The following is a 144,179-nucleotide window of genomic DNA, read 5'->3' on the forward strand; positions in this document are numbered from 1 at the left end:
ATAAGAATGAACAACAGAATGGGAAAAAAGATAGACAACCAAAACAACAACAACAACAAAAACAGAGTGACATTACTAATGACAAAAATAAATAAAAATAAGTAGGATGTGAATGGGGTGACACCGACGAGGATAAAAATGAACGGACTGGAAAAAAAAATTGGGATCATGATTATAATTGTCACTTGATGACAACAAGCTTCAAATGATCGATATTGATTATATAGCTATATTAAGATAAAACCAATGCAATAGAATATAAAACTTTAGAACACCCGTGTCAAACTCATGGCCCGCGGGCCAAATGGGGCAAAACAAATGGGAGAAAACATGGCTAATATTAGCGACTAGCGGCTGGGGTAGATGGGAGTTGTAGTCCTCAGAGGAAAATTTTTATTATTCCATGCCCTTTCGAATTCTTTTTAAATCAGCTTGCAGGGAATCCACATCAATGCCATTTTCAACAAAAGATTTTGAAAAAAAAAAAAAAAAAGAATCCGAGTTATTTAACTTTAAGGAGCAGTTATTTTTTTTTATATTAGGTTACATTTAGTTACATATACAGGGCTGTCTCAGAAAATTAGAATATTGTGATAAAGCTCTTTATCTTCTGTAATGGAATTAAAAAAACAAAAATGACTTTTTCATGATATTCTATTTTGAGATAGGATTTTTGAGTTTTCCTACGACGTAAGCCATAATCAGCAATATCAAAATAATAAAAGGCTTGCAATATTTCATTTGATTTGAAATGAATCCAGAATGTATGACATTTTTGTTTTTGTAATTGCATTACAGAAGATAAAGAACTTTATCACAATATTCAAATTTTCTGAGAGAGTCCTGTATACATGTGGCCCTTGGTGAAAATGAGTTTGACGGAAAAAAATAACTTGAATCTCTGAACTGGAACTTAGTAATTCACTCTGTTGAAATAGGAGTCCATCCCAATAGATATTTTTGAGAAATAAGAGAAAATCATTAAAATTTCCGCGAGAGAACAAGGGGGAGCAAACAAGAATGTGCAAAAAGTAGCTTGAAATGACCTCGATTTGACAATCCACAGACACGTTTTCACTAAAGGACCCAAAATAAGTTTGCAAAAAAACAAAAAAGGGGTGAATAAGTAGTGATTAAAAGCCCTTTGGCATTACAAGAAAATCTGGTATTTAATTTTGAAATACGTTGATGCTCACTGTCGGTATTCGCTGTCCCTATTAACCTGCGCTTGATGTGACTGTCATGCTGCGCATGCGTGTTCCGAAGAGCTCCGAGCACCCCCGGTGATAGCCGAAGGCCTTGAAAAAGGGGAGGGTGGGCGGTCTCCGGACCTGTTTTAAAATAAAATACAAATTAAATACATGAATAAATAAAACACTCATTTAGTGCTCATACGCTTCCGAACCGAATTATTGGTTTATAAATGTAAAATAAATTTACGCCATACATCTATCTGTCAATCCGTGCAGCTGCTACGCTCGCTTTTGCCACAAAATGGCGCCATTGCACCGGTAAACGGGCCTCTTCCGCCCGCCGCTGTCCGCGGTGCTGAATCCTCCGTCGGAGACCTGGATGTGCGCGTCTCCGTCCGCGTTGTTGTTACATTACAGATTACATTCTCGTGTGGGATTATCTGTAAAATGTTTATATTAAGACTTTCATTGCAGGATTAAACATAACAGAACACTGTTCCAGCAAACATCAAGCTAACAAGGCTAACGGTGTCTTTGCATTAGCGTGCTAACGATAAGCTAAAACCGAGCAAACATGGGAAATGTTAATGTGAAGCTACGTAGCTGTTAACAGAAGTCAAAGCAGAACGCTAAGATATTCTCTTTATGAAATTACCTAAAGTGCCTACCTAAAGCAAGTAGCTTTCTCTACCCATCGCAGAATGCTAACCAACACATATTCTGATGAAAATTGACTACGTTACTGCACTGCCATTACCCCAAGCCATGAGAATTAGCTACCCATAGCAGAATGCTAACATATTATCTTGGTAAAATTGTTTCAGCTACCTGCAGTGCCCATGCTAACTTTTACCTGAAACATTTAAATTTTGCTACCTGTAGTAAAATGCAAACAATTTCTCCACGGGAAATTGTCTTAGCTACCTGCAATGCTCATCTTAGTGGCCGCCCAAAAGCAATATGCTAACAATTTAGCTTGGGAGGCTCGGGTTTCAGTGGTGAGATTTCTATCATAACATACATCATAACATACATCAGTAACCAAGTTTAAAGGAACTAATTTTGACTCCTTAGTTTTCAAACAAAGGATAGACTGCATTCAAACAGTTTATGCAAATTAACAATATTCAACACTTATTTATTTATTTATTTATTTATTTTTTTACTTAAGCCCAACAGTTTTATTGCTGCTAGATTGTTAGGCTCGGCCGGGTCTAAGATTATTTCATTCAAATTTATAGCTTAGCCAGGTTTGCTCCAAAACAACTGAAACTTGTTTTAATTATTCTTAAACACAAAAACCCATTTTAATCGGCCTGTTAACAGTTTTGCCCTCATATTGATGTTGATTGCAGAATATGGGTCTCTATTATTGCGGCTGTCGTACCTGTTAGATTTTTCAAGCGTAATTCTCTCCTGTTAATTTAATCAAAAACATGATCGCAATGGGAGCGGAATTGAAATGATACAGTTGCATAAATGTACCCATCGTTGTTATTGACCTGTCCAGTGTCTTAAAAACCAAAAAGCTTCAGTTTCATTGATTATTCATGCTAGCTATCATGGGTACCAGCTGCCCGATAGCAAAATGCTAACAAATGCTTCAAAAAAGACCTTAAAAGATCCTTAAACGCAAGATAATCACTCTGAAGCAAATCCAGAAATCTTGAATGAAGGACAGACGGGGAAAGACGTCGGAATAACATTTTAATAAATAAATAGCAGCGTCACACTGACAAATAAAAAGGAAATACACATTGCCGGGGTGACGAGTTACCGTGGTAACTCAAGATGCGTGTGTTTGGGACAAGTCACGATGAAGAGAAAAAGTAACAGTAACGGTTAAACACACACACACACACGCCCGCGCACACACACACACACACACACACGCACACACACACACAAACGGATAACATAGAGTTATTACATTGTGACACTGAGTCGGCTGGCCTGCAGCTTCCTGCTGGCTCACATCCCTCTTTTTTATTTCTTTTTAATTTGTAGTCCAGCAGGTGACGGCCCGCATGCCGGACGCTCCTCTTCCTCGCCGTTCGCGTCCCTTTTCGAGTAGAAAAGACGGGATAAAAAGGAAAAAAAATAAAACCTAACTAGCTTCTTCAAACATGCATGGTCGGCTGGCGCGGGTCCCTCCCGGGCGGAGGTGGAGCGACGCTCTTAAGCCCCGCCCCCTCCTTGCACGCCACTTCCTGTTCTACGCCACGCGTCCTGTACCTACCTCGCCCTGCCGGCCGCCGTTAAAGCTTATTGGAGGAGCCGGACATGCGAGAGGGTGATTCTCACACCGGAGGAAGACCTGGAAGACGACCTCCGTGCCCCACGCCGCCATATTTGTAGTCCCGGTGTCGCATGACCACCAGATGGTGCTAAGAGTCCACCGGTGCAAAGTTCCACAGTTCGCACGGGGAGGAGTGAAGAGGGAGGGGGCGGCGTGGAGCGTCGCCCCGGCAACCCGCCGGGCCGCCGCCGCCGTCACACGCTGCTGGTGCGCTCCCCGGACGCGGCGCCGTATCCGACGAGCGCCAGCTCCTGCTCCAGGTCCGTCTCCGCCTCCGTCTCCGACAGGGCGGCGGCGTCGTGGCGCTCGGAGAGGAACGCCGCCGCCCCGCCCAGCTGGGTCTCGTCGTCCGTGGTGTCCTCGGGGTCCACGCTCAGCCGGCCGTTGTCCCCGCGGCCGCCGTTGCGACAGTTACTGTTGCGGTCCACGCCCGACTTCCTGTGGACGTCGGCCAGCAACGGGGTGACGGCGTGCGACGGGCACGACGGCGGCGGCGCCAGCAGCGTCTTCCCGCTCTGCCCCGCCCCCACCTTGTAGCTGCACCTGATGTAGCTGGAGAAGGCCCTCCTGTAGGTCCTGTTGAAGAGCGTGTAGACCAGGGGGTTGACGCCCGAGGAGATGTAGCCGACCCAAACGAAAACGTTCAGGAGGTCGTGGAGCAGCGACTCGTTGCAGGCGCCGCCGCACAGCACGAAGGTGACGTTGGTGATGAAGAAGGGGCACCACATGACCAGGAACAGGAAGAAGACCACGCCCAGGACCTGGATGAAGGCGGAGGAGAAGGCGTTGAAGCGGGTAAACTTAACCTTTGACCTCGCCCGTCCGCGCCATCACCTTGGAGGCCCGTCTCTCGTTCTTTATGGCCTGCATCATCCCCCGTCGCCCGTGGCAACCCGCCGCCTCGCTCCTGCCGCCGCCCGCCGGCGAGCTGAGCTGCGACGGGGCCTCGGAGCCCGCCACGATGCTGACGCTGTCCGAGGCGGAGGCCCGGAGCAGGGCGAGCGGCTCCGCCCCCTTCAGGCAGCTCAGGGTGTTTCGCCTGCTTGGCGGCGGCGGCGGCGGCGGCTCTGCGGCACAAGAAGCGAGACGTTAGCGCGGGTTTACACCCCGAACCCCCAAATCCCTTCCTCCAGGGTCACCTTGTGATTGTCGCGAGCCGAGCGCGTTGATCTGAGGGACGTGGAAGGAGGCGGGCGGCGGTTGCAGCGTGTTGGTCACGGGCGGCGGCTGCAACGGTTGCTGGGACGACGACCGGGCCTCGTGCATGAAGACGGTGGCCTGCCTCTGGAGCACCTGGGGGGGGAGGGGGTTTATAGCAACGCTAGAGGCGGCGATCACACACACACACACACACACACACACCTGTACGGTGAGACAGTACGTCACCACCATGATAACCAGCGGGATGAAGAAGGCCACGAAGGAGCCAATCAGCATGAAGCGCTCCTCGTTCAGCACGCAGCTGCCGTTCACGAACACCTTGTCCTCGTTGTGCAGGCCGATGACGGGGATCGGCATGGAAACGCCTTTCAGGGAGGAGGAGAAAAAAATTGAGCACAAGTTACTTTTTTTTTTTTTATTTAAATCATTTTATGAATTTTTTTTTTTTTTTTTTTTTTTTACAACTTTGTCACTTTTTGTGTTTTATTTTCTGAATTTTTATATGTCCGTACAGTGTTATTGAGTGTCTGCTAAGCCGCCTAATTAAAATGCATTAAATTTATGATTATAACACACACCTGGAGATAACTATGTAATTCGAATATTTAATGGTTAAAAAAAATAATTCATTGATAATTATTTTTTTCTACTTTGTCACTTTTATTTTTTGCATTTTCATTGTTTCTATTAAATCTGAATTTATTATTATCTTAGGCCTTGTAAGATGTTTAATAAATGATTTCTATTTTATTTTATTAACTTATGAATATTTATACCACTTGGTCACTTTTATTGTTTTCCTTTTGATTATATTGATTATTGGATTATTTCTTCCTTGAGTGTCCAACAAGGTGCCATAAATTTTTTTTTTTTTTTATGATTAACATAGGCCTTTTAATAAATATATAATTACAGCATTTTCTTTTAACCCCTGTTCATAATTCTGTGATTACTTTTAATCACAAGGGGATGACAAAGGCTGATAATTTCAAATAAGATAAAAGTTGTTTTCATTTTTAACGACTAAAAGCGGTTCTTTCTCCATCAGGGCTTGTAATAAGACAGTTATTACCGAGTAATAGACGTTTCGCTGATGAATAATCCCGCAAAGGGTCGTAATCCCCAGTTTAATCCACGGGAAAAGAGTTCCCTGCTACGTTCGGATGTTTCCTTGACGGCGGTTTGAATTTACCCTCAATTACCCTCAAAGAGGACGCCATTTTTTTCCTGCCCAGATGGCGTGCATTGATGGTGAGAAGAGGGAGGAGGCGGAGCTTCTTCTCAATCTCACGCTTAATTGAGTCGTAATGGAACGGCGGCGAATTACCTCGGAGCGGGTCGGGGGGGGTTCGCGAATCGGCGCTGGAAACGGCGAGACCTTATCTCCTCGCCATCGACTCGATTAACACGGTTCAACGGTAAAAGAAAAGCCGTGCATTTGCATTTAGACATCTGAGGACGTTCTCATTACCGCTCGCAAATCACTTATGTTTTCTTTACCGGCTTCTTTGTCCATCATGCTGGATAATGTGGCCGCTTATTACCATGTTATTACCGTGTTATTACTGTGTTATTATCCTCTTATTACACAAATCAAATCCTTTCTGACACTGAATGAAAAATCCATGTTTTTGGTTAAATGTGAACTTCTCACACATCAAGTCCATCTTGTGACATCATTAAAAAAAAAAGAAAAGTTGTTGACCATTTGGAGTGGTGCAGAGGTTTTATTTTGGCAGTTTAAGATCACTGCACGGTGGATTTCAATCGCGGGGCGACTTTGGCGAACTCGGGTGGTCTCGACCTCCTTCTCCCCCGCCACGGAATCCCGTGTTTTTCTAACGCCGCGGTGAGATATGACCGTCGAGGCCTGAACGGCGCCAAGAAATGTTTTCTTCATGAGGTCTGCGGCCACGCTTTTTGAAGCTACGGCTCCACGCCAGCTGGCCTCCTTCCTCTGATGGTCTGTTTCATCTCTATCACACACACACACACACACTACACATACACTCACTCAGCAGCATTCCGACACACACATCTGGTGTAACCCCGTGGTGTGTGGTTAGCAAGTGAGGCTAACTCACCAGTATCTAAAAGCTAATACTTTCAATACAACTACCACACAGTAGAAGTACTAGTACTAGTACTTGTACACACTGCTGTCTCGACTTGCCACCAAAGGGGGTGGTCCGGTTAGCTGGTTAGCGGCTAGCTGGCTAGTGGCCAGCTCCTCATGTGTGGGGGTCAAAGGTCAACAGAGGATTATTGGACGTTTTGCCCACTAATCCTTACACATTAGGCACCTAGCCTTAGCAACACACACACACACACACACACATACACACACACACACACACTGGCTCAGCGGCACTCTTACACATGCATCTATTGTAACACCATGGTGCAAAGTTAGCAAGCGAGGTTAACTCAGCAGTAGCTAAAAGCTAACACGACCAGCACTACAACCACGCATTAGTAGTACTAGTAGTAGTAGTAGTAGTAGTACACACTGCCGCCTTGACTTTCCACCTAAGGGTGCACCACAGTCGCTCAGTTAGCTGGCTAGCGGCTAGCGGCTCATGTATGGGGGGGTCAAAGGTCAAATAGAGGGCCGTTGGACGTTTTGCTCACTAATCCTAGCACATCAGTATTAACCATGATGGGAAAAACACACACACACACACAGCTTAACACTTCTTTATCAAGCCACCATGACACCACCAAGATGAATTTACATATGATTAAAACAAGGAAATACTGCAACAGGAAGTAGAAATGGGGGGCGGGGCAGAATGCTATATTGCACTTCTGCTGATTAAATAAAAATCCTTTCCACAGCTGCTATGGAGGCACATTTGAATTGTACGTGATCCTGCTTTGTATAGGATCAGGCATTAGGCTAATGACATTCTGGATATGTGTGTGTGTATGTGCGGATGTATACACACACACACATACGCAGGGAAATAAAGTACGTCATGTAACACGTCCTAAAACCGATGCAGGTCACGTGACCAGGATGTGGCTCGTTTTCCGCCGCCAACGGGGGAAAAAAAAATTATTAAAAAGTGTATTTTATGTTTCGTCTTCACATGATTTGACTCTCAACGAAGCTCATTTTATATTTTATTTCTGCCCCCCCCCATTCCTACAGGGATGAGCGCTACCGGCTACCGCTAATAGCTGCCATTAATTTCCATGCGACACACTCGGCTGAGTTCTCGCCGTTCTCCTCGCCGCCGCTCGAGACGAGTCGGATCCCCGCGGCAACAACCAGCCGTCGCGGGTCAAATGTACTCGCATGGAAATCGCTGTCAATTTTTTTTTTCCACCCGATCAGTTTCGCCCCTGCGCGTTGAATTATTGTACGTTGCCACGGTAACGCCTTTTTTTTTTTTCCCCCTCCGCTATTTGTGACGGAGCTGCTCCATAAATCCCGACCTGAGGAGAGGGAGGCGTTGCAGGGATAGGGGTCGGTTGTATGTTTGCTAATTTTAATGAAGCTAAGCTAAGCTATAAATGAAAATCTCAACAGGAATAAAATTAGTAGATGATAAATAAAGGTTTTAGGAATAAATCACAGCATTTGATAGCAGGACCGCTAACCGCGCTAACCGCGGAGGCTACTTTTGTAGCCAAAAGTTGACCATCTTGTGACTAGCTTCTTGCTAATTTCTAGGTGACACCAGAGGTCCTTGTTCCTTGGTGGCCGTCCTTACCAGCTGCGGCAGCTCGTCCTTCAGCAAAAAACTTTTTTTTTTTAACCGCATCTCCCGAGCTACCTTATTGTCATTTCGAAATTTAAATGACGGATTTACACGTGCGCAATCAGTAGATTACAAGCAAATTGTTAGCCATAGCACTCCAATCTAACGATTGAAACGAAGCATTAAGGCAACGTGGAGAAAAAAAGAAAATCCAACATGGCCGACCTATAGAGATGGTCCAGACGGCGGCGATCTTCATCATGGCCTTGGTTCTGGAGTTGAAGCGGCTGTGCTCGATGGGGTTGCGGATGGCGACGTATCGGTCCAGCGAGATGGCGCACAGGTGCATGATGGACGCCGTGGAGAACAGCACGTCCAGGTAGATCCAGATGGGGCACAGGGCGCTGGGGAGGGGCCAGGCGTAGTCTGGAGGAAGAGGAGGAAGGAGATGAAGCTTTAGATTTGAAGCTATTTCCCCGACGGCGGCCATGTTGGCTCTGGGGCGGCCATGTTGGCTCCAGGGCTCCACATTGCTTCCGTGGAGGGAGCAGGACTTGTACTTCTTCACTGCATTTGTAATGTTACACATAACTATACAGAAAATATGTTGGACTGTAGGGGGGAGGGGCCGACACACACTCAAGATCTGATTGGACGAGCCAGCCGCCAATCAATCACTGCAAGCGACGGTTCCCCGGCCCGTTTGAAAACCTGAGACCCGGTGCTCCGGCAGTAGCTGCACGAGTAGCTGCACAAGTTTGGAGTGCAGTCAAGTGTGTGTGTGTGTGTGTGTGTTGTGCAAGTATCCAAGTGTATCTTCCCCCAACACCACAAAAATGAAATTAAATACTGTACGTAGCTGGAGGTTTTGGCAGTGTGTGTATGTGTGTGTGTCTCAGCCCCCTGGACTATCTTTCTGAATGGTCAAGACACACACACACACACACATACACACATTTCTTAATTTAATCCCTCATTTGCAGGACAGGCATGTGATGCAGGGGTGAGTCACGTGCCCCCCCTTTGCCGGTGTGCTGAGTGGGAGGCAGATTGCGTAATTTTTTATTTTTATTTTTTTAGAGGTCAAACACTTACCGGGGGCATCGTGACACACACAGACACACAAACACACATTTCTCACGCACACGCACAGAAAACACTCGATACCGCCAGGTGTGAGATTCGCCAGTGGGCCACTTGTGTTTCCTGGTGAACACATCAAAAGATTCACTGAAACCCCGTCTCAACGGCGTATTTTTGAATCCATCCTTCGCCGACGCACGCCACCGCACGCCGACGCACGCCGACGCACGCCGACGCACGCCACTTCGGACTCGGTGACAGCTATTTGCCAGAAAAATGTTGTTTCCCACCTGCCTGGACGCCATGTCACCTGGCATCCAGCACTTCCATCCTCATATCCTAATCATTGAACAACAGGAGGAACACACACACACACACACACACACACACACACCTGCTGGCGTGATTGTTCTCCATGTGTTCTCCTGCCTGGGTTCTCTCCAGGTTCTCCGTCTCCCTCACACAGGCCAGGTGTCGTCAGAGAGGGTGAACAGCTGAAGGACCCTTAGCCTGATCCTGTGATTGACAGGTGATCCTGTGATTGACAGGTGATCCTGTGATTGACAGGTGATCCCCTCTGACTGACAGATGGCTTTTGATTGACAGGTTGCCCTGTGATTGGCAGCTGCCCCTTTATGTGCAAGTAGCCACTTGATTAATAGCCAAACTGTGTGATTGAAGCTAGATTTTGATTGATAAATAATGTGATTGACGCGCGAACCCTATGATTGACAGATGACCCCTCTGATTGACAGCTGGTTTTTGACTGACAGCTTGCCCTGTCTGACAGCTGGCTCTGTGACTGACAAGTATCAATGTGATTGATACTTGATTGACCCTATAATTGACAGCCGGCTTTGATCGGCACGCTGACCTGTGATTGACAGTTGGCTTTTTATTGATGGATGACCCCTCTGATTGACAGCCGGATTTTAATTGATAAATAGCAATGTGATTGACAGGCGAACCCTATGATTGACAGCTGACTTTGTGATTAACGGGTGAACACTGTGATTAACAGCTGTCTTTGGTTCGGCATGCTGACCTGTGATTGACACCTTGCTTTGATTGACAGGTGAAGCCTATGATTGACAGCTGACTTTGACTGACAGGTTGCCCTTTGATTGACAGCTGGCTCTCTGACGAGTATCAATGTGATTGACAGGCGAACCCTGTGATTGACAGTTGTCTTTGGTTCGGCATGCTGACCTGTGATTGACACCTTGCTTTTGATTGACGGGTGAAGCCTATGATTGACAGCTGACTTTTGATTGACGGGTGAAGCCTTTGATTGACAGCTGGCTCTCTGACAAGTATCAATGTGATTGACAGGCGAACCCTATGATTGACATCTGACTTTTGATTGACATCTCCGATTGGCGGCTGGCTTCTCGATTACAGAGCGAACCCTGTGATTGGACGCTCTTTCCCGGCTCAACGGGGAATAACCGTGAATAACCCAGAACATGCGAAGCAGCATCGAAATTCAAATCCACTCCAGGGAACGGGTAAATATGTGTTGTTTTTTATTTTTTTAAACCTGCCGATAAAACATGGATGGCGCTCATCTCCTCCCGGAGGAGCGCGGTCTGGACCGGCGTGGGCCAGATTTGGCTCCGGGAGGAGCTGGCGGCAGACGGACCTTTGTTTACCGCGCCATTTCAATCAGGCCACTTCTGTCCGCCCTCCCTCTGTTTACATTTGTTTCTGGCTTCCTGTTCGAGGGCGGAGGAGTGAAACGCTTATTACACATTTATTACCACGGTAGTAAATGTGTAATAAGAGCGAAACTGAAGCCGGAACTTTGACGGAAGACAAAGTTTTAACTTTAACTATAAAAGTGTGTGTGTGTGTGTGTGGACGGGAATGGCAAGCGGGGTGTTTTTGAATTTTCGGATTGTGATCACAATTCCCTGGAAAGGTGACACCTGGAGCGTAAACACCTGGTGTGTGTGTGTTTGTGTGTGTTTTGCCACTTCTAATTACAGACAGACGAAAACGCCAGCAGATTAAGAATTTAAAACACACACACACACACACACACACCATCGGGATTGACGTCATCGCCAGAATCTCTCCTCCTCACTTTCGCCTCAGTGATTCAACGGCAGATTAAATCGAAAGATATCATTGGTGACGCGTCTGTTTGTCGTTGTAATTCCTCCCGCAAGCGTGTGTGTGCGCGCTTGTCTGCTATTGCTTTACCAGCTGTCTGGATCAATACACTCAAGTAGCAGCGTGACAGGGCGGATCAAGGTGTGTGTGTTAGTGTGTGTGCGTGTGTCACTGAGATCAATCAGCCGCCGTGGGATTGCTTTCATCCAGCGCGTGTAATACACGTGTATTACACGTGTATTACATAGTAATAACACAGAAAGCTGACGACTCACTCGTAAGTGATGTTTGTCAGTTGAGCTCAAAGTCGAATATATGAAATTCCTGCACCGCGTTCATCCGTTCATCTCTGCCGATAACAAAAAAAAGAGACGAATGGCGGCGCTTTGAGCAGATTTGAGCGCTATCGCTAGTGATCGGCTAGCAGGTCCAGGTCCTTTATTTTCAAGAATGAAAATAAAGATGTTTCGGAAAGCTCGGAGCTACAGCAGCGGGGAAGGACGGCTGGATTGTCTTTTTCGAGACACGATAAACAAAACTAAACCCTTTCCGAACGACGAGTTCTATCGTTTTTTCCGGCGACCGTATCATTCGTTCACCTCCGTTTCCGGATTAGCGGTTGCGTTCGCTGTCGCAGGGACAAAGCGGCGCTGCCTCCCTCGCCACCCTGCTGCCGTTTTATTTTCTTTGAATCAGGAAAAAAATAAATAAAAAAGAGGCGCGATATCGTCAGCGTCCAGGCGACCTCTGGAACCAATCAGATAACGTCATTTTGGCGAGAACAAAGGGACGGGGTGGCGTCGCCTCAACGACACCGGTTGGGATTCCAGGGGACGAGAGGATGAGAGGGTGAATGAATGAATGAATGAATGAATGGCAATTCATCTATTTAACGGAGTGAAAGAACGGATGAATGAGTGGTTAATGAAAGGATTAATGGAAATGTGTCAATTTGATGGAGTGAATGAATGAATGAATGGTTATTTTGCTACTGGACAGAATGAAATGGTGAATGAATGAATGAATGAATGAATGAATGAATGATTGGTTATTTTTTTACTTGGAGTTAATGAATGAATGAATGAATGGCTATTTTTCGACTTGATGGAGTGAATGAAAGGGTGAATGAATGAAATAATGGAAATTTGTCTCTTTGACGGACTGAATGAAAGGATGAATGATAGAATAAATGAATGAATGAATGGTTATTTTTCTACTTGGAGTGAATGAATGAATGAAAATTTGTCTATTTGATGGAGGTGAATGAGTGAATAAATGAATGAAATAATGGAAATTTGTCTAATTGACTGAGTGAATGAATGAATGGCATTGTGTCTATTCGACAGAGTGAATGAAAGGATGAATGAATGAGTGGTTACTTTCCTTCCTATTTTCCTAGTGAAGGAATGAATGAAAGGATGAATGGTTGTTTTTCTACTTGACGGAGGGAATGAAAGGGTGAATGAATGAAATAATGGAAATTTGTCTATTTGACGGACTGAATGAAAGGATGAATGATAGAATAAATGAATGAATGAATGGTTATTTTTCTACTTGGAGTGAATGAATGAATGAAAATTTGTCTATTTGATGGAGGTGAATGAGTGAATAAATGAATGAAATAATGGAAATTTGTCTAATTGACTGAGTGAATGAATGAATGGCATTGTGTCTATTCGACAGAGTGAATGAAAGGATGAATGAATGAGTGGTTACTTTCCTTCCTATTTTCCTAGTGAAGGAATGAATGAAAGGATGAATGGTTGTTTTTCTACTTGACGGAGGGAATGAAAGGGTGAATGAATGAAATAATGGAAATTTGTCTATTTGACGGACTGAATGAAAGGATGAATGATAGAATAAATGAATGAATGAATGGTTATTTTTCTACTTGGAGTGAATGAATGAATGAAAATTTGTCTATTTGATGGAGGTGAATGAGTGAATAAATGAATGAATGAATGGTTATTTTTCAACTTGGAGTGGATGAATGAATGAATGAAAATTTGTCTATTTGACGGAGTGAAGGAAAGAATTGTTATTTTTCTACTTGATGGACTGAATGAAAAGATGAATGAATGAAATAATGGAAATATGTCTATTTGATAGAGTGAATGAAAGGATGAATGGATGGTTATTTTTCTCCTTGACGGAGTGAATGAAAGGGTGAATGGAAATGTGTCTATTTGACGGAGTGAATGAATGAATGAATGGTTATTTTTGTACTTGACAGTGAATGAATGGCAATGTGTTTCTTCAACGTAGTGAATGAATGGATGATGAATGAATGAATGGAAATGTGTCTAAGTGAAGGAATGAATGAAAGGATAAATTGAAATTTGTCTATTTGATGGAGTCAATGAAAAGGTGAATGAATGAATGAATGGTTATTTTTCTACTTGACGGAGCAAATTAATGAGCGGCAATTTGTTTATTTAATGGAGTGAATGAATGGATGAATGAAAGAAAGAATGATTATTTTTCTACTTGATGAATGAATGAAATAATGGACATTTGTCTATTTGACGGAGTGAATGAAAGGGTGTTGACGTGTGAATGAATGATTTATGTATCTGACAGGCGAATGAAAGGGTGATTGCTGTCGATTTCTGCACGGCGTGCGAACGAATGTTCTCTATAAGCTGCCCTGTGATTGGTCCAGGGTGAACCCCGCCTCTCGCCCAATCACAGCCGGGCTCCCGCCCAGGGATGAATGACTGAATGAATGATTACATAACGGTGAGTGTGCAAACTCACCGTACAGGATGTTGATGAGGGAGATGGGCATGACCAGGATGCCCACCAGCATGTCCGCCACCGCCAGCGACCTCAGGAAGAAGTTGGTGGCGTTCTGGAGCTTCTTCTCCAGCGACACGGCCAGGATGACCAGGATGTTGCCGCCGACGGTCAGCGCGATGATGACCAGGATGAGAAGCGCCGGCCAGTTCTTCTCCTTCATCGCCGCCGCCGTCACCGCGCCCTGGGTGAAGTTGTCCACGCCGGCGCTCATGGCCGCCGCGTTCCCGCCGGCGCCGCCGCCCCTGGCCAGGCTCTGGTTGAGCTCCAGGGAGCTGTTGGTGGCCATCCAGGCCATCCAACCCCCGACCTCCAGGGCGGAGGAGGTGGTGGTGGCGCCCGGCCCGCCCAGAAGAACTCTGGCCGGGCCGCCCATCCCCGGACGCCTGACCCGACGGAGGTGGCGGAACGGCGGCGCCACCTCCCCCGCGGGAGGGCGGAGAAGCTACAACGGCGTGGCGGAAACACCTAGCGCATTTCAACCCCTGGGTTTGTAGGACCTCGGGAGGCGGCGAGGAGGCCTCGCACGCCGCTGCCCTCGACGACGAGTCACACGGCGGTAACCAGAGCGCTCAAACCCATGGCCCCGCCCCCATCCACCTCCTCCTCCTCCTCCTCTTCTTCTTCTTCTGCTCCTTCAGGGACAGGAAGTGACCTGCAGAAGAATGGTGGAGAAAAAAAAAAATAAAACAGGATTCAGATTCTCCGCTCGTACGCCGAGGACGTTTTTCCCGTGGCTCCGCCCCCCTGGAGGCGCTTAATGATTGACCGGCGTGACGGAGCCCGGATGAAAACGACAACGGCGTGTTATTACACCGTTGTAAACGGCGGGGGGTTTATTACACTGTAATAAATGTGGAAAAGTGCAGGATGATGTCGTAACAGTGAAAGTCCTGGACTTGGGAGGCGTCTGAAAGCAGCTGAGCTTTTTATTTTATTTTTTATCTATTTTATTTTTATTTCTTTTTGCCAAACGACACTCATTTCAAACATTCCCGCACTCCTGAAATTTCTTAATTTTATCAAACTTTAGCCTCACACTTTTTTTTTTTTAACCCTTCCGGGACCGGTCTACAACAAAAAAAGAAAAGGATAAAAAATGGCGTGGTAGAATGAGAGACAGGTGGTTACACACACTCACACACACACACACACATACACACACGCACGGAGGTTGTGTGTGTGTTTAAGATGAAGCCTGACAAATCCCCAGACGGACACAAGCCTCCGGCTGATGTGGTTGAGTGGGCGGTGTGTGTGTGTGTGTGTGTGTGTGTGTGTGTGTGTGTGTGTGTAAACATGAAGAAAATCAATTTATATGCACATATTCATGTAACACATAATAAAACAATGTTTTGCATTATTCCAGTCAACGTAGCCTCGTCTACATGTATTTGCATACTGCGTGTGTGTGTGTGTGTGTGTGTGTGTGTGTTTATTCATTTGTTTCTGTTCATGTATAGATGAATTTCCTTGCTGAGCCATTGTGTGCCTACATTATAATGTGTGTGTGTGTCCATTCACACCCAAATGTGCAGTACATGCAGTATTTTGATCACATAATTGCAGTACTTTTACTCCAAAGTGTCACATGACCTGATGAGGCTGGATTGATTGGTTGATTTGTCATCCGCAAACATCTAATTGATTCCTCGCAATATTTCTTTTTTTTTTACAGGTTGATTATTACACTAAAGTTAAATACATAAGAATTATTTATTTAATTATTTTATTTTTTGAAATCCATCCAATAAATTTAAAAATAAAATATAAAGTTTTATTACATTTAGAATGAAAAAAAAAAAGGGTGTAAAAACGGTTGTATTTTCTGTTGCTGCAAGTGCATTTGTTCCCTTGTGGCAATGAATGTGAAGTGTGTGTGTGTGTGTGTGTGTCGCTTCCTGTCTGCGCCTCACATGCAGAGTTCTCAGAAAACGAACTAAATAAATGAATTAAACCAAGCGGCGAGACGTCGGGCCGCCGGACAAAGCGAGGATGGATCACAGGAAGAGGAGGAGGAAGGAGGGCTGAGACAGATGGACGCTGAGGCAGGGAGGAAGAGGAGAGCAAAAGAAAAAGATGGCGGCCTCGGAGAGACGGCGAGGCCTTGAGCGACGCGGGAACGTCAAATTTAGAGACCAAAAAAAAAATAAAACAAGGCGGGGGAACTCAAGTTCCGGCGATTAAACGCGTCCGGCGCCTCCCCAGCAGGGCCGCCATCTGCCGGCGTACGTTTGGATGATTGGGAGTTTTTCCCAGATGACGTTTGCGTTCGTTTTTGAGCCGCGAGATAAAGCGGCGGCGGGACGACAGATTTTGCCCGTGTATGACTTCGACATTAGCAACGTTAGCAAGCGGGAAAGGGGAGGGGGGGGGGCGTTTTGTATTTTTTAGATTAAATCGCTTTCAATTACACTCTCAGGGATGAAATAATAGCGGCTATTAGCTCGTGCGCATTAGCGACGGCGCTGAATCGGCCCTGAGAGAGAAGGGGAAATGCTCGGTAACAAACTTCCTGTTCTTTCCTTTGCTAACTAAGATGTTTCGGTTTCATTGCGTCGCAACACGGCGCGCGTGCAGCTAGCATTCACACCCGTGCTAAGCTAGCGCCTGTCGTTGTGACTCCTGTCCGTCGACATGGCCTTGTGCACTCACGGTTAAAAAGAGCAGATTTACAAATAAATGACTATTTAAATCGATGAATTAAAGCTAAATACGTTCACATAATTAAATCGCTTTCAATTACGCTCTACAGAACACACTATTAGCTCGTGTGCATTAGCGACCGCGCTGAATCGCCGCTTCAGGGAAAAGGGAAATACTCGATAACACACTTCCTGTTCTTCCCTTCGCTAACTGCGAGCGTGCTTGCCGCCGTAGCATAGCAAGCTTTCCCCCCGTGCTAAGCTAATCAGCAAAGTTAGTGCGGTTACTCCTGTCCAGGCCTTGTGCGCTCACAGCGAAAAAAAAAGTATTTACAAATAAATAAACCATTAAGTGTATTAATTAAAACTAAATCCATTCAAAACATTAAAGATAAATTGTAAATTAACTAATTAATCAATTTATATAATTAATCAAAATCTTTTCCTTCCAGCTGCTCTGTTCTGGGGTCGCCACAGCAAGAGATTAATTCTTCAAAAATAAATACAAGAATTAATCAAAAAAAATATGGATTCATCAAAAAATAGAAATTAAATGGATCATTTCATAAATTAATCAATGATAATTTAATAAAATGCTCGAGATAAACATATAAATTAGTTGAAGAGAATAAGTAAAAAATATGGGTCAAAAATAAATGAAGGATGAAAATTATTTAATTAACTGAACAGCAATAAAAGATGGCTTAAAAAAAAAATAAAAATAAAAATAAAAAAATAAATAAACAAGTTGCCCAAAGGTACATATCCACGGTTTGAAGTTTTCTGTGATTATCAATCCATCAAACTATCATTCCATATGATGTAACGGGTCACCGTTAATCCCGTCTTTACTGTTTAGTGAATGCACAGCGGATTAGTCTGCATGCCATCCCCCCCGTGACCCTCTCGGTGTTTACCGCCGTGCACAGAGCGGGAGGATGAAGAGGAAGAAGAAGAGGAGGAAGAAGAAGAGGAGGAGGGTCAGGGTTGAACCCCACCTGGAGAAGACCTTCACTCGCTCTGTTATTAGCTTTCAAGCTAACCCTCCTGAAGCCCCGCCCACTTTGCACCGACCGCACTTCCTGCTCCCGTCCTTATTTTTGTTTTCGTCCGTTGCCGTGGTGATCAGAAGAACGAGGAGGAGGAGGCGGCGACGGGAGCCACGTGCTATCACGCTATCGGCGGCGAAAAGTCCAAACGCATTGGAAAGCAGGGAATCAGGGAGGAAGAGAAGGATGGATGGATGGATGGATGGATGGAGGAAGAGTGAGGAACTCTCTCTCCCTCTATCAGTTAATACGCTCACTTACTTCTCACCTCCGGATCGATGCGCCCGATGCTCGCCGCTGCTCCCCGTTAGCGGCGGCGACCCTTCCCGCCGCCGCCGCCGCCGCCTCGCTCTCGCTCTCTCTCTCCGGCTCTTGCCGTCCAAATGCCTCTGTCATCTGTCACTCCACACCTCCAGAGCGAGGGATCAGCATCATCCATCTGCCTGCGGAGGAGAGAAAGCGAGAGAGAGAGAGTTGACAGTCTCACAGATGCAGACACAAATTTAAGCGGCCATTTTTAAAATTTTTTTTTTTTTTTTTTTTTAAATGGTGGACTTGCTTTTGTTTTGGACAGTTGAAGCTAAAATGAACAACAATGGGAGGAGTTGGATTTCAAAAGCACGCCGGTCGCCGCGGGAACGCGACTTCGGCGGCGCCGAGCAGGACAAGTGTGTTTGCACCGAGGCCGCCTAATGGAGCGGTGGCGGCGGAGCGGCGAGATGGATGGACCGGGAGCACGGCCCGCGTGCACGTGCATGCATGTGTGTGTGTGTGTGTGTGTGTGTGTCGGGGGAGTCGAGTGTCAGACAGAGTCGGTGAGAAAACAAATCAATTAAAAACACTCCCACTCTTTTGTTGTGCTTGCAGACGGCAGTAAAGACATTTCAGAAAAAAATAAATGAAATAAACGAATATGATATCAGCAGTTTCTGTTTGAAATATTTCTAAAAAAAAAAAAAAAAAAATTTTTTTTGCAGGGGGCCGGTGATTGCAAAAAAAAAAAATCTTTAAAAGTAATAACTATAGTATTCACTGACCTCTCGTGACCTCTGACCTCTGATCTTAAATCACACAAAAGGATGATGATTTTAAGCTAGCGCTAACCCTAAACAACCCCCTAAAACACACGTGTCAAATGTACGCTCTTCAGGCTAAAGGTGGCCCGCCACGTCATTTCATCTTAAAATAAATAAGTCAAACGCGTGCATTGACTGTAAACTATATTTTCCATAAATCATGCATTTTTAACAAGTGAAATTGAGAAACACAGAAGTTAATGAAGATGGAAAACTATGTCAAGCACAACACGTTTGTGCTTCAACCAGATTTGACGGAGCTAAGTATGCTAACGCTAGCCTTCCAGAAAACCAACAAATTGTCCAAGAATCACAATCCAAAATGTTACATATTCATTTGCATAGATTCAATGCAAATGTAACATTTTTGATTTGTTATTCAACATTTATTTTACATTTACATTTTGTTACCGTTACATGTAGCGACCATTATTATCCTGATGTGAAAACGATTTTGACACCCCTGCTCTAAAACAAGACCGAACACAAAAAAAGGTGGCTGAGATGCCTTCGGGGTGTGTGAGAGAAAAAAAAAACGAGAAAAAAGTGAGTGATTATAAGAGGGAAGAGTGAAAGAGGGAGATATATAGGGTGAACGTGAAGGGTGGAGGGTCAGAGGGGGCAGATGGTTTAATGTGCTTAAAGAGTCAGGGTTTGTTCACCGCAGGTTGATGTAATGGCCATTAACACAGAGCCGCTACGCTAATGTGATACAACATAATCCCCCCCCCCCCCGCTCCATCTGTGTGTGTGTGTGTGTGTGTGTGTGCTACCACTCCCGCTGCCCCGACGTAGTAGCCGAATATTCCCACCGGGGCTGGAGAGCACGCGAATTACACATGGCTCATTCACACACACACCCGCTCGCGGTCAAAGGCCGTAAAACACACACACACACATATATTCACATCTTTTCAACCATAATTTGTCGGCAGTTTGAGTCTTTTCCAGATATTTTTCCTGGAAAATCTTTTTTTTTTATCTACACAAAGTGATATTGACCAGCAACAACTGAATGCAACATTTAAATTCACCAACAGTTCGTTCAGCACAACACACGGCTCACACACACACACACTTCCGTGGTCAAAAAAAGAAAGAAAATTAAATTAAAAAAAAAAAAAAAAAAGTCTATTTTTGACTTTTCCAGATTTTAATCCGAATTTGTTTTCTTTTCTGGAAAACAGTTTTGACCTCTTACCTTTTAACGCATTGTTTGATAAAACAAATAGCTGGACCAGCGTGACACACACATGTCATGCCCACATTTATATTTTTTAATTTTACCTTTATTTGTGAGCAGTTTGACATTTCCATGTTTTTTTCTGGATTTTAGTCCCAATTTTTTTTTTTTGGAAAATCTTTACTCTTAACCAAGACACAGCACACGACACAACACACACATCTGCAGTCAAAGGCCACCAAACACACATATTAAAAAAAAGAAAAGAATTCCATGAATTTTGAGCAGTTTAATGTTTCCACATCTTTTCCAGATTTTTTTTTTTTTTTTTTTGAAAATAATCTTGACCTGTAACCTTTGAATACTCCGTATGAATAAACAAATATCTCGCCCAGCGTCATACACGCAAACATTTAATTTATTTTTATTTTTACCATTATTTGTGAGCCGTTTATCATTTCCATGTCTTATCCAGATTTTATTACGGATTTGTTTTTCTGGAAAATCATTTTGACCTGTTACCTATAAATAAAGAATTAGCTGGACCAGCACCATATATGGCTCACAGACATTTTCTGTATGTATTTTCTATTTTTACCTTTACCTGTGAGCAGTTTGAATTTTCCATTTTTTTTCTGGATTCAATTCCGGATTTAAATTTTTTTTTTTCTGGAAAACCTTGACCCTTCGCCTTTGAATATATAATACACATACACGGCTACACTCGACACACACACAGCCCCGGCAAAGGCCACCAAAACCAAAAAGAGAATTCCATGAATTTTGACCAGTTTGACAGGTCCTCGTTTTTTCCAGATTTTATTTGCGATTAGTTTTTTCTGGAAAATCCTTTTGATCTTTTACCTTGAATGCATCGTTTGAATAAACAAATAGCTGGACCAGCACCATATACGGCTCACAGACATTGATATATTTTTTTTATTTTTACCGTTATTTGTGATCAGTTTGACATTTCCACATCTTTTCCATCTTTTCTGGATTCTTTTTTTCCCAAGAATATCATTTTGACCTTTTACCTTTGAATGCAATCTATGAATAACCAAATATCTGGTCCTGCGCCTGACACGTCTTGCGGACACATTAATTTATTTTTACCTTTATTTGTGAGAAGTTTGATATTTACACATCTTCTCTGGATTTCATTCCAAATTATTTTTTGCTGGAAAAACTTTACCCTTAACCTTTGAATAAACAAATAAACAGACACACACACACATATTCACGGTCAAAGCCCACGAAAAGCACAAATTAAAAACAAAATGAATACTAATAATCCCATGAATTTTGAACAGTTTGACATTTCCATGTCTTTTCCAGATTTAATTCAGGATTTTATTTTCATTTAGACCGGAAAATCATCCTGACCCGTAACCTTTGAGCATTCTGTTTGAATAAACAAATCACTCGTGCAGCACGACGAAACGTGAGATCTTAAAGTTGCATTAATCACTCGACTCCACACACACACACACACACACACACACACACACACACACACACACACCTCCCCCCGCCCCGAGTCGCTCACCCCCGACTTCCATATATGGATGATCTGGTGCTCCAAGATACAGCGCAGGCCAAGCGTGAAGGACTGCCAAACAGAGGGAAGTAAAGGAGAGAGCAGGAAGAAGATGGAAAAACTCTGAGGAAGATGAGCCGTGGACGAGTGCCGATCTGGCCGCTGTTCCCCGTGTGTGTGTGTGTGTGTGTGTGTGTGTGTGTGAGTGCAAGGCGTGTAATCGGACGGACAGACATGGGATTGCGGTGCGTTCGCCGCCGGACACAATGGAGCGCGGCGCCTTAAAATCGGCCGATGGGTTCGGGATTATCCGACTCTCGGAGAGCGAGGAAGGCGAGCCTCGGAGGGAAAGATGGAGGGATGATGGAGCGGAGGGGTGAGGTTTCAAACAATACCGGGGAAGATGAAAATGTGAGGACAGGTCGGCCTGAGGAAGAAGGATGAGGACGTGTCTGACGAAGTATGGCGGACGTTTTTATTAGGAGCTGGGAGAGCGTACACAACTGGCCATTATTAGCATGTGTATTAGCAATCCGCTGAGACGCCTCCTCGGCTTCTGTTAGCACGCACGCTTGTTAGCATTCCACTGTTATTAGCTGGACTTAGCTTATGTTAGCATGTTTTCGTGTCAATGCGCCTCCCTGCTTAGATTTGACAGCTCACCTGAGCAGAACACAGCAGAATGCTAACGTGCATATAAGTATAAGCTAAGGTATCTAGCGTCAACTTATCTTAGCATACCACTGTTTTTAACTGAGTCACCCAATCTCAGCTTATACAAACATCTATATTAGCATTCCAGTGTATTCTCCTGAGGTAACTAGACTTGCATTCGTATTGACACCTGTTAGCATACCACAGTGCTTAGCTTAGCCACCTGACCTGAGCTCATGTTAGGATGCACGCATGTTAGCACGCCACTGTACTTACAATGGACATTTGACCTCAGCTTATGTTAGCATCAAGCCTGTTAGCATTTCCCTCCAGAGCCTGCATACAGCAGACACATCAAGAAAACAGCAGCATTTCATGAAAGAACGTAAACTTTGGTATAGCATTAAAACTAGAGAGAAGTACTTCCACTAGCATATGCAGCACTTTACCTTTTCACCGCTCACCAGATTATGCCACGTTGTTGTTTTTCTTTAAATTATTATTTTCATTTCCCCTTTCGCCAGCGCAATATCGCGAGGCCAAAACAAATTTACATAGAGACAAATTCTGTCCCCGTGGTGACTTATCACGACTTTTTTCCCGCCACAACAACCGAACAGACATGACTGTCAAACATGAAACGCTACTAAATGGTCCTTCATTAAAGAGGTACCGCTGATGTTAGCATTTCCTGTATGTATCTGTGGATGTTACCAGTTTATAAATAATCAAAAAGTAAATAAAAAAATGTTTCTGTGAAAATATCTCACGTAACAACATGGCCTGTATAGGTACTCATATATTCTAGTTATTTTTAGTTGGCTTATATTCAGCTGCGCTCAACAGTTTCAAAATACGGTACTGAAGAAAAGCGTTTTATAATTAAAAAACATAAATATCATTCGTTGGAAAAAAGCTGATGTAGCGAATGCTAACATTTCACCCTTTTGTTTTGCATCACTCCGAGTCAATAAGTGCGGGTATGAAAATGTGCAATCGTACACGAATACACACTTTCCACAAGATGTGAGTGTTGGATGCGCACACACACACACACACACACACACACACACACAGCTCATTTTACTTCCTGAGTAGCCTCTCAACAATCAGAGACGGACCCCTCTTGAGAGTGCCGCCATCATCCAATCGGGAAGCAGTGACATCACCGCCCTTGCCGCTAATCACGCAACCAACGCACAAAACAGGGCGGCTGAAGTTTGAAAATGCCGAGGGAGGAAGTACGAATCGAAGGTTTGCACACCGTTGGGTTAAATGTTGTCTGTGTCACCACGCCCGCGGCAACTTCTGGGACCTTGGCGTGGAAGCGTGGCGTGGGAAACATGGCCGGCGGCGGCTGTTTTGAACATTTTTCAGGAAAAAAACAAACAAAAAAAAACATAGAAATCCCGCGACGAGAGACCCCTAATTAATCTACTTTCCCTTTTCAGAATATTTAAGGATCTCTCTCTCGCCACCCCTTGTGCAGCTGTTGTTTGTGTGCTAGCGGCGGCGTGTAGCGGCGGGGGTGCTAACCAGACCGGCGCTGTGTGGAGACTCTCTGCAGGGGGGGGGGGGGGTGATTTGTAACCTTCTGGTGTGGCTGTGTGTGATCGTGTGTGTGAAGGAACGTAAATATTAGTACCAGCTAGCTGGACCTCCTGTCGTTTAGAGCCGTGTTGAGCGTTAGCCGGAGCGACCAGGCGGGACCTTGTTTATTCATCGTGTAATTACAGTGTCGCAACCGTTTTGACTCCTGGATAAAAGTAAACAACAACCCTTTAGGCCTTTTCTCTGCGGAGGAGTTCATTTTTCAGCGTTATTGCAGAAAAAAAAAAAAAAAAATGGTCTATGCGAAAATAAGTGTGTGATGCAGCGTTATGAGAATTCAGAGGTTGTCGCAGATCTTAGGGAGCACCGTCCTGGGACCGGCACTCTGCAAAGATATGCCAAAAAAAGTTAATTTGTTCATATATCTGGACAATTGAGAGCGCGGCGTTTAATGCAAACTAAACAAAAGCTGTAGCAACGTGCTAATTAGCTAGGGCTAGCAAGATCGGAAGTCCACACCTTCTCAGAAAAGATTTTACATCAGAGTGGTGCACATGCTACCGCTAGGCATGCTACCGCTAGGCATGCTAAAGCAGCTGCTTCGATAAATTGATGAGACGGAAGCAGGAGTGCGAGATTAGCATCACACCGGTGAGCACATGCTAACGCTAGGCATGCTACCGCTAGGCATGCAACGCAAGGGATGCTAAAGCAGCTGTTTCAATAAATTGATGAGAGTGCAAGATTAGCATCACGCCGGCGAGCTGCTCCTGATCTTTCAGCCGCGTCGCACCAACAACCTGATCTCCAGCATCGCCTCGTTCGGCGAGCGATCCATCTCGATTTAAGTGCTGAAAGACATATTTTTTTTTTGTAAACAAATCACGAGTTTCCCGCCCGCCGCCACCATCTCAGATCTCCGCCGACGGCCGAGAGCCAAATGAAATATTGGACGTTTCCGCTCGAGGGGGGAAGAAATCGCACAGTCGCTGAACACGGACAACAGCCCGTCTCTGTGTGTCGCAGATAAGCCCGCGGCGGCCATTTTCCCATGAGCTCCGGGAGGAAACCACACGGATGGAGATGGAACACGCCGCCGCTGATGCAGAACCTCGCAGTCTATCTTTTCCAGGACGCCAAAAAATTTTTGGGGGGATGGCGCATCCCTTCCCAAGCGTTTCAACTGGTACTTCCTGTCTGCAGAACCCTATTTCCTGTTGTTGTTGAATCACTTCCTGTGTTTCTTTGAAAGGACAGCATGCTGTGCCGCCGAGCTAACGCTAGCATAGTCGGGCTAATGTTAGCATCTGTTTTTGCCTCAAAAAGCGAAGTAAAGCCTCAGGAAGTGTCGCTGATGACGTCAAACAAATAAGTACAGTGTGTGTGTGTGTGTGTGTGTGTTTTGCACAATTTCCTGCAACATTAAGAAAAAATTCTATTCACACCAACTGCAAGGTTAAACATTTTGAATCCGAGACTTTTAAAAAAGGCTGCCGATGGCATGTGTGTTGTACACACACACACACACACAAATATACACACATTTTTAATCAAGATCTGTCGTGTGATGTGACTCTTCAGAGACTGCAGATTAAAGCAAGGAGCAAAAAATTTCGTCGCACACACACACACACACACACGCACACGCAGCACACACACACACACACACACACCCGGGGGACCCCAGCCTTTATGTATCATCCCTAGTTTTCTGTGATTATGTCAAGCCTTAAGATGATCACTTCCCATCCTCTGTCCTTACACTCACACCCCGGAGGTATTAGAAGGGATTACAACTCAATGTGTGTGTGTGTGTGTGTGTGTGTGTGTGTGTGTGTGTGCTCCCTCTCCATGCATCCACGTTGTCAATGAGGATCTCACAGACGTCTCCTGCTTTGATTTCTGATCCTGGTTCAGCTACTCTCCCTCTTTTCTTCCTTCCATCCTCCCTTCCTCCCCCTCTTCTCACCCTCCGTCTTGCGTTCTCACCTTCCTCCATTACCTTTTCTTTTCTCGCCGCCGTCTCGCCTTTTGTCCTCCTCCCTCATTGTGCTCTTGTCACAAGCGTCTCCTCCTTTACGGCGAGGCTCTTTTATTTTATTTTGCAAATGAGGACGCTCCCCGTATTCAACCTTTTTTTTTTTTTTTTTTTTTTTAAGCCTGATGGGAGGAAAAAAAAACAAAAAAAAAAAAAAAACAAAAGCAGGTTTTAGCGCTACATATTGGATTAGCGGAGGTTTTAAGGGCGAAGCGGAGAATAGCCTGGTCTCATGGGGACAGATGGGGAATAAAACGCCTTTTTTTCCCACTAAGATGTCGTACTTAAGAGGACGCAAATGTAAAGCACAGCGTCATCAGCATACATGGAGAGATGATGATAAGAGCCTATATTTTTTTATCCTTTTCTTTAGTAAGATGAAGCACTTAGGACACAATATAAAGCACATCATCATCAGCATATATGGATATATCGTGCTAAATTGTCCTTGAATGTCGAGTAAAGCGCATTGAAGAAAATCTTCTTAAATACTATTATTATTATTATTGTTGGTATTATCTTAGTATAAGATATACTAAGTGTTGACTTGAGTTTCGAATCAGGCACGAAAAAAATAATATAATATGTAATTATAATTATTATTATATCCGTCAGAGGTTATCAGCCATTTTTTTCTTTTATAAGATGTAGTGCTTAGAAGAAAAATATAAAGCATCATGAGCAAACAGATAGATTTTGATAAGAGCCCATATTAGTTAAGTTAAGACAACATATAAGTTAAGACAATTCATATTTCATTGTATTCTTATTCTTCCTCCTTTCTACTATTATCTATTACTGTTATGTTTTTTACTTGAAGCTCTGGCACAACAATTTCCTTCGGGATAAATAAAGTTGTTTTCATCTCATCTCATATTAGTGTCCTATTAGATATAATGTATCATACATTATTATAGTTATTGCAATGATATCTGGTGGATATAATTTAGTAAGATGTATTACCTAGAGTACACAAATGCAAAGCATCATCAGCATACATGGATAGATTGTGACAAGAGCCTATTTTTGGTGTCCTTGAGTGTCAAATAAGGCGCGATACATAAAATATTATTATTAATTATTAGTTATCATTATGATATCTGGCAAGGTTATTCTTCAAAAAATGTTTTAAGGGGGATGTTATAATTAGAGGACAAAAATGTAGAGCACAGTGTCATCAGCATAAATGGATTTATTGTGAATAGAGCCTATGTTGGTGTCTTTGAGTGTTTAGTAAGGTACATTAAATAAAATCTATTATTAATATTAACTATACTGCCCTAACTCTGTTGTCTATTTTATCCTGGTTGATCTCAGCATATTTTTGTTTATTTTGTTATCACCTAAAGTAAAATATACTATTATTACCATACATTAATAACAACAATAATAATAATAATAATAGTAATAATAATGGTAATAATGATAATAATAATGATAGTTATGGTAATAATGATAATAATGATAATAATGATAATAATAATAATAATAATGGTAATAATAATAATAATAATAATAATAATAAATCAGAAACAACAACAATAATAATTTCATTAATAATATAATAATAAAAATAATAACAATTATTACGATTATTATATGGTAGTACTTATAATCATTATTATTGTTATTGTTATTATTTTATCTTATCCTATCTGGTTGAGGTTATTTTTCACCCATTTTTTTTTTTTTCAAGTGAACATTACTCCACATCCAGGCCGAGGAGAGCCCGCTAATTCCACCAGCCTTTTAAAACCAAAAAAGACAAATAAATAAATTAAAAAGGAGCCACATTAAAATATAACCCCCCCTCCGTCCCCTCTGGAGCCAGCTGGCGTCAGACCTTCATAATGGCTGAGATTATGGAGAAAAAAAAACATCAAGCGACACAAAAAAGCCCTTTTAAGTCTAAAGGGTAAAGGAAACTTATTTTGATGTAGTATTATGTGGGGGAGCTGCGGTATTTGAGTGATCCGAAAGCAAAACCGCAAATTCACCGCCGCAGGAGGCGGAGCTTAACCTGGACCGTCAACTGTCAATCAGAGCCGCGCAAAGACGCATCCATTCAACCTCATTTAGAGTCTTCAGAGAATCCAATCCTAGCTGGAGAAGGAACCAATGATCAAACATGCTCTTCACACACACACACACACACACACACACACACACACACACTCACACATAAGACGGGAGCTCATATCTTCTTGCTGTAGGCCAAAGAGAAGAAGAAGAAGAAATAACCAAAGTCTAGGCTTCAAATGCGATATATGGATGCTGATATCCATCACGCCGTCACCTTCACCTGCAACGATGTTAAAGGCAGAACCTCCACACACACACACACACACACACACTTTGCATTGAAGGTCACGTTTACTTGGAGCTCCTGTTAGCAAGGACCATCAACTTTTGCTCCGGAAGAGGAGGTCAGGATCCAAAGTTCTACTCTGGTACCCGTCCCCGCTAGGGGGGGTCATCACCATGGCGACAGCCGGTCGTCCGGAGCGCTGTTTGTCGGAACCGTCGGAGGAGAACACTGTAATGAATGAGTTATTACACACTCGTCCCTGTGTGTGTGTGTGTGTGTGTGTGTGTGTGTGTCTGTTTACGTGCAAGATGTTGATTGACAGCCAAGCCTCTCCTCTCATAGTGTCTCGTTAAGGGTCACCTCCAGCTTCCTGTGCATGCAGAGTGTGTGTGTTTGTGTGTGTGTGTGTGTGTCCCGGCTGTAAAACTGCTCTGGAGAATTTATCCCCCGACCGTCAGCGTTGTGAAGGAGGCAAGATTTGTCGAGGTCACTTCGTGTTTGAGACGGACGGGTCACGCGCCGCTTCCGATCATCTCGTTTAACTTCCCCGCCTCCGAAATGGTGAAAATGTTCAATATTTTTGTAATATGTGGTAATAACAGGTATCACTTATGTAATAACATAGTTATTACACACCTTTTCTGAACGTTACAATCTAGGCCCCTTCGATCAAACAGATACGACTAACCATCTCAGCACGTCCATTTCCTGATTCCATCGACCAATCGGAACACTTGCATTTGTCACCGCCTGCAATTTCACCCCCCCCCCCCCATTTCCATGGCAACCGGCCCGGGTGTTTTTCTGTTTTCACCCCCAAACGGCCCTCTTTAAATTTTCCCCAAACCCCGATTTAAATATCAAAACTCTGATCTGCTCTCTCGAGTTACTTTGCTTATGACACATTTATTACTTAGTTATTACACATGTATAAACCGACGCTGCGGCGATTGATTGAAATAAACATCCTGCCATTGAAATCCTCATTAGGAGCCTCTGTCACCTTTTATCAGGGAATTTGTTGATAAAACGCTCCTGTGTGTCGATTGATGGTGATTAGCGGCTGGCATGAAACATGCTAGGGATTTTAAAAACAAAAAACAGGGAAAATGGTCGGGAGGGGAATTTAGTTTAAAAAGATAAGTTAAAGGAAATTAATAAACTTCTTCCCCTTGAAAGTTAATCCGTGTTGTGTTCAGGGACCTTCAGAGGAGGAAACTTTTTAATTTTACGATAAAAAATTAAGAAAACTTATTTTTCCTACTTTGCCATGAACTACTCTTCATAGCCGTTTGACGCGTAAAATGAAAACAAAATAAAACAAAAAGTAACTTTTTTTCTCTTGAAACCCCTGAAAAATCTGGATTAACGAGATAATCCAGACACCGGGTCAGGTGACCCCAGCTGTCGCCATGGAAACCAAGCCAACAGCGTTGCTTTGTGTGTGCGTGAATGTATGAAAACACACATGCGGCGTGAATTATGGAATATATCTGACGCCGCCATCCATCCATCATCCACCTTGCTGCAAAACACACACACACACACACACACACACACACACACACACACACGTACACACAGATTTGCATTGCGTCCTGGTAGCGTCCCATCAGCTCGTAAAACATGAACGGGTAAAATTTCCATTTGTATTCTAACCCTGGCTTTTTAGCATTTCATTAGAAAAAGTCTGCCTTAAAAAATAAATTTAAAAAATAAAATAAAAAGGCCTGCGGTGATGGATGTCCTCGCCGCGATGCGACAGGAATTTTAATTTGGCGGGACAGGAAGAACATCCTTTACAAAAACACACACACAAAAAAAAACAAACAAAAGATACCCTTCATCCTAAATTGCGCGTCTGCCCTTTTTCCCGGAGACGGCGTGCCGGTGTTGCCATGGCGACCTCCACGGCTTCAGATTGACAGCAGGGAAAAACAGGAAGTGATGAGGGAAAGTGTGTAAAAAAAAGAAAAAAAAAAAAAAGGGAGAAGTCGGAGGGAGATGGATCGGGGAAAAAAAAAAAAACTACAAATATGGCGCCCGGACTCGATTGGCCAGCCAATCAGAAGAGAGAGTTCAAGAATGAGAAAGGGAAGACGGGGGTGCGGGGGAGGAGAGGGGTCGTCACGGCGACCATGACAATACGGGAGCCTTCACCTTCAATCCACCTCGGCGCCTTCACACACACACACACACACACACACACACACACACACACACACACACACACAGGCTCTTGATGTCTGCAGTGTCTAGTGGTGTTTTTATCGTGTTAGGTCCTGTCACCAGTCCCGTTGAGGAGGAGGAGGGATGAGTTTCTCCAGAGACCTTGCTGTCTGAAGAGCTTCTTGAACTTGAGGCGCAGGCGGGCGGGCGGGCGGCGGCGGGGGCCTTCGCCGCCATTCACGGTGTTGTAATAAACGTGTAATAACACATTAATAACAAACGCAACTGCTTTGGGGAGGGCGCCGCCACAAGACACTATGTCAGAGGTGGGTAAATTAATTTTCTTGAAATCTGGCGGCGCTGGGAGGAAGTAGAGCGCCCGACGTCACCCTCGCTGGACGCCAAGGCGGCTAATGATTAGCCAGTTAGCTGATTGACTACACTGAGGTTTGATTGTGATATTTTCCAGGAGGAATCATAGCATCACAGATGTTTGTGATGTCACGCCCGCCCCACCAGCCTCCCAACGACTACAGCGATGATGTCTCACACACACACACACACACGTACGTGTGCTGGTGATGATGTCGCAGACTAAGCGTTCCCATCAAATGTGTCTGACCATGCAGGTAAACAGTTTTCGTTTTTTTTTTGGTTTTTCTTTTCCCTACGCCTATCGATCCTTTGGTAAGTGGTGTGTGTGTGTGTGTGTGTGTGTGTGTGTGTGTGTTAGCGCTCGATAATTTATGCTAACGACTGCAAACCCTTCGCCCTCCCTTTCCTCCTCCTCATCGTCATCCTGCACCACGCTCACTCTGCTTGATTTGAAATTTGCAGACCATGTCCTTGTCTATTTTCTATCTCTCGGACACACACACACACACACGCTCACACACACTCACACGCTCACACACACACACACACACACACACACACAACAAAGACGATGATGAAGAGAGGGGTACAAACAGGAGGTTTGTGGTGTAGTGCGTGCGTGTGAGTGTGTGTGTAGTTGTGTGAGCCCACATAACAGGCAAGGCAGTGTGTGTGTATGTGTGTATGTGTGTGTGCGTGTGTGTAGGCAGGCGTCAGGGGAGTTTTACTCAGCATTATGACAAAGCCCTTCACTCTTAAACAGGAACATTATTGAAGATTAAACAAAAAGGACACACACACACACACGCACACCCACGCGCACACGCACACACACACACACACACAGCCTGACTGCATTGTGGAAACATGTTGGTGTGTTGCAGCGAACACGCGGAGGGTTTCCACCCATTTTAATTGCAAGGCCCGTTAGCTATCACTAGCGCCTGATTAGCATGTCAATGCTAAAGCAGAAAGTTTGACGGGCGGCCCGGAGGCCGACCAATCAGGTGAGGCGAAGCGAGGGCGCCGCCTCACACCGCTTCATGTTCGCAAGTCTGGATGGAAACGCTCGGCAGAGTTTCCTTCAGGGACATGATGAAGTTGGGACTCGCAGAGTGACCTTCAGACCCCCGGCAGCGGGGAGGTGTGTGTGTGTGTGTGTGTGTGTGTGTGTACTATTTTGGACAGGCGTCCGCTGAGTGTCGTCGGGGTCAGACACCCTGCGCAGTTTGTGCTCATTTACTTCAAAGGTGTGTGTGTGTGTGTGTGTGTGTGTGTGGGTGTGTGTGTGTGTGTGTGTGTGTGTGTGTGTGTGTGTGTAGCGGTCACTGCTGTTAATTAAGACCTGAACACTTGCTTACAGCGCAATGTGTTGTCAAGAGGACACTTTTTTCTCGTAGTGTTACCTCCAGTCAGGAGCCACCATTTCACCCCTACACACACACACACACACACACACACACACACACACACACACACACACACACACAGTCCAGCCTAGTCCCTAACTCAACCTAAGTATTGCCCGTAAAACAAATTGTTAAAGTCCAAGTCGGGGTTGGTTGATGTGGTGTGTGTTCAGGGGACGTTGGGAGAAAGGAAGGCACAAGGTCACGGTGACCTTGAATTTTTATTTCTTTTTAATTTTTATCTTTTAAATCTCATTTCATGGAGCAGATGTCTGAGAAAAATGTGCTCGATTGTGAATCAATCTGCTGCTGCTGCTCGGTGGTTGTTAACTCGTTACCGAATGGGACGCTTCCATTGAGGTTTTATCATGAAAATATACACACACACACACACACACACACACACACACAGATAGACACACACACACAGCCCTGAAAAGCCGCCATGGAGCGCGTTGCCATGACGCCCTAGACATTCTCGTCGGGTAACAGCATCTTTTATAGCCCATCTCAAGGTCGTAGCTCTCACACACACACACACACACACACACACACACACACACACACACACACGCGGCAAGAGTCACAGAATGTCGGGCAACTGAGCCGAATGTGAAGACGAGTCTCTGTGACGACGGCGCCGCTGCCCTGAACAGAAAGGGGCGGAGCTTAACCCTGACCTGTCAATCACACCTTGAGAGGTATGCAGATTGTACTGCACGTGCACGGCCGGGATAGAGTCCTGTGCACGTTGGAAAGGTGAGAAAGTGGATCCGTGAACTTTGACCCCGGTTTTATTGCTGCCTTCAGGCAGGGGGGAAATAGTTTCCACGACAGAAATAATTTCTGCTGCAATGAGTATTGAATAATGCATTATTAGGAAAACACACACACACACACACACACACACCAAAGCGACACATCTATCTTTAGCCTTTTTTTTTTTTTTTTTTTATTTTTTTTACAAAAGGTGTTTTTCCCAGTACGCCGTGATGCGTTCAAGCCCAAAGAGATGTTGCAAACAAAGTCGGGTGGCAGAGGTCTTGGGCGCACACACACACACACATATTTTATCTCTTTTCATAAATAAAATATAAAATATACAGCGATCCCTCGCTCTAATGCGGTTTACTTTTCACGGTTTCGCTACTTCACGGATTTGCATCTGGCATTGTGTTCTGCATTCTGATTGGCTAAAAAGTCACTCCGCTTCTTCTCTACCTGTGCGTCAATAAGGTTGCAGTTTAATATGTACACGTACGTAAAACAGCTCGCCGAATTTACATGACGTACGTGCAAATTCTCTCGCGATTTCGAGTTTCTCTAAAACCCATAATGTTGACAAAACGCTCTGGAGCGACAAAAGGGCCCAAAAGGCAGCGGAAGATGCTATCTATGGCAGATAAAGTTAAACTTCTGGACATGCTAAGGGAAGCTAAAAGCTATGCGGCTGTAGGTCGGCATTACGGAATGAATGAATCTTCCCTTCGTTCCATAAAGAAGGAAGAAATAAACATAAGTACGACAGCGGCGATAAGTTTTAACAAGGATGCAAAAAGGGTTGCAACTGTCCGCCATTTTTTTTTATAATCATTTTTAATTTTCTCCCGTTTAATCCAATTACTCGGGTCACGGTGGGCGGAGCTAATCTCCGCGATTTGAAGCCTTCTGTTCACATAGATGGTCAAAATAATTATTTGACAGTAAAGTACAGAAGTTATTTGTTGACAAAAACGTTTCTAAAGTACAGTACTTTTATTTGTGAAACAAATGATTGAGCCTGTAAAATGGTTTGTTCTTTCTTTTCAATGTATAATAGAGTATTTAATTATATAATAACTGTAAAAAAAAAAAATAAAGATTTCTACTTCAAGGATCTTCACGGGTTCTTTTTGGAACGTAACCCACGCGAAAAACAAGGATTTACTGTTTTGCAATAATTTCTCAAGAGCTGTTTGTTGTCGCTGTTGTTCCGCTGAATCTGCTGTCCTGGAACGCAGCGCGATGCGTTCAGGTGCACGGAGATGTCGCAAACAAGTTGGGGGAGATGATCTCAGGCTGCGGTTGTGTGTTTGTCCCTGCGATTGAGGCTGATACTGTCGGTCACACACACACACACACACACACACACACACACACACACACACCTAGGCCCGCCAGCCTGACTGGAAAATGTAATTAAACTCCCGACCAAAAGAAAAACAAACCCAATCCTGGCTTCGGGATGGAAGATAGCACAAACGCGGCAAGCGCCGAAAGTCGGAGGTGATTCGACCTTCACGCTTCGACGGGGGGGGGACGTTGAGTGTGTGTGTGTGTGTGTGTGTGTGAGAGTGTGTGTGTGATGAAGAGGAGATAGAAGAAGATGCTACTCCAGTCCTGAGGGCGAGGGAGACTAATTAACTTGAGAGACGTGACCTCTCTCTTGTATTCCCTGAGAGCGAACATGTTCATGCCGTGATCAGTGTGTGTGTGTGTGTGTGTGTGTGTGTGTGTGTGTGTGATCTGAATCAATACGGAACACACAGTCATCTGAGGCAGATGAGCCCAGAACATCATGCCTCATCATCGCTGGAGAGATACTGAGAGCTGTTGTGGCACGCTAAAACTTGTGTGTGTGTGTGTGTGTGTGTGTGTGTGTGTGTGTGTGTGTGTGCCCGTTCAATCCTTCAGCAGATCAGTGCTTTTGCATGTGAAGATCCTGATCCGCCCGGAATGATAAGACAACACCTGGGCAGATGTCGTGTGATTGACAGGTGGTTTTAGGATAAGCCCCGCCCCCGTGTTTGAGTGAGTGTGTGTGTGTGTGTGTGTGTGTGTGTGTGTCTCCTCTCTATAAATTGAAATGATGCAGAGACAGACAGAGAGGAGACAGGGGGTAAGAGTGAGGAGGCATATCCGCCGGCAGGGGATAATTAGTGTGTGTGTGTGTGTGTGTGTGTGTGTGTGTGTGCGGAAGATGCAGCTGAAACGCAGGTGACGTGCATCTGTACATGTGCAGGACCTCGAGTCGGTGATTTCCTGTTCGGCGACAGATGGAGCAGGTGTGTGTGTGTGTGTGTGTGTGTGTGTGTGTGTGTGTGTGTGTGTGTGTGTGTGTGTGGCTCGCAAACAAATCTATGTGTGATGCCGTTGTTGCCCGGCGCCCCGGGCTACAGGCCCACTTTGGTCTGCAGGACTTATTTATTTATGGTGTTTTGGCCTGAAAGGGAAACACACACACACACACACACACACACACACTGAACATTATCCAATCTGCTTTCTTCCGCCGCTTCGGGATAATCTGCCGACTCTGTCCGTCTTTATTCCAAGTCCATGTACCTGATACACCCTCATCTGACCACACACACACACACACACACACACACACACACAAGTAAGATGGACTTAATCTCCTTACCTACCTCCAGGGTTAAATGGTCAGGTATTTTTCACCTTGTGACTGATGCCGATGAACACAGTGCCGTGTGTGTGTGTGTGTGTGTGTGTGTGTGTGTGCATTAACAACATCCGTCTCCAGAACTCATCCAATGAGGTTCTCTAATGTTAAGCCCATTTCCAGGCCATTTTCTCGCGCCACAAAACCAGCTAATAAGCGGCTAATCCTTATTACTGCTTATTACAGTGTAATTACTGCTTTATTACAGTGTAATTACTGCTTTATAACAGTGTTAACGCTATTGATGTAAACCGAGCGCGGGGCCGCGGGGGTTCTTCGTTCCTGCAAATGAAGAGTTTGGTGGAAGCGACAAACAATCAAAGCAATTTCAGCGCCGTAATCCAATCTGGCCCTCGAGCTCATTTCCTCTCGTGTTGACGTCCTCAGATGAAGGAGACGTTTGTCCTGTGTGAAGCAGAGGTGATCTATCTCCATTTCCTCGATCTCGTGGCGTTCGGGAAAAGGTGTGCTTAAATTTAGAAGATAAATAAATAACGGTTTTACGTGTGGAAACTCTGAATTCTATCGCCTACGATGAAGAGGAGGAGATAAACGGAGAAAATGGGCGGGAATCGGTTCTCCCCCAAAATCAATTTCTGCTGGAGGATGGAGGGAATCCCAAGAGGGAGGGAGAGGTAGCAGATAGCATCTAACACACACACACACACACACACACACACACCTGGGCGACTGAAACCACACACACCCTCAGGCAAAGAGATACAGAATCCATATAGTTTGCGATATACTGCATTTAGGTGAAAGTGGACTACAAACATGGCCGCCCCTGAGGAGCAGCGCTCTCCCTCCAAACAAAAAAAAAAACATTTCCAGGTGATTGATATTGAACGAATTCAAGCGAAGACGACACGCAAGTCTGCTGGAGTCGATGCGATTGACTGTGAGAGTGTGCGGACGCAGACACACACACACACACACACACACACACACACACACACACACGGAAGGCTCACATGTTATTGGAAATCAATATTCTCCTCTATTTAAAAGCTACTGTGAAAGAAAAATAAATAAATCCCCAAACAAATGTGTTTACATCAACGCCATTCAGCAGCCAATCAGAATCAGCCATACTTGTTCCGCTAAACGACTCATCGACCCCCATCCCCTCCCGAACTCGCGTAGCGATGCTATGCTAACCAGTTGCTAGCACGAAACTTGTCACGGCGACAAACTCCCGCGTCGCCGTGGAAACCCACTAAAACACCACATGGTTTACGTCCTCGTAAATGAAACCGTACTTCCTGTTAGCACGCGGCGGCTAACGGCGCCCGCACGGCCTCTCGTGCCCAGAACCAGCGACGCGTTCAAGAACCAATCGGATCTCTGTGTTTCTGCACGCTACTTCCTGAAAGTACTTGGCGTGTACAAGCCTGGCTGAAAGGAAGGACGCCAGCGGACGGCGCGGCTTCCTGTTTGACGGTGCGTACCAACGCAGAGGTGAAGTGTTCACACACACACACACTCTCTCACACACACACACACACACACACACACACACACACACACACACTCCCTTGATACATCTTTGATTGGCATGCAGCATGAGTATGACAGACATTTCATGCCTGCTTACTATTCCTCTCTCCCTCTATCCTTCTGTTCCCACTCCTCTTCATCACTCCTCCTCTTCTTCTTCTTCTTCTCCCACTTCCTCCTCCTCGTCCTCCTCTTCTTCTTCTCCTTCTTCTTCTTCTTCTTCTTCTCCCACTTCCTCCTCCTTCTCATCCTCCTCTTTTTCTCTCCCTGCTTTCCATTATTTCACCATTAAATTTCAGTGTGACCCGTGTAATTGCCTCCGCCGACTGACTCCTGATGAAAAAAAAATGAAAAAAAACACACACACACACACACACACACACACACTCCAAATAGCTGCAAGTGTGTGTGTGTGTGTGCATGCTAAGCTGCTAGGCCTTGACCAAAGCAGATAATATTCTGTCACACTCACCAGTTACATCCTTTTAACCAGCATCTGTGTGTAGCGACATTTGTCTGAGTGAGTGTGTGTGTGTGTGTGTGTGTGTGTGTTTGTGTGAAAGCGAAGGGGTGAATAAGAGGGAAACAGGCAGCGGTGAGAGCGATTTGAAATGTAAAATGAGAGAAATTCGGCAGGTCCTCCGGGCCGGCGGTGCATTAGGATTCATGTATTCATCAGGTTTATTATGTACACACACACACACACACACAAACACACACACACAGCATGCTGTACCACTAAATCCGATTGCAAGTAGACATTTAAAGGCGATGACCTGAAAATGACCTGCGACCTCTGCGGTTTTGATTAACCCTGAGGATTATTTATTTTTATTTTGTCAATATTTTTTATCAATAAATACATATTTTAGAATGAATGAATGAATAAATTTATATATTTCTTCCTGGACCGATAACAGGAAAAAAAATTATAGTTGGATGTGAGTGGGACGGCACGCTAGCAAAGCATCGTCGAGGTTTCGGCACCGGAATCTAAGATGACTTTAAAAAAACAAAAACAAACAAACAAGAAAAAAAAACACAGTAAATATCTTATACATACTTTGTTATATTTGTAATTGGGAGTTAGCAATTAGCCCCTGGGCTAATTGTAGGCTAAGTTGCTTCAGGCCATGATTTAGATCCCTGTATGAATCTGCAGGCTCTCATGTCCAGTCATATATGCATCAACTAAGTGTGTGTGCATGTGTGTGTGTTGTTAAACATAAATAAAATGCATAAAAACGACCTCCAGTGAAGGGGAGGAGAAACTTTTCAAAATAAAAGCACAGCATTAGCATGAAGATGCTAACAGGCGACGCAAATGGGATTCTGAATTGCAGCCTCCTCTGTTTTGTGTTTGGATAGGGATGATGGACTAGGATTGTGTGTGTATGTGCATGTGCGTGTGTGTGTGTGTGTGTGTGTGTGTGTGTGTGTGTGTGTGTGTGTGTGTGTTTCCTTCAACATGTCCACCATTCCTCGCCCACGTAGGGGGAAAAATAATTAAAAAAAGAAAAATCACACTGTTGGGATTTGTGTGTGTCGCTCATGCGCCTGAAAGGTAAGAGATGTAGGGTTTTCCTCGAGCAGGCATATGTCTGCCCAAGTGTGTGTGTGTGTGTGTGTGTGTGTGTGTGTGTGTGTTTTACTGGTCCTCCGGGGAGACCCCACGCACCGTCTGTCTGGCTGATTCAGTATTCGTTGCCAAAGAGCAGAAAGGGAGGAAAGAACAGTTGTGTGTGTGTGTGTGTGTGTGTGTGTGTGTGTGTGTGTGTGTGTGTGTGTGTGTGTGTGTGTGTGTGTGTGTGTGTGTGTGTGTGTGCGCCACCACTTCACCATCAGGTTGTGTCGGCCATTTTGAAAGAGCAGGTGCCGCAGTTCCCAGGACGGAGCGGGAAGACGATAACAGGAAATGACGATCGCGAAAACCCCCGCATTTTATAAACACACACACACACACACACACACACACACACACACACACACACACACACACATCACTTGAGAGATAAAGGCCCTTAGCTCTCACCCAGTCACGGGACAAACCATTTTCAGGAACTTGTCATTGCCATGCCATCCCCCCCCTGCGGTGAAATTAATGGCACAATCCAGCTGTTCTATTAACTATAATAAAGCATAGAAGAATGAACTGAGCTGCTTTCTATCTTCTTCCTTTTGAAAGGAGGGGGTTCAAACTTTCTCTGGACTTCGGGGAGTGGAGGGGGGGGGGGGGCAGTGGAGACGGTAATTACATAGTTACGACCGTGAGGCGGCGGTGCGTGGCGAGCAACTCAATAACGGCGCCATCTCTGCAACCATGTTGTATTGATTGTGCTCCAGGGATTTAATACCTCTTTAGAAGGGGGGGGGCATTTATCTGATGAATTATTGACTTCTATATTCTAAGAAAGTAGAGATATAGGTGGCGGGGGAAGATGGGAGGGGAAAAAAAAAAAAAAAATGTCCGCCGTCGTCATCCGCTGTTACATTACGTGGGAACTTTTCAAATACTTTGGATGTAAAAATCAACCAGGTGTGTGTGTGTGTTTGTGTGTGAGAAACAAGGCTGAGTGAGCACACACACCTTAAAAATTCCAATGGATCAGGAGGATTAGCGCTAACATCGATAGCTTCTGTTAGCACAGTTAGCAACCTTTCGACCCAGTCTTGGTTGTTTTAAGCTAGCAATTTCCGTGTGTGTGTGTGTGTGTGTGTGTCGAGTCCACTGGGCCATCATTGCTCCCCTTGACGAGTCCCTTGCCTCCTTTCCCCTTTTTGTTGCCATAGTGACAGCCCCTTCACGGCCACTTACTCCAAGATGGAGTCCGATTCCCTTCCCGCTCGCCATCTTTATCGTGTCCAGATGTACACGGACGATGTTGTTAACACACACACACACACACCGGAGACAAAACTCCTTGGCGACACGAGTTAATTAACCAGCCGCACCCTTCGCCGGGCCGCGCTATCGTCATGCGTCGCAATTAGCATGCGTCTGATTAAATAAGCCGTCTTGTACCCGCGTGAAATCTGACGCCTCGCAGGGAGGGTGAAATGTAGCAGCTCGAGAAGCAACATTAGCATTTAGCCTAATTGGGTGGATCGCTGCGAATTGAGAGTCCCTGCAGGTGACACTAATGGCGTAAGGATCCGGGGTTTCTGTCGGCGTTTGGAATACCAAATTGCTCGCCGTCCTGCCCTCTAAATATATATGTTCTTTATTATCTACAACCGGGGAGAGAGCGGCTCCGTCACTTGTCAGCCATGTCGCGCTAAAAGAGGGGTACTAGGGAGGTCATTATGACAGCGCCGCGGTGGATAACAAGCGCCGCCGCTAATCTGGATGTGTCAAAGAGACCGCCCCCTTGTTTATAGATGATGATTGGTTGGAGAATGAGGTGCTATTAGCTAGCAGTTGGCTTGTCATTAGCCCGGTTGAAACAAAAACAAAACAAGGTGTCCCGGTTGGGACTCCTCAGGTGAGTAATTTTGAAATTGCAGCATTGCGGCTTGATGACACGGCGGTGGCGCTACCGCTATTAGCATAGCACTCTGTCCAAATGGGAGCTTGCCTGATGAGAAGAAGCAGGAAGAAGCTAGGATACGTTAGCGATTAGCCTGGGTGCTATATTGAGGTTTCTCAGGGTGAAGAATTTTGAAACCGTAGCACCAGCGCGATTAGCATAACGCTTTGTCCTAATGGTTAGCTCATTAGTCCAATCTGAGAAGGATGGAAGGAAGACGCAAGGATACGATAGCGATTAAGTGCAACAAAACAAAACTAGGTGACAGTTTCCTCAGGTGAAGAATTTCAAAAGAAAAATGTTGCGGCTATTAGCATAATGCTTTGTTCTATTGGTTAGCGCATCACGCTAAATGAAAGGAACCAGGCAGAAGCAAGGCTACGTTAGCGATTAGCCCGAGTGTAACCAAAACAAAGTGTCCCGGTCGGGATTCCTCAGCCGAAGAATTTCTAAATAATAGTGCCCCCACCATTAGCATAGCGCTTTGTCCAAATAGTTAGCGGGTCACTCCGATGGCAGGAAGTATAACGAAGCAAAGCTACGTTAGCGATTAGCCCTGGTGTAACCAAAACAAAACGAGGCGTGAGTTGGTTTAAGATTCCTCAGGACGAGAGCGTTGGAAGAACAGGAAGTGAACACTCTTTTTCCCGTCGCGCAATTTTAAGTTAATGGGGAAAATGAAAGCTAGGTGTGCCTTTCAAGCCTCCCCCCCCCATCTGCTGGACTTCCTGTTGTGATGACATCAAGATACGCACTTCCTGTTCCCTGTCACGCCGCAGCAGAGGTGAACACATGATGCATTTCTCCACAGGAAGTGGCCGGGCGGAGTCGGCCGACGGCGCCGTCGCGTGTCTCCGCCTCCACATTGCAGGCGCTGTGTGGTATCACACACACGACACACAGCATGCACAATGAGGAGGCTTCCACACACACACACACACGCACACACGTCGCCACCTTCAATGTTGCCGGAGGTGGAGTCCATGGCGGGTCGCCATGGCGATGACTTGGGACGCATCACTGGCCCATCCCGCGACAGGAAGAAGAGGTGCTCCCGGGGGGGAACGCCATCACCATACACTGATGCACAGCAAACGAGCTGGTTGTGTGTGTGTGTGTGTGTGTTGTCCCAGGTGGCGTCTTTCAAAGATGGCGGGGGTGGAAGCGAGCGTCTCCATGGCGCCGGCCTCCAGCTTTGCACGGCCGAGCTCCTCGTGCGGTTTTCAAAGTAGGTCTGCACACTTCCTGTGCACGCCGGATTAAGCATAAAATCCCCCCCCCCGCTCGCCGCCGCCGCCGCCAGTCACCACAATCGCCCACCAGCGCCGTTTGACAGTTGAGGAAGGGTTTCAGACTAATTGGCCGCTTTCATGTGACAGCCAAGGACAGGGGATTCCTTGTTAAATACCGCGCCATCGTTCAAAACGCACCTTTAGCAGTTGCATTCAGGGGAGCCGAGCTAATGGTTTCTTCCGGTGTGACATATTTGAAGATACTGAAAAGATGGCGGCGGAGGAGAGCGGGAGGGATTCGCCATTTTATGCAAACGTGCGCGAACCCTCGCCACGACGCTCCAGACAAGCTGCGTGGGCGCCGGAGAAGCGCATTTCGCCGCATCCTCGTGATGCATCATTCCCATCTCAGCCCCCCCCCTCCCGAACACCCGGGTGGTACATCCCGGCGCCCGCAGACTTCACCTTGTAAACACAGCGGCGTGGAATTATCGCCCTCCTTCGAAGTGGCCAGCATTGCTAATGATGAAGCTAACTCCAGAAAGGAGTGGGCGGGGCTTAATGTCGGGCTTTCTTCTAAACAGGAAGTCGAGGCGGCTCGAGATGCACGCCATCGAACATTAGCACACCCGCTAACATTAGCGCACCAGACAAAGGTGTTTTGGGTAAAAGCGAGAGGCGTTCAGGTGTCTGCAGGAAGCTGTGCGTGGGCGTCGCTGTCACGGCCCGGCTCTGAATTATGCAGCCGCAACCGCGGCAACGGCATCGGGAGGAGGGATGAAGAGGAGTCCTCTTCCGAGTGAAAATAACCGCCGGACTCCTGGTTCCCGCCGGCGCTGTCAGATTTCATCTTGTTACTTTCCGAGTCCGAATCATTTACCCGCCGCCGTTTCGACCTCTCTCACTGTGCTGTGTGTGTGTGTGTGTATAGAGATTACATTAGCCGCAGAGTGTGTGTTTATTTACTGTAGCGGCAATGTGTTAGAGGAAGAGTGTGTGCCACGAGGCTAATCAGCTAGCCGTTTGCGAGTCGCCACGCGCCGCCACATGCCCTCGCCGTAACACCGCGGCCAATGACGTTATGCCTGAGGCAGGAGATGGAAAAAATCCAGACAAGATTCAGATTGTGAACGGGCTAGTTAGCTTAGCATAAGACGTCGCAGCTGGCATGCGACTGAAATTGATGGCAATCAATGGAGATTCTTATAAAACTGCAAAACACCTGAAGGCTAATCCTTTGCTTTAGCTTAGCAGGTTTTTACAACATCGCTCCGTGGAGGAAGTAGCAACAGGCTACAGGTCAGCATTGAATGTGCTAAGCTAACCAGGAAAGGCTCTTGTCTCAAAAGCATCTCTTGTGAGAAAACGGCAAGTTTAGGATGGGAAAAAAAAAAAAAAAGTCGTTCCAGTTTGGACACACACACAGACACACACACACACACACACACTTAGCGACAGTTATCTCCTGAAAACACACGAGGCTACGCTAATTCAATTTCTATGAAACAACTGAAGATGCTATAGGCCTCTCCGGCGACACCAATTGATGAGAAGTGTGTGTGTGTGTGTGTGTGTGTGTGTGTGTGTGTGTGTGTGTGTGAGAGTGATGGCTGGAGTGTGTGATGCTCACTCAAGAGCCGGGTAAAGATGAAAACAAGCGATGGGGCGTCTCGCCGACGCAAAGCACATTAAGAAGGAGACAAAGCGGCGGCGTTGAACCGGCAGTGCGGAGATAAGCTCGGAGGGGAAGCGGAACCGTGAAATCCAAAAAGCTTCGTCAAGTGCCGGATTTTAATTGGCCGAGAGCCATTCGGTCGCCGTGGCGACACTGCAGTGCGGACAGATGGTTAATAAAGCTGTAATAACTCAAGACATGTGGGTCAAATATGTCTCCCGTCACGTCTTCACATTAAAATATTACTTTATTTTCCCCGACAGTCGGCTTTTATTTTGAAAAGCGGCGGTTCCTATTTACAGCAGCTGACATCCATGTTGTCCATCTGCTCAGACTATATTTATATTTAATTGCTCTCTAATATGCTGATATTGGATTCAAAAATGAATAAATAAAATGTTTGAGTTTGCATCAATCAGTGTTAATTAATGGTATAATTACTCCCCCAGCAACAGCTGGCTATTTGTTTTTTGTTTTTTTTTAATCTTAATCATCATTATGAACTTGAAGTTTTAAATTATGCTACCGAGCTTCAGGGTCTGTGTGTAGATGACACACACACCCACACACACACACACACACACAGTTCTAACAAACATCATCAATATGAACAATATTTAGCATTTTTTGAATCATCCACGTGTGTGTGTGTGTGTGTGTGTGTGTGTGTGTGATCTAGATCAGCTCACCTTAGATTAGTAGCTTCATTAAAATCTTCAATCATGATAATTGAACAACGTGACTGGTATATGAATATTTGCAGACTCTTGTGCTTATTAAACATTTACTATGCAAAATCTGTAAATGCTGCTGATGATTATAGTGATGATTATACACCTTATAATTGTGTGATATATTAAAAAAAAATTAAGTATCCCCAGGGAGTTCCTGTAATGGCTCTTTTTATAGGTTTTACTCGCAGCAACACATTAACAATGCTTTGTGTGTGTGTGTGTGTGTGTCACTTTAATTGTTTGCAAACACACGGAAGTGACGCCGCCACCCGCCACGCTGCCGTACCTGTCAGAAACACAAACAGCATCGCGTGATCTGAGATTAGCATGGCTGAAAATACCCTGAGGGAGACCTGCTGCGTTGGTGTGTGTCTGTGACCCCCCATGCATGTGTGTGTGTGTGTGTGTGTGTGTGTGTGTGTGTGTGTTCACTCATGCATACCTGCAGGTCTTGCTAGCATTACTGTAGAGGGTTGAGGTTGAGGGGTTACATGAGGGGTTACATGAACCCTGCGATAGAAACAGTTGTAAGAGAACACACACACACACACACACACACACACACACACACACACACACACACGACTACAGACCAGTGGCCCTGACATCAGACGTCATGAAGTCGCTGGAGAGGCTCGTCCTGAGGCAACTTCGTAATGTTGTCGGACCTTCGCTGGACCCCCTGCAGTTCGCTTACCAGCCCCGGATTGGAGTGGAAGACGCCATCATCTTCCTGCTGCACAGAATCTACACACACCTGGAGGAGGCAGGAAGCACTGTGAGAGTCATGTTCTTTGACTTCTCCAGTGCTTTCAACACCATTCGACGTTCACGCTCTACACCTCAGACTTCAGGTTCTCCTCGCAGTCCTGCCACCTGCAGAGATTCTCAGATGACTCTGCCATCGTGGGCTGCATCAACGGAGGCCAGGAGGAGGTGTACAGGAGCGTGGTGGACAGGTTTGTGGAGTGGTGTGGACTGAACCACCTGCAGCTCAGTGTGTCCAAGACAAAGGAGCTGGTGGTGGATTTCAGGAAACGAAGGACCCACCTGGATCCGGTCACCATCAGGGGTACTGATGTGGACATTGTGGACACCTATAAATACCTGGGTGTCCACTTGGACAATAAACTGGACTGGACTTTTAACACTAATGCCATCATCAAGTAGGGTCAGAGCCGTCTGTTCTTCCTCAGGAGGCTCAGATCTTTCAACGTCTGCAGGACCATGCTGCAGATGTTCTACCACTCGGTGGTGTCCAGCGCCATCTTCTACGCTGTTGTGTGCTGGGGCAGCAGGATCAAGACAGCTGACACCAACAGACTCAACAAGCTCATCAGGAGAGCTGGATCCCTCCTGGGCGTTGAGCTGGAGTCTGTTCTGCAGGTTTCAGAGAGGAGGATGATGAGGAAGCTCCTCAGCATCATGGACAACATCCATCACCCCCTGCATGCCACGTTGATGTCCTGTCGGAGCTCTTTCAGTCGTAGACTGATACCACCAAAGAGCTCCACTGAACGCCACAGGAGGTCTTTCCTACCTGAGGCTATCAGACTTTTTAATTCCTCTTCCCTCAGCCGCAGGGAATCTTCAATCTTTGTAGTTACCGCTAACAGCTAAGACAATTTATATTTCATTATATTTCTTATTCTTCCTCCTTTCCACTGTTATCTATTACTGTTATGTTTTTATTTGAAACTCTGGCACAACAATTTCCTTCGGGATTAATAAAGTTGTTCTCATCTCATCTCATCTCATCATTGACATGAATATGGTCAAACTCCCAAACTCATAGTATTCATTCATTCATTCTCATCCAACAGTCAGGGTCTCATGGGGGGGGGGGGAGCCAATCAGAGCTGTGATTGGACAGGAGGCGGAGTTCACCCTGGACCAATCACACAGCCACATGCAGGAACACGATTCATCCACCCTGTCATCCTCCAACCATGGAGACAGGAAGCCATTCGTCCTCTCGAGGCTGGGCGTCAGGTGCTGACGCGCATTTAGCGCCGCTAATGCTATGCTAACCCGCTAGTTCCGCCCCAGTTGGACGGAAAGTGCAAGACGACCTGCTGAGGTTTGATGAAGAGAGAGGCGGAACATGACTGCAGAGTCACTCGCCCGAGTGTTCGCTATCTGTCATCAGCAGAGCGGCAGCCCCAGTGGGAGTGTGTGTGTGTGTGGGTGTGTGTGTGTGTGTGTGTGTGGGGGGGGGTCAGGACGCTTCACTGCACCGAAAACAAGCGGTGCTTGTGTGTCCGGTCACACGGCTGTCTGCAGCACAGGCGCTAACAGGCGCTAACAGCTGGGGTCACTGTTTGGAAAGGAGAGAAAGTGTGTGTGGTGTGTGTGTGAGCGTTCATCGTCCAGTGAGCCATAGCCCAGAACTTGGCAGGAGAAGCAGCTTCTGCCCAACACACACAAGTTTTTGTAAAGGGAAGTCAGCTGGATGTTGCTCCGGTGAAGTTAGCCATGTTTCAAAACACACACACACACACACACACACACACTCACACACGTCTCAACTCGCTGTTTTGGACGGGAAAACCGAACCCTAGCGAGCAGCGGACGAAGTTGTCTGTCTCTCAGATGGTACGATCCACAGGGGGGGGATGAAGATTCATGGAACGGCGTTCAGCGACGGCGTGGTCGCCCGAAGACGGAGGTCAAATGTCAAATGTCAGGAGGGCGACGCCGCCGAAAAAACATGGCCGCCCTGGGATGGACATGTTTTTGTCAGTTTGCAGAGCGACGGATGCCCAAGGTGGGAAAACCCACATTTGACAAACATTCATTTAAGCTAACATGTAGCACCAAACGACGGAGCTCAGTGCACCAGAAGTACTCTGGAACGCAGTAGTACCTTGAAAGTACTGCCCTGCAGAGCGCAGGAGGCGGGGCTAATACCTTCTTAATACAGGAAGTTACCAAACTGTGCAGATGTCAATCAAAGACTGTGTCGCTAAAAACATTAGCATCAGCCAATTCAAGTCAATGGTGACAGAGGCTAACAGCTTAGCAACCCTCCCACCGTTTTCTAGTAGTACCTTCCATCCGCTAAATTTAATTTTAATTTTAATTTAAATTAAATTAAATTAAATTTAATTTAATTTTAATTTTAATTTTAATTTTAAATTTAATTTAAGCGCTCTAACATCGTTTTCTCCTGGCATCATCCAGGTTGCGTTCGGAGTCCTGAAAGATTACGAGAAACAACGATGACATCACTCTGGACGCCATCTTTTTTGCCCTCCTCCATGCGAGTCGGCCCGACCTTGAGGCCGTGAAAGTACAAGGCGGCGGCAGGTAAGAGCATCAAGATACATCTGAAGTTCCGCTGAGTCCGTCCATCTTCACCCCGCCGGGTACCAGATGCCCTTGGAGACGGGAGGAGGTGAAAATGTGTGTGTTTGTGTGTGTGATTGGAAAGTGGACCCGCTAGCAGTAAATATGGAGGGGCTCCTCTGTGGTTTTACTCTCAGACTATCGATTTTTCTGGCTTCACCGGGAGACGACGCTCGGCTTGTAATCTTCTCCTGTGGACCAGGAGGTTGAGGACAGCAGAACATCATCTAACGAATTAAATTTATTCTTCAACTCCACTCGCTATCAATGTAAACCCCCAAAGATCCTTTTCCAGCCCCAAAAACTGTATCCTCAAGACTTTTTATGGGTCTATTTGTGGCAACAAAAAAAAAGAAAAACAAGGATTTAAAGATATCCTGAAGTATTGTTGTGTTTCTGGTGTTCTTTCTCTTCTATCCAGCATTTATACTCTGTTTAATTCACTAAATCAGCAAAAGTAAAGCCTTCTAGCATTAGCTAATGCTAACAGTCACTTTTCTATTTCTTATATTAGAGTCCTTTGCTTTGCTAACAGTCGCCCCTACAGTCACATTAGCCGTCTTTAGCGCATCGTTGTTTTTCAGGATGTACAGACGGTTGACTTAGCTGTTGACGCAGCATTTGGCGAGGTCCTTAATACGAACGCCGCGCTCAGCTTTAGCTATTATTTCCTTCCTTCTTAACGCCGCTATCGCTCACCCTTTTGACTTTTTGGGGAGCCATAATGAGGGCGAGCTTACTGAAAGAGCACTATTACAGAAGAACACAACCATGAATGATGTAAATAACACCACTGATGCTACGCTACAATGCTACAACACGAGTTTATCTGTGTGCTTGATCACTCCATTCAAAACTTTTCACGGGCCGATCTGTTGGCGCTCAGGGACGTTCGGAAACTCAGGTTATCCCGCTTTAGCTCGGAGTTATTAGCTAAACCGACAACATGGAGTTCCTGTGAAGATGCTCGAGTTCTCCCGGGAAGATATTGGGATGTTCAGAAATGGCGTTGCTTTCATTTGCCTTCCTTCTCCGTCACATTTGGTTCATTTGTATTCCCCTCTTCAACCCCCCCGAAAACTCGCTTTATTGACCTTATCTTCCATCCGTTTTCTTTCCATCTAAAGGCTTTGGGTTGATATTTGTTCAGTCTTTTATCGCGGGCAGCGGAGGGGGAATTCTGCGCTCGCTTGTTAGCGGTGACGGATTGACGGCCCCGTTCCGATTGGCTCGGAAACCACGACCGTTCCCGAAGAACGTGACCGCTCAGCTCGGAACGGGAAAACTGTTGCGGAGGTTCGGTGGAAAGCAGAAGGAAAATAAAAAAATAAGAAGGCTCTTTTGAAAAAGGAGGGCGCCGTCAAGGACGAATTGTGCGAACTTGCAAGCGGCTGCGACAGGAGGCTGAGTCACGGCGGGCGCGGAAACCAGCCAATCGGCATCCGGGTAAAAAAAAATAAAATAAAAATAGAGCGGGGGGAAAAATGACCGATGGAAACGGAGCAAGTTGCTCGAAAAAAAAAAAAGTTGATTATGCAACAATGCAGGAAAACGGAGGGGGAAGTTCATGTCTGTTGAAACGCAGGTTACCTGGATGTGATGGACTGGAGCGTACCACTATCACGGTCTGGGGGGGGGGGGGGAGGGTTGATCCACCCCGGGGGGGGGGAAACGTACGCAGCCGTTTGATGAAAGGACCCGTAAGCACATAAAAAAAAATATATATATGGAAGCGAGGAGCTTTTTGAAGTGCACCTGGACCCGCGATCATCTCCATCCATGTCCACTTTCACGCCGGTTGCCGCGCCGACTCCGGAGGGAATCAAAGCAGCCCCCCCACTTCCACCCCCCGACAACTATTTCGCAGCTATTTGAGATGAGAGGGCCGGCGGCCAAGCATTTCACCCGGGAAGACCCCCCTCACACACACACACACACACACACACACGGGCGCTTACTTCAAGTAACTTCAGGCAATTTTAGCAGTGGATGGAAGGAACCACTAGGAGACCATGGAAGGGGGTGCTAAGCTGCTAGCCGATTTAGCCTCTGTTGGCTTTGGCTTGAAATAGCCAATGCTAAGATAAGATAAACTTTATTAATCCTGAAGGAAATTGTTGTGCCAGAGTTACAGAAAATATAACAGTAATAAATAAGAAAAAGAAAAGGCAGAATTAGAAATAAAATAAACTATAAGTGTCTTAGTAACAAGTGAGGTAAGGAGTGCACAATAGTATGATAAAGGAAAAATTGTCGTGTACTGTTATGAAATGAAATGCTAGTGTTTGAATGACATCTGCACAATGTGGGAACTTAAAAAGCTATTAGCTCCGCCTCCTGCGCTCTTCAGCGAACAGGTTCCAGATCTTCTAGCGAATACTTCTGGTACTCTGAGCGCTGCAGTTGCAGCTACGTGTTCGCTAAAACGAATGTTTGATATGTCAACATGTGTTTTTTTTTTTTCCCCACATTTGCAAGGCAATGACAAAACCGTGTTCATCCCAGGACGGCCATGTTTGTTCGCCGCCCTCGCCCTCCTGGGGAAGGGGAGGAGCCGCCGTGCAAACACTCCATGAGAAGAAAGGGAGGGAAAAGGATTGTGTGACCTTGGGGGGGTTGAGCGAACACACACACACACACACACACACACCTGCGACAGATGTGAGTGAATTGCATAGTCATTACCGGAACAGTCGTTACCATTTACCACGTCGATATTAAATGGCGTTTTCACGCTCCATTCATTTGAAAAGTCAAATCAGTGTCATTTCAGTGTGTGTGTGTGTGTGTGTGTGTCGCCCCCCCCCCTAGGTACGAGGGGAGGGAGGGGCTCCACCCGATCCTGGGCGATGAGTCACGCCTTGCTAACGCTAGCTGACATTCAAAGCTGTGCGGACCCTAAAAGGGGAGAGGAAGAAAAATGTAAATAAAAAAATAGAAAAAAAAATAAAAAAAGAAAAGGAGTCATGCCGGCAACTGCTGTCCTGCTCGGTCATGTGACCCGTGATCACCTGGCCTTCTACTTGTACGAATACATCACCCAAAAAGGGTAAATCTAGGTGTAATAGCAGTGCAGCTATAGTGTAATAACAGTGTAGTAATAAAGGTAAATTAAGACATGATGGGGAATGTGTGAATACAGCAGCGGTCCCTGTGCGTGTGTGTGTGTGTGTGTGTGTGTGTGTGTGTGTGTGTGCACACATGCATGGAAAAAAGGGGGGGGGGGTTCAACGTGCACAAAAAAAAAAAAAACTGGACGCATGTGGACATGAGGGGGAAAAAAATAAAAAATAAAAAACCCCAGCTGAACCTCTCGCCACGGCTCATCAGGGTGAGGCTGACGCGCCAAGACCCTTCATGCAGCTGCGTGTGTGTGTGTGTGTGTGTGTGTGTGTAGAAGTAAACAAAAATCCCATGCACATCTTTGACAGCAAATGTCACCGACAGAAAGGGATCTGCACGTCCATGGGGACGGCGGCCAAGATGGCCGCGCCCGAGGGCAAAGCGGTCGCCGGGACCAGGAAGAGGGTCGGAGTCGAAGTCCGGGGGTCGTCGGGGTCACCGATCTCCCCGCACGCCGCTTTGCCGGATTCACACAAGGTCGCGATTAAATACCACCGACGTCTTTCGGCCATCTTGGATGACCTCGGCAGCAGGCGCGCGCCCGCTTCCTGTCGCCTTAGCTCGCCGCTTACGCTAATCTCCGATACGCCGTTAGCATCCAGCCGCTAACCGTAACGGAATCGGACCACAGGCTGGGATCAGCCGGGCCAGGACGACAAGGCGGCGTGACAAGTTGCTAACTGTGCACAAAGCTAACAAACCCACGTGTGTTCTCACACACACACACACACACACACACTTCGTTAGCGCCCTGCTGACTGGGACGGCACCTGCCACTGCCGGCGTTCTCGTGGCGCAGAGAAATGTATCACCGACCTCCACAGTGAGAACGAAAAAAAAAGAAACATATAAAGATGTAAACGCCAGTGTGTAAACAGCACACACACACACACACACACACGAACACACACCTGTCAAGCAGCAGTTGAACATAAAAATCCCCCTGAAGCCCGTCAAAACCAGAAAAAGTGTGTGTGTGTGTGTGTGTGTGTGTGTGTTCGCGCATCAGATTTTTCTGGAATACAGAACAGGGCAGGTGAGGGAAAAGAAAAATTGAAAAAAAAAGGAATTATGGGATGCGAGAGGTGAGAGAAGAGGAACCTTCAAAACTGGAGCTTCCTGGGACGATGGAGCGAGGATGATTGACAGGCGAGGAGAAGGCGGCGGACCACTGAGTGTGAGTGTGTGTGTGTGTGTGGGTTCTTATAAGGCACCGAGAGGAAGGGTTGAATCCCACTTTCAGAATCCCGCCGCGTAATCTCAACTTTAAATGGATTATTCCGGCGAGGAAGGGATTGGGATTTAAAAAAAAAAAAAAAATTCAATATAAGACGCTTGTTCCTGTGGAATAACAGTGTAACGACTATGTTATTACACATGATCTGTGAACAACTGTGTAATAAAAGGATGAGGGAGCGCTTCCCCTTCGTGTCGAGGCCAAAGTGCGCGGAGAGGAAAGGGAACAAAAGAAAAAGAGAGCGAGATCGGCGCCGGCTCAGAGATCGCCGCTCGCCAAACGCTTTATCGCGTTAGCTTAATTGAATTTATGCGGCGGGACTACAGTGGGCTCCCTGGGCCCCTTGACAAATGACATCGGGGAATTGCAGAAGGTCTCCACGCCGCCACGCGCACTCGAACGCAACACACACACACGAGCTCCTTTTATTGCAATGAAAAAAAAAACAAAAAAAACACGAAAATTCCAGGACATGAAGGCTGTCGATGTGAGTGTGTGTTCGAATCTCGTGCCTTGTGTACTATGACAACATTAAGCATTAAACACATTTAACACACACCTTTAAGGTCGCTTAACCTCCAGAGCATAAATTAGCGACGCGGGAGAAGTGTGTGTGTTTGTTTGTTTAGAAGTTTATTAGGACAAATACATTAAGCACAGAGGCAGAGATGTTTGTACCAGATTATAGCTCATAGCTAATTTCCATCTGTAGTCCTGGACACTACAAATATAAAACTATAAAATAGACTATATATATATATAAAATATACAGATAGGCGATAAAATAACTATACAATATATAAACAGGCAATACAATATGTATTTTGAAAGTTGAAAGTGCTATTGTTGTGATATTGTTTGTGTGTGTGTGTGTGTGTGTGTGTGTCCTGATGCGTTCGCTGACGTTGCTGCTGGTGTGTCAAGAAAAACAAACCGCCCGGAAGACCCCTGACGCCACAGGGAAGAGGAAGAAAAAAAAAAAAAAACGTGCCTCGTCCGTGATTGGCTGGAGACCGACCGACTAACTTGTCCCCCATTGGGTGAGTTTTTTAAAATATTAAAAATAAACTTCAGCGTTTAATAACAGAATATAATACAAACACGGCGTGATGACACAGTGGGTTTGACCCGTGGTCCACACACACACACACACACACACACACACACACACACACGCGTAATCTCCAATACTCACATTCTGCTATTCATAGCTAAAGCTCTTATCTAAGTGAACGCGCGCGCATACACACACACAAACACACACACACACACATGCGCACACACACACACAGAGTAACCGGTACATCATGTGATTTACCAACCTGTCTGATTTTCCCATGCCGCCAGAACGCAGCGTGCACGGTGTTCCGTGAAAATGAGAGCTGCTAGCTGTTAGCCGTTAGCAGACAGGTGTGTGTGTGTGTGTGTGTGTGTGTGTGTACACAAGGATGGCCAAATGGGATGTAATTCACACTTTTACCTCTCGCCAGCTTCCAAAGGACACTAGGGAGAGCAGTAGCGGTGCTACATTATCACCTCAGAGGAAAACATCTACCCGTGTGTGTGTGTGTGTGTGTGTGTGTGTGTGTGTGTGTGTGTGCGTGTGACAACTCTCAAAGATACGATACTATTTCCTCGTCTTCCTTTTAGAAAAAATAAAAACCAATTAATAAAAAGCGCCATTATTCAAATTGCTGACTTTAAAGTGAAGGGTGTAATAACAGTGTTACAACAGTGGTATAACTGTTATAACTAATTGAGACTTAGACGGCGTTCTTTTCGTTGCTCCTCCACGCCGTGAACGGTTGTCTCCTTTTACAAAACGCATGAAAAAAAAAAAGTTTTCATGTCACATTTGCGAACGCAGGGCTTAACAAGCTAATCGGAGCGCCTGCAAGACGAAGAGCGGGGCAACTATTAGCTCATAGCGCCGGTTCCTTCATAATATAAGAGATTAGGGAGCGCTTTTAAACAAATTTAAACGTTTTTGCATGGACTTTTAGGTTCCTCATCGTCATATGAAAACTGATTAACAGCTAAAAGAATCAAAATGGCGGCTGGGTGGGTGATGGCGTGGATGAGAGCGCAGATTAGAGGCTAGTCGGGGGCACTTAGCGTGATGCTAACAGGGTCTGGTGGAAAGTTTTGTTTTTTTTTTTTAAATAGAGTTGTCCAAACAGGAAGTGAACTTTCTGTGGGGTCATCGCCATGGAGACCCCTGATCGTGTGGGTAGGTAACGTCCAAAAGACGCAGCCTCTCATTGGAGGTTCGGGTATCCGGGGCCCGCCCGCGGTTGCCAAGCGGCGGCCGATCAAGTTCCGGACAAGATGGCCGACGGCGTGCATGGATGCGGCCGTCTGAAGACAAAACTCAATTCTACGATTATAGTCATTTTATTAGACACGGTTGCAGTTCCATGTTTCGCCACTAGGGGCGCACTTTGCACAAGAACATACTTCCTGTTTGAACCGGCGCTCGCCGTCCAGGACTCGATACAAGATGGCCGATCAACAACCAATCTGATTATTCGGTTTTTTTGGGGGAAAAAAAAAAACAAAAAAAAAAAGTATTTCCGCCAGATCCTGTTAGCATCACGCTAAGCGTTCCTGATTAGCCTCTAATCTGCATCTGGAGACATTCTGGAATAGAAGTTAAACACCGCTCACACACACACACACACACACACACACACACACACACACACACACACACACACAGGTGTGTGATACCTTGGTGTGTGTGTGTGTGTGAGGTTGAAAAAAACACAGCTCTCTGATTGGCTGTTGTGCTGCCAGGTCATGAAAGCAGGGATTAGGGTGCAGGATAAAAGAAAAACACAATTCTATTTATAGTCTCAGCGGGGTGAACTGGGATTATAGAAGATTGTTCTTGTGATCATTGCAGCGCATCACACACACACACACACACACACACACACATTTCCTGTAATGAAAAAGTGTTATGTGTCATTACTGCGCTATGACTGTGTTATTACACAACAGCAAAAGCGCAGCAAAAGGAGGCGCAGACTTTGAGACTAAAAACTGATCACTGTTAATACGCAGGTCCGTGAAGTTATTTCATTGAAAAGAAAAGAAATTGAAATAAATCCCGAGGGAGGCGGTTTCCCCGTTCGACCTGCCCCAGGTTTACCGCTTTACAGACAAGTGTAATCTGATTACATTAACAGGCTACTCCGTCGAGCACTGCGCACACACACAAACACACACACGTCGAATTGATCCGTCTCTTGCAATAACTTTAAGCGGATTTAAAAAAAAAAAGAAAAAAAAAAAACGCTGTGGTTGAACGATCGAGAGAAATCCATTTATAAAAAAAAAAAAAAAAAATGTTAACAAAGCTCTTAGCTGAGTCTGCAGAGACGTTTCCCGAATGTCGCTTTTTCTGGGAATCAGACTGACCAAAGTGCATTACCGTGCTATTACCGTGTAATTACATAGTAATAAACACACAAAAGAAAAGAAACATCGGTCGCCATTGGCCAGCGACGTCACTTCGCCGCCACAGGTGTGTCAGATAGCTCCGCCCCCACCGGCCTGGGGGCGGAGTTCACGATCCAACGTGGAGAACCTTCTGGTCCAGAATGAAGGGGAACTTTAGAAGCTGCGGTTCCACCTCACAGAGAGCAAGAACGTGGAAATTAAACGCTAAACACACCTCGGAGCCGAAAGGCTAATTCAATACAAGGACCTTGGAAAGGCGCGCACACACACACCTCACACACAGCTCCAGTACAAAGAAAGAAAAAAAAAACACACACACACACACACACACTCCGGTTTTATCAGTGTATGAATGTCTGCAGTGATGTGACACACATACACACACACTCCCGTTTTGAATTGCTGGGCTCCCCTGGAAATCTATTTTCCGTCTGGATTCCATCGCGCCCTCAACGGTTATTATTCCCTCCTCTGCGGAGCCGGTTCTCCTCCTTTCAGGAGGAAGAGGAGGAAGAAGTGATGAAGAGGAGGAAGGAGGGAATAAATCACAATCATTCCCAGCAGCCAATCGTAACAGCGACACCTTCGAAAAAGAGCCATAAAATGCATTCTCAGGCAGGACAGCCATTTTTGTCTGTGTGTGTGTGTGTGTGTGTGTGTGTGTGTGTGTGTGTGTGTGTGTGTGTCCAAACAAGCCAATTTGTCTAAACAACCGGCCAATCAGGTTACGGCTACAATCATGCTCCATTTGTGTGGGCTGATTGAGAAAGATGGAGGGGGTTTGGAAAAGAAAAAAGAAAGCTTTTAAACCTCTCATCTGGTGTCCAGTTGGTGCTTTTATTTTGAAGGATCACACACACACACACACACACACACACACACAGTCTGTTTGTCATCAGTCATGTGATTTGCACGCCGGGGTTGGATTTATAGTGCGACTCGAACCGGAAGTGAGCCGGAATTTGAATTAAATAGCGAATTTGATGAGAAATCAACGCGCATGCGCGGTAATCCAAGGTGTTCAAATTAGAAGCAAGGAAATCCAGGTGACGCTTTTTGGGCATTAAAACACACACACACACACACACACACACGTGAAATTCAATGTGTGTGTGTTTGTGTCGCTCTAATCCCACCCTGGAGGCAAAAGGATTATGGAGACGTCCATTGAAAAAAAAAAAAAAAAAAAAAAAAGGAAAAACGCTTCCGGTATGTGACACACACACACACACACACACACACACACACACACACACACACACACACACACACACACACACACACACACACACACACAGTGAGAGAGCCACACCCTCTCGGATTGAGTCGTGGACCGGAACACCGAATTGCGTTTGGGAAATAAAAAAAATAAAAACACACACACACACACACACACACGTCGGGATTCGAACTACAAACAATGCAAGCTCAAAAACACTTGAGTAACGGAGTACACGAGTAATAGATTACTGCTCCCCGGCAGGAAGGTAGTACTTTCCCGCACCGCAAACTTAACACTGCGGTACCCCGGACCCGCATCCTGCGCCATCGACCGCGATAATCCTAGTCCGGAATTACGCGCACGCGTGCACGCACGCCCCCCCAACCTTTCCAACGCTAATCCCGGATGCTCTCACGCACGCACGCACGCGCGCTCCACCGCCGTCACCCTTTCGTTCAAACTCACCGTCCGAACCGGGGCTAGGGGGGGGGGGGGGGACGCGACGCACGCACACGCAACATAATCCCTTCTATTATAATAATATTAATAATAATAATAACAACAATAATAAAAAGGAGTCTTTCTCTACTGGCGATGAAGAACAATAATCCACTCACCGCCGGAGACCAGAGTCATCCTCCCGCCTCGCCGCTCCTAGAGCTCCATCCTCCTCCTCGTCCTCGTCCGCGTGCACGCACGGAGGAGCCCGCCCGCTCCAGCCTCTTCCCGCGGCGCGCACGGAGGAACCGGCGCCTCCGCCCCCTCCGCTCACACCCTCAACTTTAAGAAAAAAAAAGAAAAAAAAAAACAAAAAAAAAAGGGGGGGGGGTTGCGGGTCCTTCCACCGTGAAGACACGCACGGAGGAAGATGCGGTGTGCGCGTGAGAAATCACGGAATCCTTTAAATTGAAATCGCGGCAGGGGGAGTTTTAGTGAATGGAGCTGGAAGAGGGGGGGGGCGAGACGCTTCATTGACCACGGTTTGACTGCGCACACATGCGCGCGCACGCAAGCACGCACGTGCGCGCACGAACGCACACCTCTAGCGTCGTTTCCATTTGCTATGTAAAGTAGACGGGTTTGCGGCATACATAGCGCTGCCGTCAGTGACTTGTACGCCCGTTGACTCCACTTCTGGACCCTCCTGATCAGGTTCCGTTGTCTCATGCGGAATTGGGCTGCGAACCTGGTCCGAGACCAGAGCGTGTCCCGTTAGCTTAGCATCAATTTGAAAATCCTTGACATGAGGTGGGAAGCTGCAGGGGTCTGTCCACAGTGTGGACCCCCCAGAGCCGGGTCTGGTCCTTGCCCCACCTTCTACTAGTGTCAGTGGTTAATATGGTGGTGAGGTTGTCCACCAGACCGTTCCTCTTGATCAACATCTGCGACCTCCTCTGAGCTGTAGCCCCTGCACCTGGGCCGTGGGAGTGAAATCCTCTCCATCACAGCAAGAGTCATGGTCCATTGGCCTTGCAGCTTCAAGCTGTTCTTGCAGATTGAAAGATTGTCCATCTCGCCTCCGTGCAGGGGTTCAAATACTAACTCCATGGTTGTGTGGCGGTCCCATCCGAAAACAAGGGGTACACTTTGTGGACTTCTGGGCTGCAAACGACGAGCCAAAGTACGAGTAGTTGTGATTCAGAAGTCACCGCTCTACCAAATAGCCATCTCAAAACATACATACATTTCTTCGTTTTGTTTTTTTTAAGTGCGATTAGTGGAGTAGTGCTTGGTGAAGACGTAAGTTTTCAGCTTCCGGCGGAAGATGGTCAGCGACTCCGCTGTTCTGACCTTTTCTGAGAGTTGGTTCCATCACTGAGGAGCCAAGTCTCAGAAGAGCCGAGACCGGTTGGATCAGCGGGCAGGGGCTCTGAGTGATGGGGTGGACAGTGGCCGAGAGGTGGCAGATCAGAGGGGACGGGTAGCTTGACTATATCCTGAAGATATGACTGAGCTGTCCCATGCGCTGCCAGGTATGAGAGCACCAGGGTCTTGAACTTGATGCGGGAGCCAGTAAAGGGACATAAGAAGGGGAGTTGTGTGGGAGAATTTGGGACGGTTGAACACCAGGTGGGCTGCTGCTTCCTGAATAAGCTCCAGCGGCCTAATGGTCACCGGCAAGGAGGGAGGTGCAGTAGTCCAGACCAGAGATGACTAGAGCCTGGATGAGTGTCTGCGTTGTATCCCCTGTGAGGAATCTGCAGATCTTCCTGATGTTGTGAAGGAAGAATCTGTAGGAACGCGCGACTGCTGTGACGTTCGCTGAGAATGACAGTTGGTTGTCCAGGACCACACCCAGGTTTCTCACAGTTGTGGTTGGCCTTACCACAGAGTTGTCGATGGTGATTGCCAGGTCTCTATGCGGACAACCTTTCCCCGGGAGAAAGAGCAGCTCCATCTTTGAGGTTGAGCTTCAGATGGTCCGTTCCCATCCAATCGGAGATGTCAGGCAAGCTGTAATTCGGATTTCTACCTCTGTCTGACAGAGGGAAGGACTGGAGCAGCTGTGTGTCGTCAGCATAGCAGTGGTAAGAGAAGCCATGGGTGCGAATGACAGAACCAAGCGATGTGTACAAGAAGAGGGCCCAAAACTGAACCTTGTGGAACACCAGTAGACAGTCTGCATGGTTCAGAAACAGCCCCTCGCCATGTCACCTGGAAGGAGTGACTTGTCAGGAAGGAGGCCAACATGGAGTGCAGATCCTGTGACCCCCAGACCCTTGAGGGTGGTTGCCTGTGTCGAACGCAGCTGACAGGTCAAGAAGTAGAAGCAAAGACAACAGAGGCCGCTCTCACTTCCTGCAGTGATTGTGACACTACAAGAAGGGCCGACTCTGTCGAGTGACCTACTTTGAACTGAAGAGGGTCCAGGAGGTTTTTTTTTTTGTGGTGAAGGTAGTTAGAGTTGGTTAAAGACTGCACCTCAAGAGTTTTTGAGAGAAAGTGTAGTAGGGAGACAGGTCTACTTCTTGCTTTTGCTGGTGGCCTCAATCCGCACCTCCACTGGTACTGTGCCCTCGATGAGGTGCACAGCTCTTGTCTTGACTGACAACACAACCATGTCTGTGGTGGTGAGCTCCAGAGGGAACCACAGGTGCCTGTCAAGGCCAACCCTCATGCTCCAGTCCTGGTCAGGGGAGACAGGCCCCATTGTTTCTCTCCACCTGGTGCTTCTCCTTGTTCTTTCCAAGACAAAGATGGGGGGGGGGGGGGGGGGGGCTCTGCTGGTGATGGCACTTTGCTACCCTGTTTCCACTCCTCTCGCACTTTGGTGAGCTTTTGTCAGCCCTGGTGATGGTGCCAGCCATAGCGACCAGTGAGCGTAGTCCTGCAGCCTAACAAGATGTGCTTTAGGCTTATTTTGGGAGCATTGGATCCCACTTGTGAAGGTTCAAGGGCAGGGAAGCATTGCATAGATTGAAAAGCTGATGAAACCAAGTCTTGCCTTGCGGAATCTTCCACACATCCGACCAACTGATGTTCCAGTTCACGATTCCTTCCAAGGTTGACCAGCTTCCTTGCCAACACAGCCTTTATCATGGAGCAAGCTTGATCCTTATTTCTGCCACCACAACTTCCTTTCCTTGTGGTTGGCCTTGGACCAGAGGTGTGGTACCTCTCCCTATTCTGGGGTTGCTCTTCCTGCCTGGACTCAGCCCATGATCTCCCAGTGTTTCAACAGTCTAACAAGTTGGACAACTTCTGTCCAGGCAGTCAGTTAGAACCTTGGTGTTTCTTACTGACTCGTCTGTGGACTCCTTCACATGAGAACCAACTTGGTCTTCTCTTGCATGTAGCACAACTGTAGTGACTGCAGTAGCGTGTTCTTTCCAGAGAGACCAGCGTCACATGGACGCCACGATTGCCCCAACCACTTTTGAATAAAGGAGGTGGCTTTTCCATCATGGTTAATGAAGGTATCTCACTCCTTTTTAGGGGCCACAATACCCTCCAGTGAAGAGTCAACTAGCAGCACCACACCTTGTACTTCCTTGGAGTTGGCTTTACTTAATTCTTTGGTCAAGCCTCCCAGGCTTTTGATGGGTTGCTCTGATAGGAGTGGGATTTTTTTTTTTTTAAGGTTGGTTGACTCTTCTTTTGAGTAACAGGCTATGAGACTTGATCTTCATCCTTGCCCATGAGGTCAGCTCGACCATTCCCTTCGGCAGTCTTGATGTGCATGCTGCAGCCTGGAGGAGGCTGGTGACATTGTGAATGTAGCTCCTCAGTGGGGGAAGATTGACTAGGTGAGAGGCTGAGCCCTCCAATCATTTGCCTTGCCCTGATGAGGATTCTCACCCCACCACAGTTCCTACTTCAAGCCACTGCCATCCAATGGTGAAAGCCTTTGGGGGGGAAAAAATCACATCTGGAGATTAAGTACGGTGATTCAGTGTTCGTGACGCAGGTGGGGATGTGGAAGAAGTCCATGGTGTAGAAGACCTGCTGGGGTGGGACTGATCCATAGGAGCTTGCAAGGTCTTGCCTTGGGGATCTGGTCCCAGATCATCATGAGTGTTCTACACATCCTAGGAATCCTAGTACTCCTGCCTCCTGGCAGTTTGTGTTGACATAGCCGTTCAAGCAGGTAGTTGGTATCCTTGTGGCTAAGACGGGGAAGATTTTTCCTTCTACGCATTTTTCCTTCCTTCGCAGTAGGTGAAGTCACAGAATTGGCCAGTCTTTTGAGCTTGTGTCCTTGTAAATGAAACTTGCTACTGCTCTTTGCCAGTCAAATGGAAGGAGTTGCTTTTTCCAGGCAGTTCTCATTAGGTACCACAGCAGCTTTAGTACAGTGGGGCAGTTCTTAGTTTGTTGGGGACTCCATGACTTCACTGAGGTTAAACTCCACTGTCAGTTGTGTAGACCAAGGTACATAGCCTTGTGTTCAGAAGGGAACGCTCCTTTGCAGGTCACTTTACTGCTTTTTGACATGGTGTTCGAGTTGCGCCGTGATACTTTTGAGCTTGCCACTCTTTTCCTCCAGGAGCCAGCTGGAAGGGATCCTTAAAACTGGCTTCTGTTTTTTGAATCTCCAAATGCGTTTGGCTCTGAACCCCAACTGGTCTTTCCCTGACCTCCTCCCACCGAACTTTCAGATCCCTTTTCCCTCTGTGAGTGTTGCCTTCTTCCAGTTCTGAGAGTTGCTGACACCTGTGCACCAGCACTCTCCTCACACCCCTTCCTGAGACAGCACCACTAAGGCATTTGCATTGCAGGTAGAGTTGTCCAAAAAGAAGGGACATTAGTGATCTGGGTGTGTGGAGGGAGAGAGCGCCTCTGCTAGGGTCAATGGTTGATATGGTGCCAGTCTGTCCTGGTGCAGGACCACCCCATACTTCCTCTAACTTTAACAGGGCTTGCCTGATTAGGTTGTGCATAGGATAGAGATCATCCACAGAGGGCTCAACTCCCACCTCAGTTTGACTGGCTGGGGGGGGGGTCCCCAAAAACAAAGTCCAGAGGTTTGTGTTGGTTATGTCCAAACATAAAGACAGCTGGGTAGACTGACTCATAACCAGCAATAGTTGGAAAATCCAATCTTGTGGCTGCTGGGATCACAATTTGTGCAGCAAAGTAACTCCACTAACCTGTCGCTCTCTGGGTGCAGTTGTCGTCCAGGTTTTTTTTTTATGTCCAGCCACTGGCAGACCTCGCTGGACAGTGAGGCTCCACTTCCGTCACTGTGACGCTCCTCAAACACCTAAATGTGGCAAAACATCTCTTCCACCAAGTGCTCCACAGTTTCAGTGGCGCTCCGGTCTGAGTGCAAATAGTCTGTCTTTTAGTAAAATAATCCATAGCAACTAGGAAGTGTTACCTGTCCTAGGAACTGGATGACGGCCACATGTTCAATGGGAAGTCCACTGGTATTTCTTTACGAGCATGGGCTGTGTCTCTTCAGTGCGACTTGGTGTTGCAGCCTTGAACAGAGACCTCCACCGTGTAGGCAGAGGGAAAGTTACCTTGAACATTTGAGCATGGAGGCAGTAGTTCCTCTCCTGGTGGCTGGAGGACAAGAACTGAAGTAGGTAAGGAGCTGCTCTCCTCATTCGCCTTCCTGGGTTTGTCCATGCGAAGCTCAACTCCCACCTCACGTCGGTCTAGTGGTCCAACAATCAAGTCCATGGCTGTCTCACCAGAACAGGGACAGCTGTGGTACACTGTAAACTCTTGAACTGCTCTCTGGTAGGCCCAGGTCCCAATCTTGCTGCTGCTGGCTGGTCAGGAGTACAAGATTGATGGTGCCAGTGCGGTTTAATCATTCCACAAACCTTTCACTGATGGTGCAGTGGCATCAGCAGGGTTCCTTGAGGCCTGGCTTCAGACAGACCTTGCTGAACATCTGATCCTCAGTTCAGCCTTTAGTCACTGCGCAGCTCCTCCAGGATACCCAACGTAGCAACACCTCTTCCACCCTGGTAGGGTCTCAGTCTTGCATCAAGACAACTGGCCACACCAGTCCTTGATGTGCTTCTATCCATCTTAAAGTATGGTAAGCAGAGTTGTTCTGGTCCTCCTGAACTGCCACTTCTTCAAGAAGAGTCATCTGGAGTACACCTCTGGTGCTAGTGCCACAGCCCAACTCTTGAAGTCAATAGAGCTGGACCAGCTTGACCCAGTGATGTAATCCAGCTGGAGTTCACCAAGGGCACGAATCCTTGTGGAGCCTGTTTAGGAGACAGTCGAAACAGAAGCCAGATGGTCTTTTGACCAGGACCACTAGAGCCGCCCCTGGACTGGTGGGTTCTCAAGCCAAAGATGAGGTGAGCCTCAGTCCCTCCTCACCAGCAGGATGGACCACAGCAGCTTTCTAGCCCAGCTAGAGCATTAGCTGGGGTACATCTCCATTTCTGCAATAAGTCTTGACTTCAGGGTGAAGGTTTAGTCCTGTTATCAGTCTCATGCTAAACAGGCAGTTTGTCCCACACTGGCAATTAAAGTTCGCATTAGATTTCATCACATGTACTAGACCTACAAACATTTCTCAGTTTCTCATAGGGACACAAAATTAGAGTGCACATTAAGTATAAAGTTCATATAGATACTATTAACTGGTACTGAGGTGAAAGGATAATACGCTTAACAGTATAAATGCGATTGAAATACATAGAAGCAGCAGAGTTCTGTACAGTTTGTCATACCATACAATAGCAGGTGAGCAATGAAGTGGATTTAAAAAAAAAAAGGCCTAAGTCCGTTTATAATACAGCAGCATCAATTTTACTTTAACAGGACAAAAATGGCAATAACGCAAGCTAGCACACTATGTTGACAGGGTCCAGTAGTTTTTTTTTTTGGGGGGGGCAAAACATTGCTCTTCAAGGATTGGCTGCCTCTGTCGTGGTAGGGTAGCTTCACCGGCTCCTGCTGGACTTCTGTGGAGTCAGTGTCAAGGGGCTGCATCTTACAGCAGGCAACGAGTGGAGGAATCTCAAAAAATTGTGCTCTACCGCACAGGTTAAACACCTCAGGAGGCAGTTGACAGTCTACGTCCATGGTGCCTCCAAAACAGACTCCTGCATTAAACTACACGAGGCTAGCAAAGCTTCTGGAAGACTCTCGCAATCACCTTACTACGAGAAGTATTAAGAGAAAAGTACTTACAAGTGCAGGAGAGCGCTCCCTTAGCCACATCAATGATGGCAGGAGGCTCCTGGTCTTCCATGGGAGCCCAGGGTTTGAGTGCAAAGGCTGGATGAGGAGGTGCACTGTGGCAAATGCAGCGGTGAGGAAGAAATTGGTTTTAAAATTTCCCAAATGACACCAGGAGAGTAAAAAAAAAAAAAAATGCACTACACTGTGGCGGCGTTGTATCACTGCAATGTACTAGGGTATGATGCATTACTACTGAAGAGGGGTACAAGAGGAAGGTACTTCAGCAGTGTGGTACAAATACAGTACTACAGAAGAGTGGCATCACCACAGTGTACTAGGAGATGATGCAGTACTACTGAGTGTTACAAGAGGAAGGTACTACAGAAGAGTAGTATCACTGCAGTGTATGAGGAGATGATGCAGTACTACTGAAGAGGGGTACAAGAGGAAGGTACTTCAGCAGCGCGGTACAAATACAGTACTACAGAAGAGTGGCATCACCACAGTGTACTAGGAGATGATGCAGTACTACTGAGTGTTACAAGAGGAAGGTACTACAGAAGAGTAGTATCACTGCAGTGTATGAGGAGATGATGCAGTACTACTGAGTGTTACAAGAGGAAGGTACTACAGAGAAGGGGTATCACTGCAATGTACTTTTGCAAAGTGGTACAGATACACAATACTACGAAGTGGTAAAATTGCACAGTACTGCAACAAATACACAACCAAGGAAAGAGATATTTTTTCAGAGAATGAACATCAAGCAGGTGTGAGGCAGCATCAGTCTCCTAACATGCATGAGTAGTCAGCTTGAAGCAGGTCAAACAGGAAGTACAGTGGGAATCCATAAGCGAGCGGCGTCGCAAACAGGAAGTGCAGGCGGCATTGCATCAAACAGGAAGTACAGTGCAAATCGTAGGCGAGCGGCATCGCACACAGGAAGTACAGTGCACATTTTAGCAAAAGGTGTCATATCAAACAGGAAGTACACTGCAAATTGTAAGCGAGCGGCGTCGCAAACAGGAAGTGCAGTGCAGTGCAGGCAGCATTGCAAACAGGAAGTACAGTGTGAATCGTAAGCGAGCGGCGTCGCGTCATAGGAAGTACGGTGCACATTGTAGCAAAAGGTATCATATCAAACAGGAAGTACAGTGCATATCTTAAGCGAGCGGCGTCGCAAACAGGAAGTACAATGCGCATCAAAACAAGTGTAGCATCAAACCAAACAGAGCAGATAGCGAGCAAACGGCGTCACACTAAGCAGGAAGTACAGAGGTAACCACGTGAATAACCCAAAACCGGCATCACGGAAATAGAACGCATCACTCACCGGTGTTGGGCGAGTCCAGCGCCTCTCGGAGGTTGATCTCAGCAACGATGGCAAATCGGCCAAACATCAGTGTCTCTGTTTTCCCAAAAAAAGGGAATAATGTCCAACAGGAAGTTAAAGGCGTGCCAGACACAATCACAGGAAGTGCACGGCAAGCAGTCAGGAACCAAAGAAGAAGAAAAGGAGGCGCCACTAATGTACCCACCGCACTAACGACCACAACCAGACACAGGTGTGCAGGTGAGGGCGGGGCCGGCGGCTGATTGGACGAGAGCCGGCCGGGAGGATGATTGACAGACAAGGCACAGGTGAGACAAGAAGTCAAGCTGCCGCACGACACAACAGGAAGTGGGTACCAAATTAAAACAGGAAGTGGTTCCAAAAGGTGGTTTGTTTTGTTCTGATTTTTTTTTTACTTAAAGAAAAAGGGGGAAAAGGAGAAAATACCAACCAAAGTGTCAGGAAAATAAAAAGGATTATGGAACAAATCTCAAAAAATGGAAGTTTATATACAGAAGTTACAGAAGGATGGTATCAACTTCCTGTTTGCACAGGTCTGCTTCATTCATTCATTCATTTATTCATTCATTTATTTATCCATTTGCTCACTCATTCATTCTTATTTCAACCATTTGTTCATTTATTCATTAATTTGCGCATTTATTCACTCTCACTCATTTTTTCAGTCATTCATTTATTCATTTGATCATTTATTCATCAATCACTCACTCATTAAATCACATGTAAATTCATTCATTTATTCATTCATTCAACTATTTACTCATGCATTCTTTCATTTGTTCATTCATTCATTCGATCATTCAACCATTTATTAGTTTACTCATTTGTTTGTTTATTCATTCATTCATTTAATCGGTCATTCACTCATTAACTCACTCACTCACTTATTCATTTATTCTTGAATTCCTGTCACAAACTCATTAATGTACTGATTCATTCACTCATTCCCCAATCATTCAATCAATAATCATTCATTCATTTATCCATGAATGAGTGAGCAAGTGAATGAATGAACGAATTATATTTTTTCCTTCTGTCCACTCCTAATCACCCGCTCCCGATCGATCACCCGCTCTATATTGATTAACCATTTTTATGAACCGATCACCCCTGGCCAACTCATCCCCCCTTTTCAAAGGCGATCAGCCGCTCCTGATTGATTCTGAACATTCACAATCAGTCCTCTGACAATCTCACACACACACACACACACACACACAGGGTGGGGGTTCTGACGCAATCCGGTCTCCGAGTCACGGAGTGTTTTGACGTCTCGGCGCCGGATTTCAAAGGCTGCCGTGATTTGATTCCTGATCTGGGTCCCCCCGGGGGGGGCGGCGTGTTTTCAAACCAAGGGAAAAAAAAAAAAAAAAAAAAAAAAAAAAAGAAAAAAAGGAGTGAGACGTCACATGGTCGCGGCGTTCAATTGGTATTCAGATCAATCAGTGTGATAAACAGCAACATTTGCAAGGCGGGCTTTTATTTTGGCGGGGTGTTGCAGATGGGAGAAGAAGGTTTGATTTTCCTGGATGGGTCCCAGGTGCACAGGAAATGAAATGACACAGGTGGCGACGGCGGCGTGGCGGCGTGGCGTAAAACGACAAAACCCCAGCTGTCGCCGCTCTCCAGATATTTGTTTTTTGGTGGGTTAATTTGGGCTGATAAAAAAAAAAAAACGCGCTTCACTTCCTGCCCATGCTTCAAGCTGATTGGCCGACACCCGAGGGATGGCTCCGCCCCTTTATCGCGCGTATATATTTGCATGAGCAACAGCTGGACGCCGCTACAATCTGTTTGACACACACACCTGTGATTGTGTGACAAGCCCCGCCCCCTCGTGATGGATAGCCTATGACATCACCAGGGCTGCCGTGATTGGCCGCAAGACAGCGCGAGCAGTGACGTCAAAGGATTCAGATGAGCAGGATTTTTAAGGTTGCTGCACCGCTGTGATTGGTCGGTTCGCGGCGTTAGGGGTTAAGGGGGCCCGACGCGACGTGGTGATTTATTACACGGTAATAAAGCATTCATAAGCAATCCGTTCATAGATCACCCCTTCACACACGAGGACGGAACACTAAATCAGACGTTCATTCGTCGGCCCGGTTCTGGACGGTTGAGGAATTAATTTGCCGCTCATGTTTAATTCAGCGCCACCGACAGGCCACGGAGGGGACGTGGAGCAGCGGTTCGATTTTAAAAAAATGTTCGAGTTATGGGTCGAAATGGAAAACCAATGGTTACTATTGTGTAATAAGAGTGTAATAACAGTGTAAGAATCAAAGTAAGAATCATTAATTGCAATTAAACTATGCATTTAAACCGTGATGAGTCCTGACACTGTTAGCTTAAAATGAAGGGGCTTCCATGTGGCGTAATTAAAAAAAAAAAAAAGCCAACCTCTGTTAAAAACGTTGATTCCGAATTGATGCTAATGGAACATTTGGATTCGACTTCTGCTGGCTAACGACGTCGCCGTTGAGAAGCCGAGGGGAAATGGATTTCCATCTTCTACCCGCAATGGGCGTGAAGAGACAGACGCCGCCGAGCTCCTAATGAAGCGACGCCTGCGCGCAGGGAAGCTAACAAACCGTGACAATGACTCCATCGTCGTTTACTGTCGCCGTAGCCTGGCGGGGTTAGCGGCGTCCCGCGGAGGCAGAAACGGGTCGCTAAGTTCAATGGTCGCCATGGGAAGCTAGCTCGGCTATAGCCTCGCATCGGTGAGCGTCGCAGCGGCGACAGCTGATGGACATAAAATCGTAATGCTCTTGGGAAGCTAGCTTAGCTCGAGCCTCAGGCTGCCAAGCTGGAGCGCATTTGCTGAAGCTAATTGCCATGGAGATGTAAAACTTATGGAAAGCTAGCTCTGCTCCAGCCTTGCGTCGGCGAGCTGGAAAGCAGTGGCGAAAGCTAATCCTCTCCCAGATGTAATGCTCATGGGAAGCTAGCTTCATCTAGCCTCGCATCGATTTGCTGGCGTGCAGCAATGTAAGATTAAATAGAAAGTTAGCTCTGCTCCTGCCTCATGTAAACGAGCTAAAGGGCAGCAGCAGAAGCTAACTGCCTCCAAGATGTAAATTTCATGGTAAGCTAGCTCCACTCTAGCCACCTCAGCGATAAGCTAGAGTGCAGCGGCTGAAGCTAATCCTCTCTGTGTCAACGCTCATATAGCTACGCTTTAGCCTCAGGCCGAGACACGAGAGTAATGCGGCCAAAGTTAAACCTCTGATGGATTACTAGCACCGCTCTGGCGTCAATGAGCCTGACTGTAGCGGCTAAAGCTAATCCTGTCTCCATCGAGATATTCATGGGAAGCTAGCTCAACTTGAGCCTAACACTAGTGAGCTGGAGTGCGGTTGCTCAAGCTAATCCACCCTGAGTCATAACCCCCATGGGAAGCTAGCTCCACTCTAGCCTCATCCTGATGAACCGGAGCGTATCAGCTAAAGCTAATCCTGTCTCAGTCATAACACTCATGGGAAGCTAGCTCCTCCCTAGCCTCCTGTCGGACTTCAGCGCCTTGAAGCTAGCTTTGGCGAGACATCGCCTGGACCCATGGTCACGCAATGTAAGCAAAGATGGCGGCGGGACGGCGTGGGCAGTGTTGGACTCAGTTACCTCGTCCTCCTTTAGCCCACCGGTCGTCGGGCTAAATTTAGCCTTGACACATGTTCTCAGGAATGTGCCGACGGTGTCGAATCCACGCGCCGGTCTGTTGGAAACATCCGGAGCTACCCAACGAAAGCCTGCTCTGTAGCATCTGGCACCCAGGCTAGAACAAATACACAGCTGGGCGCTATATTTAGCATATGCCGCGCATAAATCTGGCCCGTGGCTTCGGCGACGCTTGTGATTCATGCCGCAGAGAGCCGAGAGAGCACGTACGCCACGTAGCTACCACGCCAAAAGATCATACGTGGAGTCCGTACAGCAAAGATGGCACCGATATCCCTCCGTATTAGCGCTAACGTGGAAGCTTCGGCTTTGCTAGCCCCTCAGGATTAGCCAGAGTTAGCGCTGTACGAGTTCGCCATGTTCTCCTTCCAGGGTTCTCTCCAGGTAAGTGTGACACATTGCCTATGTCCCTGTGATTGACAGGTGACCCTGTGATTGACAGGTGACCCTGTGATTGACAGGTGATCCTGTGATTGACAGGTGACCCTGTGATTGACAGGCGTCTTGTCCAGGTGAAGACCCGCCATCTTGGCTCGACGAAGCGGGGAAACAGGAAGTTTCCAAATATAGGAAACGGAGCAGAGCGAGCGATGGCACACACACACACACACACACACACACACACACACACGCATACACACACGGAAATCTAAATAAATGAATCCTGATGAATTCAAAGACTTCAGAGCGTCTTCCTCCCGCATGATTCCAGACGCTCCTCGCTGATTTGCATTTCACCCGCTGCTTTCTTTCTGTGTGTGTGTGTGTGTGTGTGTGTGTGTGTGTGTGTGCGTGTGTGTGTGTGCTCTCTCCAGTGCCCCCCTCCAAGCCTTTGTAGTTCTTTTTTGAATTCCTCTCAGACGGCGGCGCCCGTCAAGCTAACCGCTTTCCCAGCTTGGCGCCGACCGCCGCCATTTTGAACACGGCGCCACGGCGACGGATCTCATGTGGCGTGCGTTCTTTCCATCGATGCTGACGTTCCTGCTGTGGCTCCGCCTCCTCCACGCCGTCCTCCTCGATCCTTGTTTTCCCTGAAAGTCCGGATGTGTGATTCCTCCGCCATGGCGCCCGCCGCCCGCCGCCCGCCGCTGGGGTTCCGGACCATTTCCTTCCCGTGTTGACACGGGAACAGATCCGCTGGGTTTCCCGGCACAGGAAGAGGCCCGGGGAGGGAAATGCTGGAAAAACGTACGGCGGCGAGGAACGGAGGGCAACCAGGCGGAGACGGCCGGCGACCACCTGGACGGCACGTGTCGATTGAAAAAATGGCGGCCACACGGACCGAGGTCGCGCTCAAGGTCAATCGTCCCTTGGTCACGCGAGGATTGAGAGGGGGAACCAATCAAAGGAGGGGATGAGCGGCGAGGTCACGGGGTCAAAGAAATTATGGTCCAGGTTACCGCGGGCGACCAGGGTTTACAAATCACTGCTGGCCATCCAGGATGAGTGAATCACTTAATGTCTTAATGTGTGTGTGTGTGTGTGTGTGTGTGTGTGTGTGTGTGTGTGCGTGTGTGTGGGGGGGTCATCGTGTCGTGACATCATCACCTCCTTCATGTTCGTGCAGCACTTAATAAATACATGCATTCTCAGTGTTATTATTGATTTTACACACACACCAACACACACACACACACACACACACACACACACACGCACACACAAGTGAGCATGTTGAGCCATTTGTGAAATCAAAAGATCATGCAGGTGTAATAAAAATGTAATGAGGTGTAATAAAAAGTGGAATAAAGCATAAAATAGTTGTAATAAAGGTGTAATAAATGTGTAGTAACGTCATCATGTGGTGTAATAAAGGTGTAATGAATGCGTAGTAATGTATATAAAGTGTAATAACGGTGTAATAAGGCGTAAAAAAAAGAAATCAGGTGTAAAAGAGTTGTAATAAATGTATAATAAGGGGAAATTAAGCTGTAATAAGGTGTAATGAAGGTGTAATAAGGTGTAAAATTGGTGTAATAAAGATGTAACAAGGTGAAAGGGAGCAAATGCGTCACAACCGAAGACAGTGCATCGCCACGGCAACGGCAGGCGAGCAGCATCCAAGGGCTCAGACCAGCTCAGATGAATGGATGAGCTCATCTCACTTGTGAACACTTGTGAAATATCAAGATGGTCTTCGGCTCACGAGCCACACCAGAAATTCATTCATTCACGCAATTATTATATCATATAATGTAATAAAGCGTTAATAACACATCTATTACAACTTCTCTATTACAAAATTTCATCTGTGTATTTTTGATGTCCTTAAAAACTCCTTATATAGGTCTTGATGTTTCCTCTGGTATTTTCCCATGAAACGCTGCTGACGGGAGCGTGGAGCTTGTGGACAAAAAAAAAAAGAAAACGCTAAAATATGTGCGCGCGCACACACACACACACACACACACACGGCTACATGGATCTGAAGCGCTACTTGCTCATCGCTTCCACTTTCTCAGTATGCCGTCTTCCACGGCGCCGTCGTAGCGTCGGAAAGACGTCCCGCATCGAAGCGTTTCTGGGAAAAGCCGAATAAATCACTTTAGCCGTGCGGCCACCGTTTAGGCCGTGGCGTCCATCCAGGGGCGATTGGATACTGGCGTTCGCTCGGGATGGCCGCCGTAAAGTTATTACAGCGACCATAAAGCAGGATTTATATTCCCCCGGGGCGATAAAACACTTAAAGCCAGAAAAGCTCATCGGGGTCGTTGATCAGCGGCGGGCGACCGGCGCCGAGAGCCGGCTAACGCGGTAGCCGGTTGATTAGCATCCCTAGCGCAACACTTCCTGTTGTATACACATCCCATTTCGGAAACACGGAATCGCTTCCCTCAGCGGCGCCGCCTGTGGATGACGGATGAATCATCATTGGACGTGTTTTCCCGCGCCCTCGGCTCTGACCTTTAACTGGAATGTTGGTCGATTTTGGAAGAAACATTGGAAGAAACAGTTCTTCACAGAACAAAAGACCCAACTACCCCCCCGAGACACCCCTCCGTAAATGAAACCCCCGGGAAAAATCTCGTTTCTGACCCCCCCCCCCCCGTCCAGGAGATGTAATTGGTCTCAGGCGAGCGAGCGACGTGATTGGCCCACAGACGAGCGGGGGGGTAAATAAATAAAAAAAAAGATAGAACATGATTACGCGTACGTGTGTGTGTGTAGCCTCCTTGTAATCCAACACAGGACGTCTCATACTGTGTTCCCTCCCATCCTGTGTGTGTGTGTGTGGGTGTGCGTGTATGTGTGTGTGTGTGATACCTCATCTCGGGCTTGAGTGGATTACAACATCAACAACCTGGGTTACCGTGGGTTACCATCAATGGTTGCCCCCCTTCAATCCACAGAACACTGTGTGTGTGTGTGTGTGTGTGTGTGTGTGTGTGTGTTTTCAGTGTGAACCCGCGAGTACGGTCAGCACGCCAGACGAAAATCCTCGGCCGGCGGCGACTGGCCTACTTTTCCTTGAGAGTAATCTCTCCCAGCAGAGTCTCAACTCCACTTCCTGCCACATGAGGACAGAGGCAGGATAGCAGGAAAAATAAAACAATTATCAATCAATAATTGATAATCGATCAATACGAAAAGATTGACTGATACAACTCCTAAAGGGGGGCGGGGCTCGCCAAACAGGAAGTGGTGAGAAATCACCAATGCAGGGCAGGAAGACGCACCTGCCAGGTGGGACGGATGGTCAAGTAAAAATAATGAGCACAGGAAGTAAAAGAGTGGATTTCAAAATAAAACAGGAAGTGACCCGCAATGGAGCGGGAATTGCAGTACAATCACACCACATGTGACTGGGATGAGAGAACCAGATTGTTGTAGAGCTAAAGTACTATTACGAATACACGTGCGCACACACACACACACACACACACACACACACACACACACACATCAAGCTAAAGTCATGAAAGGAGTTTCACACAAATCGTGTGTTTATTTAGGACAAAACAATTGACACCAACCTCTTTGTCGGTAGGTGGGCGAGTTCTCCGTCGTCCTTGGAGACGGGAGCCATCCTTCCAGCCCAGGCGGGCTCCACCTTCTTCGTGGGGTCGACACCTCCTTGTCTTCACACCATGCTGAGCTCAGCGGGTTGAGGAGTCTTCGTTTTTGACCGGTTTTTCATTGAATTGTGACGCCGATGAATGCCAGGCCCGCTTCTCTCCCACGCCCAGGGGTGATTGTATGTGTGTGTGTGTGTGTGTGTGTGTCGGGAGGGAAGCATCCCAGCGCTGTGTGTTTACAGGTTCTGCTGCCAAGAAGATGCTGGAAGCCACCCAAAGATAAACAACGGTATCCAGTGCTGGAGGGGAGCTAAGTCGTGATGCTAGCAGGAGGCCTGGCGTCCGATGGTGTGTGTGCGTGTGTATGTGTGTGTGTATGTGTGCGTGTGTGTGTGTGTGTGTGTGTGTGTGTGTGTGTGTGTGTGTGTGAGAGAGAGAGAGAGAATTTCCTCCTCCTCTCCACTCCTCACTCATTCATGTGTCAAAAACAGAAAAAAAATGATTTAAATTAGAATTAAATTAAATTAAACAAAATTAAATGAAATCAAATTTAATCAAATACCATAAGCTATTTAATTTAATTTAATTTAATTTAATTTAATTTAATTTAATTTAATTTAAACCGTCCTTGTGGTACGCTGAAGTACTATGACAAAATAAACACAATATATACACATTATATGGCATAGAGATATTACAAAAAGGGCTTTTTTCTAAATGATATTTTCATGCATAATACAATCGTCGGTTTTATTAAACATGGCGTGCGAGCAGATGCGATGGCGGGAACAGAGGCCGCCGCCGATGGATAAAAGAGATAGCAGAGCGACGGCGGTGAGGTGTGTGTCCTGGGACGGCTGATGAAACATGGAGGAGGGACGGCGTCTGATTCCAAGACATGTGGAGATGCAACACGAGTGTTTAATAAATGTGTGTTAAACAGGCTTTTACTGCTAATATCATCCAGGAGGAGTTCAGTGTTTGACATAGAGGGACTAAATGGACACACACACACACACACACACACACACACACACACACACACACACACACACACATATACAAATACATATACATACACACATACATATACATGTACATACATAAATACATAAAAAAGACAGTTGTTTCAATAAATAACAACATTCTAAGTGTTTCTTACAGCAATCAATATGTGGTATTATTGGAATTATTTATAAGATAAGATAAGATAAGATAAGATAAGATAAGATAAGATAAGATAAGATAAGATAAGATGTACTTTATTGGAAAAATTCTTGCGTCACAGTAGTGGAACAATGACAATATCAACTAATACGAAATAACAAATATAAATTATAGAGAGAATTAAAAGAAAGCAAAAGACATCCACAAAAGATAGAAAGCAAAATGAAGAACAAGGATAAAAAGAAAGAGAAACAGAATAAAAAATAAAAATAAAGTGTGAGAATTGACAACCAAAACAACAACAACTATAAGAACAGAAACAGAAAGTAACAATAATATCATAATATAATGTTTTCTTCTTTTATTCCCCTTAATATTTTTACTATTAATATATTTGATAATGATTTAAATACACATCTAAAAACATATAATAATATTCATGATAAAAATATGATGATGATGATGATGATGATTATTATTATTATTATTATTATTATTATTATTATTATCATTATTATTATTATTATTATTATTTCCCTTCCCTAGCCTATTCTTTTTATTCTCCCTGCTCCTCCAGGCCTGGCACATTCAATTTGGTGAAACACACACACACACACACACACACACACACACACACACACACACACATACACACACACGTGCACGCTCAGACCTCTTCACGGTCTGATTCCCCCTCCGATCAGGGAGACGGACGCAGGGGAAGCCAGGACCAGGGAGGACAGAGGGAGCTCATCTGGGGGAAGGGGGTGGAAGGTGGAGGAATACGATGAGACTGAGAAAGTGTGTGTGTGTGTGTGTGTGTGTGTGGCAGGTGAGACACACACCTGTTCTACCTGCAGAGTATGTAGTACCTTCACCCCCTACCTACTAGCTGGCCAACTGAAATTAGCTTAGCGACTTTCACCTAAGAGGCAAGGGAATCGTCGACGTGTGTGTGTGTGTATGTGTGTGTGTGTGTGTGAATACCAGACCCCCTCTTCATCTCTTACTTCTCCCCAGACACGAAGTCTATTCGTGTCACTCCCCCCGTCCTCCCCCCTCCGCCGTCGCCTCTTTCCCCGCCATTTTTTTTCTCATTTCATCTTGTCCCCTCCACTTAGCGCACCGTTCGCTTTCCATCTCTTCTCCCTCTCATGCTCACCCCTCCTTCTGCCCGCTTCCCCCTCTGCTTCCCCCTCTGCTTCCCCCTCCGCTTCCCCCTCTGCTTCCCCCTTGGCTTCCCCCTCCCCTTTGTCTCGCCTTTGAGTCATTCTGAAAAATCGCTCTGCGGCTCTCCTCTGCTTTTTGGCGGGAGCTGATCGGGCTGTCAGCACTTTCACACACACACACACACACACACGCGCACGCGCATGTACACACACTCTTGTCACGGTCATGCGCCGAGCACAAATCGTCAATCACTCCTCCAGCAGGTGAACGTCTGCTTCCTGTCTGCCCCTCTTCCCCTTCTTCATCAAAAAAGCATTAAAAACTACAACAATGGCCGCCTGACGACATGTACCTCAGCCAAGGCCGCTTGAAAATAGACAAGAGACAGTTTTACCGCATCCCATAATATTTCCCTTTGTAAGACTGTCTCTTTGTGAAGAGAGAGGGAAAATAAACTGAAATATAAAAAGAATTAGATGTTGTTATATCTAAAAACCTTGAACACACATTTCAGGCCCTGAATCAATGGATGAATGAATTTATAAAGCAGGAAATGAGAAAAATATAGCTGGGTGTCAACAAAAAATACATTTAAAAAGGTAACATTAAAACATCCAGCCATAAATTAACTCATATTCAATATTCTAAATATTTATGAAGATGATTTTTAGGGTGAAGAGGGTTTAAAATGGATGAAAAACAAATTAAAAATAAAAAGTTTTTTGAGGATATCAGACTAAAAGAAGTTGGGGGGGCATGAAATCAGGAAAAGGAGAAAAAATAACAACAAATATCTTTTTCGGACGGCGAGTTGTTTTCACTCCTTGCCAGGGCAAAATCTGTGAACTTGCTGACCCCTTAACCCCAACAAACACACACACACACACACACACTTTAGAGAAGCGTGAACACACACTGTTAGCAAGCTAGCTACCATGTAGCACCGCGTATCCGTTCTTTGTCGTTGTTTTCCGCATTTTCTTTGACCGCCGAAGCAATGATTGAAACACTGATAATCACCGTACATAATAATATATACATAAACAATGTATGTATACATATAAATATAAATACATTTACATATTACATATACCTATATATGTGTGTGTACTCATATTTATATATGATATTATGTATATATATATATATACACATAAACACACATATATATGTATTTATATATATTGATTGTGTATTCATATATAATTTCTGTAAATATAGAGTTTATATACATAATGTGATGAAGATATTACTCTGTATATTATGTACATATTGTGTATATATATAAACCTGTGTGTGAGTATATTGTACATACTATAGATATATAATATACACACACGCATTTATATATATATATACATATAAACACAATATGAATATAATATCTATATAATATACAGTACAATATATATATATAAATATATATATTAATATATTATGAATATTATGGTATAATATATATATATACATATATATGCATACACATGTTTGTGTGTTTACAACATAAAAAACACCTGGAAATTATGATAAAAATATGAATATACATAAATATATAGACAGCCGTGTGTTTATTTTGGTACGTGTGTATATAAACACGTACATAGATATGTTTGCTTGTATGTGTTTGTATAGAAATAAATCAATATATTATATGAATAAATATACATATACATACACACACACACACACAGATCCTAATTCGTAATCTGCACAGAATAATTCCTGACAATTCAAAACCTGATCTCCATCCACAAGGGAAACAAGTTCATTCCCTGTGTAAACACACACACACACACACACACACACACACATACACACACAGCCTGTTCCTGATCAGAATGTGAATTTCAAACACACCGTCGGGGTGGAAGGAGGGCGGCGTTGGGTTTATTGCCCTGCTGTTCGCCATCCACCGGAGGTCATTACAGAGCAGGAGCAGACATCTGCACGACAGCGCGCACGTCGGCCTTCCCCCGGACGCCATGGCGCCGCGTCGCACGTCATCCCGCCATGATTGCGGCCCCGCCGGCCTGTCCTCCGTTCCTTTTTCATCCGCGGCGGGCGGCTGACACCTCGGGCCCCAAATTGGCGTCCTGTGCAAACACATTGTCTGGATTTTCCGGCGGCGGCGGCGGCGGCGTGCAGGGCGCCTGTCGAGCGTCCGCGGACTCGCCTTAATAAACCCCGGGGTTAATCCCGCTATGAGATGGGTTTCCCACGGCAAGCTTTTTCCATCCAATCAGGGAAGACAATGAATCTGGTATGTGGAGCTGCAGGTTTTTCTTTTTTTTGATGGCACTGCTGCCATGCAGTGCTTTGTTAGCATTAGCATTAGCATTGTTTTCAGACATATTATGACTAAAAATATAAAAACAACAGAAAGGCAGGATTAACTGCCTCACCTTTTCCCAACCTTCACCCTTATTCTGAACTCCAGACACACAGACCGGTTTTCCCACATTCCCCCCTGGTGTGTTAGCATGTTCGCATCTAGCGATCCCTTCCACCACCACCACACACACACACACACACACACACAGGTTTCCACATCATCATGACTTTGGGTTAAAAATAACAGCAGAGCAGAAAATAAATACATGAATAAATAAGATAAAAAATGCAGTCGGGTGGGTCAGACTGGCATGAAGACACTTCAAAGCTTTGGACCTTAATTGAGATAAAACCAATATATATATAAATAAATAGGTGTGTGTCCGTGTGTGTGTGTGTGTGTGTGTGTGGGTGGGTGTGTGTCCAAACCCCAAGCCTGGCCACAGGCAGAGGCAGATGGAGGGAGCAAACGAGGGTGGGAGACAGATGTGTCTCTGTCAGTGTAAATGTGTGTGTGTGTGTGTGTGTGTGTGTGTGTGTGTGTGAGATGAAGTGGGGGGGTGTCGTCATAAATAATGGACAGCGTTCCTGTGGAAGAGGATGGTAATGAGGAGCTTGAGAGTGGGAGCAGCGGAGAGTCGTCGGTATAAAACACACACACACACGCGCACACACACGCACACACACACACTGAAATAGGGGTTGACAAGCCCCATCCAGCTGTCAATCACACCTGTCAGGTGCTATTGTTGTTTGGCATCCGGACAAAAGGAATCAGTTAGCCGAAAGAAGAAAACTATCTATTGTAGACATCTGTCAGACTCTGCATGAACCACACACACACACACACACACACACACACACACACACACACACACACAGACAAAACCCATCTCCTCTGCGATACGTCGATGTAAACAAGGCGGTTCACGTCCAGAGAGAGGATCCGCCCGCGGTCAACTGTGTGAAAAATTAATGAACACTTGAATAAAAAACAAACAAACAAACAAAAATAAAAAACGCGGGCTCTGTTCCGGTAGCGGAGGGACACGGAGGAGGGCGAGGGGGCGAGATCAGTGCGAGACCTTCCTGCTTTATCTCCTGAAAAATCAATACACCCACGCAGCTAATTCAATCCACTCCTGTCCTGGCAGCCATCTTTGATTTGGGCAATTGCCTCAACTGGACTCAACCGTTACTCAGAAGCTGTCTCTCACATTAACCCCTGCCACCCCGACAACTGAGATAAATGATTGCTCTTGGCTCGGATCCTTCCTCAGAAGTGCCAAGAAGTGCCCTTGGTCGCCGTGCCGACCTGCGCCGTTCATTTTCTTGGCTTCGGAAGCGGCGCGCACAACCGCTAGAACGCGTAGCGTTTATGGAAAGCTAAATAGCGGCGCTGTCAAACTTCCAACGGATCACAACAAGTTATCTGCATGGGACGTTTTCCCCCTCGAATTTTAAACAGAACAGAACACCCCCCCCACACACACACACACACTAACACACAAGCTCTCCAAACACGGCTGTTACACCGTGCTAAGCTAGCTAACGGCGTCCCCGGGCATCCATCTTAATGTTTTTGTTGTTTTTTTTTCTCCCATGAAAGCGCCATCTGAAGTGAGTGCCTCTCAAAGTCTGGCTCGAGACTGTTGCCTTTTTACTCTGGTTGTCTTTCTTACACACACACACACACACACACACACACATTCTCTGAGCAGACGTCTGTGCCAGGTTGGTTGGTTTGTTGAGGGAGAGGGGGTGCTTGTCAGTTCTGGTTGGCTTTTTGGAAACCCCCTTTCCTTTCCCTTGCCTTGTCCCAGTGTGCTTCAGCACTCCTGTCACTTCCCACACACTTAATTCACTCCCTGTTTGGTGATGTGTGTGTGTGTGTGTGTGTGTGCGTGTGTGTGTGTGTGTAGGAACACATTCAGCCTGTGTGTGTGACTGCAAGCAGTGTATGCTTTGCAACGTCCGTCACAGAAGTAGCAAGTGTGTAAAGACTTAATGAGCTGCGAGTGTGTGTGTGTGTGTGTGTATATGTGTGTGTGTGCATGTGTGTGAGAGACGATGCAATGCATCTATGCATGAATGAAATAATGCATGTGAAACCAGCGCTCTTCCGCCACCTGCCACCCCTCCAACCGGCACCCAAGTGACCAGGCTTCTCCCGAGTGTGTCATAAACACACTGTGTCACACTGCACACACACACACACACACACTGGCGTGTGCACACACATGCACATTGGACATCCCGACAGAGAGATGCTATTTTTAGCTGTGCCTCAAATTCAGAAAACCCAGGGTGAACTAGCATTTATAACACGTCGAAAATCTGTTGGCTCCGTTAGCTTAGCTTGTGGCTAACAGAATGGAGATACCAAAAAACTACAGGTGTGTAGTTTCCGGCGTCCCGTCCCATCAAGGATTTTTCCTTTCGTTGACGGCGCTCTGGGATGTTTCGGCAAATAATCATGTTTCTTGTTCTTCTAGCGAGGAGCTTAGCATCATGCCTGTGCTAACTGGCAGATGCTTTTGATTTTAGAAGATTTAAGGAGTCAGATGCTAAAATCGCTTCTCCTTTTGCTCGCGGCGAGGTGCCGGAGAGGACGGCGTGAACCGCGACACTTCCTGGGCGGATTTCATGGGACGACACCTGCACAGTCCGCTCGTGAGAACGACTTCGGAAAAATAATCATCAAGGATTTCACAGCGCCGCACAAACGCATATACCGTGATAAGCTTAGCTTAGCACAATGAATGGTAGCCTATGGGGTCATTAGCATCGTAGACTCCTTACATCATTTAAATCCCTTGTTTTCTCAATGGTGTTCATGTGTGTGTGTGTGTGTGTGTGTTGTGGTTCGCTGCCGCCTCGCATTCTGACATGTTTTGAAAGAATCCACGGCGTCATCATGCAGACGCCACCTGGAAGCCACGGCGAGGTCGCGGGGTCGTGAGCGACGGTTTACCGCGGGCTGGAGAGGATCTCGCCCCCCCCCCCCCGCCGCTTTGAATCGCTTTGAAGCAACTCCCGTCTCTGATTGGCCGGCGCCAAATCGGTTGATTTCACGCTCCCGGCGGCCCCTCGGGGTCCAATCAGACTTCTCCCAATCCCGAGTCGGCCTGATGTTCTGAACTCGTCTCCAGACGGCGCCGGGTCTTGAATTTTCCTTTCTTTTTCTCCACTAATCCTTCACCGGAGCGGCGCCCCGATGAGAATTTGACTTCCCCGGCTGGGGATTGTATCTGACTGCAAGTGCGTGTGTGCGTCTATGTGCGTCTGTGTGTGTGTGTGTGTGTGTGTGTGTGTCCTCCCCCTTTTTTTCCAATCCACTTTCATTTGTGTGATGCAAACTGAGGAAAGCGTCCCTGGTCATGTGACGGCTGCAGCCGTGAAACGCCAGGTCGAACCCAAGTGTGCTGAGTCCGTGATCGGACTTGTGTGTGTGTGTGTGTGGGTGTGTGTGTTAGTTAGGGGGGTGCGAAAACAAAAATTGCACCAGTGTGATAAAAATAAATTCTACGGCGAGCTGTCAATCACGTTAGTGAACACACAGAAATAAAATGTGTAACGCCGGGAAAGTGTTTCTGCTGATAGCGTAGCGGCATTACACACCCCACGCGTTAATATGTTAGCTTATATCTCTTCGCCGTGTGGTGAATGCATATGTCGACATGTCTGTGTGTGTGTGTGTGTGTGTGTGTTTGCATTCTCTCGGGTCGGGGAGAGGTTGTTCTTGTCAGCTCAGACACACATCGCTGCCGTTAAACTTTGCCGAAGTGACAGAGAGCCTGTCAAGCAGAGTGGAAAAGCATCCACATGTGTGTGTGTGTGTGTGTGTGTGTATGTGTGTGTGTGTGTGTTTGTGTGTGTTTGTGTGTGTATTCGTAGCTGAAAAAGAAACAGCAATCCAATGTGATCTGACGCACGTGCATGTTATACATGTGTAATAACAGGGCGAGCAATCAAAGTGATTTGGATTCTCCTGGTGAGTTTAGGCTAATTACAACGCGATGTTAGCACGCCGCGATCAGATGCTATCGGCCAATCAACATGGTCGAGGCCGAGCGTTCATATCCCTGCGGCCAATCAGAAGTGTCATTGGCGGCTGTCAATATCAGGGCTACGGACACAGACAACCAACAGTTCCCTGTGCTAACCCTATGCTAACTGTTGTGCTAACCTATTAATAACTCTCCTCTAGCCACTGTGCTAACGCTATGCTAACCAACACATCCACCTAGCTTTAAAAGAATTATATTTATATTTAAAATATATATAAAACATATATATATAGATAGATATACATATCTATCTATATCTATATATATCTATATAGATATATATAGATATATATATAGTTGTACTTTGTGGCTCCGCCCCTTTTCTGCATCTGACAGAGAACCAATCAGACGGAGACATACTGGGGGTCAGGGTTCACTCTCTCTCTCTCTCTCTCTCTCTCTCTCTCTCCGTCCATCCATCCTCTCCACGGCTTGTCCTCCCTGTCAGCATTCCGCTCTCGCCTCGCATCGCCATGGCGACCAACCCACGGTGCTCTGACATCACGCTTGGGCTGTTTTGTTGTTGTTGTAGTTTTTGTTTGCTTGTCGTTTGTTTGTCGTTCCAGAGAAAAACACGTTCCGGAAGGTCAGGTGACGGCGATTTGAAAAAAAAAATAGAAATAAAAAAATGTCTGATGTGATCTTTGCTTTCAGACATAAACGATGGCGCCCTGATCAGGAGGGCCGCCATCGTTAAATGTCAAGGTTAATACCCGCCGTGATAACACCCCGCCACACACACACACACACACACACACACACACTCCGCGGCAGCGAGCACACACTCCTCCGCCGTGAAGCAGGAAGAAGGAGGGAATGGGTTCAGCGCTTCAGGTTGAGCGGCGGGGGATACGTACGGCGCCCGAGGAGAAAATGGCCGACGGCGGGGAAAGGAGCGCTCATGGGGGTTTAATGATGGACGCTGGGGAACATCTGTCACATGGGTTAGCCGGGTCAGCTAGCAAGGTCAGCTAGCAAGGTCAGGTAGCAAGGTCAGGTAGTAAGGTCAGTTCGCTGGGTCAGTTGACCGGGCAAGTTAGCCAGGTCAATTAGCAAGGATGGTTAGCCGGGCCAGTTAGCCGGGTCAGTTAGCAAGGACGATGAGCAAGGTCAGTTAGCAAGAACAGTTAGCTGGATTTATTCTTTATTTAATTGTACTTTATTAATCCCTTGTGGGAAAGTCCACTCTGCATTTAACTCATCATGGATTTATATTTTATTGTATTTCTTATTCTCCCTTCTTCCCACTATTATCTATTATTGTTATGTTTTGCTTGAAACTCTGGCACAACAATTTCCTTCGGGATGAATAAAGTTGTTCTTATATTATCTTATCTTATCTTATGAACCATGAGCAGTGGGCAGCCATCCAGCAGCACCAGGGGACTAGTTAGGGGTTCAGTTTCTTGCTCAACAACACTTCGACAGGCTAGGAGGAACCTAGGAATTGAACCAGGAATGTTCAGTTCCAAGGACGGTTAGCAAGGTCAGTTAGCAAGGTCAACTACCAAGGTCACTTGGCTGGGCCAGTTAGCCAGGTCAGTTAGCAAGGACAGTTGGCAAGGATGGTTAGTGAGGTCAGTTAAAAAGGATAGTTATCCAGGTCAGTTAGGTTAGCAAGGGCAGCTCATCAAGAAAAAGTCCACCTGGAAGGTAATGGGCGGGGCTTAGCCTGGATGGGTCAGCTGTCAATCATTCACCCTCTGGGGACAAAAAAACTCTCTGTCACTGTTTATATATATATATATATATATATATACCGTATTTTCATGACCATAAGGCGCACCATACTAAAAGCCGCAGTCTCAATAATGTGTGCCATTATTGTATTTAACACACACATAAGGCGCGCCTGATTATAAGGCGCGGGTTTTATAAACAATCCACGCCCACACTTCCCCCTTTAACGTTCTCATGGTGTCCTCTACCACCTCCGCCTTATAACAACAACACACACACAAGCATACAAGTGTGCGTATTTAAAAATAGAGCGAGAGCAAAACTGAGTTTGGTGTTTATATTTTTTTACCGGTAACCGTCATCAATCTACCCATCGAACCCATCGTTTCTGATTTGAACAGCTGCGCTAAATCTCCATCCAACATGCCGGGTTCACTTTCTTCACACTCAGAGTCGCTTTCCGCGCCGTCCGGCTCCTCGGAAATGTTGTCGGCTTTTGCGAAAGCTCGAATGGCCGGCTTTTCATTATAATCCGCTGGAGGTTGATGCGCTACTGTCGTCCTGGTCCAGATGGAAAAATGGCACCAAGACGGACCTCCTTGAAAAGCTCAATTTGCATTTCTTCTGCTGGCGTTACCGCTTTTAGCCGAATTTTAGCCGTCGAAACGCTTCTCCCGCTCGTTCTTTGCTCGATGATCCACTGCTTGAGTCCTTCCTCCGACTCGGACCACCTCGCCTTGTGTCTTCAGAAACTCCGCCGCGTCTTCCCGACCTGTCGAAGCTCGTGTTCCAGCTTCCTCCACTTGCGAACCATCAATTCAATAATCTTAAATTCTCTCACGGCTGCTCGATACCCACGTTCCTCCGCGTAGCTGATGGCCTTCGGTTTAAACTGTGCTTCATAAGCGTGTCTCTTCACCATTTTCAGGGTTGTTAAAACAACGATGTTCTGCATAACGCACATATCCGTTCTTTTATATACAATAAACACCCACACTTCCCCTTTAACGTTCTCATGATGTTCCCTACTACATCTCTCGTACAACAACAACACACACCAGGCGCACTGCACTACAGGGCGCGCCGCACATTTTGAAGAAATACTTTTAAGTGCGCCTTATAGTCATGAAAATACAGTATATATGTATCAATATGGCCGCTGTGGACAAAGCGCTAGCTGTGTTAGCGATGTGTTTGGCTAGCCCTCTCGACTTTTGAAGTCGTCGTTGCCGCCACATGATGTCACGGACCTTTAAAAGAGAGAGATACTTTTTTTTCAGCCGCCGCCGCCGCTGCCATCGCCTTTCCAGCTAACCATCAGAGAAGCTCTTATCCTCTCAGGACGAAAATAGGTTGTTGCTCTTCATGTCTGTTTGTATCCAAGGGCCTCGCTGGCGGCGAGGGGTCAACGGCGCCAAGCGCAAGACACTCCATCCGCCAAAGCTGCTAACAGGGAGGCGGGAACTCTGAGCTGGATTGTCCTATTTTTTTGTCACATGACCCAGACATATGTCGTCGTAGCAACAAAAAAAAAAATGTCTGTGTCGCCATTGGCCCGTAAAATCGAAGAACAATAAGAAGAGCAAATCTAACCAGAACCACCATGAGCTAACAATCGCTAATATCTGTTGAGCTAATCTGTTAGCACGTCCAGTTTCTTCCAGTTGTCGTCTCCGCGTTTTCGGCCGTCCTGAATGTTTTCTTGTCATCGCGTGAGAATGCGTGATGTCACGGCGGTCGACGCCGCTCCCGAATCGAACCAATCAAAGCGCCGCTGTTTTTGTGTCGCGTCGCCACGGCAACAGGGGTAATGGGGGCGAAACAATACAACTTTGCCCCTCTCCACTCCCTGGCAAACCCGAGAACAGTTTCCAAATGCCAAACCCTCCATTTGGCGCGCAGGTGGAAAAAAAATGACCTGATAATGAACGAGCGCCATTATTGAATCCATCCACCATTTTTTACGCCAAATGCCAGATAGCTAACGCTAATTAGATCATTTTCCCGCCACGTATTAGCACGTCACATGACGTCTTCCCTTCCTCCCCACATTATGAGTCACATCCAACACCACATGACATGGCAGTAAATATCCATTTATTTAGAATTCCAGCTGTAATTAATCATTTTAAAAATTGAAAAAATCTTTTTTTTTTTTTTTTTTTTACGGTGAAGGCGACGCGCCCGACGCGCGCTGTTCAAACATGACCTTTGGGAAATGTCAGCGCATCAGGAAGGGAGTTAAAGGTGCACCAAGACGCCGGCGGCCGAGCGCGTGACTTCCCATCTGTCCATTATAGATACGACACGGAGCCGCGGCCCAATTAGCCAACCCCTAATTCCTCTCCGGGGGGGTGATTAGCTTGATGGCTCGCAGAGGTAACCTCCGCTTTCCCAGGAAGCCGAGAGGACGGGAGGAGGCCGGGGTTTCCTGTTTGTGTTTCTGCTCATTCATTCATTCATTCATCGTCCTGACGCCCCTCCGGTGGGCGTGTTTTCCGGTGGAAGCGCAGAACATCCTCCATGGACTCTTCTCCAGGAGAAGCAGCTCCGCTCCCTAAGCCCCGCCCCCTCCCGGATGGCCACGCTTCTCTAAAGCGCGGTCGTGTTAAGCCCCGCCCCCTTTTCAGACACCGGCGGCGGCCTGAGAAGACGCAGAGCCCGGCAATTACATGCAAAACAACCGGGGTTGCAGGCTGGCCACGATTGGAAAACACACACACTCGCACACACTCACACACACACACAGACACACATAGACACGTACACACACATACACACACATGTGCGAGGTGTGGAAAAAAAAAACAGAAAAGGAAGAAGGAAAGAAACAAAGCAGGGTCATGAATAATCACCCAACACACACACACACACACACACACACACACACACACACACACACACATCAACTCTCTCTGACTATAGTATTTGAGTACCGATGAGTAAAATTTGATGAATTAGTGCTACGAAAGGATGTATTTCCAGTTTGTGGAGAGACTGAAAATACACACACTCACACACACACAAACTGACATGTATACACACACACACACACACACACACACACACACACACGTGTGCAAGGTGTGTATGTTCTGGATGGCCAGCCTCCTCTGGAAAAAAATTAAAAAAAGAAAAGGAAGAAGGAAACAAACAAAGCAGGGTCATGAATAATCACCCAACACACACACACACACACACACACGCACACACACACACACACACACACGCGCGCGCACATCAACTCTCTCTGAATTCAATATAGTATTGGAGTACCAATGAGTACAATCTGACGTATTAGTACTACGAAAGGATGCATTTCCAGTTTGTGGAGAGACTGAAAATACACATATTCACACACACAAATGGACATGTACACAACACACACACACACACACACACACACACACACACACACACACACACACACACACATACACACACACACGTGTGCAAGGTGTGTATGTTCTGGACGGACAGCCTCCTCTGGAAAAAAAAAAAAAAAAAAGGAAGAAGGAAACAAACAAAGCAGGGTCATGAATAATCACCCAACACACACACACACACACACACACACACACACACACACACACACGCACATCAACTCTCTCTGAATTCAATATAGTATTGGAGTACCAATGAGTACAATCTGATGTATTAGTACTACGAAAGGATGCATTTCCAGTTTGTGGAGAGACTGAAAATACACACATTCACACACACAAATGGACATGTACACAACACACACACACACACACACACACACACACACATGTGGGAGGCGTGTCTGTTCTGGACTTCCAGCTAACGGCCAAAATGAAGCCTCCTCTGGAAAAAAAAACAGAAAAGGAAGAAGGAAACAAACAAAGCAGGGTTATGAATAATTACTCAATACACTCACACACACACACACACACACACACACACACACACACACACACACGTATTGCCTAATTGAAATGTCTGTCTGGAGGCTAAACTGACATGCGTCCAAAAAAGTGTCTTTATAAGCCGACAACACTGTGATTCACGTTACCGTTAGCAGCGGCTAACCGACGTCGGCTATCTTAAGCAAACTCGTTCAAGATAATAACTTGTTCCCACAAGATAATCCGTCTCCGACCAGAGACTAATTCAGTGCCGGTGGAAACAGGGCGAGGGGAGATTATTATCGCGACATGACAATAACGTGCACGTTTGCCGCCGTTTCTACCCTCGGGAGCGGGGGGGGAAATATATGGCCACATAAACAACGTCTAAATTGAATTCCCTCCCGGTGAGATGAAGGTCAGACGCAATAAAGCGGAGCACGCCGAGCAGAACGCCGTTCGGAGAAACCAGGAACGCGCATTAACCTTTTTTAAAAAACGTGGTTATTCGGGGTCGGCCGGGTGACGGCGCGTTTGTTACATGATTATTACAACGGCAGGGCTGGAACCGATGACCTTTCGGCTAACGCTGTTAGCGCTAATCAACGGACAGACGGTTAGCGTCAGCAGCGCTAACCGACGCAGCTAGCTACTTCCTAGCGGCTCTCATTGTGATTGACAGATGAAGCCCCGCCTCTCAGCTGTGTTTGGCTCGTATTCGGTGCGCTGTAAAGTTTATTTCCAGCCACTGAAAGTTGTTTTTTAAGCCTTTTTCGAACTCCTTGAGAGTTCACACACACACACACACACACACACACACACACACAAGGCCCATCAGTCAGCCGCCGTCGGCCAGCCGCCATTTATCAGGCGGGGTTTATCATTCTCGCCGTACAATAAATGGTTCTTTCTGCTCTCGTCTGCAGAGTCTCCGCCTCTTTGTCGACTTCAGGTTTGCAGGTGTGTGTGTGTGTGTGTGTGTGTGTTTGTGTGTGTCGGGGTAAAAGTACACAAGGCTGCTGCTCGTGTTAGCAAAGCAGCGTCCGCCAACATTTCACATCTAGGATGTTGCAGTGGGAAGAGAGCACACACACACACGCACACACACATGCACTCGCTCACGTAGACACACACATTCACTCACACACACACACCGCCCTCAGGGCAGAGGATAAGAAGCTTAATTTTTTTTTTTTTTATTTTGAGCTCACAAAAATATTTTCACGCACAAATGGGATTACGGGCGTCATGGCGGCGAGGAGCCAGCGGGCGCCGCCCCTCCCCCCCCCCGCCGTATCGGTGGCAAATCCCCTCATCGCTCGCCACTTTTCACGAGCTACACCAGGAAGTTGACCGGTCCCGAGCGCGCGCAACCAAACTGGTTTCCAACAGGTCGCCGTCCAATCAGGGCTGTCCCTGCAAAGAGGGGCGGGGCTAAACCGAACAGGGACACCTGTCAGTCAAATTGGTTCATGGGTGCAGAACATGGGGAATCCGGAAGGAGAAGACAGGAACCGTCTAGACACCCTCTCTTGTGGAAAGTGTTCTTCTTTCTTTTTCACCCATTAGTCCTGGCATGCACGTGTGTGTGTGGGTGTGTGTGGGTGTGTGTGGGTGTGTGTAAGATCCATCCACGGCCTCCTTTTAATCAATGGCGGCGGCTCACTCGCCAGGCAGGTGTGAAGATGTCCCGTTTGTTCCACGTCGGCGGGGGATCTGATGGACCTCTGGACTAGTCACTTGCACATGTGCACGGAGTGCAATCGTGCACGTCGCATGAACGTGTACGGCGACGTGCGCACCACCACCCGCTTCTGAGTGTAAATACTACAAATGAGGCCAAAGCTTCTCACCACTATTATGTGCTAAGAATGGTTAATAGGGGCCTTATTACTATGTAATAACACAGCTATGTATTATAACTGTGTAATAAATTTAATTTTTTTTTCGATGGGATGATTTTTGCAAATGGAGTGTTAAAGTCACGGTAATAATACTGTAACAACACTGTAACAACACTGTAACAACACTGTAACAACACTGTAACAACACTGTAACAACACTGTAACAACACTGTAATGACATATTATTCATAGAAAATTAAACAGAATTTCTGAAATCACACGACGGTGTGGTTGCCTTGGCAACGTCATGATGTGACGTATTCACTTGGAACACGCTTAGGATATGTGGATGATGAAAACGCTGCCAGTCTGAGCCACCGTCTTGCATGCTAAGCTAACGGTAGCACACACACACACCAACTCACCCAATTAAAATCATTTCACAGGAGCGACAAACGGCTGAAAACAAACGTTGCCAATCTTTTTCTTATCGCTCCCCTTTCAGTCCCTCCTGAATGTCCTAACCGGATCCACACACACACACACACACACACACACACACACACACACACACACACACACACCCTTCATCTGTATTCCTCGGTAGATGACGGCAGTAAATGAGGGATAAAACAGGTTTCAATTAAAGGCATTGGAATTCAAGTCAGTCGTGGAGCGGCTCCTGAACCACACACACACACACACACACACACACACACACACACACACCGCATTCAGATTGGGAGGTCTGCTCGCTGTCGCCGCCGCTGTGCGAGATGCATTGTGATCAGCCGGGTGTCTGTTGGCCTGTGTTTCATGCGTGAGCGAGGGATGATTATTATCTTTGGCGCCACGAGAGAGAAAGAGGGTCAGGCCTCGGCTCTCTCGTTTTTCCTGTTTCTCGTCTTGTAATTTTGCTCTTCTGTCCCGTGAACGCGGTGATAAAACACGGCGGCGGCGAGAAGGCTCGAAATTAAACCTTTGGGTGTTTTAGTTTTTGTTTCCACACCGAACAGAGGTGGCTCACGGATGAGACAGAAATGTCTGTGAGACTCATGGCGGACGGCCGGGAAGCTGGGAAATGTAGTTTATTACTTCCTGGACCAACGTGAGGGCTGACCTTTGCCCCCTGGGGAAGGGCGGGTGATGCGTTGCCATGGTGATGTCACTCTTATTTGAAAGTTTTTCTTCCCAGTGTGGAGTGAGGTTTACATAAGGAGTGTGTGTGTGTGTATGTGTGTGTTTGTGTGTGTGTGTGTATGTGTGTGTGTGTGTATGTGTGTGTGTCAGGATCAGTGACCTCAGGCAAGTTTATCAGTTAATGTTAACTAACTGTTTATTGGATAGATGGATGGATGGATGGATGGATAATAATAATAACATTGATAATAATAATAGTTAGCATTATTATTATATTTGTGTGTGTGTGCATGGTTAGTTATAGTTATAATAGTTATAGTTATATATTGTATATAATAGTTATATAATAGTTAAAGTTATAGTTATAATATTTATAGTTATAATAACTATTAAAATAGTAATAGTTTTTAATTATCATAATTATTATTATTGTGTAATATAATATTATTATAAGATTATATATAATAATAGATTATAACATTATTATAATATGATAATAATAATAATAATAATAACAATAAGAAGAAGAAGAAGAAGAAGAAGAAGAAGAAGAAGAAGAAGAAAACAATAGTTATTATAATAATAGTTATGATAATATAATAATAATAATCATTATTATTATTATCATTATTATTATTAATATGGTTGTTGTTGTTGTTGTTGTTGTTATTCTTCTTCTTCTTATTATTATTATTATCAATAATAATACGTATTATTATTATTATTATTATCATTATTATTATCAATAATAATACGTATTATTATTATTCTTGTTGTTGTTGTTGTTGTTGTTGTTGTTATTATTACATTACATTACATTACATTGCATTTGGCAGACGCTTTTATCCAAAGCGACTTACAATGGAGGACATAGGGACTGCAAATACACTTGCAAATACACGATATATATTGTAATATTGTTATTGCTATTATTATTATATCCCTGCAGATGCCTCACCGATCCGCCTGTCAATCTCCCGCTCCATCCATCCCTCTCTCACGAACAAGACCCCACTCATGAACTCCTCCACTTGGGCAGGACCTCCTCCCCGACCCGGAGTGGGCGTTCAACCTGTTTCCGGTTGATTTGGAGGTGCTGATCCTCAACCCGCTTGATGAAGCCAACAGAACCACCTCATCTGCAAAAAGCAGAGACTCGATCCTGAGCCGAGCCGGATCCAAACTGTACTGCGTCGCTTCTGATAAAGACACTCTTCAAAGCATCACGTTGGTATTGCATTTATACATTACGATATTTTGCAAAGAAACAAAATGTACAACTGCGCAAATATAAAACTCATCCATTATGTTTAATGGCTAAAAACATTCAGAGTTTCATCACAGTGGTGTGATGATGTCCAGGAAATAAAACCTCCAGTTAGCACAGTTGACCTTTACGGGTGGCCTGAGTGTCTAAAAGGATGGACACGCAAACACTACATTCGAGGCAAAAATCAAAAAGTAGAAGGCATGAGACCGAGAAAATAAATCCCCTTCACACTTTGGATTGATTTTTAAAAAAGCACATGAGGCACAAAAGAAGTCAATAAAGAGTCTCCCGCCATCGGATGTAAAAGACAAAAACAAAGATGTGGAAAGAAGTTCCAAGCCTTGACAACCTGCCTGTGCTTACAAATTCTGTCCATAAAAGTTATGAATAGAATCAGTGACAAAGGAGTCCAACTCTCACCTGGAAACGGGTCCAACTTAGAACCGGCAATGCGGACCAATCTCCGACACGATCATACAGGGACTGAACAGCTTTTATGATGGAGTCCAGGTCCACTAAACACATGTAGACCAGTTGGGTAACTCCCACGCCCCCTCGAGGACCCTGCCAAGGGTTTAGAGACGCTCCACTGTTTCACGGCCTGGACGAAAACCACACTGCCTCTCCTGGATCCGAGATTCAACGACCTGGCGGACCCTCTTCTACAACACCACAAAATAGACCCTTCCAGGGAGGCTGAGGTGTAAGATCCCCCCTGTAGTTGGAGTACACCCTCCGATCCCCCTTTTTAAAAAGGTGATCAGTTGATGAGGTCTTAGAAGTATTCCTGCCACCAATCTATAACGTCTCAAGTTGAGGTCAGCAGCGCCCCACTCCCACTGTACACAGTGTTGATGTAGCACTGCTTCCCCCTCCCGGGCCACTGGATGGTGGGCCAGAATCTCCTCAACGCCCGCTGGAAGTCGTCCTTCGTGGTGTCCCTGAAGTCCTCCCACGCCCTAGTTTTATGCCTCCGCAAACACCTGCCGGTACCTGTTAGCTGCCTCCAGAGCCCCACAGGCCAGAAAGGCCCGATAGGACTTCTTCACCGCTGGAGTGCACCAGTGGGTTCGAAGGTTGCCGCCTCGACAATGGAGGCATGGAACATGGACTCAATGTCTCCTGACTCCCTTAGGACGTGGTTGCAGTTCTGCTGGAGGTGGGAGTTGAAACTCCTTCTGATAGGGACTCTGCCAGACATTCCAAGCAGACCCTCATGTTATGTTTGGGTCTGTCAGGTCTGACCGGCATCCTCCCCCACCATTGGAGCCAGCTCACCACCGGGTGGTGATCAGTTGACAGCTCCACCCGTCTCTTCACCCGAGTGTCCAGGCAAAACCAACGATACTTCCAAATCACACCCTTCCAAGTTGCACTGTCATTGCCCATGTGAGCGTTGACATCTCCAAGTAGGATGAGGGAGTCCTCAGTAGGAGCGCTCTATGGCAGCCCCTCTTGGGACCCAAAGAAGGGAGGGTAAACTGAACTGTTGTTGGGTGCGTAGCCACAAACAAGTCAGAACCCATTGCCCCACCTGAAGGTGGAAGGAGGCTACCCTCTCCTCCACTGGGTTGAACCCCAACATGCAGGCACCTAAGGGGCAATCAATATGCCAAAAGCCTCTCACCAGGGACAACTCCAGAATGAAAAAAAGAGTCCAACTATATCTTGTTAATTATTGTAATAATAATGATAAAACATTTATATACATATACATATACATATACATATACATATACATATACATATACATATACATATACATATACATATACATATTGCACTGTCATGGTACTAATAGGAAGAAAAATGGAGTTGGACCACCTTGATGGAGGAGGAGTCTGTTAGGAATGTTCTGGAGGTGAAAAGAATGTCTGATAGTCAGATAAACTTATGAGTCCATCTGACAGTTACTCTGGAATGAGTTAGATGAAGAGATGCAGAATATCCAGTACTAGGTGCAGACTCCAATGGACATGTTGGTGCAGGAAGTAGAGGCGATGAAGAAGTGATGGCCAGATTTGGTATTCAGGATAGGAGTGCAGAAGGACAGATGGTGGTAGACTTTGCAAAAAGGATGGAAATGGCTGTAGTAAACACTTTTTTCCAGAAAAAAACAGGAACATAGGGTAACTTATAAGAGTTGTAGTAGGAGCACGCAGGTAGACTACATCTTGTATAGACGAGGTAACCCGAAAGAGATCAGTGACTGCAAAGTAGTTGTAGGTGAGAGTGTAGCCAGACAGCATAGGATGGTGGTTTGTAGGATGACTCTGGTGACAAGGAAGATGAAGAGGACAAAGGCAGAGCAGAGGACAAAGTGGTGGAAGCTGAAAAGAGAGGAGTGTTTTATAGTTTTCAGGAGGGATTTGAGAAAGGCTCTGGGTGGTCAGGGTGAGCTTCCAGATGATTGGACAACAACAGGTAATGTGATCAGGAAGACTGGCAGGAGAGTACTTGTTGTGTCATCTGGAAGGAAAGTAGATAAGGAGACAACCAGGGAGATACAACCTAAGGTAAAGATAGAGGTACCACAGGCAAAAAAAAGGCATACAATGACCTGTATGCTCGGTTGGACAACAAGGAGGGTGAGAATGATCTATACAGGTTGGCGAAACAGAGAGATAAAGATGGAAAGGATAAGGACAGAGAGGGGAATGTATTGACAGATGCCAGAAGAGTGATGGGAAGATGGGAGGAGTACTTTGAAGAGCTGATGAATGTGGAAAATGAAAGAGAGGCAAGGGTAGAAGAGGGGACTATTGTAGACCACAAAGTAGCACAAATTAGTAAAAGTGAAGTGAGGAAGCCATTGAAGAGGATGAAGAGTGGAAAGGCAGTTGGTCCTGATGATATACCTGTGGAGGTGTGGAAGTGTCTAGGAGAGGCAGCGGTAGATTTCCTGACTAGATTATTCAACAGGATCTTAGAGAGTGAAAAGATGCCTGAAGAATGGAGACGAAGTGTGATGGTGCCCATTTTTTAGAATAAAGGGGATGTGCAACCATAGAGGGATTAAGTTGATAAGCCATACAATGAAGTTATGGGAAAGAGTAGTGGAAACTAGACTGGGACCATCAGCATTTGTGAACAGCAGTATGGCTTCATGCCTAGGAAGAGTACTACAGTTGCAGTATTTGCGTTGAGAATGCTAATAGAAAAGTACAGAGAAGGTCAGAAGAAGCTGCATTGTGTTTTTGTAGACCTAGAAAAAGCATCTGACAGGCTGCCAAGAGAGGAGCTCTGGTATTGTATGAGGAAGTCTGGTGTGGCAGAGAAGTATGTTAAACTGGTGCAGGACATGTATGCCAGCGGTGGGAATGTGGTACAGTGTGCTGTAGGGGTAACAGAGAAGTTCAAGGTGGAGGTGGGACTCCATTAGGGATCAACTCAGAGCTCCCTGGACCAAGAGAAGATTTATCAACGTTGTGAGAGATGAAAATGTGTATTTTTTGTATAGTTTCTTAAATCATAGAAATGATATGAATGATTATGATAATTAAATCATAAAAATTATGATAATGATGATGATTATGATTATGATAATGGTGATAATAGTAATAAATACAATAAGAATTACAATAATGACAATAGTAATAAAAAATAATGATAATGACGATGATGTTAGATGTAAAATGCGTTCACACACACACACACACACACACACACACACACACACACACACATGCTGCACAACTCCTCCTCCCCCTGGAGAATGTGGGTCTTTTTGTGATCCACCTGTGTGTGTGTGTATCTGTGTGTGTGTGTGCATGAGAGATATTTAAAAAAATAGATATGAACCACCACTGACACTACCCACCCACACACACACACACACACACACACACACACACACGCACACACACACCTCTGAATGCAGTTCACAAGGAACATTCATATTTGAACACATGATCCATTGTCCTCGACTCACCTTCCACCCAGTGTACCTGCAGCAAACACACACACACACACACACACACACACACACACACACACAAAGACGTCTTCACACGCTACAGCGAGAGGTGATGTGGACACTGAGATTGTGCTGTCAGCGCAGGAATTGATGAAAGATCTCACCGCAATATTGCAAAGCCCGGTCTTTTGTTTCATTCCCAACAAGCACACATTGTTTTCACGAACGAGTCATATTTGTAACCAAACAAAACGATTGCAATAAGCAATGTGTTGTGTTACTTTATATAAAATTGTGTAATAAGCATGTATTAAAGAATGGAATAACCAGGAATTCCGGTTTATATCGGCAGCTTTGCCGGGGAAAAGGTGCAGTGAATGAATGGCAAAGGTTCTCCAATGACGTATAAGAACTTGTAAAACAATTAAAAATGTATGTCTATTTGACGCTTTGGCTTCAAACCTCTTAATGCAAAAAAAATTTAAAAATAAGCTTTACATTGAGCGAACCCGAATAGTGGTAACCGCTCTGTTACACGGTAATTAAATTCTTTCTTTCTTTTTCTTTCAACAATTTTTCTTCATTTTTTCCAGAGCGCTCCAGAGTCGCCCGCCGATCCAACCAGCCTCTTGACGCGCCTCCTAACCTGCACACACACACACACACACAGGTGATAAAACTATCCTACAACTTAGCATGTGTGTGTGTGTGTGTGTGTGTGTGTGTGTGACCCGACCTTGAAAGTATCCCTGAAGCAGCCGACGTGCAGTTGGCCTTCAGGTCAGGAGGGAAAGGTCAGGCGTGGAACCTTCACAGAAGAACAAACACAATCAATTCTTTCCTTTCCTGTGAATCTGAGTATTCTGGTATGCAGGGGAACCGGTCGGACGGACGGCATTGCACGATGAAACCGGCGCGTACGCAATAAACAAGACAAGCGTGTTTTTAAGACGAGGAGGCTCTGGAAGGTTCCGCGTACGTTCGTCGTGTTGTGGGCGGAGCTACGAATATTAATTTAAACCCCTGAGAGCGAAAGGGACGTCAGATAGCGAAAGAAAGGAAAGGAAAATGGAAGGAAGAGCGTTGATGCTGGTCGTGGCCGTCCTGGCCTTCGCCAAAGGTAAGGCGGGGTGAAAGTACACGGGGTACACGAAGTACACGGGGAAGTACACTGCTAGAAGTACCGCTGGTGGTATCTGACCGGGTTCCCCCTTCTGTCGTCCAACGCAGGTTCTCACGCCGACGAGATTGAAAGTAAGTGGGTCTTCCTCTTCTTTAAATCCTTTAAATAAATATTTAGATTTATTTATTAAATTTTTTTTAAATCAAAATATTTATGGATTTATTATTATTATTATAATTATCATGATATCACAGTTATCATTATTATTGCTATTGTTATTATTGCTTTTATTATTAATAGCGTTCATTTACTTTTGCAATATATATACGGAAGTATGCGCTCTTTGTTGACAATGACAGCAAGTCTGACATGATGGATGGAAAGGGCCGTGTGTGTGTGTGTGTGTGTGTGTGTGTGTGTGTGTGCGTGCATGCGTGTGTGTGCATGTGTGTATAGTCACTCAAGGAACTTGACATCAGCAGCAATGTGGCAGGCGAAGTGGAAAAAAACAGCAACAACATGCGCATGCGCTAACACACACACACACACACACACACACACACACACACATATGCGGGATGTTTCTAGAAGGAAGGCGATCCAGCCCATCAACCTTCTCGACTCTTCCAGAAGTTTCCGAGATTCACTCGCGTTCTGATGTAACCCTTGAACATTTTTAAACAAAACCATATATCATTCATCAATTAATAAAAGAAATCATTTAAAACCAAAATATGTTTTTTTAATTTTTGAAGAATTTTCACGATTTATTTTACTCTTTTTTTATTTTTTTATTTTACACAATTTCCCGATGATGCGCATCTCGTTAGCGCTTAGCTGTTATCGCAAATACATGCATATACACACATATACACATATCTTATCTTATATTATATTATATTATCATTGTTATTATACTATTATTTATATATATATATGTATATACACTGCTCAAAAAAATAAAGGGAACACTTAAAAAACACATCCTAGATCTAAATGAATGAAATATTCTTATGAAGTACTTTAGGTCTTTACACAGTTGAATGTGCTGACAACAAAATCACACCAAAATGATCAATGGAAATCAAATGTATCAACCCATGGAGGTCTGGATTAGGAATCACACTCAAAATTAAAGTGTAAAAACAAACTCCAGGCTGATCCAACTTTGATGTAATGTCCTTAAAACAAGTCCAAATGAATCTGTGTTGCTTCCTGAGTGGACACTATGATTTCACTTGGAGTTACATTGTGTTGTTCAAGTGTTCCCTTTATTTTTTTGAGCAGTATATATGTATAAATATGCGTTCTCCGACACTCCTCCCGCCTCCCCAAGGCTGCGGCATGACGCCGCTTCGTGCCCGGATCATCGGGGGCAACGACGCCGCCCCGGCGAGCTGGCCCTGGCAGGTCAGCATCAACTACATCGGCAGCTTCCAGTACTGCGGCGGCTCGCTCATCAACAACCAGTGGGTGCTGACGGCCGCACACTGCATCGAAAGGTACGCCGTGTCAAACATCGACTACGATCCAAATGCAAAGCAAAATTTGAAATATTACTTACCATGATTTCCGGATTATAAGCCGCTGCTTTTTCCCCGCTGCGGCTAATTTATGTATTTTTTGGGGCTAACGGGCTAAAAACATTTAGCCTCGTCACATCGGGCTGATGAAAATACCGTGGAGGCCGTGGATGGATGGATGGACTTTTCCTTGTTTTATTTATTATTCAACTTTTTCATCATCCGTGTTACAGGCACTGTTCATTAAAAGTTTTAAAAAATGTTTCTGTGTAATTATCTCATATTGCAGGCCTTTCAATGTACCCATATATTTATTGTGTCATCGCGTCATTTTTAGCCGGTGTGGCTTCTATTCAGGTGCACGCAATCTTCTGGAAATAATGGTAATTTCCAATGTTTTCCAAAATATGATCAATAAAAAGTGTTGAAAATGACAATAAGCCAGAGCACAGAGAAAAGTCAGTTTTTTCAGTTGGAATGATCAAAAGAAATTAACAAACATAAAAGAAAATATGTAAAAAGTGAGGTAAAAATAATATAGATAATCTAAATAAAAAAAATATGTATATTAAAAATACAACATTTTTTTTCTAAAAACCGACAAAATGTTTAAAAGTATAAAATACATCAAATAAGTACGAATATCAATAATTAGTATATTTTTAAAAAATCTGTAAACAATAATAAATATTACACAAATGAAAATCAAAATAATTGGAAATGTTGTTTACAAATGATAAAAATGCTAAATGAAAAAAAAAAAAGAAATCAGCAAAATTATTTATATAAGCATTTTTCCAGATTATTGGAAAACATAAAGTACCACGAAATAAGTGGCTCCAATGAATTCAAGAAAGTTGCAAAAAAATTGTAGGCGTTTCAAACGATTGTACGCAAGTAAACAGGTGATCGCACTGTAACTCCTTCTTCTTCTTCTTCCCCGTAAGCGATGTGACCAACACTACGGTGGTCTTCCTGGGCCGGCTGGACCAGGGGGGCGACAACCCCCACGAGGCGGAGCGCCGCGTGGCGATGGCGGTTTGCCACCCGGCCTACGACCCATTTGACTTCGATAACGACGTTTGCCTGCTAATGCTGGACGAGCCGGTGGAGTTCACCAACTACATCCAGCCGGTTTGCCTCGCCGCCAGCGGGAGCGTCTTCCACACCGGGACCCCGAGCTACGTCACCGGCTGGGGCACCAACGACACCGATTGTGAGCGCCGTGGAAACCTTTCCTCCTCCGAGATGCCGATCTGATTGCACCTCTTCTTCCCCCGCAGTTTTCACCTTCCCCGACATCCTCCAGGAGGTGGAGGTTCCCGTGGTGGGGAACCGTCAGTGCGAGTGCTACCTGGGCTACCTCGTCTCCGAGGAGAAGATCTGCGCCGGGTTCATGGAAGGCGGGAGGGACTCCTGTCAGGTGGGCGCCGTCGGCTTGGCCGCTTCCTGGATTAGCCGCTAGCGCTAACGCTCTTTCTCTCGCCCGGCTCGGCAGGGGGACTCCGGAGGACCCATGGTGGTGCAGCACAGTTCGGTCTGGATCCAGGCCGGGGTGGTGAGCTTCGGCATTGGTTGCGCGGAGCCGATGAGCCCCGGAGGCTACGCCCGGGTGTCCAGGTACCAGGACTGGATCCTCGGCATCATCGACGAGAACCGGCCGATGTTCGTCCCCTTCATGTCCGAAGGCGTCGACAGCGACGACAGCTTCGTCTGCGACGACGATACAATATTCAACGGGGGCGAGGGGGTGGCGCACTTTGCCGCCCTGGTCTGGTCCTGCGCCGCCGCCATCTTTCTGTTGGCCATGTAACACCTGTGGCTTTCGGTTCAATTTGGCTAATTGGCTAATAAAAAGTTAAGAGAAAAAAAAATCTTCTACCCCCTCCCCCACCATTATATCTTTTTAAATGTGAAATAAAGAATGAAAAAAAAAAAAAAAAACACCTGCAACGTTCTTAAATGACAGCAAAATTCAAAATATTGCATGAAAAATATAGGTGAGGTGAGGAACGACTTCCAACATCTGCAATTCTGTGTTCAAACACCAGAATCATGGGAGTCTTTGGAGGTGGAAATAATGGTTGGATGTACCGTCGCCCCTCTAGCCTTCATCACGGCAATGGAGGTGATCATCCAAGTGGGTTGTGGGAGGAAAACGTCTGCAATCTGGGCATCGTCTACCTCCTATTCGTGCATACGGGTGAAGTTCAAACCCAAGTAGACTCCCATTCCCTTGGTAAAAGAGCTGCCGGTCAAGAGTCTCGGGCACTCGTACAACGCGAGCCTCAAAGACTCCGACCAGAGGTACCAGCTGAGGAGAGAAATCACCAAAGGTCTTCTCAGTATAAATTAGACCTTGCTTCCTGGGAAGTTGAAATGGATTGCTCCCCCGCCTGATGTGGCTCCTCATGGTCTACAAGTCCCGATGACCGAAGTTGAGAAGCTTGAGTGGACAATCGGTTCGTATCAAGAAGTGGCTTGACCTCCCGCATTGCCTCAGCAACATCGGCTTGCATGGGCATGGCGCCCTGGATCTGCCCATCTCAAGCCTCATAGAGGAGTTTAAATGCACCAAAGTGAGGCTGAACATGACCCTGACTGAGTCCTGAGATGACAAGATTCAACTGGCTGCTCCCAGACTGGCAACCGGAGGGACATGGATCCCTTCTGAGGCCGTACGTCAAGCTAAATCCCTAAATCTACTCTCAAGCATGGAGACATTGTAGGCCTCCTTCTGAGATACTTACAACTGATCTCAGGTCAGACCCGGTCTTGTAGTCAACCTCTCAGAAGACTGTGTTCACTGCGGAGCTAACTGTACCGTGGGAAGTTGCCGTTGGTGAAGCATATGAGCGTGAACGGCTGAAGTACTTTGACATAACAGCTGAGGCTGGACAACATGGCTGGGGTGCCAAAGTGCTTCCTGGAGAAGATTGGTCGCAACGTCCACAACCAAACTTCTGAAGGGAATGGGAGTGAGAGGACAAATATCTGTCGGGCGCTGCCGAACCAAGCAGCAACTGGATCTGGACGAAGACAAAGGACTGCAAGTGGGCTACAAAAGCAGACGGGGGCCACATTTGGGACCCCAAATGTCACCGTTGAGCCCTTTTGAGATGTCTTTCAAGGAAACACCAATGAAGGATGGTGCCCACCTGAAGACCCCTGAGAAGCTTTTACCCCTGAACCACTGCACCACCGCCCAAAAAGACCTAAGGAAGAAAATAATAAAAAGGGAAATCATACGAAATCATCCGTGAGATGCTACCTTACCGTGGGAGTTATGTTGTCATATGTTGTCTTTACAACCCTGGAAGGTAAACGGGTCCCAGGTGAGGGACCAGACAAAATGTGCCTCAGAAGATCCCCAAAAAGGAAAACAATCATTGGGCCCAGTTTTTCCAGGGAGGAACAACATAAGTACCTCTTCCCCTGGGTTCACCATCCACGGGAAGGACCAAGGGGGTCGGGCGCAGTGTGAGCCGGGAACCTTGGCGGTCCGACCCTTAATTTCCACAAATTCGATGTTCCTGTTGGAAAAATCACAGTCATTGCACATTAAAAAGACCTAGGGGTAAAAAAAAAAAATTGGACAATCATACAAAAAAATTGAATATCTTATAATTCATTATGTATTCATTGTGTACTATAGAAAAATATCATTATTATTATTATTATTATTATTATTATAAAACACAACCCTTTTTTTCCAAACCAACAAAATGTTTGAAAGTTCAAAAACGTAATTAAAAGGAAAATAATCAAAACGTTCACACATTTATTTAGAAGGGTTTTTTTTTTTTTTTTTTTTTTTTAAATATGTTCCGAACAGATTTTTCTTTTTGTCTGCAGATCTTTAGATAAGCTGGCGGTTAGAAAACTCTTTCTTTCTCCTCTCAGGAGGGAGGAAGTGGTTCAATAAATGCCCCAAAAATCTGATCATCACTTCAGTCGTTCCCACGCAATGAAGTGGTTGTCAAAGAAATGAAGATGAACTTTCTCATCACCGAGGAAGAAGAAGAATAAGAAGAATGAGAAGAAGAGAAGGAGTAGGATTGTCTGCGTCTGTCATGAACGGAAGTAAACAAACGCAAGAACGAGTTCCGCATCCCTGCGTTTGACCTGAAGGCACGTCTATAGCGCCCTCTAGCGGCCAACCGGGGAACTGCAACCCCCCACTTGCTCCATTTAAGATAAGATAAGATAAGATAATACTATATTGATCTGGGGGAAATTCGTTTTTCACAGACGTGCAACAATAATATCAACAATAATCAAGATAAATATAAATGAGACAATTAAAGGGAAGATGATAATAACAAAGATAGAAATAGAAAACAGAATGACAACAATAAGGAGGAGTTCAAATCTAAAACCACTGAAACCCAAATGTCATCAAGAGACATTAAATGTAATGACTTCACATTTCGATATAAGCTAAAATTCATATAATATAATATAATATGTGTTATAATAGAATATAAAGATTAAATCAAAATAAAATACATATAATTCCTGTAGAACCACTGAAATTGATTCAGACTCGCGAGTTCTTCTTTCACCTGGAACAGCTTCTCACACACACACACACACACACACACACACACACACACACACACACCTGGATAGGAGGAAACCCAGGCAGATATGTGGAGAACATGCAAACTCCAACAATAATCCCCTTGTCAGAATGGAACAAGGCTTGAAGTTGTACTATCATGGTACTGACAAGAAGAGAAATGGAGTAGGAGTTATCTTGAAGGAGGGGTTTGTTAAAAATGCGGCAAAATTGGAAATTGAAGGTGGGATACTCAGTGTTGTTAGTGGCTATGCCCCGCAGGTGGGGTGTGAATTTGAGAATTAGTTCTGGAATGAGTTAGATGAAGTGATGCAGAATATTCCCAGAAATGAGAAAGTGGTCATTGGTGCAGACTTCAATGGACATGTTGGTGAAGGCAATAGAGGGGATGAAGAAGTGATGGGCAGATTTGGTATCCAGGATAGGAACACAGAGGGACTGATGGTGGTAGATTTTGCAAAAAGGATGGAAATGGCAGTAGTGAACACCTTTTTCCAGAAAAAACAGGAACATTGGGTAACTTATAAGAGTGGAGGTAGAAGCAAGCAGGTAGACTATGTAATGTTTCTCGGTTTGAGAAATGTACCGTGTGTACAAGAACGATCCGTGGGACGTTAGAACGGATGTAGGCTTTAATGGCAGAGCATATTCCAGAGTGAGAATAAGAAGAAGAAGCCCCAATATCGGTTGGAGGATACCGCTTATATAGTATACGTATCATCAGCATTAAAGTATACAGTGTATACAGAGAAAGCGGTTAGCGAAGAAGAAGTGGGATACTGAGAGGACTGAAGAGAACTGACAGGAGGACAGGGAGATACAACATGAGGTAAAGATAGAGGGAGCAAAGGCAAAACAAAGGGCGTACGATGACTTGTATGCTCGGTTGGACACTAAGGAGGGAGAGAATGATCTATACAGGTTGGCGAAACAGAGAGATAAAGATGGAGAGGATGTACAACAGGTCCGGATGATTAAGGACAGAGAGGGGAATGTATTGACAGATGCTAGAAGAGTGATGGGAAGATGGAAAGAGTACTTTGAAGAGCTGAAGAATGTGGAAAATGAAAGAGAGGCAAGGGTAGAAGAGGTGATTATTGTAGACCACAAAGTAGCAAAAATTAGTAAAAGTGAAGTGAGGAAGGCATTGAAGAGGATGAAGAGTGGAAAAGCAGTTGGTCCTGATGATATACCTGTGGAGGTGTGGAAGTGTCTAGGAGAGGCAGCGGTAGATTTTCTGACTCGATTATTCAACAGGATCTTAGAGAGTGAGAAGATGCCTGAAGAATGGAGACAAAGTGTGATGGTGCCTATTTTTAAGAATAAAGGGGATGTGCAGAATTGTGGCAACTACAGAGTGATAAAGCTGATAAGCCATACAATGAAGTTATGGGAAAGAGTAGTGGAAACTAGACTGAGACCATCAGCATTGGTGACCAGCAGTGTGGTTTCATGCCTAGGAAGAGTACTACAGATGCAGTATTTAAGTAGTTAAGAAGGCTAATAGAGACGTACAGAGAAGGTCAGAGGGAGCTGCATTGTGTTTTTGTAGACCTAGAAAAAGCATATGACAGGGTGCCAAGAGAGGAGCTCTGGTATTGTATGAGGAAGTCTGGGGTGGCAGAGAAGTATGTTAGACTGGTGCAGGACATGTATGCTAGCTGTGAGACACTGGTACGGTGTGCTGAACGGGTAACAGAGAAGTTCAAGGTGGAAGAGGGACTCCATCAGGGATCAGCTCTGAGCCCCTTCTTGTTCGCAATGGTGATGGACGGGCTGACAGATGAGGTTAGACAGGAATCCCCATGGACCATGATGTTTGCAGATGACATTGTGATCTGCAGTGAGAGCAGGGAACATGTTGAGGGAGATCTAGAGAGGTGGAGGTATGCTCTGGAAAGGAAAGGAATGAAGGTTAGTCGCAGCAAGACAGAGTTTAAGTGTGTGAATGAGAGGAACTCGGGAGGAACGGTGAGGCTGCAGAGAGTGGAGATCAAGAAGTTGGAAGATTTCAGGTACTTTGGGTCAACAGTCCAGATTAGACCCATCATGGAGTAGGAGAACTTGCAAAATCACAGGGGGATCAAATACTTATTGACCAGACTGCATATGCATAAATAAGCAATAACAGCTAAGCACTGAAAACAAATGCATCATCGGGAAATCGTGTGAAATAATAATTAACAAAATAGATCAAAAAATGATCATCCCTTTAAACATGTAAATAATTGATTTTTTTTTTTTTTTTGTTAATTAATTACATCTTTTTTGGTTAAAATTGTCAAAGTTTACATTGGATAAGGAGTGAATTCGAAGAGTCGTGAAGGTTGATTGGTTACATCACTGTGTGTGTGTGTGAGTGCGCTCATGAGTGCACACACACACACACACACACACACACACACACACACACACACACACACACACACACACACACACACACACACACACACACACACACACGACGGAGACATCCGTCGCAACCTGGGTTAAGATATCCATAAGTAAATAAATACCTTAAATATTAAGTAGACTTTCATTATTTAAAAAATAAATATTTTTTCATTTTGTTGGTGAATTATTTAGTCATTTAGTTTAATAGGAAGTGGTAGATCTATCAGCCAATCAGAACGCTGATAGCGATTTTGTTCAAGAAGTTATGAGAATATTGTTTATTGCGATGCTTAATGTAACTCAATGGTTACTATAATTGAAATAACCTGCTGTTAGGAAGAAAAAAAAAACCAAGAGGGGATTTGACACTAAAATAATGGATTTTACATTTAAATAGGCGTATGTTGATTTAAAAGAACGATAACTAGTTAAAACAGAATAATTACTGCTTTAACATATAAAGTAGGAACTGAATAAGAACCCTTGATGGACAAAGACTGAAACAGAATTTAAATAGAGCTCAGTAATAGATACTGAAACTAATTAAGTTTAAATCTTTGGAAGAATAAGAAATTTATATTTGTTTCTTTACTTGAAGCGAAACAAGGGTTGAAACTCATTTGTATTTCTATGCAAATGTTTACTTAATGTTGTGTCTGTGTAAATTATATGGTACCAATTTGTAATTACCACTATTTCTAACTACTTAAATTCTTTTGAGAAACAAACCTGCATTTAAACTAATTATTGTTCTGTGGCGTCTCTTTATCTTTTAACTATTTTAACTGCTCTTCCACCGAATAGAGTTTTCGCTCAAACACTATTATATTTGTAGTAATTGCTACACTTTTTTCCACCTTGCTCACACACACTTGATGTCACGCTGCTGCCATGACTGCGCGCACACACACACACACACACACACACCCACACACACCTAGAAGGTGTCACCCATCGACCTTCACGCCTCTTTGAGTTATATTTCCCTTATATTTCGATGTAGTCCTTGACCATTTTAACCAAAAAATGTGATAAACTAATTAAAGAAATTATTTAAAAAAAAAAAACAAACGTAACTATTAACTGCATCGACACATACGGTGTGTGTCTGCCACCTAAGGGGGGTTTAATTTAAAATAAATAAAAGAATTAAATGCTGTAAAAGAATCTACAATGTTCAACAAAATTTTAAAATATTAATTGATAAAATATTAATTTCAAAATACAAACAATAAAAAGGGTATTTAAAAAAAAAAAAACTGCTGGGGAATTCAGCGGTCTGAGCAACAGAGAAAAGAAATCAGTTGTTGCAGTTGGGGGGGGGGAAAGCACAAGAAATTAACATTAAAAAAACTACAAAAAAAATAATAAAATCATACGCAAGGTAAAATTTACAATTTGTTAATAGAACAAAACAAAGGCAAAATAAAAAAGGAAAAATAAAGCTCCTAAAAACCTGGAAAAAATTTTAGAAGTTCATAAAGTGAGTAATAATCATAAATCCTTGAGTTATTTTAAAAAAGGAACAAATCTGTAAAAAATAACCATCACTTAAGTTCAAAAGAATTGCAAATATTGTTGTTTACCAATGAAAATGATTTCAAACACAACAAAATGCAAGACTGAACAAAAAGGAATCAGCAAAATGATTCATTTTAACATTTTTAGCACATACATTATTATAATATAAAAAACACCAACAACTACAAATCATAAACATGAGAAAGAATTAAAATCTGTTCTTTTCTGAAGCCATCTGAAAAAATTAAGATCTTCTGAAATCGAGGGGAAATGAAGTGTCACAAAGTTATTTGGTAAATGAATTTTGACATTTGCAAAAAAAAAAAAAAAAAAACAGCGGCCGCTCTTAACTTCAATAATATGTAACATGTAAATAACAGCAGTAACGCTAGTCTGAGCATTTGACAAAAAGTAAGGGACAAACCTCCCGTTGAGAGAAAAAAAAAAAAAAAAAAAAAAAAAAATCACAAAAAAAAAATCACGAAAAATCAACAAACATAGGGAAAACCAATAAACTGGAATATCACGAAAAAAAAGGAATTACAATTCATGAAAATTATTACAATAAGCACATTTAAAAAAATGTAAAAATTATACTTGAAAAAAAAAAAAATCTGACCACCGACAAATGTGTAAAAGTATAGAATGCATAATATTAGTACCAGTACTAATGATAATCTAAATAATAATCATATACTATATAAAAAAAATTTTTTTTTTAAAAAGTTAAAAAAATAACAAATAAAATCCCGAATCATTGCAAACATTGTTCACAAATAAATAAATAAATTAAAAGATGCCAAATGTAAAAAAAAAAAAAAAAAAAAAAAAATGAAATCATACGAGCATTGCATGACAATAAACAGGTGATCGCACTGTAACGAGCTTTTCTTCTTCGCCAGAAGAACCATCTCGACGATCTTCCTGGGCCGGGACCTCCAGAAGTCTGAGGTCAGTCATGACATTGAAATAACTTAAATAACTCTTTTTAATGGAAATAAAACATGATGGGGAAAAAAAAAAAAAGCAAAATTCAAAACGTTTATGAAAAATGTAGAATTTTGAATGAAATTAAAACTCATATACAACGCAATATAAAGATTAAATCAAAATAAAACACACATCATCGTCATCAGTTTGCCTTCTGCTTTGGGATTTGATTTTTAAGAGTTGGATTTCTACCTGAGTCCCAAGGAGGGAAAAGCTGTGAAACGCTGACCCTTGGTGGCGCAGGGCGATACGACACGATACGACGCGATACGACAGATTTACCATCAGATTCAAGCAGGATTTCATGTCAGACCGTTTTTTAAACCAGCTATAAAATGTCTCCCGTGAACGATCACTCACTTCAGGATTGGCGTTGAAGGGAACGAATGAATCCGCGGCAACAGAAGAACAAACATAAGCACAAGTAATAAAAGGCAACATCTTTATTTTAAGTGAATGCATGACATCTATTTTTAGAAAAAGAGTAAACGCGGCATGATTCGGTTGACGTCAGATCATCGATAATCATTTGAAAATCCCTTGATCAATTCTTCTTTTTCTGCTGTTTTTTTTTCCATCACATGACAAAAAAAAAAAAAAAAAATGCCGGCTTTAAAATCTCATCTTTTGACTGCAAATTTATCAAAAACATAATTATTAAAAATATATATATATATAATAGACAGACGACTACATGTACAAATAAACATATTCACAACTTATGTACAAGGCTGGCCTGAGAGAGAGAGAAATGTCTGTTCTTTCTTTTCCTTCCTCTTTTTTTTTTTCTTTTTTTAAAAAAAAAAAAAAAATCACGTAATAAAAGGTTTGGGGGCGTCCTACTGAGACAGGGCCTTCTCCAGGACGTCGCTGTCCACCAGTGGGACGGACGCCACCTCGAAAAACACCCTGAGAGGAAACAGGAAATCTTGTTAAAAAAAAAAAAAAAAGGAAATTAAAAAAAAAAAAAAAAAGCTCGCGGGGTGTGTGTGTGTGTGTCTGTATACATACGTGTGGGAATACTTGCTCTTGATGGCCTTCAGTTTGTCGTAGGGCGGCGCCGACAGCGCTCCGTGGAGCTTCCGCACGACGGGCGCCAGGTCCGACGTCCGGTAGCCGGAGTGGAACTCCAAGATGGCGGACTGGAAGAGGGAGAAGAAGAAGAAGAAGAAGAAGAAGAAGGGATGAGGCGGAACCGCGAAGAAAACCCAAACGCCTCAGAGTAAAACTAGCATCCTGCAGAGATATCCCTTCCGGGGCTTTGGGGCGGACCTACCCATCCTCCCAGGTCCTTGGTGACCAACGCCATCAGCAGGCAGGCGGACGCCAGCAGCGAGCTGCGCTCCACCACCAGCTCCATCTCCAGCAGGCTGCTCTCGCAGAAGTAGCGCGCCAGCGTCAGCGTCTCCATGGAGGCGTTCGCGCACTGTGTGGGGGAGGGACGGCGGGCGAGACGCGTCACACACACACACACACACGGAGTCCTGACCCGGAGGCGCCGCCGAGCGGTCGGCGTACCTTAGCGTAGCGCCGGAGGAAGCGGTAGGGGATGGGGATGTTGATGTCGAAGGACAGCGTCTCCAAGATGTTGGCCTCCATGGCGATGAGCTTATCCCTCTTGTAGGCGTCGTCGCAGATGTAGAGGAAGTCGTCGACACGCGGCGGGCAGTGCTCCTGCAGGCAGAGGTGGAGCCGTGAGACGCTTCCTTCGGAAGACGCCGGTTGTCCGGCCGGGCGGCGGCGGCAGCGCCCACCTCAAACTTGGAGGCGATGAGCATGGTGGTGGAGCCGACCAGCTGCAGCTGCTCCCGGTGGATGGGGGTCCGCGCCAGGAAGTGGTCCGTCATCTTCACGGCGAGGTACAGGGTCTCGTGGTAGAGCTCAAAGTTCTCCTGGGACAGGGAGGGAGTTCGCATGACGCGTTTCGGATGCGCGCGGCGCGGCGGCGAGGGGGGGGGGGGGGGGGGGGGGCGGAGGTCTCACCTGGACCTCCACCAGCCAGTCCACAAGGATGGCCCTCATCTCGGTGTTGAGGCTGGGCTGCGCGGCCATGTAGTCAATGAGGACGAACTTCTCCTGCAGAGAAGGAGGGCGGGAGAGTCCAGAATCCACCTGACGCTCGCCGCTAACTCCAGCCGCCATGTTTGTCGTGCGGACTCACCTCCCTCTTCTTGAGGTAGTCGAAGATGTCCTTGGCGTACCCGGGGGAGAGGAAGCAGTCGTCGGCGTTCTCCGAGTCGATATCGAACTCCTCGGGGATCTGCGGGGAGACGGGGGGGGAGATCTCAGGAGAACGTGGAAGGTGTAGAGCACCAGCGAAGGGTCCTGGATGGTTTGGCGCCTCACCTGCTGCCTCTGGAGGTGCGCCGGCACCTCACGTACAGCTGGCGGCGTCTGGGACGCGGCTTTCGGTTCTCCGACGGGCGACGGCTCGTCGTTCTTCCGGGCCTCCTCGCCGAGCCGCTCCTCCGAAACCTCCTCCGTGCTCCCGGAGGCGGCCCTGCGGGGTGGAGGTGGGAATCACCTGCTTATTAAACTCAAGTGCGATGAAAATGTAACTAATTTAATGGTCGTGGTCACCATGTGTATCCCGCAGCTTGCTAGCATAGTCAACTGAAATAGATCAGTGACTTTTCCCAAATCTTGTATGCGCTGACGCCACATGGCACCAGCGGACCCGGTCACAGACCAGAGAAGGGTTTTATTTTTTAAATTACCGGTCGCAACTGTTACGTTTTTAGTTGTTTTTTTTTTCCCAATCAACTGTGCGAGGAACTGTCGGCATTCTTTCACAAAATGCACTTACGTGTCAGGGAATGACAAAAAAATTGTTGTTGCTGCTTACAATAGTTATCGAATTTATGTTGAATAAACTTTGTTGTGAGAAGAAAATATATTTTGCTTGAATAATTATAAATAAGGGCCACTTTTGTACAGTTTTTAGTCTGACAAGACCTGGACTTGGACTGAGGTTCTTCAAAAATGGAACCGGGACGCGGAGACCTGAATTCCCCGGCGGCGATACAAACATTCGACCCTCTTCCAAAGAGCAATGGCTACGTATTTATTATTCTTGCTCTCCTGCAGGCTGGATCAGAACCAGTATCCTCTGCGTGAAAGTCCAGGGGTTGGAGAGGATGAAGCATGGGATCAGATGTCCCTCCGTGGTTACCGGACCGTCTCTTCACGCCATGTTTACCTTTTCACGTTGCCTTGGTTTTTCGACGAGACGCTTTTCTTCCGCTGCTTTTTCCCCGGCGGCTCCTTTTTCCTGCCCGGGAGGCTGATCTGCACTTTGTGAGCCTGGAGAGAGAAAAAAAACAAAGTGACTTTAAATGGGGTGATCGGGAGACGCGGATAATTACCTCCATCGAGGAGGTTGTTTTCACTCACGCAGCCCTCATCTTGGAATGACATCACCCATCTTCTTTGTGGGGGGAAAAAAAGGGTACAACTTGACCTTTACATATAATGTTTTCCTTCGCGGTGGAATGATTCCGCAAAGTGAAATTTTCAGAGAAAAAGGAACTGATTGTCTAACTTTACTATATATATTTTTCACATAAACAACTGATCAGTCCATTAGTTACAGACACAACTTCCACTGTTTGAGGTCTGATCATTGACTTGAGGCGACAGATGGTTATCATCTATTGTTTCACCAGTGTGTGTGTGTGTGTGTGTGTGCAAACTAGAGTGTGTGTGGATGCTGATCCTTGCTCACTTATCGGATGTATGGGCTTTCTGCACAGGGATTTGAACTCACATTGGTGATGTCTATAAAGGCTGTCCTCTTCTTTGGGGCTCCGTTGGAGGGGGACGTTGACCTCTTCGCATAAGGGCCTTCCTCCTGCAACACACACGAAAGTATGGGGTCCAAATCTCGATATATTTCGCCTTCCAACACACACCTACCTGTGCTACATCTGTTTTGTTTTCATGCAGCCGTTAGCTAGCTAACTAGCTTGACGAGCATTCGGAGGAAACACGAGTGTTACCTTGTTGTCGCTTGAAATGAGCTTCGGTAACCTGCTCCCACCGGTGACCGTGGGTTTGCTCCCTCTTGGAAAAGGCATGGTTTCCACTTCTTCCCCAAAACGACCCTTTAAATGATCCGCTTCGGGAGAAAAAACAGCAAACATAGTGGACCGGAAGTAGAATAGGTTGTTTTATACTCATAGATATACTTGCGTTAGTTAATTGCGGTTATCCTTCAACAAAAGTGCAAAAGTTTCACGTTTGCGGCGGTAAAACGACCCTAAATAAAGTTCAATAGTTCGCTTACCTTTGCTGCTCGGTGGGAAAAGTCACTTTTAACGGATTTCGAGGCTAAACGATGTCAAACATTGAGCGATCCCCTCTTTGAGCACAAACCGTAACAACAGTCTGCGCTGCGGTTGCAAACTTCCTGCGCTTTTGTCTGATTGGCTGGATTTTGAGCTGGACGGACCAATCAGCGACGCACTAAGAATGCCGCTCCGTGTGTGCGTTGGAATGCAGTCACCGGCGTGTCCCGAAGGGGCGGTGCTTGTCCCACTCGCCAAACTTTACGTCAAAGGAAAACTTAACATCGGCCATCATTTTGTTTTCAATCCGAAAAAAAAGTTTCAAAGTACAATGAATTAATTTAAGGGGTCAAAATTTTGAGTTTTATCCCCCCCCGTGGGTGGCAAATGAATAGAGTGGGAGGAGCCTGTGAATTTTTCAAACGCCCTCAGCGCCAATAGCAAATCCCAGCCGGGTCTTGGCGGTGTTTACGAGCGGATTAAATCACAACCATTAGAATCGCAAAATAATCCGGAACACGTGTTTTCTGCAGACATACGTTGGAACAAGTCGTTACAAATTATACTCATATATTTCTTGGAAAAAAATCTAATCAATAAACCAACCAGAACATTTTCATTTCTTTAAAACTTATCTTTAATTGATATATTTTGAGCAATACCCTGTACTACTTTGTATGCTCAATCATTTCAATTTCATTTTATTTATCGGTTTATTAGGACAGTGTACAATTACATTTAGCACAGAGGTAGAGATGTTTGTACCAGATTGTATCTCATTGCTAATTTCCGTCTGTAGTCCTGGGAAGACAATGCAAATGTAAAACTGCACAAATAGACAATATATACAAAATATACAAGGAGACAAAATAACCATACAATATATAAACAGGCAATAAAATAAGTATTTTGCAAGTTGAAAGAGCAATATATAATGTGATGTAATGTTGTGACATTATGAGTTTGGTCATCATTCTTCTATTACTGTAATCTAACTCTAGTAGTATTAAGAGAAACTTGACAACTAGAAATTTTATTTACTGTTTCTTGACCTTCTTGACCCTCTTCTGGCCCGCAGGACCAGAAATAACAGATTATGGTTTCTGCAACGAGGCGGACCTGGCGCGATGCGACCAGGGAACGGCGATCTAGAATCTATCGGAAAGATCTCGCCCGGATCGACGAAGTGGCTCCCGGACAGGAACATTGAGCACGTAGCGGAGCTGAAAACACAAAGGAACCTCTGAGGTCGCCAAATGAACGCGGGTCGTAAAAAACAGCAAATCACGTTTGCGCTCGCAGAAGGTTGGCAGCGTGCGTCGATTCAGCTGCCAGGAGTTTGGGAGGAGCCGCTCCCTGAGCAGAAATGAGATGGCGTGCGTCCCCCTTCTGGTCCCGTGGAAATGAAACGACCCACAGGTCGTTCGTTCGGAGTCGCCCGTCAACGCCTCCCGCCGAAAAACAACCTCGGAGATGATCTCACCCTGCAGAACCACGCGACCCTGATAGCAAAAAGTTAGCCGTTTGTTTCCTGGGGGTCGGAACGGCGTTGGCGAACCCCCGGAGACTGTGTATTTTTTTGCTACCCTGGCGTCCGATGAAGATATCATCGGAGATATCATCTCACGGTATCGCTGTGGGTTTTTTTTTTTTCTCAGTTTTATCCGCTTAAGCTTCCTGTTTTCGGGCGAAAAGCTCACGAGGGCCCTCGGCTCTGGGATCGGAGGGGGTTTGAGATTCTTTGAATTTTCCCTGGAGCCGAAGGGGAACTCCCACCGCAGCCCAAGAGAGGAATGTGGCTTAAACTCCAAAAAAAAAAAAAAAAAAAAAAATGACAAACTCCACAAAAAGTGTATTTAAACTACAAAAATGGCGCGGATATTGTGACCCCATTTCAAGCTGTAGGCCACACCCACTTTTATGCAAATCACCTTCATTTGGGGTAATTATTTACCTTAACAAACCCACTCCAGAACATTATCAAGAATTATAAGCGTTGAGGGGGGAGGAGGGGTGTTTGTGGTTATCCATCATCCTCAACACACACACACACACACACACACTGATACACTTCCTCTTACTCTCTCTCTCACAACATTCAGGAAGTGTGTTAAAGCCATTTGTCGAGACGTTTCCGTGCAAAAACCCGTTCGCACTTGAGACGCCGGAGAGCGCACTCCGGCTGATGGGAACCGGTGAGTGCATTTCCATGTGCCGCCGTTTCATTGTTCCTCCGGGGGTTCGGGAGTCGATTTATGGAGCTGTTGGTGGGAGGGTCGGCGTGGTGGGTTCAGGGTCCCGATCAGGTATGGAGATTCACGATGTGTTTAAACTGCTCCGACGCCGGTGAAAGGAGATGAGACTCAGCGGGCGGCGGAACCCTTGGGTTTCTCTCGGTCTGAGAGACGACCGGGTTTCGGCGTTGGTTTGAAGGTTCTCCCACAGTGAGAAATATCATTTTGCACATTTTGTACGAGAAGAATACTTCCAGTAGTACTTCTGTACAGAACAAGCTGTCCCAGTTGTGCGTGAAGTACCCGTTTTGTCCTTTGCAAGGTCACTTCCTGTTTGGAGAAACCCCGACCCGTCATCCAACGATCGAACCCCGACGCGCTCGCTTCCCCTCTTCGTTAGCCTGTGCTAATGATCACTGGCGTAGACGTTAGCATTATTTGATATAGTGCACTGCATCACAGATGCTAATCAGTCATTAGCATCCGAGCTGGTTGCATAGCGAGTTCGTGAAGTAATTTAGCCATGTTTTTCTTTAAGCTAGCCCTTTAGCTTGACTTGAATTGGACTTGAGCGCTATTTCACACGATCACTGGCGTAGACGTTAGCGCTATTTTATATAGCTGACGGAAAACACACAGCATCATAGATGCTAATCAGTCATTAGCATCCGAGCTGGTTGCATAGCGAGTTAGTGAAGTAATTTAGCCATGTTTTACTTTAAGCTACCCCTTTAGCTTGAGTTGAATTGGACTTGAGCACTTTTTCACACTATCACTGGCGTAGGCGTTAGCAGTATTTAATATAGCTGATGAAATATACACCGCATCACAGATGCTAATCAGTCATTAGCATCCGAGCTGGTTGCATAGCGAGTTGGTGAAGTAATTTAGCCATGTTTTTCTCTAAGCCAGCCCTTTAGCTTGAGTTGAATTGGACTTGAGCGCTATTTCACACGATCACTGGCGTAGGCGTTAGCACTTTTTAATATAGCTGACGAAATATACACCGCATCACAGATGCTAATCTGTCATTAGCATCCGAGCTGGTTGCATAGCGAGTTGGTGAAGTAATTTAGCCATGTTTTTCTCTAAGCCAGCCCTTTAGCTTGAGTTGAATTGGACTTGAGGGCTATTTCACACGACCGTTAGCGAGGACCAATCTGCACTGGTGCCAGTGTGCTAAAGCTACCGCTAGCGACACCGAACGACCGGTGTTATTCTTGATTTAAACAACAATCGCAAGCAAAACACAGAGGCAGTTTACTTCTTTTGTAAATTAAATCGCTAACCTGCTAACCCCCAGATGTACCTACATGCGGGGAGCGCCTGCGCTGGCAGACCCTCTGCTAATCATTAGCACAGATGTCCGTACGAACCGCTGAGCCGATGAAGTATTGCGTGTACCACTATTATTAATTTGAAGTAGTTGGAACACAATGCCTAAGATGTGGTTAATAAACGCGTTATTAATCAAAAACATACCAAGTATTTTAAGCTAGGAGGAGGAAGGGGGGGTCCCTGCAGTGAGATAATCAGCCAGTTTGTCCATTTTTATTAGCTAAACGGCTTTGTTTGCTAACAGCTCTTTGGACGGCGTGTTTTCACTCAAACGGTACCAGATGCTCGGCGTCGGAGCCACCGCTTCTCACATGGAACGGCGGTCGGAGCTCCCCTCCTCGTACGCGTCCTCTCCGATCGTTGATTGAGCCGAAACCGACCGGTCGGGTGACTTTTTCTCCCCCCAACGAATCTGAGGCGAAAGAAAAGACAAAGACAATAACTTCCTGTTTGAGACGCCCTGGCGCTCTGACAGCTCATATGGTGACAGGCTGTGGTCGCACGCTCTGCACGGAAGGGCGGAGAGGAAGGCGGCGACAGTCGGGGGCCATTTTAACGCTTCCTGGTTTGGATTTGCGACTGATATAAGGCCTTTACAGCTTTTTCACACCATCTCTGCACGTCTTGTTCCTCCTATTGACCTTGTTTTAGCCCTCGAGTGGGGATGAGATAATGAACGAGTGCACGTTTCCATCAGTGGCCCCCGTGACGGGTCCAAGGTGGACGCCTTTGGGCTTTTGGCATCTTTGAGTTGGAGATGTAAGATAGAAACTATAACCTAACATGTGGAAGAGCATGTTTTGGGCGATGTTTTTTTGGTTGTGCCTTCCTTTCTGCTGCCGTGCTGCTAGCGAAACACGCTGTAGCGCTAAAAGCATGCTAGCAACTTCTTGGCGAGGTTGTTCCTCCTAAGTATCTTTGGGAAATGAAGCCTCTGGTGTGCCTTTTTCAGGAGTTATCCAGGTGAGGTCCTCCTTAAGGTACATAACGCAAATGCTGTATTTCCTTTTCGATCACTTTTAATTTGCAAGCCGCATCAAATGCATTTCTGAGTGTCCCTTTCATGATGGGGGTGTGCGCAGAAAACGCGATCTGAAGAGTTATCGTCAATGCGAGTGGGTTTGCCGAAAGAGTTTCACCGTAATTACCCGAGAAAAATCCATAAATTAGCCGCATCTTTGTAAAAGCCGCAGTTCTCAAAGCACGTGAAAGAAGTAGCGGCTTATATGCCGGAATTTATGGTATTTTTCATTTAACCTCACCAGTTTTTATTCAAAATCGCTGTATTTACACATGGACTGTTCAAATACTGAGAAGAGACATGCGGTGAGGCTGCCGACTGTCGAGCCTCAACGTAGATTGCGCAATGACGGCTTACCGCTGGCATGCTCTGCACTACCACTGCACTATTAAAATTTTTAAACACTTTTCCTAGATGACTACATTTCCAAATTTGTCAACAACTCTATGTGTGTTAATAGTTTCTTGTGCTGAGCGATCATAAAACAGCTGCAAAGAGCCACCAAGTGAGGCAGGCAGTTCTCCAGCCTCACTACCCATGAACCTCACCGCATGTTACCGTCTGAGATCTGCAGGATAAGCAGTGGAGAAAATATATGAACCAGTTATTGGTTTTCTTCTCGCAGAGTTCGGCGCCGAAGCCCCCGGACGTCGGGATCCGTGCCGGAGATGGAAGAACCCGCGGTGAAGATCCACGGCTGCGTGTTCAGTCAGTCGCTAGCGGAGGAGCTAGCATCGGTGATCATGGACGCCGCTTTGAGGGAAGCGCGCGAACTCCTCCGGGAAGTCGAAGGAAACCCGCGTCTTGAGAATGACATGCTGGAAGGCAGCCCGGACTTACGAGCGCCGCCGTCCCTCGCCGCCGCCGGATCCCTGGACTACCCCGACGCTCCGCCCACCACGCCTCTCGTCCCGCCGCCGGAGCGCAGCCGCCAAAGCTTCGTCAGGAAGCTGAAGGGCGGCCTGGCGAGGGAGTTCCTGCCCTCGCCGCCTCCTTCCACGCCGAGGGAGACCGACGACGTGGGCCGACCCGGCGCCGCCCAGCAGGAGGAGCTCATCGAGCACCTGCTGCGCTCGCTGACCGAGAGCGACGTCGGGTCCAAGATGGAGGCCTTCGCCGAGTCCCTGTCGAGCGACATCGTGGACCGAGCCTTGGGCGGCAAAGACCTCGGGGGACTCGCGGGCGACGGCGACATCCACCTCCTCGCCGAGCGGCTGGCCGACGCCATCCTCGCCTCGTCCGTGGACGAGGCCAGAATGCTGGTTTAGCTAACGGCGGCGGCGGCGAGGGATGGCGGTCAAAAGTCAAAACGAAGCAATCCTGAAAGCCTTGACGACCTTTTGATTTCCGCCATGTTGATTTGCTGCAGTAACTGGTTGTAGCCAGGAAGTGGCAGCGCAGGCGCAGAAATCGCACACATTTTGACAACGGTGTGTGTCGTTGCTGATGCTAACGCCTGTGTTTTCTGTGTGTCGCAGTTCGGTTTCTCACACACGATGACTTTTCTTTTATTTTCTAATATTTGTAATTTTTTTTTTTCTTTTGTTTATTTTTACCCACACACATTTGTGTGAATATATAAGTTGCTCATAAAATTCATGCTATTTTTTTTAAGCAAATGTGTCATTCCAATTACACACACACACACACACACACACACACACACAGGCAGACACATTGGACGAAAAAGCCTTTGACACACAGGAATGAAAAAAATAAAAATTAAAAATATGTGATGGCAAAAGCAATAGCCCAGCTGCAACGCGTGTGTGTGTGTGTGTGTGTGTGTGTGAGAGAGAGAGACAGTCCCCTGGCTCTGATATGTGATATGTCATGGAATGCCGAGTGTGAACTTTCGACCCTCACCGCTGACCGCCATTATGTTTCCACACCACGGGCTGGAGCTGACCAATACACACACACGCGCACACACACACACACACACACACACACACACGCACACACACACACACACACATGCAGCAATGCACATGCACGCACGTGCACGCAACAGATAATCGCGGGGGGAGGGTGCATTGCGGACAGCTGCGGTGTCCAAACACACACACACACACACACACACACACACACACACACATCTGGATAAGTGCTTGGCTGAGAGTGAGAGGGAGGCGACCAGATCAGGAGGTGGAATCATGGACGATGATGACACTTTGAAGAAATACTCCTCTGTGCTCCTCGGAGTAGAAAGTACTTCGAAGTACTTTGTGGGCCTCGGAGGAGTACATAAACTGTGAAAAAATAACTTCCAACCCCCCCCCTCACACACACACACACACACACACAACATGCTTTCGCATTAAATCGCCACGTTTTTCAAAACGACGTAGGAGACCTGCACCCGAGTGTTTCACAGAACTCCTCGCTGTTCTGCATGAACTCTGCAGGAGGGGAACGCTAATATTAGCATTTTAGCAAAACAAAAGTAAGGAAATCACAAATAAATAAGTGTTTTTGTCAAAAAATTGACTTTTCTTTGGAAATGTGCCCACCCTTGTTCTATGCTAGCCTTATCCAGGCCGTGACATCGGGACGTCACGTGACTCGACCCAAGAACCGTAACCGGAAGCGTAATAACACGTGAATATGAGGTGAAATTGTCAGAACCGGTCGGGATCTTCATTCCGGGTTTGAAAAAAATCCAGTATCAGAACGGTGACCCGTCCGAGACTCCACTCGGATCCAAACTAACGACCGGTTCGGTCTGTTGGAGGTAATAAAGGGAGAGCAGAGAAGTCGAGTCCAATGATTCCAGCGGTTTTTGCCCAAAGGCCTCTGGCGGGCCGGAGGTTTGAACCCCGAGCTGGGTCGGCTTCAGGAAATCTCTTTGTCATGATTTCCCAAGCAGCGTGGTTTGAACCGGCGCCTGGGAAAAGGGGAAACCAGCGCCGGCGGTTCCAGGAGGCGCCGGTGGAACCGGAGATATTCCTCGGCGGTTCTGAACTGGTTTCTGTTTGGATTCAGACTCTGGCGTCGCCCACCTGCCGACCGATGAGGCTCCGGGGATTCATGGTAATGTTGAAGTTTGAACATGATGTTTGGGAAAACGTTGTTGTATTTTATTCCGGTGTATTTTTCCGCTACATTTTATTTGTCACTTTATTGTATTTGATTTAATTTTTGCACCTCATTTTATGACGTTACATTTTTTTGCATTTTGTTTTTATTTTACTAGACATTATTTTATTATATCTCAATGTATTCTGATTTTTTTTATTCATTTTTCTGCTTTATTTCCTTTGATTTATCTTAACTTATTGCATTTAATTTTTGCAATTCATTCTTTTTTTTATTTCGCTTTATTTTATTTTATTGATTCTTCCACTTCATTCTATTTTGATTTCTGGTATTCGCTTCATTTTATTCGCTTTTTTTTTCTTTATTTTATTCAAAATTTCCGCTCCAAATTATTTTATTCCACTTTATTTTACTTGAATTTCCCACTTAATATCACTTATTTTTTGATTCAGTTTATTTCATTTTTTCGTGCCGATTGAAATGAGCAAACCTCCCTCCAGGTGCATTGTCGGATTGATTTTCAATTGATTTTTTTCGTATTGATGCGGTGGAAAGTTCTAAAGGAAATAGCCCCGATTTGGACCAGGAGGGGGCGGAGCCACGAGTCTTCCGCTCTTTCCTGCTCAACACTGCCCCCTTCTGGACACATGAGGTACTGCAAGGCGACCTCGGCCTCGTCCTCTGACCCTTCCTTGACAGTCGGAAGTTAATCCAGCGCCGCCGTCCTCTTTCACGGTTGAAAGCTGTTAGCAATGCTAAGCTAAAGTCCAACAAAACCTGGCTGAAAGCTCATCTGCCCAAGAAACAGCTCCGCTTCCACAGCCGTTTTGGTCGAAGAGAAACAAAGGAAATGTTTAGACCTGAAGTGTAAACAGTGATTCCTCCTCTTCTTCAGCCCGTATCTACTCCTGCTTTCCGAAGGAGCCGGCTCGCGCTCGCCTCGCCTCCCGTTTGGCCGCCGCCGGCCCATAAAAACCTAAACAGCACGTTCATCACCGCTGCGATTGAACATCCCATCCAATAACAACAGAGTCGGCAGAATGAAATCCTTTCCCGTGCATGTGTGCGTGCGTGCGTGTGTGTCTATGTGTGTGTGTGAGTGTGTGTGTGTGTGTGCGGATAAACTGGTGATAAAGAGGAGTACACTGGGCAAATATTTGTGTAAAGCCCCCCATCCCCCCTAAAAATGGCCGTCGAGGCCGAGGTGTGTGTGTGTGTCCGTATGTGCGTGTGTGTGTGTGTGTGTGTGTGTGCGCATTAATATATCCCTCCCTTTTTTTGTCTCTTCCAATCGCTTTCATTTGATTTACCTTCCTCCCGTTACCGTCCACCCCCACGAAAAGTGTGGAAATAGCTTTTCTTTGGCCGAGTGCAAGCAGACCCGTAAATTGACTCTGATATATATATATATATATATATATATGTATATATACATATAACGTAACTACAGTGTAATAACACGAAAAAACAATGTCTTTTTACTGGTATGTGTGTGTTTAACTTGATCATCAATACTGCTATTTGTTATGATTATCACAATGAATTATTTTCATTGTTTTTTATTCGTATTGCTCCTTTTAAATCTGTATTTTGTGTCTATGTATGTGTCTGTGCAGTGTCCTTGAGTGTCGAGTTAGGTGGCTTAAATATTTTTTTAATAAGTAAAAAGCGCCAAGGTTATTGACGAAGACCAAACAAAGTTATAGTTATTATTATAATTGTTACTTATTTTTGTTATTTGATTAGAATGAGCTTTGAATTTGAAATGCTGAATATAATAATTTTTACCGCTGATTATTATGAATTATTTCTATTTTTATTTATTAGTTTAAATGTTTATTTTGCGTGTGTTGAGTATAGTGGTTTCAATAAAAAGTGATTTTTTAAAAAAAAAAGCCTGACAGAGGCATAGAGGGTTATTGACAAAGTCTCCCCCCCCCAAAAAAAAATTGAAAGGATTTTATTATTGATTTTTTTTTTTTTTTTTAATTTTGGTGTTTTTTTTTCGGTTGGGAGGGGGGCTAAATGAGCTTTTGAATTAAAAATGAATTATCAGAATCCGATTTGTCTGGATCGATTCCTGATCAACTGAAATGAGTGTAAACAGCGCCCTCTAGCGGCGACTCCTGGAAGTGCAGTAGTGACATTCAAAAAAAAATAAAAATGAAACAAACGGCGAGGCATTTCCATGGAACCCCCCCCCCCCCCCCTCCAAAAAAAAAAAAAACTTTTTAAATGCTTTACTTTTATTTTATTTTTTTCAAAGTTCCCGCAGCGTGTAAAGCATTCCTCCTTGGCTCCGGGGGTGATGCGGAGGTTACCCCGCCCCTCCCACTCCTCCTCTCCGCCGCCTCTCCTCTTCCTCCTCCCAGAGCAGCGCGGAGCTCCACCGGCGTCGGACGCATGGACACCTAAACTCCCCCTTCCCGCCCCCCCGCCCCCCTTCCTCCGACCACCCGCCCCCCTTTTCTCCCGCCGCGGTCAGTCGGTCGAACCCGGGCTCCTCTCTGCACCCCGGTCCCCCCACCACCACGTCCTCCCCATGCGTCCGGGACGCCATGGCCGCTCCGAGCGCACAGCAGCACCAGCAGCAGCAGCAGCAGGATTACTTCCGATCGGTGAGCAGCGAGTCCACCACCTACATGATGGTCCCGGCCGGCGGGCCGGGCGGAGCGGCGCGCCGGGAGGCGCCGTCCAAGATGTGGGTGGCGCTGGTGGTGGTCGTGGTGGTGGTTCTGCAGATCGCCTCCACCACCGGGCTCTTTGTCTACCTGAACATGTCCATATCCCAGGTAAGGGCTCGGAACTTTTCCTTTTCTTTTTTTTTCTCCTTGCGCCTCTCACTTCGGCGTTATTACCATGTTATTACGACGCTATTACGGTGTTATTACGACGCTATTACCACGTTGTTACACAGCCCAAGCAGCGCAGAAGTTCGGGCTGCTCTTGCTGGAATCCCCTTTGCGAGGGCTTCTCAGACAGAGGGGTGGAGGTCCGCGGAAGGGGGGGGGGGGGGTCTTTGCTCCGACTCCTGAGTTTCGGGGTGAATCCGATAAATGAATGAGGCGTTTGTGCAAGAAGGAGATCTTCCGATGAGGTGGGCCGTCAAACTTTTTTGGGGGGTCAAAGTCCGGCTGTGGACCGGTTCCGGGATGGAGCCGCCAATCTCCGATCCGGTGGTACAACCCCTCTCTCCCCGAGGGCTACTGTCAGGGCCGCTTCGCCGCCGCCGACCTTCTCGCTTCTTCTACGCTTCGTCCCGTTGGTCGGATTCGTCCTAATCCCCGCCGATGCGGGGATTACCTGGAGGCCCCGAGGCCTATCTGACCCGTCGGGAGTTTCAGTTTGCGGCATCGGATTCAGCGACACAACCCCGTTGATGTTTCTGTCCGGCATCTGTGACGTAGCGCCTAAAAACACTGTGGTTATTCCACCTTTATCGCACGGAGCTTCACCAAACATCAACCAAAAGAGCCGAAAAAGTCACGCGGTCTTCCGATTTTAATCGAACCATGTATTTTTTTCATTATTATTTTTATTGATAACACTATGCTATTACTTTATTACTATGCTATCACTGCGCTATTACTATGTTATTACTATGCTATTACTTTGTTATTACCATGCTATTACTATGCTGTTACTAAGTTATTACTATGCTATTACTGCTATATTACCGTCATCTGCTGTACATCTACAGCATATCCAGAAGTAGATCATCATCTGGCGAAGATGCAGCAAAACGACACACACACACACACACACACACACACACACACATGTGCGGGGGAAAAAAAATACTAAAGACAAGATAAGCTAGAAAAATTAGAAATAAATAGATAAATCACTTTGGTTTCACTCCGCCGGGAGCCCATCAGCGCATTCACCATACACACCTGGATTATCATCCATATATCATCATTTATATCATATATATTTAAATCTATATATTTAAAAGGGAGGCTCCGGGATATTGTGATTTATCTATTTCTTTGAATCCCTCCTCGCCGTCCGGCTGCAACCGATGTGTGTGTGTGCGCGTCTTAATCGATGGCTTCCCACACTGATGGATGTGGTGTCTCCCTGGCAGCATGTGTGTGTGTGTGTGTGTGTGTGTGTGTGTGTGTGTGTGTGGGTGAAAATGAAAAACACGGCGCTGTGTATCTGCGCTCGGCGGGGGAATCCCCCTGGTTCTCATGTGAAGGCCGGCTATTTTTATTCTGGAAAACAGGCCCTCCTTTCTCCGCGGCCGAACACGGCGGCCCCCCTGGCGGGACGCCGCCGCCCGCGGACAAAAGGCGCATCGGGACAAACGGCGAGGCACAATCAGGAACGCCATAACACAAACACACACTCGGGGGGGGGGGGGGGGAGGGGCGCCATTTTTTTTTTCTTTTTGCTGATGTGAGCTTCTCCATCGTTCTTTTCCAAACGCCCGAAAACCCAACGTCCGCGCGATGAATGTGCGAGCGAAATCCCGTACCGAGGTCGGCGTGAACACGAGGCGTGCGAGCGGGAAGTAAAAAACAAAATGGCGTCGGGGTCCCACATGTGTTGTGAATCACGCGGGATGGCGTGCCTTTTTTTTTTTGTTTGTTTGTTTTTTTTAGCGCCACCTTAACAGGCAGCGCAGTTTCTTTTTTTTTTTTTTAAAAAAGGCGCTGTTTTATTTATTTCAGGAATTGATTATCGATTATTTATTGATTATCGATCAACCCTGTATAAGTGTCAATCACCTTTTTTCCTGCACGTTCAGGCCTCAGTTTGTTTTTTTTTAGCGGCACCTTAACAGGGAGCGTAGTTTCTTTTTTTTTTTTTTTTTAACGGCTAAAGGCGCTGTTTTATTTATTTCAGGAATTGATTATCGATTATTTATTGATTATCGATCAGCCCCGTATAAGCGTCAATCATCTTTTTTCCTGCACATTCAGGCCTCAGTGAGCGTCTGTGACGTGGCTAAAAACATAGCGGCTAATGCTAACTAGCTAGCATGTAGCAAGGGAGGGCGCCGGTGTGTCACATGACCGGACTCCCCCTGTCACGCCGCTTCCTCACATCATCAGTGTGTGTGTGTGTGTGTGTCCGATATCCCGCCAGCTGTTCCCGTAGCAACGCACCGGTTTAACACTTGGAAACACACAGAATTAGCCTGATTAGCAACGGCGTGCTAATGAGAGCCTCTGCTGGGGTTGTGACGGGAGTGTGGGGGGGTAACGGCGTGCAGCGAACAGCGAGCGCCGTGGCTCCGTGGTTACGGCGAGGACACATCTTGGTTCCATTTCCAGCGCCGGTGTTACATAATCTCAGCTGTTTTGTTTTTCCCGAATACGTGTTTCCTGCAGCCCACGCTGATAAATCTGCCGTGACCGACCGGCTGGGAAACCGAAGAGCTCCCTGCGAAAGACGGCGACACCTCCGCCCCCCCAACTCGGCGGCGGCGGCGGCGTCAAAAACGAGCGGCGTCCCACTATCACTTCTTTTTTTTTTTCCACCAAGCTAATTCCTGGAAACCCGACAGCTGAACGCGGGATCCCTCGATATTTCCAACATGGCCGCCGTGTGTGTGTGTGTGTTTGGGATTAACCCTCCATGGCGTGCACAGGTGTGCCCACATGTTCCCAATCAGGAGGTGATTTCCAATCCAAACAAACCCCAGCGCCGCTAATATTTAGATTTAATTCGGAGCTTCTAGAATTAATCTCAAAACGCCGTCGCCAAAATACACACTTCCCTCCCTCTTTCCCTCTTTCACCCCCAGCTGTCGATCCTCTCACCTCGCCCCCTCGGTGCGTTGTGGTCCGACTCCGCATCGCAGCGTCGGGTTACAGTCAGTTTTAGGGCTCCGAGTGTGTGTGTGTGTGTGTGTGGGTGTGTGTGGGTTTGTGTGTGGGTGGGTGGGGGTGGATTTTTAAGGAATGACACAAGTAGTTTTTCTGTCGTGAAGTAGCGCCGTAGTGAATTGAGGGGATGGTTTGGCCAACTTTGTGCATGTGTGTGTGTGTGTGTGTGTGTGTGTGTGTGTGTGTGTGCGCACCCCATGTATCTAAACAGGCCTCGGGCTGGTTTCCAGCGTTATGTAAAGTGTGAGAGAACGAGTTTTAATGAGCGTGTGTGTTCATGCTAATGCTGAGAGACGGATCGGGCGAGTTACACAATAACACACCATGAGGTCAAACTTTAACATTTTGTTTCATTTTAATTTTACTGCTTGTTGATATGAGTGTTTCTTTTTTACCGAGATCATTTTTTTGTTTAAACATTTCTTGTTTTTTAACATCTTCATCTAATTTTATTTTTTTATTGTCCTACTGTAGAATTCAGATTTTTTTATTTTGAATTTTGAATTTTTATTTTGAATTTAATTTTATTTTACTTTATCTGAGTAAGGGATTCTAATATTTTTTCAGTATTTATTATAATTAATTTTGTTATGGTAATCTTCCATCAATTTGTTGATTGCATATTTTATTTTATTGAACGATTTAAGGAGTTTATTAATTTCATTTTTTTAATACAATTTCTTGATTTAATTTCTCCTCTAATTTCTATCATTTTTTAAATTTATTTTATTTTCAATTATTTCTTGTTTATATTTTTGTCTAGTTCCTTATCCAACCATTTATTTTATTTTATTTTATTTTATTTTATTTTATTTTATTGAAGAACTCATTTAATTTTTTAAGAGTATCAATTTTTTTTGGTAATTTTTTTAACACAATTTCTTGATTTTTATTGACTGTTTTATTTCGTGGAAGAATTCAGGTTTGTCATATTAATTTGTCTTTTTATTTATCAAACAATTCATCACATTTTATTTTATTCAATTGAAGGATCCTTTTTTTTAAGTATTCCTTTTTTTCGGTAATTTTCATACCATTCCTTTATTTTTTTTTAATAATTTTATTTTATGGTAGAATTTAGGTTTGTGAATTTCATTTGTTTTGATTAGTTTGAGTTTTTCCTGGTTTTTATTTGTCCATTTTTTTCTTACCACATATTGTATTTTTTTTTTCAATTGAAATATGCTGCGTTTTTTTTTTCTCAAGGATTTCCTTTTTATGGTCATTTGCAGACAATATCTTGATTTTCCTTTTTACCACATGTTCTTTATTGAATGATTGATTTTTTTTTTTTTCCGGATTTCAATCATTTTTTGGCAATTTTCATACAATTTCTTGATTTTCCTTTTTACCATATTATTTCACAAAAAGGATGCAGCGTTGTATTTTCAGGATCGTACATCTACAGTTTTAAATCATCATCGTCTGTCACGACATTTTCCGCCGATATAGAAATGAAAGGCCTCGGGGGAAACACATCAGTAAATGATGCATATATAATAATATAATTGCTGGAACAGGAAGTTCCACGTGATCCCGCCATTCAACCGCCATTCGGGAAAACTCTGGAGTGGCTTTTTCCCGTTTTGTTCCGGGTCCAGTGAAGGGGTCGCAGAGCCAAACTGGGACACGCCACACTTTCCACTGAGCGTGGAGGGGATGGGGGGGGGGGGGCTACCCTCGGTGACAAACAAACATGGAGGTGGTGGTCCAGACTGGAAGCCCAGCAGATCCTGCAGATCCTGCAGACCCTGCAGATCCTGAAGACCCTGCAGATCCTGCAGACCCTGCAGATCCTGCAGACCCTCCGGAATCCGGCCAAACAAAATGAGCCACCGAATAAAAGTTTCCATTACAAAAACAAAAAGGGGGTTGGGGGACGACAACATCCTGGAATTTGGGGAAAAGTCCACCACCGTCATGGGACGCAGATGCATGCACACACACACACACACACACACAAACACACACACGTCCTTGCTTCAACAGCCCGAACACATGAAAACAGGATCTTTACGTTCCCATGTTGGAATGCTCATTAGGATGTGGCTACAGCTGTGTGTGTGTGTATGTGTGTGTGTGTGTGTGGGTGCACGTGCCAGCAGCTGCGCGATACCAGGGTCTGCTCCATTGAAGCCCCTTTAGCGCATCCCAAGCTAGGTGGCTAATTAGCTAGCCCCTCACTAGCTAATAAAGCCACTATTAGCCTAGCACTTTATTAAACTTTATTCCCAATTCTCTGGGGGGTTGGAGGCGAAAGATCGGCGGTTTTACAGGGGCGCGAATTAGGAGTGGCGTCGGCGTGAAACCGAACGGCGGTTGCCGCGGGCGCCGCGACCCCTGACTAAACCGACCTCTTTTAATAGCGGTGTAATAACTCTCCGACCTGGCGAGGCTTCGCTGTTTCCCCTGCAGATCGGAATTCGCTGGCGCCGGACGCCGCCTGTCCCTGAGTACGTGTTGTTGAGACGATGCAGATCCGGCGGAGCTTTTTACTCCGTCCAGTTCTCCGCCTACCCCCTCCTCCGCCGCCGCCGCCGCCGCCGCTTTCACGTTATAATTTGCGGCGCTCGCCGGAACGGCTTGGAAAGGAAAAAGAGAAGCGAGAGTGGCTCCCCTTCGCCGGCCCGCCGCTCCTCTGGTTTCCAGGACGGAGGCCGAGCGCGCCGACACCGGCGTTCCCCCGCCCGTCAATCAAACGGCGCCGGCTGGAAGGCCCTCCTCCCTCCCTTCCCTCCGCGACTCCCTCTCTCCTCTCCATTTCAAAGCGTTTCCCGATCCCGAGAGCCGAGGCAGCTGTCTTCGGGCCCGGGGTCGGGATCCGAGCGTTGCCAGGGCGACGCGTGCCGTTTTTGATGTTTTTTTTTATATTTTGGTTAGTTTTGGAAGGAGAAAAAAGTCTCATCTGGTGAGATATTACCGTCGGATGATGTGATGTTATAACCGGCGTGGGTAACCGGGCGGTAACCGAGCTACTGACCCGGCCCTTCCACGCAAGCACGTTCGGAAGGTAAACAAACATGGCCGACAAGCTGTCGCGCGTGCTAGCGAAGCTAACCGCTCCATTCTCCGTCGTTGCAGTCCAGCTGGCCTACGGTCGTTTTGACGATCCCGATCGGGCGGAATGTGTTTGATTGACAGCAAGTGAGATCCAGTCATGCACATGCATGCTGTGCGCGGACAAGCCCCGCCCACTCCCCTGATTAGCCCCGCCCACTGTGACCCCTGGGTGCAAGCGTGCAGGAGCTGCAGGCCAACCATGACCTGACCCTGGGGACTTATTAGTGTCAGTGTTCCACACACTCACACACACACACACACACACACACGTCGCTGCTTAGACATGTGATTGAGAGGGTGAATGGTTGTATGTCTCTATACGTGGCCCCGTGATTGGCTGGCGAACGATCGTCCGATGGATGAATATCTTGATTCATGATGTGATAAAAGGGCATCAGGTTGGGTTCGGTTTCAAAGGTTCAAATCAAACTACAGGTGTTTTTGATTCGCGTTCCCACAGGTGTCCTTCCTCCTCTTCTTCTTCTTCTTCCTCTTCTTCTTCTTCTTCTTCTTCTTCCTTCTCTTCTGTGAATTCCTCCTGCAGAAGTTTTCGCTCTTCCAGTCTATCCAATTCCCACACTCAACACGCCATTTCCTTCTAGAGGGAACCGGATCAACTCCGCCAACAGGTTCTCTGGTATTTTAGGGCAGACCGGCGTAACGCTACACACACACACACACACACACACACAGTGAGGACTTACAGAACTTAAAGTCTGCAGTTAATGTTCGTTGGTGGAAAGGCCTGGAAGGTCCAAGTCACGCATGGCGGGGTTACACAACGCGAGGGGAATTCGGGTCCCGGCGTCAGAACGTGTCCCGTCCGCTCTCCGGAGGATTCGCCGCCCCGCCGTTATTGGCTCGCCGCGCAGATGCATCAACGAGCCGGCGCCATTTTCAAGATGGCGGCGGGAACGAAGCCATCAGCGCTAAAGCTAGCAAAACAAAACAATCAGATGAGTAGCAGCTAATGCTTTCTCTCAGAACGGGACTGGAGTGAGGGGGGGTAGTCTCACACACACACACACACACACACACACACACACACACACAAACACAAACACATACACAGGAGGTGTTGATCTGTGTGTGTGTGTGTGTGTGTGCGCGTGTTAGTGTGTGAAAGACCAGAGTGAGAATGAGTATTTCAGTCATCAACAGTCACTTATCCGCTAAACTGCTTCCTGGCCATTCACACACACACACACACACACACACACACACACACACACACACACACACACACACACACACACACACACACACACAAGCGTTTCAAATTTATGAATGAGGCCTAAATTTCATTGATTTTTTTTTTTGAAGACTTACTTTAACACCATCCAGAGCAGTGTGTGTGTGTGTGTGTGTGAGAGAGAAAACACACGCACACACACTGCGTTGGTTAACACTTCATATTTCACAGTCGGGTCTTTCCCCACAAGAGAACACACACACACACACACACACACACACACACACACACACACACACACACACACTAAAAATAAGTTGTCTTCAAAAGGAATATAATAGTAGTCTTTTCCTTTTTTTTCCAACTACTTCCCATCATTCTGGAGTTCATGTGGAGACATCTGGACCCCACCGGGGGGGAGATGGAGGGGAAAAGAAGGAGAGAAAGAGAGAAAGAGAGAAAGAGAGAGAGAGAGAGAGAGAGAGAGAGAATGGAAAAGAGAGAGGGGGAGAAAGAAGGGTGAACGATAGGAAGGGAGGAGGGGAGACAGAGAGAAGCCCTGATCCAGGTCATCCCTCCTTTTACACCAGACTGGCTCCTCCAGACCCCTCCTGAGACACACACACACACACACACACACACACACATACACACACACACACGGCAGCCCACCCACCCTCACTGCCAGGACCCCACAGAGACCCCTCCATATATATATATATATATAAACTTTTATATATACACTGCTCAAAAAAAGAAGGGAACACTAAAACAACACATCCTAGGTGTGACTGAATGTAATACAGCGATCCCTCGCTATAACACGCTTTACTTTTCACCGTTTTGCTACTTCACGGATTTGCATGGTGCGTTGTGTTCTGCATTCTGATTGGCTAAAAAGTCACTCCGCTTCTTCTCTACCTGTGCGTCAATAACGTTGCAGTTTAATATGTACACGTATGTAAAACAGCTTGCCAATTTTACATGACGTACGTGCAAATTCTCTTGCAATTTCCAGTTTCTCTAAAACCCATAATGTCAACAAAACGCTCTGGACCGACAAAAACACCTGCGGCAGGAAGATGCTATCTATGGCAGATAAAGTTAAACTTCTGGACATGCTAAGGGGAGGTAAAAGTTATGTGGCTGTAGGTCGGCATTACGGAATTAATGAATCTTCCGTTCGTTCCATAAAGAAGGAAGAAAAAAAAACATAAGGACGACAGCGGCGATGTATAATAGAGTATTTAATTGTATAATTATTATAAAAAAAAAATAAAGGTTTCTACTTCACGGATTTTGCCTATCACGGGTTCTTTTTGGAACGTAACCCCTGCAAAAACAAGGATATACTATATTCTTATTAAATACTTTGGTCTTTACGTAGTTGAATATCCTGATCAGTGGGAAATCAAATGTATGAACCCACGGAGGTCTGGATTTGGAGTCACACGCAAAAAGAAAGCGTAGAAACACACTAACGTTGATGTAACGTTCTTAAAACAAGTCAAAATGAATCAGTGTTGCTTTCTAAGCGGACAGTTTGTGTGATTGACTTGAAGTTACATTGTGTTGTTGAAATGTTCCCTTTAGCAGTAAACACATGAGCATGAATATAACAACTGCATGAAGATTAAAATAGTAAATACATAATAAAAGTAAACAATGCAGGGTTGCATGCTGTTGGAGGAGGTGTGGGTGTGTAAACACCGGTGTCATAAACGTTTCCAAGGAGGAGTTTGCTGAAAGGGAGGCCGGTTGTTTGTCCTCCTCCTTCTTCTTTTCAGTCTCTCTCTGGAATGTGACGACAGGTGACTCGGACAATGTTGAAAAGCCTGGACTTCCTCCTCCTTCTCCTCCCCTTCTTTCTCGTCCTCCGTCTCCGGGTGACGAGAAAGAGAGACCTAACTCCTCCGAAGCGAAAGCGAAAGGTTTTCGCGGCGACGGATGGAGGAAGGGGGGGGAACCGGGAGTCGGGTTTGTTTGGTTCGGGCGGGTTTGTTCCGCCCTGCCGGTTCCAAGCCGTTTTTAAACTGGACGGCCGCCAAAGGGCAAACCTGACAAAGGGAGGTCGGCGCTTCTGCACGCCAAAAGCGGGAGGGGCGGCGGTTCCACCTCAGGAGAGTCGCCGCCGCCAGCGACGGACGCGGCTCATAAGGGTGGAGGCACGCGAGCTGCACGCCGCCGCCGCGCGACACACACCCGGATCGGTTTCATTGGACCAGGTCTAGCTTCAGACTGGGATTAGAGTCAGATTGGGACTAGCATCAGACCCGGATTAGCGTCAGATTAGGATTAGCATCAGACCGGGATTAGAATCAGACTTGGATGAGCAACAGGCTTGGTTCAACATCAGGAAAGGACTAATATCAGACTAGGTTTAGCATCAGATTGGGATTGACATCAATTGGGATTAGCATCAGATTGGGATTAGCATCAACGTTGGACTAGCAACAGGCTAGGTTCAACATCAGAAAAGGACTAATATCAGACTAGGTTTAGCATCAGATTGGGATTGGCATCAGATTGGGATTAGCGTCAGAGTGGGATAAGCATCAGATCGGGATTAGCATCAAGGTTGGACTAGAAACAGGCTAGGTTCAACATCAGATATGGACTAATATTAGACTAGGTTTAGCATCAGACTGGGATAAGCATCAGACTAGGATTAGCATTAGACCAGAATTTGCATCAGACTGGGATTAGCATTAGACCGGAATTAGCATCAGACTGGGATTAGCACGAGACCGGAATTAGCATCACACTAGGATAAGCAACAAACTGGAAATAGCATCAGGCCAAGATTAGCATCAGACCGGGATTAGCATCAGATTGAGATAAGCATCAGACTGGGACTAGCATCAGACCAGGATTAGCATCAAGGTTGGACTAGCAACAGGCTAGGTTCAACATCAGATATGGACTAATATCAGACTAGGTTTAGCATCAGATTGGGATTGGCATCAAATTGGGATTAGCGTCAGGTCAGGATTAGAATCAGAGTTGGACTAGCAACAGGCTAGGTTCAACATCAGATATGGACTGATATCAGGTTTAGCATCAGATTGGGATTGGCATCAGACCGACATTTGCATCAGACCGATATTAGCATCAGACCGGGATTAGCATCAGATTGAGATGAGCATCAGACTGGGATTAGCATCAGGCCGGGATAAGAATCAGAGTTGGACTAGCAACAGGCTAGGTTCAACATCTTATATGGACTAATATCAGACTAGGTTCAGCATCAGACTTGGATTAGCATTAGACCGGGATTTGCATTAGACCGGAATTAGCATCACACTGGGATAAGCATCAAACTGGAAATAGCATCAGACTGGGATTAAGATAGAATAAGAACAACTTTATTTATCCCAAAGGAAATTGTTGTGCCAGAGTTTCAAGCAAAACATAACAATAATAGACAATAGTAGGACGGAGGGAGGATAAGAAATACAATGAAAAATAAAGTGTCAAAATTAAAGCTATCAAGTGTTTTAAGGTCTTAAAAAGTACACACATTAGCATAAGACTTGGACTAGCAACAAGCTAGATTTTATATCAATTACGGATTTACACCAGACTAAGTTTAGCATCAGGTTGGGACTAACATCAGACTTTGATAAGAATCAGACTGGGATTAACATAATATCTGGATTAGCATAAGACTTGGACTAGTTACAGACTAGGTTTAGCATTAGGTTGGGATTTGCATTGCTGTGGGATTCATATCAGGATGGGAGCCACATCAGACTAGGATTAGCATCACCCAGGGATTAGCATCAGATTTGGATCAACCTCAAACAAGATTTAGCATCAGATTGGGTTTAACATCAGACTAACCCTAGCCTGGAGTTGGGATTACCATTACAACAGAGTTCCTATCAGACTGGGATGAGCATGAGATCGGGATTAGCATCAGGCTGGGATTAACATCAACTATAGCAATTTGGATTGCATCAGATTGTTCTAGTTTGGGCGAGTTTCAGAAAACTAGTAAATCACGGGAGGGGCTTCCATCCCTGTGGTGGCCCATTTAATCCAGATTACAAACACCCACCCCTGGGATTACAACAGATGTGACAAACACACCTGGATTAATCCCCAGTGTCCTTTCAATCCACCTTCACTCTGGTCCCGGATCGGGTATTCCAGCAAGCAGCGTGCTAGCGGAGATGGCGGGGAACATAAACAACCTCATTCGCGCCCTTGTCCATGCACTGCTCACACTTACAAGGAGCCACACACACACACACACACACACACACACACACACACACACACACACACACACATACTGTTAATGACCACCCCAGCTTGCCAATCTAATAGAGCAGCAACCGCAGCAGGTCAAAGGTCACAAGTCGCTGGCGTGCCAATGTGGTAATAGAGGTTGTTAAAGCCGCTAGGTCTCGTTAGCATTATTAGCTCTGCCAGAAGGTAAAGGGTCAACGGTTCTGATTCACAGTTGCCGGGTTGACGACCCGTTGCGTGCTCGTTCACTTCTAATGGCGTGGTGGCGCCAGATCATGTTAGCTCTGCCGGAGTACCACCTCCTTTTTGGACGCGCTGCTGGGTTCGATTTGTGGGAGAGATTCCTCAGACAGATGGTAGACGCTAGCAGTTGGCAGCTTCAGTGCTGACAGTCAACAGCATTAGCAGTTAGCAGCCTCAGTTCTGACAGTTGGCAGCTTCAGCAGTTAGCAGCCTCGGTGCTGGCAGTCAGTAGCATTAGCAGTTAGCAGCCTCGGTGCTGACGGTCAACAGCATTAGCAGTTAGCAGCCTCGGTGCTGGCAGTTGGTAGCATTAGCAGTTAGCAGCCTCGCTGCTGATAGTAAGCAGATGCTAGCAGTTAGCAGCCTCAGCGCAGAAAAGCTCATAACCTCAAATGAGTAGATTTGTGCAGTTTCTCCTCCAAGGAAACTGATTGGAGGTTCGATTTAGTGCTTTCGCACACCGACCAATGAAAAGGGAGGGATAATATGAAGAGTGCAGGCGAGAGGCGGAGCTTCAGCCCAGCTTTCTGGGTCCGGACCTTCTGGCCCGTCGGGTTTGGATTACGTCGCCGCCTTCTCCTCTTCCTAATCCCTTCAAATGAAAGTCCTGGCCTGCCAACGAGCCCCCAAACCACACACACACACACACACACACACACACACACACACACACACACACACACACACACACAAATACACACACACACGCAATTACAGCAGGGTTTCCAAGTAGCCCTCCGAGATATTCTTTTCAGGGTTTGCGGTCCGGAGAGGCCGAGCCAAACACACACACACACACACTCAGTCTATCTCGATTGCACACACGCACATTGATGGAAGGCCACACACACACACACACACACACACACACACACACTCAGCCAGGGGAGGGAACAGAGAAGTATTGTTCGCTACTTCCTGAGAGAGTCGGCATCAGGATCACAGGAGCTCTGTCAGCCTCGGACCCTTCCTCCTCCTCCTCCTCCTCCTCCTCCTCCTCCTCCTCCTCCTCTTCTACTTCTTCTTCTTCTTCTTCTTCTTCTTCCCCCTCTGCGTCCCACCGGAGACAGTCCTCTGGCTACGGAGGAATACATCACTCAAAAATATTTGTGAGTGTGTGTGTGTGATTATTGGACGTTGAGTTAGCAAGCGCTGGCGTCCGTGGCGGCGGGATGATTCCAACAGGCGGCGACCGGCGTCGGGAAAAGCCATCAGTGTCGACGTCCCGAGAATTGATATCTCTCAGGTGCCGTCCAGGGAGGCGGCGGGTTCACGGATATCTGGGAACGCTGCGGCATGATGTGGCGGAGGAGCATGTTGCTTTGAAAGAAAAACAACCGTGCTGTGGCGATGAAGAGCGCGGGGGGCTATAAAGAACCCCTCGTCGATTTTGACTCCGCAGAGGTCGACCCGCCGTCGGTTTATTGATGCGACATCGGCTTCTCCCGCCCGAACGGGGAAGCTAACGCGGCCAGTTGGGGCGGAGTTGGCCTGAAAATGCCGTAAAATGAGCATAACAGGAGAAGCGGGGGGTACAAATGGTTCCCGTGGCGATGTAAAGGCCGAGTAGCACGCGTCCTGCGCCGCGTCTTACGTTTCCCCTCCCCACGGGTTCCGAGGAAATGTCCGATCAGATCCCTCGGAGATCGGCTTTCCGCCGCCGCAGGGAGGGAGCGGGACCCGCAAACACAAGCCGGGTTGACCCTTCGGCGCCGCTGCGAGGGCGCGCAGCTGGATCCTGGCTCTCGCGGAATCAGAAGTGAAACGAAGAAGCGGCGTGCCAGAGCTGGAGATGAAGTAAGACGCCGATCGGTACATTACTACCACGACGGGAGTAGCCTATGAAAAAGAAAACTTTACTCTCCGAAGGAACAATAAGCCTTCCGGGCCCCGATTGGTCGAAGTGCCGATGAGTCTCACGCCACCTGCCAAGTATCTGTCAGAGGTTTGTTTCGCCTGTATTTTTAGCCTCTTCCCCGAAGGAGCCGGATCAAATTGTTCTGTTCCGCTCCCGCCGACCTGTCGCGCCGGTTAGCATTGTTCACTTGGATGTTCCCGCCGGAGTTCTTCATTTCTAGCTGCAAAAGAAACCCGACGGTACATTCCTTGTCCCGGTACTGAAGCACTGCGGCGGGGCTACGTCCCGCTACGTCCGACACGCCACTCCAGAAACATCAGAAAGAAACCGACCGAGTCCAACGTTTCTCCGGTGCAAGCCGTAGATAAAGCTCAACCCGCAGGCCACCGTAGGACCGGCTCGGCAAGAGTACCTGCAAGCACCTCAGAGGCGAGCCGGTCGTCGCCTTGCGGACAGGTGCTCTGGAAACGGCGGCTCGGCAAGAGAGCACATCGCCGTGGCGATAATGTCCGCTCGCATAACTCCGGCGTAGCCTCTGGCCTTGTGGAGATACACTAATGGAGCAGATAGTCCTGCTGTAATCTTGTTTTTAGCCCAGTGCACTGATGTGTGCTGGCCCTTATCTCCTCCCCGGCATGGATGAGCCCATTTCCCATAATAGATCAAACACTCCCCCCCGGCGCTTGTCAAAACTTAATGGACACACACACGTCCACGCAAAGCACACACATTCGTTCTCATGACCGCGGACTGGCGAGCGAAACCACCATTAATCCTCCAACCAGAACCGCCAAAACGGGGAGTGTGTTTTGGCAGAGGCGCCGGGGCGGGAGAGGGAAGGCGGGGTACTTTGTCAAGGCGGGGTGGACCCGGCGTTCTCAGCTGGCGGTAGATGTCATCACGCACCCCTCCGGAACAAGACCGGGACGCCACTGTCAGCAGTTTTCAGCTGAGGCGGTTCTCAACCAGAAGCTTGAGAACTTTTGCAAATCTGAGTGAGCATTGGAACCAAGCAGCAGTTCTTGGAACCGTAGTCAAACCGTAGTTTCTTGGTGATTACCAGTTGCGTCTCGCAGACTGTGGAGTTTGCAAAAGACTTCTTCTGGCCTTCTTTGCCACAGGGGAGTTTCCAGTGTTTGCAACTTTTTGTCCCAAAATAAGCCCACTTACTATTTCAACCCATCTGATATTCTGTGGTGTTGCTCTCCATGTAGCCCATGTTGTCTTCCTCTTCTTCTTTGCGGTGGTTTGTTTTTGAGCGAGGCGCTTAAGGTGTACGTCACACCCGGCCATACCGTGATTCTCTGGGAATGCAAAGAAGAGGAGGGTAGTTCCTGGAACCGAACTCGAGGTGGACACTTGCAGAGCAACTGTCATGCGATTAGCGGGTTTGCATCAGAAAGCCTACCCATATTCTTTAGAGTCCAGGTTGATGTTATGCTAGTTGCTAACCCAGTTCACTGTTGCTATGACGCATGGTTTCCTTTTAGCATCAGGCACAAGCAGACGGAGACCCAAATCCACTTCACGGCCTCCCTCTGATGCCGGGGGTCAGAGGTCGCAGCGCATCCTTCAGCGCAGATCTCTCGACCTCTGCATGACTTGTAAACAAAAGGGCAGCCATATTTCTGTCCCTGCAGCAGTGCATCATGGGACCGAGTCCAGTATTAGCAACGTGGACGCGTTTTCATGAAGCGACTTGTACTCTCCGGGAAGAAGGAATGAGTCACTCTTTAAGGGGCAACAAAAGGCGCCGCGGAGATGTGGCGCCGGTTCTTCCCGTCGCACCTCCCTTCCAGTAAATGCCCCATCTTCACGCTTTGATTCCACGAGGGCTGCACACACTCATGCACACACACCGGGAACACGAGGATCCAATCAAGCGCTAACATGGACGCGCCGTGAAAAAAGCCACGACAGGCATAAAGAAAAGAAAGGGGAGTAGGCGGCTGGGCGGTCGGGGGAAGACAAAAGAGCGAAGGAGTGTGTGTGTGTGTGTGTGTGGGGGGGGGGGGGGGGGGGGGGTCTTAATTAGAGATCAGGGTCAAGCAGAAAGATATTAACACAAATAAAAAGTCGGGGTGAAGGAGTGCAGCAGCGCTATCGCGCTCTTATCAGCGCCGCTCGTTACTCAGTCATTAGCATGGCTTTCAGACCGTGACGCTTGCAACCTCCCCATAGGACGGCCACGCACGTACACACACACACACACACACACACAATTGCAAAGCAACGCTCTGAACTCGGGTTCCCAAACATGTCTGACTTGACTCCCCCACCCCCACCCCGCCACTCCAAAAATGCGCAAGAAAGCATTTCTGATTCCGTCCGGAGCGCGGTGCCAAACGGGAGGCGTAGCAAAAGGGAAAATAAACAATTTCCCCTTTTGCCTCAGAGGAATAGCTGATTTAATTTTCTGTTATTAGACGTCTCGATATGGATGTGCTTTGCCTGTGTGTGTGTGTGTGGGGGGGGGAGGCTTGCTCCAGGAGGAGCCCTTCAGCAACACCGTCGGCGAGCTGCCTCGTTTACATAAGGGGTTGTGTTTCGGTTCGCCAGCGTCCTGAGCGTCCAGGTTCATTCTGCGTCAAGCTGCCACATTTCCTCTCAGAACTTTACGCTGGGTTTCCTTTAGACCTTTCGAAGCAAAATCAAGAGTACATGTAGCCTGGCTCTGCAGTGGGGTGTTCTCTGGACATGTATGCTTCCACCCTGTTTTGAAAAGGGTACATGTAACCTGGCTCCACATTGGGGTGTTCTCTGGACATGTATGCTTCCACTCTGTTTTGGGAAGAGTACATGTAACCTGGCTCCACATTTGGGTGTTCTCTGGACATGTATGCTTCCACTCTGTTTGGAGAACCCCTTGGGATTCCAAGGCTTCACTTAGAACCCCGTCGGATTGCCGAAACCTCACTCGCTTTAGTTTGTCACGCATCCGGAGGGAGCTTGACGGTCCTGTCCAAACGGGTAGGGGACCGAGAACAGCTCCAGGTGGAAGGCCTCCCCTGAGAACCGTCCCTCCGGGGTTCCCGCCTCTTTCTACGAGATGCTATCCGATGCGATGGAAGAGCGAAAGCACATTTGGACCGGGGGTTTGCGGGGGGATTATGAATCAAAGCCGGAGATGCGGAAAATAACAAGACAAGTACCCAAATGGTAAACATGTGCGTGCGACAGATACACGCTGAGAAAAACCGAAAACACGAAAAGATGGAAAACACATGCGAGATGAAATGCGCCGGGACCCGGGTGATGTATTGAGAGCCGAGAGAGATGGATGGCACGCTAGAGGATGGCGGGTCGGAGCCTTCCGGGAGGGCAATAAAAACCAGCGGGAATAATGAGGTCTTCATTTAGTTCCCCTTTTTAAGAGGCGTTGGACGAGATAAACAAGTAAAGGAAGCAGTGAGGTTTGGTTTATCTGGGATTTGTACTTCAATTTCAAAGGTTTTTTACAACCCGTCCAAAAGGGGAAATATCATTTTCCAGGGTTGGTCAGGATGTCTCAAACCCCTGTGTCATGTGATGGTCCACCCATGTCGTTGTGATAGTAACTCCCGAGTCCTCAGGGGCACATGGTGCCATTATTATATCATGCCAGCTATTGGTAACTGTTAGCACTACTGCTTTTAGATACAAGAGATCCAGAGCCAGATTAAATTGTTCTGTCTTCACATTCCTCCCCGGCGACCGGTTGGGCCAGTTGGCATTGTTCTCGGCCACTTAGTGAGACGTTCCCAACGGAGCTCTTTTGCTTTTAATTCAACTGCGAAAGAAACTCAAAGGTACATTCCTTTCCCCGCTACTGACGCCTGAAGGTACTGCCCGGTACTATAATATAACAAGGTACTTGTTAAAGGTACTAGAATATAACAACAAGGTACTTGTTAAAGGTACTAGAATATAACAAGCCGATGCCGAGCCATACCACTGCAGTGCCTTTAGAAGTAGGCGATCATTTGTTCCTGTTCCACCCAACCGTCATCCCTTCCTCTGTTTCGTTTTCATTCTTGCCCTCCTGTCCATCTCTGTCTCCTTCGATACCAAACGGTTGAGGCCGCCCTTTGAGCAGCGGAAGGTAAAAGGCAGTTGTTTCCTCGCCACCATGATCAGGAAGTTTGGTCCAGACCTGCACCAAACTCCATCATCAGACATCTGGGTTGGGATTTGGCATCATATGAGAAAGAAAACCTGACTTGACTTGATTTTGGGTGCGTCGTTTACCGCTCCTTTGTCTGCTTGTTTATTAGTTTCTGCGGAAAGAGTTGTCGGAGGCTACCTCTGCTCCAGCGGGGGTTGGGTCACGAGGGTACCTTCCCTTCCCAAAATGCCCAAAAACCTGCGTGCTGCCTCAAGACTCTTCCCAGTAGTGTCCTAATACCTTTTATCGCCCCCGCCACCCCTTTTACCTTCTACAGGTGCGTAGCCAGGGAGTGACAGAAGAGCTCAAGTGCCTGAGTTTACTGAATGCTCTGGACAAAGATCAGGACATCCCGGACCAGCTGGCCCAGCTCTTCGGTGAACCCTGCATCAAGCTGGCCGAGGGCATCAAGGCCTACATCTCCAAGGTAAACCATTTTTTAAAAAAAATAAGATACGAACGATCCTCTTCTGGGACAAAGATCGCGAGCATACCGCTGGACCCGTCTGCGTCCCATCGGCTCGCCGTTTCCGATTTGCTTTTTGAGCAAACTGAGTCTGGAATCCGATCTTGTGCTCCACGGTGACGGGAGCTTTGGGGTTGGAGGTAAATCGGATAAACGCACGCGATTAAACAAATACAAGGCATACAAGCGTGGAGGCGTAAATCCCAACCGCGGTCGGGTAAATGTTCCGATAAATGTTCCGATGCCGTTCCGAGGGGAATTAACTTCAGAGAGAGAAAACCCGAAAACCGAAATCTGGAACCCGAAGGCGCGACGACGTCATGCGGAGCTCTGAAGCATACATCTTTTGAAAAATATCATTATGGCACGAGCGTTTCCATAAGGACTGACATCAAACATGACTTGGCCAAAAACGGTTAAGAACGGCTAACGGAGCTTTGTTTCGTGTTTTGCCGACGCCTCCGGAGACGCCAGACCTTTTTGCTTTAGCGTTAGCGCCGCGTGACGGCCGCAGGGTTTGGGAGAATGTACGCAGTTTGCGATCACACATCTGGCAGTGTGTGTGTGTGTCAGTGTGTGTGGCGTGGTATTAATGCAATGTGTTTGGATTGAGCTTCCCAAGCTTTCATCGGGTGTATCTTTAAACGGCGGGGGCGTCGGCTCCAATCAATGACCGATAAGATGAACGATCTCCCGCACGCGCCCCCCCCCCCCCCCCGCCCCGTCGGACTCGGCCAATAACGCGTCGGCGTCGTCACCGGCGGTGCTTTCGTGGAGAAGGGGGCGGCTCCGCGGCGAACTGGATGAGCGAACGCAAAAAAACAAGGACGTGATGAATCCCAGTGTCTCTTCGGACTTGGCTGTTTTGTCTGCCCGAGACGTTTTCGCTTTCACAAACAAAATGTCCGCCGCCTTCACCGCCGCTGTTTACTCTCAGTTTCCAGACCCTCGGCTCCGGCTGCCTTCCTTCCCGCGGTGCGTCCTTGAACCCCCCGTGTAGCCCCGCTTGCTAACTGTTTTGGACAGAGATGTGCGATGAGTAACGTCTGCGCTTATCGCCGCCGCCGGCCTTTCAGTTTCAGACGGGGTCCTGCTTTATCAGCACCTGCGAGGCTGGTGGCAGAAAAATAACACCCTGGTTATAAATAGCGAACCTTTCTGGGGGAAGAGGGTCGTTTTTTTGGACGGTAATTAGCTCGCGTGTTAGCGCTGCTAGCCCCCGTCAGGCTCGACGAGGGGAAGAGCACCTCTGTCGTGGAGGCGTCCACTTTCTGGGTACCCAGAGATACTAATGAGCATACAAGTCCTCATTCGAGGAGATCCGAACTCGGAGGGCTGCAAGAGTGAGTCACGGTGACTCGGCAACTGCTGAGTCGTCGTCTGTCCTTCGCAAGACAGCTGAGTCGCCCCGCCGTCTGCAGACGTAGCCATGAGGATTTTTCCCCGCTGTGTCTGAGGAGTGTATCAGCCCCCCCAACCCTTCTCCTTCATCTTGCCTGCGCGATACGATCACCGGCTGCTCCGTGCCACTGCGCTCACCACTGGACAGGAACAGGAATGTCTAGTTTTTCTCAGAAAAAAAAGCAAAGAATCGCGCCTTGCGGCGTTTTCCGGAGAAGCTCGCCGGCGCTTTTTGCACCCGGAGACAGGGGTTCGCTAAAAATATCCCAGATACTGGAAAGCCCAACTCCGGGCGGAGGGGAAGCAGATCAGACGCCATAAAAAAAAGAGCCCTTTGGGTTTTATCTCTGGAGAAGGACCAAGAGCCTCCCTTTCCATCCCCCCGGCGGTCGTTTCCACGCCTCTTCCAGACCACGCCGGTCGACCTCCGACCCCTGCGACGGCGCTCGGGAAGGTTTCCGGAGCGCGGTTCCGACCTCCGCAAAGATGTACCTAAGGAACATTCTTGTGGCGCCGCCATGTACACTATCGTTCACTCGTCCCCAAACAAGAAGACCCCAGAAGAGCATGGCCTTTACATCGCTGTAAACCCCCCCACACACACACACACACACACACACACACTTGGTCTTGCACAAACCGGGCCCGACAAGTCCAAAACAGATGCTTTGGATTGGGTTCACCGGCGAAAATCGAATTACGACCGCTTGGACGCGGCGCTCATGTCGGGCGGGGAACGAGGGGGGGGGGTTTCGAGGTTTAAGTGCGGACAAATTGTAACGAGAAGAAGCGAAGGCGGAGATCCTCGCACCGGTTCACTTCCTGGTGCGCAGCCACGCACCTCCTCCCCCTCGGGGCCGCTCACACACGTCAACACATGCGTCGGCGGCGCCGGGAAGAACGCCACTCAATGAATGCAACGTGTTTCTGCTTGTAAATAAAATAAAAAGAAGAAGAAGAAGAAAGGGGTTATTGAAAACGGTTGGTTTATCCGGGTGAAATATTAGTCGCCGGGGTTTTGGAGGGGAGCCCCGGGGACGGAGCGGCGTCTCCATGACGATGATAGTGATGAGCCGACAAATATGCGCGGCGGCGCGGGATGATGGAGGCGGTGATGGACGGCGAACAAGGTCTGCGCTGGGGGGAAAATAGGTCAATAGGCAAAAAGTAGTTCAGTGATAAGCTACGGTAAAGATTAACTACTGACACTTCCTTCAACGCAACCATTTGTTTCATTGCTGGGCTATTATGGGATGGCGAACGTCCCCCCCCCCCCCCCCCGGGGCCTTTCTGGTACAGTGTGTACCGCGTACGTCGGACATTTGAATTTAAGATTTCTTTTTTTTTTTTTTTAATTTTGTCTTATAGTATTTTATTGGTTTTGTTTTTTTTTTTAATTTCATTTTAGTTTATCTTGTTTATTTAATGTCATTTCATTTTAGTTTCCTTTGTTTATCCTTTCATTCAATTATATCTTATTTTATTTGATGAAATTTGGTTTATTTGACCTTTTACTTACTTTCAGTTTATTGTGCTCATGTACATTTTAGTTGATTTTTTTTGAACAATTATTAGACTAACAATATACACATTATACAATATTCTTTATAGGTCACTTATTTCCTCACTAGCAAGCGAAAAATAACATAAAACTAAAAAAAAAAAAAAAAAAAAAAAACACAAAAAAACATCTAACTCAGTCAAATAGAG

The 144,179-nt window shown here is 46.2% G+C and overlaps 5 protein-coding genes across 9 annotated transcripts in view; 3 read left to right on the forward strand and 2 right to left on the reverse strand.

Moving 5' to 3' along the window:
- Positions 1-2,887: 2,887 nt before the first annotated feature.
- On the reverse strand, positions 2,888-73,666 carry htr2cl1 (5-hydroxytryptamine (serotonin) receptor 2C, G protein-coupled-like 1). 3 transcript variants are annotated; one of them, XM_086165723.1, is made up of 9 exons: positions 73,462-73,666; positions 65,789-65,863; positions 18,310-18,491; positions 14,316-15,009; positions 8,586-8,786; positions 4,855-5,018; positions 4,632-4,785; positions 4,327-4,559; positions 2,888-4,253 (listed from the first exon to the last, which is right to left on the reverse strand). In XM_086165723.1, exons 4-9 carry the CDS (start codon positions 14,728-14,730, stop codon positions 3,687-3,689), a joined length of 1,734 nt encoding a protein of 577 aa, XP_086021849.1. In that variant the 5' UTR covers positions 14,731-15,009; positions 18,310-18,491; positions 65,789-65,863; positions 73,462-73,666; the 3' UTR covers positions 2,888-3,686. The 3 variants fall into 3 exon arrangements, with proteins under 3 accessions (XP_086021849.1, XP_086021848.1, XP_086021850.1); XM_086165722.1 differs by lacking the exons at positions 65,789-65,863; positions 73,462-73,666 and adding an exon at positions 57,474-57,675; XM_086165724.1 differs by lacking the exons at positions 65,789-65,863; positions 73,462-73,666 and adding an exon at positions 26,055-26,135.
- A 23,289-nt stretch (positions 73,667-96,955) lies between these two features.
- On the forward strand, positions 96,956-100,550 carry LOC147223445 (chymotrypsinogen A-like). Its single transcript, XM_086165725.1, has 6 exons — positions 96,956-97,080; positions 97,191-97,214; positions 98,420-98,585; positions 99,554-99,822; positions 99,890-100,029; positions 100,105-100,550. The coding sequence occupies exons 1-6, from the start codon at positions 97,029-97,031 to the stop codon at positions 100,417-100,419; spliced, it is 966 nt and encodes a 321-aa protein (XP_086021851.1). The 5' UTR covers positions 96,956-97,028; the 3' UTR covers positions 100,420-100,550.
- A 7,870-nt stretch (positions 100,551-108,420) lies between these two features.
- On the reverse strand, positions 108,421-112,460 carry ccnb3 (cyclin B3). 3 transcript variants are annotated; one of them, XM_086166009.1, is made up of 12 exons: positions 112,379-112,460; positions 112,092-112,210; positions 111,860-111,943; positions 111,293-111,396; positions 110,440-110,593; positions 110,255-110,353; positions 110,077-110,169; positions 109,848-109,985; positions 109,612-109,767; positions 109,370-109,519; positions 109,105-109,235; positions 108,421-109,002 (listed from the first exon to the last, which is right to left on the reverse strand). In XM_086166009.1, the coding sequence occupies exons 2-12, from the start codon at positions 112,167-112,169 to the stop codon at positions 108,933-108,935; spliced, it is 1,257 nt and encodes a 418-aa protein (XP_086022135.1). In that variant the 5' UTR covers positions 112,170-112,210; positions 112,379-112,460; the 3' UTR covers positions 108,421-108,932. The 3 variants fall into 3 exon arrangements, with proteins under 3 accessions (XP_086022135.1, XP_086022134.1, XP_086022138.1); XM_086166008.1 differs by having other exon boundaries at positions 108,950-109,235; XM_086166012.1 differs by lacking the exons at positions 112,092-112,210; positions 112,379-112,460 and adding an exon at positions 111,487-111,520 and having other exon boundaries at positions 108,950-109,235; positions 111,860-111,886.
- A 2,011-nt stretch (positions 112,461-114,471) lies between these two features.
- On the forward strand, positions 114,472-119,484 carry LOC147223447 (uncharacterized). Its single transcript, XM_086166057.1, has 2 exons — positions 114,472-114,574; positions 117,598-119,484. The coding sequence occupies exon 2, from the start codon at positions 117,641-117,643 to the stop codon at positions 118,238-118,240; it is 600 nt and encodes a 199-aa protein (XP_086022183.1). The 5' UTR covers positions 114,472-114,574; positions 117,598-117,640; the 3' UTR covers positions 118,241-119,484.
- A 2,903-nt stretch (positions 119,485-122,387) lies between these two features.
- Positions 122,388-144,179, forward strand: part of tnfsf10l (TNF superfamily member 10, like) — a 37,160-nt gene continuing 15,368 nt past the window's right edge. Inside the window, exons 1-2 of the mRNA XM_086165727.1 lie at positions 122,388-122,803; positions 140,880-141,029. Of these exons, the coding sequence (XP_086021853.1) occupies positions 122,570-122,803; positions 140,880-141,029 (384 nt within the window). The 5' untranslated portion in view covers positions 122,388-122,569. The remainder of the gene's footprint in view (positions 122,804-140,879; positions 141,030-144,179) is intronic.

This window comes from Fistularia commersonii, chromosome 19, assembly GCF_037954325.1.
Source record: "Fistularia commersonii isolate RoL2024-O1a breed Wild chromosome 19, RoL_Fcom_v1.0, whole genome shotgun sequence".
NCBI classification, from domain to species: domain Eukaryota; kingdom Metazoa; phylum Chordata; class Actinopteri; order Syngnathiformes; family Fistulariidae; genus Fistularia; species Fistularia commersonii.

Bases quoted from the DNA above. Each gene is read 5' to 3' on its own strand.
- LOC147223447 (XM_086166057.1), top strand. From the start codon at position 117,641: ATGGAAGAACCCGCGGTGAAGATCCACGGCTGCGTGTTCAGTCAGTCG.
- htr2cl1 (XM_086165723.1), bottom strand. From the start codon at position 14,730: ATGGGCGGCCCGGCCAGAGTTCTTCTGGGCGGGCCGGGCGCCACCACC. The intron at 5,019-8,585 runs GTCGGCCATGTT...CCTCCCTGAAAG, and splicing joins CGTCTGGACCATCTCTATAG to GCGTTTCCATGCCGATCCCC. The intron at 4,786-4,854 runs GTGTGTGTGTGT...CTCCCCCCCCAG, and splicing joins CGTACTGTCTCACCGTACAG to GTGCTCCAGAGGCAGGCCAC.
- LOC147223445 (XM_086165725.1), top strand. From the start codon at position 97,029: ATGGAAGGAAGAGCGTTGATGCTGGTCGTGGCCGTCCTGGCCTTCGCC. The intron at 98,586-99,553 runs GTACGCCGTGTC...CTTCCCCGTAAG, and splicing joins GCCGCACACTGCATCGAAAG to CGATGTGACCAACACTACGG. The intron at 100,030-100,104 runs GTGGGCGCCGTC...CCGGCTCGGCAG, and splicing joins GCGGGAGGGACTCCTGTCAG to GGGGACTCCGGAGGACCCAT.
- ccnb3 (XM_086166008.1), bottom strand. From the start codon at position 112,169: ATGCCTTTTCCAAGAGGGAGCAAACCCACGGTCACCGGTGGGAGCAGG. The intron at 111,944-112,091 runs GTAACACTCGTG...TGTGTGTTGCAG, and splicing joins TCATTTCAAGCGACAACAAG to GAGGAAGGCCCTTATGCGAA. The intron at 109,236-109,369 runs GTAGGTCCGCCC...TCCCTCTTCCAG, and splicing joins CCAAGGACCTGGGAGGATGG to TCCGCCATCTTGGAGTTCCA.